Below are 144,179 nucleotides of genomic sequence, written 5' to 3' on the forward strand. Positions count from 1 at the left end.
TGTTTTCCCAAAGCAACAAATACAATGTTGCAAGACAAAAGAGAAACCACAAAGTTTTGTGATTCTGTCTGAGCATAAGATGCAATTAAGGTCTTTGGTGTGACCTTCCCTTTGTGTCAAATTGTGCTAAAATGTATGTTACAGTTTTTGTTATGGAAACCTCCATGTATCGATGATTAAGGAGAAGCTGTCAAAATAATTTATTTAGGTTCACAGGCAGAATTCGCAACTCACATGAAGTGTCAAAAAGCACAAGCAATATCTAGTTTATCCATTAGGTTACTTGGTCTCATACAATTATATCACTTTCTTGATAGCATTTTTTGACTACAAAAACTTCTGCTGAGGTTCCAGTTATCACTATTGACTTTAAGGGGCCAGTGCTCACCTTTTCTGAGAAAAATAGTATTAAGGTTCTTCAAGTAAGTTGAGTTGTGTAGTCTCATTTTGCTTTCAATATTATTATTATTAAAATCTCCATAAGCAAGCCCAGAAAAGAGGTACCTCTGTAATTTTTCACGGAGATACCACATTTCAGTGTTCTACACTTGGCCTGATGCAGTCTAATCAAATGCCACCCTTTACATTAAAGCTCTATTTTCAGGACTTATAACTTGTCTACATAAAACGATTCATATGGTGAAGTGATTTAAGAAGTATCATCCTCAAAGTTTTTTATTCTATTGTATGAAAAATGTTTTGAAATCTAAATTACAGAAGTGCTAAGATAAAAGTTTGCAAGAAATATGTTTCAACAAGTTACAAACTTTACATGCTTTTGTTTTTATTTATTGCATTCACTTACCTGTAAAATGTAGCCTATTGATGCAGACTGTAATTACATTAGCACGTTTGAGAACATTACTATTTCTATCAAGGCAGATATCTTGGGGAAATAGCCTTGGTGTAAATCTGAATTCAGTAATTCTAAAATAAAAACATTGCATACTTTAGTTACCACATTCATTATATTAAAATAGGAAAACCATAGGCAATAGAGTTCAATCTCTTGACATCCTTCCATCTCCCTGTGGATTTTAGGAAAACAAATGTAGGAAGACAAGATTTGAAAGAATAGAAAATTTTTTGTATATAATGAGTCTCGTGATTTTGTTTGCAGCCCTAGATGTGACTGTGACTAAGCAGTTCTGCAGTTAAGATGAACTCACCTGTGCATTGCACAGCCTGTTCACCTCTGCTCCTCGCAAGAATGTCCTGCAGACCTGAGCTTCTCTGGGACTGGCCTTTGAACAAAGAAGAAAAAGACTGAACATAAATCACGTTTCACGCTCTTACGGTATTAATTCAGTGTAGTTTATAAATTGTTTTCAAACAGAAACACATGAACTTACAAGACGCCTCCTCGCCCATGTACAGCCTTCGTGCCAAAGGCGCGCACGCAGCCCGCTGGTGACGGCCCTCGCACTGGCACAGCTGCCTGCGGGAAATCACGCTCCATCTGCCTGCTGCCAGAGCACCTGTTTTCACCGTACTTAAGGGAGGGCGGGCACACGAGAAGCCTCCTGTGCCTCATCGTCTGGCGGGGCAGCTTTGAGGGGCGGGCCGTACTCCTCTGCCCGGCACGCGGGGGTGCGGCCCCGCGAGGGAAGCGCTGCGGGGCTGGGTGGGTTAGCGGAAAGGCTGCAGCCTGGCTGTTCCCTACGTACTTCTTCTCCAGGCCGTGTTCGCTCCTCACCATTTCGCCCCGAGCAGCCGGGTCGGGGAGCAGCCGCGGGAGCTCATTCGCTCGCCGGGAGCTCGCCGGGCTGGGGGCGGCGCTGCCGCTGGGGCCCGCCGGCTGGATCCGGCCCGCGCCGGGGGTGCCGCTCCCGAGCGGGGTAAAGCCTGTCCCGGCCGCGTCCCCTTCCCTTCCGCGCCTGCGGTGCCTGAGAGCCGCTGGAGGTAAGGGCAGCTCCCCTCGTCCCCCCTCTGTCCTGCCGGGGGGGCTGCCCCTCGTCCCCCCTCTGTCCTGCCGGGGCGGCTGCCCCTCGTCCCCCCTCTGTCCTGCCGGGGCGGCTGCCCCTCGTCCCCGCCCCCTCTGTCCTGCCGGGGCGGCTGCCCCTCGTCCCCCTCTGTCCTGCCGGGGCGGCTGCCCCTCGTCCCCCCTCTGTCCTGCCGGGGGCGGCTGCCCCTCGTCCCCCCTCTGTCCTGGCCGGGGCGGCTGCCCCTCGTCCCCCTCTGTCCTGCCGGGGCGGCTGCCCCTCGTCCCCCCTCTGTCCTGCCGGGGCGGCTGCCCCTCGTCCCCCCTCTGTCCTGCCGGGGCGGCTGCCCCTCGTCCCCCCTCTGTCCTGCCGGGGCGGCTGCCCCTCGTCCCCCTCTGTCCTGCCGGGGCGGCTGCCCCTCGTCCCCCCTCTGTCCTGCCGGGGCGGCTTGCCCCTCGTCCCCCCTCTGTCCTGCCGGGGCGGCTGCCCCTCGTCCCCCCTCTGTCCTGCCGGGGCGGCTGCCCCTCGTCCCCCCTTCTGTCCTGCCGGGGCGGCTGCCCTCGTCCCCCCTCTGTCCTGCCGGGGCGGCTGCCCCTCGTCCCCCCTCTGTCCTGCCGGGGCGGCTGCCCCTCGTCCCCCCTCTGTCCTGCCGGGGCGGCTGCCCCTCGTCCCCCCTCTGTCCTGCCGGGGCGGCTGCCCCTCGTCCCCCCTCTGTCCTGCCGGGGCGGGCTGCCCCCTCGTCCCCCCTCTGTCCTGCCGGGGCGGCTGCCCCTCGTCCCCCCTCTGTCCTGCCGGGGGCGGCCCCTCGTCCCCCTCTCCTGCCGGGGCTGCCCCTCCCCCCTCTGTCCTGCCGGGGCGGCTGCCCCTCGTCCCCCCTCTGTCCTGGCCGGGGCGGCTGCCCCTCGTCCCCCCTCTGTCCTGCCGGGGCGGGCTGCCCCTCGTCCCCCCTCTTGTCCTGCCGGGGCGGCTGCCCCTCGTCCCCCCTCTGTCCTGCCGGGGGCGGCTGCCCCTCGTCCCCCCTCTGTCCTGCCGGGCGGCTGCCCCTCGTCCCCCCTCTGTCCTGCCGGGGCGGCTGCCCCTCGTCCCCCCTCTGTCCTGCCGGGGCGGCTGCCCCTCGTCCCCCCTCTGTCCTGCCGGGGCGGCTGCCCCTCGTCCCCCCTCTGTCCTGCCGGGGCGGCTGGCCCCTCGTCCCCCCTCTGTCCTGCCGGGGCGGCTGCCCCTCGTCCCCCCTCAGTCCTGCCGGGGCGGGCTGCCCCTCGTCCCCCCTCAGTCCCTGCCGGGGCGGCTGCCCCTCGTCCCCCCTCAGTCCTGCCGGGGCGGCTTGCCCCTCGTCCCCCCTCAGTCCTGCCGGGGCGGCTGCCCCTCGTCCCCCCTCTAGTCCTGCCGGGGCGGCTGCCCCTCGTCCCCCCTCTGTCCTGCCGGGGCGGCTGCCCTCGTCCCCCCTCAGTCCTGCGGGGCGGCTGCCCCTCGTCCCCCCTCAGTCCTGCCGGGGCGGCTGCCCCTCGTCCCCCCCTCAGTCCTGCCGGGGCGGCTGCCCCTCGTCCCCCTCCAGTCCTGCCGGGGCGGCTGCCCCTCGTCCCCCCTCAGTCCTGCCGGGGCGGCTGCCCCTTCGTCCCCCCTCAGTCCTGCCGGGGCGGCTGCCCCTCGTCCTGCCGGGGCGGCTGCCCCTCGTCCCCCCCAGTCCTGCCGGGGCGGCTGCCCCTCGTCCCCCCTCAGTCCTGCCGGGGCGGCTGCCCCTCGTCCCCCCTCAGTCCTGCCGGGGCGGCTGCCCCTCGTCCCCCCTCAGTCCTGCCGGGGCGGCTGCCCCTCGTCCCCCCTCAAGTCCTGCCGGGGCGGCTTGCCCCTCGTCCCCCCTCAGTCCTGCCGGGGCGGCTGCCCCTCGTCCCCCCTCAGTCCTGCCGGGGCGGCTGCCCCTCGTCCCCCCTCAGTCCTGCCGGGGCGGCTGCCCCTCGTCCCCCCTCAGTCCTGCCGGGGCGGCTGCCCCTCGTCCCCCCTCAGTCCTGCCGGGGCGGCTGCCCCTCGTCCCCCCTCAGTCCTGCCGGGGCGGCTGCCCCTCGTCCCCCCTCAGTCCTGCCGGGGCGGCTGCCCCTCGTCCCCCCTCTGTCCTGCCGGGGCGGCTGCCCCTCGTCCCCCCTCTGTCCTGCCGGGGCGGCTGCCCCTCGTCCCCCTCTGTCCTGCCGGGGCGGCTGCCCTCGTCCCCCTCTGTCCTGCCGGGGGCTGCCCTCGTCCCCCTCTGCCGCCGGGCGGCTGCCCCTCGTCCCCCTCTGTCCTGCCGGGGCGGCTGCCCCTCGTCCCCCCTCTGTCCTGCCGGGGCGGCTGCCCCTCGTCCCCCCTCTGTCCTGCCGGGGCGGCTGCCCCTCGTCCCCCCTCTGTCCTGCCGGGGCGGCTGCCCCCTCGTCCCCCCCTCTGTCCTGCCGGGCGGCTGCCCCTCGTCCCCCCTCTGTCCTGCCGGGGCGGCTGCCCCTCGTCCCCCCTCTGTCCTGCCGGGGCGGCTGCCCCTCGTCCCCCCTCTGTCCTGCCGGGGCGGCTGCCCCTCGTCCCCCCTCTGTCCTGCCGGGGCGGCTGCCCCTCGTCCCCCCCTCTGTCCTGCCGGGGCGGCTGCCCCTCGTCCCCCCTCTGTCCTGCCGGGGCGGCTGCCCCTCGTCCCCCCTCTGTCCTGCCGGGGCGGCTGCCCTCGTCCCCCCTCGTCCTGCCGGGGCGGCTGCCCCTCGTCCCCCTCTGTCCTGCCGGGGCGGCTGCCCCTCGTCCCCCCTCTGTCCTGCCGGGGCGGCTGCCCCTCGTCCCCCCCTCTGTCCTGCCGGGGCGGCTGCCCCTCGTCCCCCCTCTGTCCTGCCGGGGCGGCTGCCCCTCGTCCCCCTCTGTCCTGCCGGGGCGGCTGCCCCTCGTCCCCCCTCTGTCCTGCCGGGGCGGCTGCCCCGTCCCCTCTGTCTGCGGGCGGCTGCCCCCGTCCCCTCTGTCCTGCCGGGGCGGCTGCCCCTCGTCCCCCCTCTGTCCTGCCGGGGCGGCTGCCCCTCGTCCCCCTCTGTCCTGCCGGGGCGGCTGCCCCTCGTCCCCCCTCTGTCCTGCCGGGCGGCTGCCCCTCGTCCCCCCTTCTGCGGGCGGCTGCCCCGTCCCCCTCTGTCCTGCCGGGCGGCTGCCCTCGTCCCCCCTCTGTCCTGCCGGGGCGGCTGCCCCTCGTCCCCCCTCTGTCCTGCCGGGGCGGCTGCCCCTCGTCCCCTCTGTCCTGCCGGGGCGGCTGCCCCTCGTCCCCCCTCTGTCCTGCCGGGGCGGCTGCCCCTCGTCCCCCCTCTGTCGCTGCCGGGGCGGCTGCCCCTCGTCCCCCTCTGTCCTGCCGGGGCGGCTGCCCCTCGTCCCCCCTCTGTCCTGCCGGGCGGCTGCCCCTTCGTCCCCCCTCTGTCCTGCCGGGGCGGCTGCCCCTCGTCCCCCCTCTGTCCTGCCGGGGCGGCTGCCCCTCGTCCCCCCTCCTGTCCTGCCGGGGCGGCCTGCCCCTCGTCCCCCCTCTGTCCTGCCGGGGCGGCTGCCCGCTCGTCCCCCCCTCCTGTCCTGCGGGGCGGCTGCCCCTCGTCCCCCCTCTGTCCTGCCGGGGCGGGCTTGCCCCTCGTCCCCCTCTGTCCTGCCGGGGCGGCTGCCCCTTCGTCCCCCCTCTGTCCTGCCGGGGCGGCTGCCCCTCGTCCCCCCTCTGTCCTGCCGGGGCGGCTGCCCTCGTCCCCCCTCTGTCCTGCCGGGGCGGCTGCCCCTCGTCCCCCCTCTGTCCTGCCGGGGCGCTGCCCCTCGTCCCCCCCTCTGTCCTGCCGGGGCGGCTGCCCCTCGTCCCCCCTCTGTCCTGCCGGGCGGCTGCCCCTCGTCCCCCCCTGTCTGCGGGGCGGCTGCCCCTCGTCCCCCCCTCTGTCCTGCCGGGGCGGCTGCCCCTCGTCCCCCCTCTGTCCTGCCGGGGCGGCTGCCCCTCGTCCCCCTCTGTCCTGCCGGGGCGGCTGCCCCTCGTCCCCCTCTGTCCTGCCGGGGCGGCTGCCCCTCGTCCCCCCTTGTCCTGCCGGGGCGGCTGCCCCTCGTCCCCCCTCTGTCCTGCCGGGGCGGCTGCCCGCCCTCGTCCCCCCTCTGTCCTGCCGGGGCGGCTGCCCCTCGTCCCCTCGTGCCGCTGGGGATGCCCTGTGCGGCCGTAAGGCTCCTCTTCCTCAGTTCGGGTTTGGCAAGAGTGCGTTCCCCAGAGCTGTTTCTATGGGTGTGAAACCTTTTTAGCTGGGCTGTGTTTATTCTTTCTTACTTGGGCAAATTTCATTCGTTTCTGGGAGGTTTTGTTTGTCCGCTGCATGTTTAGCGTCAGCTTTGTAAGTTCCAGCTCTGATGTTAAATGTCTGATACTTCTGTTTTCACGGTAGTTTAGTGAATTACATAGATTCCATCAATTGCCTTGGCATGTATCTGTTCACTGGATTTATTGGAGAAAACTACTAATGTGAGAACACAGAGTGCAAAATATTGGCTCCTTGAAGTGTGAAAATGCTTTTACGCTATTTTGATGATTTGTTAATGAGTATTCCTTCTTGAGTAGATGCAAAGCATTCGAGTACAATTTTTTTTTTTTTTTTTTTACAGCAGTCCCATTTTCTCTTGCAAATACCTCTGTTTAGAGAGTGGAGTTTTTTTGAGACTTTCTCAATTAAAAATTAATTAGGATGGCTCACTTAGAGTCTTGGGGCATTTCTATCATGATTACTTTTCTACTTGGTGCTAGGAATAGTAGTAGTTGTCCTAATAATACATTATGAGATTTTAACGTGTTAGTGATGTCCCTGGTACAGAACTATGGTCTTTTGGGGATTACTCATTGCAAAAATGGCTGTTGTGGTGAGATGGGTCTGCTCAAAAGGTTTGTGTCAGTAGGATTTATTACATGACAATACCAGGTTTTTCTTGTTTAAAAACTTTTCAGTGCTAGAATTTGAAGTTCACTGTAACAAAAACTCCAATCCATGCATTGCAATGCATTAAATAAGTTTTGGACTTGGATCCCACTTCATAATAAACAGTGTCTTTTTACTTAGCAGGTTAGACTGTGTATATAATAATCAGAGTTATTTACACTAAACAGCTGCATGCCCTGTAGCAAAGAACACTGCAGAGATGTGTTATTTGAGAGTATTCAAAGAGTAAAATTGAAAAATAAGTAGTTCTTCTTGTCAGAGTTTAGAAATCCTCATCATGATGCAATTGCTTACACCACTGATTAATGAGTATTACATGACAACTGAAAAAACAAGGCCTGGTGAAATGTCCTGGTTTTTTTATTTTCACCATCTGATGTCAACTTTGTTTGTTGTTTAAACATCGCAGAGTACAGTGCAGCTGAACCAAAAACATTACCTTTCTATGATCAACAGGTTTTTTTGTCTTAAGTGAATTCAAGGTCACTTAAGGAAGACAAAATTATTGACTTAAAACTTTGATTCATATTCCCTGCCTGTCAGTTTGAGATACTTGCGAATTTTGGTTTTAGCTTTCACATGTCTTGACTTTACCAGCTCCTGTATTTTGTGATAAAACAGCGTAAACAAAAATTACTTCTGTAATTAGGGCTAGTTCATTACAGAATTTGTGATATTTCATAAAAATGAAAGTCAATCAAAGCTCTTGTTGTTTACAAGTGAATTTGCTTATGTCTGTGGGATGTTTTGATGCAGACTCAAAGTTGATTACTCTCTACCCTTTCCAAGTTCTGAAGGCCATAAACTTGGAGATGACATTGCTTTAGTAGGTCATTTGATTCATATGGGATTACGTTGGGATCATTGACTCTTTAAAGCGGATAAATGTTTTTCTGCTCAAAAACCAATTTATAATTAAGAAAATGTAAGGAGCTGTCTTTTTACCAGGATGGAGCACTTTCTTGCATGGAAAGCTGTTACTTTCAATAAACCCAGGCATGACTGAGTGTGTATAAAACTGAGGGCAGAATCTGTCTTTAAGTAAGATGCAATTTCATAGAAATCAAAGCTTAGATTCTGGAGAAGCTGATGGCCCTTTCTGTTACATGTGCTTTCATTTAAGAATTGGTGTGTGAATGTCCTAAAACCTGATGGTAACTCTGCAGCAAAGCATTTCACCATTTGGCTGTGAGTAACTCCACTGGAGATGACTTAAGGTGATACTTTTTCTATGCTTGATGCTTTGGGAGTGACAAGTAACTTGCACGCATGTAGCTCTGCATAGTGCCTCAGCAGGGCTTAGTTTCTGGACATACCCTTTCTTGCAGTTACGGGACATTCAGAAACCATATTTCAGACAGTAAAAGTGGATTTTTTTTTCCCCTTAAGAGGAGACATCTTTTATGGCTACACACACACTTGCAGAATATATTTTGGTCTTTGTTCTGTTTTTTGATTAGACTTGGCTTATATCCTTGATATGTGATTTAAAACCAAGTTTGCTAGCTCAGATGCATTAATTGTTGTCTAATGTGTTTAAACAGCTACTATGTTGTTGAAGCCTTTAATGACAGTTGAAGACAGTGAAAATTTAAATTTCTGTACACATTTTTGATTTATCTACTTAGCAAACAATCATGTTGTGGTATTTTTCTAGGGAGCTTAATTTAATGTAACAGTTTATGAGGTAAAACAGGAACTTCAAGGAAGTGAAGATTGTTTTACTGTACCTTATGACAGTGTGAAAAGCACAAATGTTGAGTTGCTATGTTTTCACTGCCCAATTTTCCAGCTTAGGTGCAACATAAACTATCTTAATTAATATTGTGTCACCAAAAGGTTTTGAGATGGCCAATTGAATTCTGCCAAGATAGAGTCTTTTGATGAAAACATATCTTTATTGATTGTAGAAGAAGAAAATCATTCTTAAAATGAAATCCAGAGAAAAAAAATCATATCCCTCAGAGAAAATTTGAGTGGCAGGTTGAGATTAACATCATAAAATTGAATTTGTGCTGCAAACCTTTGATGTAATCAGCAGCTGGGAGATGGTGTTGCCCTTACTGTGCTCCTTCTGATTGTGGTGAATTATTGTGTGGAATGAAATAAGTGTTTCTTGTGTCACTCGTTCAAGAAATACAAACAAGGTATTACCAGGTGCTTCTTGCCAGTTAAAATGGGTTGTATCGATTCCTGGCCCAGTGCCTTGCTCCCTTGGACTGCAGGAGCAGAACATCCCCATCCCGGGGGAGGTGTGGGTGTCACTCAGCAGTGACTCCAGCCCTTTAGAGTGTAGCCCAGTAGGTCTTGAGGGAAGTCCCATGGCATCTTAAACTGGATTACCGGAGAGAGTATGCAACATCCTTAAAGAGAATGCAACATTTACATCATAAAATAGAGAAAATTGTGAAAGCTGTACAGAATGGACCAGTAGACTGGTAGAAAAGTAGACTGCAAAGCTACTTTTAAGAAAAATAATTAGCTTTTTACTAAGAGTAAAACCAATATTGATGGAACTTTTTCTCATGCAGAAACTAAGAGAATATGTCAGATAAAACCAAAGAACAGACACGAACAGGAGAATGGGATAGATTAGAAACACAAAACCGTAGGAACTGGTCATGAAAAAATGTAGGCTCTGCCTAAATTTTACTTCCCAAGGCTTCCTTTACTACAAGGATGAACTACAACTACAAGGTTGTGCATGGGGGGAACTTACTGAATCCAATGCAAACTGCTAAATTCTGCTAATATTTTAATATTTTCAGGACTGTAAGCAAATTTCTGCACATTTTTGTTTTCTTTTGTGCCTGCACTGATTGCCAGACATTTAACTGGACTTTTAAGAAAGTGACCTTCTATTGACAGCTTGGAATGTGTAGGAAACATGAAATAAGTATGGCTATAAGTTTAAAAATGTTGTGTTGGCAGGTTGACTGTTACCTGGAAAGTGATATTTTTTTGTAAGAAGTCTTTCTCCTTCTATAAATAAACTATAAATTTGTATTTGTTAGGGTTTTTTTATGGGTTATAGTGATGAGGAAGAAGTTTGTTGCAACCAGCATTTTATAAGGTGAACTGTTCTAAGGGGGGAGTCCTGCTCCTAATTTTAAGGGCCTTGATATACATATATATGAAGTGCTATATCTGAATTCATTGAAAGATCAGGGTATGTATTATCTTTATCAAGAAATGTCATTCTTACAACTGTACCTAATAGTTTAACATGTTGAGGATACAGTCAAGCTTCCTTTAGGCTTTTGAGCAAACACTGGGAATGCAAGGACCAATAGGGAATGTGTGCTGCAGTCTTCAGTGGGGGCAAAACAGAACCCAGATTTTTCACTTCTGATCTCTGTGGGTGCATGCTCCTGAGGCCTAAGCCACTCTGCCATTCTAACCCTTTATGTTCCCAGGCCAGTGGCTTTAAGGTTATAACTTTTATTTTGAGAAAACACATCCCAGGGAAGGGATGTGTGCCTGAGGTTAAGCAGTAATTACACAGCTGTGATTGGAAGGACTGAGATGAGCCTAACAGAGAAGCTGAAAATTGTTTCATTTTCTTTGAAGGTCAGAAGAGGAGGCAAAATAAAGAAATATTTAGTATATATGGGGAAAGCATATGTTATGATGGCACTGTTTCTTTGTGGCATAATCTGACCTTTTTCATTCTCCTCAGTTCGTGACCAGTCCTAGTTGAAAAAGCTGAGTGATGAGGAAAAGACCTTGCATAAATATGTGCTTTGTAAGGCATTCAAGGTCAGACCTTTGGCTTTCTGACTCCTTAAAGCTTGCTTTTGATTAGACTTTTAAATATCTAGGGGCTCCTGTAGAATAAGAGGTGGTGTACTTAGCTTTCCAAATTAAGCTCTAATACTACACAAATCGTCCAAAGTTACTAAAGTAGTACAAACAAAGTCCTTGAAGCTGTGAAAATTTGGATAATTTTCCAAGTTAGCAGTGGTTCGTGGTGTGGTTTTGGTGTGAAAAGTATTCAGGAAGCTAGAGACAGAATGGTAGAGATGTAACAAGTTAGTGATGAGATGGGCTGGTTTTTTAACTAAAACCAGGGAACTTCTCAGTAATGAAAGAGCACTCTTTGGCAGTATGGTTATAAGGGCAGGACAAATAGCTTACTAGGCTGTAAGCAGGGAGAAATGGGCAGTAGGACTGAGAAACATGATTTCAAGTTGAATTATGGGTTAACACTGCAAATCAGACATGCTTGAGTGGGCAGAGCTGGAGGAATTTGACAAGTGCTGATAAGCTACATGCAGCTCAGATATGCCTTGGGCAGTATTTGACTTTGTGAAAACAGTTTTTACCTTTTTGAAAGGAACAGTCTGATAAATATCTGTTGATTTTGTTTCAAAAAAGTTTGCTTTAGGTGGCATCAGTATCACTAAAAAATTTGATAAAGCTCAGTATTGTTAGACAAAATAAAAGTTAACCAAGAAGCATGTGAAGAAAAATGTTAAGAACTGCTGTATTAATAGGAAAATTCATATACCTTCTGCTTTCCTTCTCTTGGGCTGCAGTCATAATATAAAGGAAAACATACAAAACATTCTTGTAACATTTCAGTCTAAGTTAATTCTCTTGCAACCAGTGAGAGTTAGTAGTAGTAGTTGTTTATTCATGTTACTCATGAGTAACTAAAAGGTCTGCAGATTGTTATAAATAAAGTATGTAATTCGTGCTATATTATGTATAAAACTGGAATGTAATCAGACCGTGTTGAGACAGAGTTTCAAAGTCCCTCCGCCAGCCTGGCTGAGAGAAAAATTTCACAACACTAAAGGAAGTTCTCTCACAGATCTGGTCAGTGGGTGGGGATTCCACCTAGGTGGGGTTGGATCTTATCACTGGGATGACTTGATCGCCACCTTCTGATATCTACATCTCATCCGATAAGGAATCGGACATTCCGGGAACTAAAAATAACTGTTCCAGGAACCAGAGATGGCCCTTCCATCCCCAGAAATGGCCCACTCATCACCCAGGATGGACAATTCATCAGACCCAGGAAAGGCTTTGTGCAGCCCAACTCCGGACAAGAAAACTTCATGAATATGCTAAAATTACGAGAAGAACAGAATTAATTCGGACTCTGCCCAAAAACTGTATAAGGAACCAGAACTTGGGAGGTCTGGTGCCATAGAGATCAGATCTATGCGTGTTCACCCAGCTCCGACCCCGGGCTTGGGGCTGCTTTTCTCTATCGTGACCTTTGAGACCGATATTTTGGTCGCATAATAAATGTTATTTCTTTATAAATTTTGATTGGGCAGTTCTGTTTATCTCAAGATCTTCTACACATTAGCAAGTTCTATCACTTTGTTTTCTTTTTAACGTCTGTTGATTTGAGTTCTCTATTACTCATCACTTGCTCAGCAGTAGGTCTTTGGCTAAGAATATTGATCTTGATTCTATGCTTTCCTTGTAAGAAAATATAATTTATGACTTAATATTCAATATTCAATGCAGTACAAACCTGAATTGTGCTTCCTTATGGTGTTTTACACCAATTGAACACTCCCATGGTACAAGTATAAATGACTACATGATATGCAAGCAAATGCATTTTAAAGATGCATGATTTGGCTTATCAAACCCTTTTGGCAGCCACCTCTTTATAAACCCTATGAAAAAGGCAACCTTTTTTAGCTTACCTGATAACTAAAAGCATATCATTAAAGATTGTCCAGAACAGCTTTTTCTTCAGGGCGTAAATTGCAAGAGAAAAGGATTTCAGTGTAACCACTAACTTCATATGACTAGAGATTTGAAAAAAAAAAAAAAAGTTTTAGAAAAGTCAGATTCTAATGCTGGGATCAATAACATATCCTAGTATTTTTATATATTCACAAAGAGCTTTTAAATGAAACTAAATGGGATTTAGCCTAATAAATTAATGATCTCAATTTTTTCTTAGATTCTTCTTCCTCTCCCCTCAGCATTCTGAGGTTGTATGGCAGGACCTCGATAATCTGCCATACCAGTCTTTTCAGCCTTTTTTGTCAGTAGCTGGGCCCTTCATCTCATTTTCTTGTCAGGAAGAAAGACCATTCCTTTAGTTCTGTGTCACTTTAGGCTTTTAGTAGTCATCATGAAGATACCTCTTGTCTCTGTCCCTGCTTTCAGCTGCTGTTGTGTTGGGTTACAGTTTCTTTAGGCATAACTTAAAAGGCTGCTTCTGTGCTCCATTTCTGTCCTGTGGTCTTTTCTTGAATTATCACAGGAACTGCTCTTCATGTCATTTCTCATCATTCCTGTATTACTTCCTTTGACTCACTGTTACTGGCTGCTGTGCATTTTGTTTTGCCCAGTTCCTGTGTCTCCTCACAAAATTTCAGATTTCCTGTCATGTTTTCTGACTGACTCCTCCCAGCTGCACTACTGTAGCATCTTGTTTCATTTTTAACATCTTTCCCAAGGATATGCAAAGGGCTCTGGTGTCTTGTCTTTCTCCAGGACAAATAGGAGCACACCTTCTCTGAAAGGTGAGTTTTGCTTAGTGGCTGCAAAACGGTTGCTCTGAAGTATGTCTTCAATCACATTATTGCTGTCTGGATTTAAAAAAAGGTGACATACAATACTTTTTGGAAAGAATAATCAAAACATTTTTTTTACTTAAATGACTCTAGAAAATGGTGAATCTGAAACAGCTTAAACTCTGTTTCTTCATGTTCACTGATGCTTGGGAATAACATGTTGACATATACAAACATTTTTGACATTGCTCAGTCTGTCAGCTGTCTGTCCATTGCCCAGCTGGTGGGAGTCAAAACTGCCCTCAGTCAAATGGACAACTCCATTACATCAATTTTTTGCAGTAGGGACAAATCTATTAGATGATAAATTTTTTGGACAAGGGCCTTGTGTTGAACAACAGAGAGTCTGTTCATTCTTGCTTTCTCAGCTTGCAACTCTGCAGCCACCTTTTTTCTGGTTCTTGTCTCTAGAAGATGCCACAGAATGGTTGGGTTTATACTGCTTTGCCATCTTGGGCCTCATTTTACTCTTCCTTCCTGACCCACCACCAGTTCTCTCCTTTTGGCTGTAGTATCTTTCTGTTGCCTTACCCTCTTAGGAATCAGTCTTTATTGACACCCTGCTCCTGTGCCATCTCTGCTAGTTGGAGGGAACAGGGGAGGTGTTGTGTACTCCACCAGCCAAATTTTAGGGAGAAGAGGTGGGCCCATCAGAGCTAAGCCAGGCTGTGTGGGGCAGCACAGAATGCTTGTTGCTGATGTTTCAGTATTCTCATAGTACTGGTCCCTGAAAGTGTTAGTCTGATGTTGGCAACAGCAAGACAATGTTTCAATGACTCATCGACTTCTTACAGCAATATTTTATGGCTTCCCTCTTCAGATGTTCATTAAATTCCCCCTTTTTTTAGGTTATTTTTTCTTATGTTTAATCTTACTGAAGATCATCATGACTTGTTTCTGTTTTCAGGTGTTGACCATGAAGACATCAGTACCAGCTGTGGCCGTGTGGGGGAAAACAGCTCCCTCTCACAGCATCACTGCTATCATGATTACAGATGACCAGCAGACCATAGTTACAGGAAGCCAAGAAGGACAAATATGTCTCTGGGATCTTTCATCAGACTTAAAGGTTAGTGTCTGCTGTGCTACAGTTCGCCAAATAGACAGGCTGGAGTTTTAGCTTTTATTATTGGCAATAGGATTATCCAGACTTGCACTTATTTAGATGAATTTTTAAAGATAGTGTGGTATTTGTTACAGGAAACTCATGAAGCAGAAAGTGAAATGCCTATATAAGCTACCTGTTATTTGCACACTTTGGAGAATTTTTCATAGATTAGCATACCCTGTGGATTATAATTTGAGGCTGTGTGCTCTGAGTAATGACAGTAAGTAAATATATACAATTAACATGATTCCTATCTTGTAAAGGTTTTTTTCTATTGTAAATCAATTGGTGAGCATGACCTGTCATTTAAAGAAAAAGTATCAATAAAACCAAATCTGTCTACCAAGATGGAAGCAGCAAGATGAAACTTTTATTTTTGATGTAATTAGGATGCAAATTAATGCTTTGATGATTTCATATTTATTTTCCTGAGAATGGAGCAGAGTCAAAACAGTTCCTGTTTTTTTATTCTGTGTTTCTAGAACTATGTTCTATTCCTTTTTTTTATATTTAGTTGCCCCATTTGTACTCAAACAGCCTGAAAGTTTGCGGTTTTATGAGGCTACCTTTTCCAATTAAGATCTTTGCATGCAGTGATGATAATCAGAGAGGTTATTTAAACCTGTGATACGAAACACATGCTTAAGAGCTTTGGTTTATCAGTTTCTACTTCACTCTGCCACTTTTGGTGCATGCTGTAGGGTGAAGGCCAGAGATGCTCTTCACATTGCCTGTTTTATATCATTTGGGGTTCTGTACATTCTCCAGAAGATGAATGCAGTGAATACAAAAACTGAACTTTATGCGAACTGCATAATTCATCCATGTCTTTCTGCATTCCAGAAACATGACTGAAGAACATAAGAATATAAGGCAGGTTAACAATTATGTATATCTGCAAGTAATATTCTCTTGGCTTTAGATATCCTTAGTTTATACAGAAATTGTTTAAGATAAATCATGATGTTATTTTCCTAGATTTCATCTAAAGAAATTCTCTTTGGCCATACTGCTTCTGTAACTTGTTTGGCAAAAGCAAGAGAGTTTGAGAAACAGCCATATGTAGTAAGTGCTACTGAAAATGGGTAGGTAACTCAATATTTCATTGTTCATTTCCTAAATCATGAAATGTATGTCAAATGTAGGTCAGATGATGCATTTGCAGAAATGTTTCAATCCACTTCCATGATACTGAAATGATAGCAACTGCTCAGGATAGTGACTACATGGTTGGTATACAACAGTCCAACTAAGAGCTCGTCCCATGGACAACAGAAAGGTTTGGCAGATTCACATATCCACTTACAGACAGAAAAAGGGGTCAGCTAAACCTCTTCAAAGGGAAATTAATGCATTATTGGAGGGCATCAGCAAGTTCAACTGCATTTGAATATCATGGTGTTTTTCTCTGTTCCTTCCTGAACTCAGTCTTAAAAACTGAACTGGTAAAAGAGACTAATGTACTCTGATCTGGTTTATGTTTCCTCAGTTGGAATGTATGGAAGCACAGCCTGCCCTTGAATTAAAGGCATGTGTGTTCCTTGTCTATCTTTAAATCTGATGTGCTGTTTTGGAGAATATCCTTTCAGAGGGCCCTGGTCTTGCAGCTTTTCTGCTACATGTTTGTTACGACACAGCCTGTCACTTGAGTCAAACTAGTTTCTGCTAGGTTACACTTAATATTTGGTAATCTTTTCAACTGGGGTCTGAAGCCCTTCTGTTAAGGATTTCATCTGTTGAAAATAGTTAGGGCTAGCTAAGGGCTTGCTTTCTTAAGGGCTTTCTTAAGCAATTTTGTCTCACTGCTTAATTATATTCCCCTCTTATTTTTGGGTTTGTCTTTTCTAGTGAACAGGATGGTCCTTTTAAAATGGTGTTCCATAGGAGTTACTGTCAATTGTCCTTCAAGCTATACCTTCCAGCACCTTAAGGCTCCTGCTTTCTCACTTAGTGGCTTATTTATCCTTTCCAGCTGCTAAGATCCCTGATTCTCTCGTTCAATCATGAGTATACTAGAAAGGGATAACCTGCAAAAAAACTATTTCAGGCTTCTTAATCTTGAAAGATTAGACTGCCTCAGTGGACAGGTAGTGGTGAACAGTACTGTTTATGTGTGGTGAGAGTGTGAAATCCACACAACCATTATATTGCCCTTCTACAGTTCTACTCAAGGGTTCTGAGCTGAAGCTGTTTTTCATCCTAGTTCTGAAGTTCTGGTAGCGCAGTACTTCTTCCAGATGATACTGGAAACAAAGATACTGTATTTCCAAAAAAACTGGGGTGGATAGTGTTAAGCAACAGATGAGGATATTGTTATAGATATACCATACAGAGATGTTCACATCCTAAAGATTCTAGCTCTGAAGGGATCGTTAGACTTGTTTGGAATGGGTATAGGTGGGATTGAATTGTTTTCTGACCCCTTTAAATGTTCAGTTTTACCAAATTACTGCTGACTTCTCATCTATATTATATAAAGGCAAAGAATCCATCACTGATCCCTGGAAGGTGGCAACAAGAAGTTGAGATAATTACAAATAGGAAGCCTTGTCTTCAGGAGATGGACCGTTTCCCAAACTGCATTTTCTGGCGTGTGAATAATTCACTTCTGCCATTTTCAAGCTTCCATCTCCTTGTAGTAAGGATGAAAGAAATCATATGGAAGATGATTCTATGATACTCTTCCCTGTTCCACTCCAGATTATCTTCAGAGTTTCTGTATCTGACTAATCCCAGAAGAATGAGCATTGAACATTATTTTTGTAGTTCTAATATGGAATCTATAAAGAATCTCTGATGATTCATAAGTTCTCACTGCTGTCCTATGAGTTATAAACCTGTCCTATGGCATATGCTCTGTGTAATATGATATTGCTCATTCCTTATTAGTACACACAGTAAATTGAATACATCATCCAGAAGCTGAAGTTACATTCTGAAATGATGGCCTCGTTTGTGCATGTTTGTATGTATCACAGTAATGTAGCTAAAGCAGTAGAGTTCTGATACAAACAAGGAGAAAATCATTGCCATGAAATATTTAACAAACAGTGTAAAACTTCCACTTAAGTTCTGACTTTGGATCTACCAACTTTGATGCTGCTATTCCTCAGTTGAAATATATTAATTAATAATATTTTGAGATTAGCATAAAATGGGAAAGCAGGTAGATTAAAATGTAAATCATTAAATAGCATTTCTGATATAATAAAATACTCTCCCCAGTGTGTCCTTTGTCTTCATACAGAAGAAGTCTTACAATGTAATGTCAGAAATGATGAAATGAATGTTTCAATTTTGGAAGTAATGTTTGTTTTTTTAATAAAATCTAAAAGCATCAAAATTTAACACTCAGTTGCTGGACTATGATAGCATCTCATACAACCTCATTTACAACATCTAATTTGATTGTGTCTCTTGTACTCCAGTCCCACTGCATGTTGAATAACGTGTAGATAAGGAGGGTGTGCTAAGGTGTCTTTTCTCAAACAACAATCTTAAATGTACCCAAGTGTAGCTGTAATGTTGCACGGGTACTCAGATGGTTGAGTGTATTGAGAGCAGATTTTGGGAACAGCCTCATGATGGCACTGTTTCTTCTTAACAAAAGTTGTTCCTCTCAAGGACTGAAGTCTGATGTGGGAGAAGGTGCATAATGCTTTTTGAAACGTGTGGTTTAAGTTCGGTGAAATGAATCATTTTCAGGAGGATGTAGTTCCAGTGACAGCTAGTTACAGTGACATGTTGACGAGCTGTAATGGCAGTGCACCTACAGTTTGTTGTAGACCAGAGTTGGTCTTAAAGTCAGGTTGGTTGCAAGGCAGCAGGGTGTAATTACCAAAACAAAAATAAACAGATACTGTATGTCACCCCCTGCTAATGACTGTGTTTTCTTACCCAGCAATCTGTAACAAAAAGCTTTATAAATGACCAGACTGCACTTAAATACAGCACTAAAGAAAAACTTGGTGGCACAAAATTATTCCAGCCAATTGAGTGGAAATGACAGAGAATAATATGAAGTTATCTTTGGCAGGGAGATGTGTGTTTGGAATGTCACTAGTGGACAGTGCATTGAGCATGCAAAGCTTCCTTATAGGCATACAGCAATCCATGTAAGTATAGCAACTTTTCATGGGATCTCTTTACAAGGGTTACAAGGGTTTTGCTTTATTAACATGATATTTTTCAGAAACAATTTTGAATGTATAGCTTGTTACATAGGAGGAAAAACCCTGTCAGAATATAAGTAGTTTTTATATCTTTTTCAGGTTTTTTTTTCTTCTAAGAAAATAATTGAGATTTTACTGTTCCTTTGAATTCCTTAATCAAATCAGACTGATTATTTTTAAGCTGTAAATATTTGAAATGCATTGATTAACTTACTGTTTGTGCATCAGGTAGCCTAGTGAACTGGTCTTAATCTTTGCTCTTGTCTTCTATTAAAATCTGCATGGAAGCTTCAAGTTTAATGTTGGCTTTTTTGTGACATTTTAAAAGTACAAGTAATCTAGCCAGACATTGTGAGACAGTCTGCTGAAAGACTTATTTTTAAACTTCTGAACCATTTTGGTCCTCAACTCCTGACCTCCAAAAGACTGCTCTTCACCCTGTTGTCAAAAATACGCTCTCATTCATTGCAGAACTTTAGGAAAAATCCTGTATTTTCAGAGACTTTCAATATTGCTTCAGATAATTTCAGGTGTCTAGTTGAAACTGTAACCAGGTTAAAAAAAGTAGATTTTGGAGTGTGGGAGTGTTTGAAATACACCTCAGTAAGATTGAGGGGCCCAACATATATGGGTTTGATTCTGGGGTGTGGCTTATTTCTGGATGTGTTAGTAGAAAAGAAGCTCCGGGCTCCTGTGTTAATTAAAATGCTGTTTTTCTTCAGTGAGGAAGTCAAGGGTGGAACTAAGGCTTCAAGTGATGGAAATCTGGAAATGCATGTACAAAGTACAGCCAATTTGGAATCCAAAATTTTTGAAGCTTCCAGAAGAAAATATTTTTCCTGACACTGCTTTGGTTGCTATGAGGAGTTCAAACACAGTTGTTAATTGTAAAGGGAAGAGGAAAAATCTTGGATATATTGCCAACAAAAATTTGGAAGATTAACTTAATTTTTTTGTGTGTGTATAAAAATATAAATTAAGAATTATTCTACACTTTTATTTGTGTGTATGTTTAAAGCATATATGTTCCTTAAATGGATGTATATTCACAAACAAAACAATACTTAAATTATAATTTATTAGAGGTGCAGTATGACCTGCTATGTTCTAGTGCTTAATTAGATTTTAATAGATGATGTTACAGACAAGTTCTGCAGGGAAGTAGGCAAATCTGGCCTAGCTGATTAGCTGACTACCTGTACATTTTTTGTGGAGATCAGAGGTGGAATATTCATTCTTACCCTTCAAGCAGGTATAGCAAATACTTGTAGAAAATAGGTGCTTCATCTCTATTGGAAAGAAGTGAGCTAAACCTAATTATGGCAAATAATTATTTTTCTTTAATACCTTGGGCAAGATAGCTAAAGGAAAATAGGAACATCTAACAGGAAAACTTTCTTAGGAAAAAGAATAGATACTGCTAGGAGGGGAAACTATTCTTAAAATGCAGCCTTCAGATAGTTATAATAAAGTGGTTTTCTGTGTGTGTTTTGTTGTAGGTTTTTTTTCTTGTTGTTCCATGGGGAATAGTTGCTTGTGCTGTAGTTAATGTTTGGTTTTAATTGAACTACTAACCTATCTGCTCCAGTAGGTTCCTTTTGTTCAGTGTAGATGATTTAGCTATGAATGGCAGATGTCAAGTAGGGCAAACTGAATATTTGCCATTTGAAATGAAATTTAACACCAGGGTCAACACTTAAACATTTGTGGATCTTAACCAGTGTGGAATTTTCTCAGAGGAATAACTGACTATAGAAATCCTCTATTTCGAGCCTAATTTAATGGAAACAGTAATTGCAAATTCCAAGCACTTCTCCTCTGTTTATTCATAATGTCTCTAGTACTATTTATCCTATTTCCAGCTATTTATACTACTTGTGTTTTCACACTTCAGTTAGTTGATAGAAAAAATGAGAATTACTATAGAAGCAAAAATGTACAGAAAATTTGTTAATGAGGTGCAGTTTTTTTGGGTTGTCTGATATTTTTTGTCCCACTGCGTGATTGTTCCCTGTATTTTAAGGTTAGTATTACATGTAAATCCCATTCGAGGTGGCTGCTTATGCATTTATAGAAATTGTGTACAAATACAGATAGAGATGGAATGCAGATGTCCTTGTGCATATAAAAGACATAGCACGAAAGAAATCCTCCTAGTCACTCTGCACTACTATCGTGTCTGTTTTTTTCTTTATGTGATTGCAGAGAGAATCTTCTGAACATTAGGGCATTTAATGTCACAATGAAGAATCTCTTATGGAGTAGAAATCCTTCCTGGAAAGTAATCAAAAATTCATTATGAAAAATTTAATTACGAATATCCTGCATCTTCACCTGTTTTTTCCTTTTTGTATAACCCTTGATGACTGGAGCTTTATCAAATGTTTGGAGAGAGGCCTCTCAGAGAAACAAGTCTCAAACTCCTTAGTAATTTATAGGGAAAATTAACACCTGAATTTCTTCCAAAACTTACAAAATCCTAATATATAGGAAGGACAGGTGCTGCTTTCAGTATGAAGCACCTTTTGCTAAGCTGTGTTCCTTGCTAGTGTCACTGGCAATATTGTATATGGTTTCACATATGCCTTAGATTTTTACTGATGCTACAAAAATGTTGATTATGAGAAGTTCAGTGTGAAAAATCTGCATGCCATTTGTGTAGCTGTGTGCTGACTCTCTGCTTTCTGCTTGGACAGTATTACCATTGCTCATTCCGAATGACAGGTGAAGGCTGGCTTCTTTGTTGCGGAGAATATCAAGATGTTCTTATTGTTGATGCTAAAACTTTGGGTGTTCTTCACACTTTATCATCATCTCAGTCTTCTGATTGGATAAATTGTATGTGTATTGTACACTCAGCAAGAATTCAAGGTATATGTTTTAAATATGTAGGCAAATAAAATTGTGATAAAATATTTCTGTATAGGTGGTATCATACTACCTGATTTAATATCCAATCATGTTTCACAGAGCTGTTATGTAGAAGATGTTAATGTTTCATTAATAGCACAAGAGGTGTTTTTAAGGCTCCTAATATTGGTCATGCTTTATTTAATATGTTTTTTAGAGAAAAACAAAACACCTTCTCTACTGCATGTAAGCAGCTAATTTCTTGGATTTAAATATAAATAAGTTTTGTAATATCAGAGAAATTAAAGCCACAATTCCACAGTTACGCCTTCTGTTAATACATTACTTACTGTTTGCTGACGTGTTTTGCATTTCTGTGTATCATTTATTTACTTTTTGTGTAAAACTGAGATTTCATCTAAGCAGTGTCCTACAGAATCCTTGTTTTAGTGCTGAGTAGGTAGGTGCTGTTTGAACTTGGCTTCAAGTTGACTATCTCACTGTTAACTTTACGCAGAAGACTCTTTGGTTGCAGTGTCTGTAACTGGAGTTCTCAAAGTGTGGGACCTATCTTCATCTCTGAATAGTATCCAGGTCAGTGATAACATTAATGTTCTCAAGTAAAGGCTACATTGAAGCAGAATATGAATAAATTTAAATCTTCTGGATGTGTATTTAAATAGATTGTAATACTTTTGTTCCAAAATTTTGAAAACACATCTTCATAGTGTTATTTAAATTTGGGCCATGGGACAGCTCTTGTCTTGACAACTGTGCTACCCTTCAGCCAGGCTTCTTGTCTTTTCATATTCCAGGATGCTGAAGCTGCAATGCTTTGCTGCTATCCTGATAAAGTCTTTGAGCCCCTTCACTCTGTCCTTTAAGCTCATAGCTCTTCAATATTGGCCTTTGTACTCCCTCTTCACCCTTGTTGCTCTCTTCAAAATGGTCCTTTAGGTTTTGTTTTCCTCAGTCTGCTTTTCACAATGCTGTCTTCACTTGGAAAAGGCTCTTGCTGTGTCAAGTGCCCTGTTTTTCTATCTTCAAGCTCACTTACTCTTTTTTGTGTTAATATTCTCAGCAGCTGTCACCTTTCGTGAACAAGTGCTAGAATTGGGATGCAATTTTTGTATTTTAATTAAACTCTAAAAGCTAGATTTACAAAGGGACTTCAACAGTACAGCTAAGTACTATGAGACAGATTGGCAAAATATCAATAGACTTCTCTGAACATTGGTAACTCATGACTGCCTGGTTCAACAAACTGCAGGGCATGGGCAGCACTACTTGTTCATGGGTGGAATCAGGCCCCTGAGGAGAGCCTGTCCAAAGTTTGATACCATCCCAGTGTTTCTGATTTATCTGCAGTGTTTTGGGGTGGGTGCATTTTTTCAACATTCCTAGAGCAAACCCCACTGCCGTGTTGTAAAAATTGAAGACTCTGACAACTGGTTACAGATGTCAGAGGAACATATGGTGTGGTGCAGTCTTTTTACTACCTGGGGCCGCCTTTTGTGGAGTGACTGCCTCAGAGTTAGTAACAATCCAGCTAAATTCTAAAGAAGAGTATTTTAATAAGTATTGTTGGCTTTACTTGGAACTAACTGAAGCTGAATGTTGTTGTAAGAAAATGGCTTTCAGTTTTATAGCCGTGATTCCAAGCATATGTACCCCTTCTCTGAGAGGTTTTGAGACTGTTGATATCTTTCAAAACAGAAAACATCAGTTTTAAGTGATTTAATCAATGATTTATAAATATACCTCCAATAGAATAATTTTGAGCATGATGACTTTAATAAAGTCTGCTCTTCACACACAAAGTGTGAAAATACATACACTGTTTTTAACAGTCTTTACATTTAGCAATACCAAGCTAAGAAAGTTAATTACTCTTACACTACTTTTAAAGGTGTTAAGAGCAAACAAGACATGGCAACACCAACATCTCACTGTCCTGGTTGCAACAAGAATTAGTGGGAAAGTATTATATTCATCAGCTTTTCTGAATCTGATGCTCTCAATTTATAGGTTGTTGTAGTTATTTTTTGACTGAAGAATACTTAGCAGATACTCATTACAGCAGATGCTATTTATGGCCTGCCTTTAGTCCTTCTCCACATTCTTTATCATTTCTTTAAGTGAGATCAAGGTCTGAGCCACACTGAATGTTTACATTCTTCTGTTTACATGTTAATTGTGAACCCTGTTGTCTTTCTATGTCATTTTTAATTAACAAGTATATGTTGCTTTGAATTTTGAAAGTCTCTTAACAGTTATTTTCAGTGGATTGTTTCCATCCTAAAAGCTCAGATACCTGAAACAAACTTTATAGCTTTTTTTTTTCCTCTGTTCTGTAAAGGAGAGACAAAGTGTGTGTGAGAAGGAATCAAAATCTCTGGACTGTATAAATTGTCAAGCAGTAAGGTTTTGTACTTACACGGAAAGGCTCCTTCTAGTTGTGTCCTCCATGTGCTGGCAGGTATATTACTGAGCATTACACTTTCTTTTTAATGTTGTTAATTTTGGAAAGCTAATATGATTTTTACATGCAGATATTTGTTTTTCTCCTTTGGTTAAAGAAAATTTTCACACATTGTCAGATATAATTATGCCTGCAACACTTCTCGGCTTATCTAAACTGTGTGAAAGAGATGAAGCTTTTATTTTTTATGAATGTATTTCTGCTTTAAAAGTTTAACACTAAATTGGCTGGAAAGAACAGGGATTTAAGTATTAGACAGTTTTAGAGCACTGGGGGTATTATAGTCCCCTCCACATTGCATTTGAAAGGGAGACAAAGATTAAAAAACCCTGTTTAAGTATGACAGAAGTACTCACAGTTGGCAAGTCTTCAGTAGCCAGGGACCTTTGTTTGTTGATAGAAGCCAGCTAAGGACCCCAGACTATATTGCTTTTACGTGTAGCTGTAATAAAATAACTTAAAAAAAAAAAAAATAGTAACAGTTGTAGAGAATACGATGTATTTAAACTGAAATTTATTGTAAAAATTCTGTATTTCTCTTTCCCAGTGCTACAAAATTTCTCTTACACTGATCACTCAGGATTATTTTAACGTGTACACCTGACTCAAACATCTCTGTGGGGACAGGACTGGGTTAAAAATTTTTACATACACCTGGGTCAGCTTTGAATAATGTAGTTGTAGACTATCCTTGAGATGTCTCTTGGGCTACTTAAATTCTGTACAAAAGCATTTATAGAGAAATTTCATGTGTAGAATGGATAGGCTTTTCATGGAAAAATATCTCCATCATGCATTGATTTTCTATTAATTTCTATAGTGAGACTATAAGACCCTAATGCTACTTTTTGGTGTGGTTTTTTTTTTTTTTTTTTTTTTTTTTTAACTGTTAGTATCTTTAACTTTGAGCTGTATGGTTTGACCCTGACTTTGCAGTAGTTTGTTAGTATCAAAACATGTTAGGCTCTAAAAAAAGCAGTTAAACTACAGAGTTGAACTCATGTTCTACTTACTGATCCACTGCCCAAACCCAGTTTAGATTAAAATGGATTTCCCAATACTATTTGTTTATATTTTATTGTTTTTCTGAACTTAGGTCTATGATTATTGTGATTTCTCCTTGCTTTGTACTGAGTTCTGTAAGAGTGGTCAGTGCTTTGCTGGTGGGGAGGTGCTGGCAGCTTACAGACTTATCATCTGGACAGAAGATGGCCACAGTTACATCTACCAGCTGCTGAACAGGTGGGCTCAGATGGGAAATTCACACAAAAAGTTCAGGTACAAGATGAACTTTGGGAGGGTTACTATGGAAAATCTCTGCATGTTGCAAATGATCAAAAACCAGAACAAAACCACTTTGGCACTCAAAGATTTGCCCTGAGTTTGACAGCCCTCAGTCTTTGTTTAACACAGCAGGGGACATAGGAATAAGATTAGCCATGTAGAACTTGGGCAGCTGGTGCTGTGATTTCAAAAAGTCTCCTGTAATTACTTATTTGGTTACTTTTAATTTAACTTGTGAATTTTGGATGTTACTGTTCTGCTTTCTAAAAAAATTACTTTCTAAACCTTGTATGTTTTAATTTTTTTTTAATTATGCAGTGGCCTTTCTAAAAGCATGTACCCTGCTGATGGAAAGGTGCTGAAAGAAACAGTTTGTCCTCATTTACTCAGCTTTACTGGTATGAAGGAAAATAAGGTAAATTCATAAGGGTTTGAAAGTCTGTTTATTGTCCATTCACAATTACCTGAATAATCCCCAAAAAATTGATGAATTCATCAACAGATTTAATTGTTCTATTAAAAACATGAGTAATATTTATTCCTTCATTTTAAAATTGTTACTTACAAACTTGAAGATGCTCATAGCATATTTTGTCTTTGATTTTGGCTATATTTAGGTTTTTTTCACAGTGGAAAAAATCCCTCTACAAGTATAGATAGACTGGTTGTTGAAGTAGCTGGTGTTTCTTTTTTCTAATTTTGATAAAAAGAGAAATATTTTTCTAGCATAAAGATGTGTTCTAAAATATTTTTAGAAACTTTACTTTCAAATCTGTAAAAATTAGTAAAAATAAATAATAAAAACTCCCAACAAATAAAACACTGTCATAAAACCAAAATAAAAAAAGGCAACCCAGGAGCAAAATGCAAGCAAGTTACTTAGTTCTTGTTTTATTAAGGAATGTACACATATGTCAATGAAACCACATAAATAGATTGCTTCCCATGTGTATCCACCCTGAATTGAGGGGGTCTGAATATGTGGCATCTTATCTGGAATACTGGCTTCAGCCTTCAGAGGCATAATCACATGCAGAACTTTCTTGCACTGTGAGCAGACTGATGTACCCACAGTGCATAAAATTAGACACATGTGACTCTCTTCAGAACCATGGTCTTGGCATGAAGAAGTCGCTAATGTTAAGAAAAGAGGAAGCTGGAAAGGTAGGTGATCTTTATACTTTCCTTCAAGAATTCATGTTTAGCAGAGCATGTCACACCAATTTCAGATTTGGAGTTACTGTGTGGACAAGTATCTCAAATGGACTGGGCTGTGTTGGAAAACCTTCATCTTCACTCACTTTCTATGTAGTGCTTTGTGTGACCACAAAAGAATGAATAAGGAAACCCAGTTGATTTAAAAAGTAGAATTTATAATTAGGAAGCTGGGGGATGGGAAGGCAGGATATGTGGTAGGCCTTCTTACTTGGGCCAAAAATGGATCAAAACAAATAGATTATTCTGTGAGACTTTGGTTCTGGTGCTTTTGCTAAGTCTGATTGCTAATGCTGTTTATGAAGTTGTAATTGTTGGAAGATGTGGATTTAATTCCTGCCTGAAATGGCATTAGTTTGAGTGTTTGTGTGACAGCTCAAGCAGCTCATTAAGCAGTTTTATGAAGATATGCAGCAGAAACATTTTTTGTAGCTGACTAGAAACACTGTTAAATATCTACCTGTGAGGTTTTGTAGTGTTCTTTCTTTCTCTTGACAAATGTAGGCCCTTAGAAAGTATGTTTGTTGCATAGTCCTGTGAAGCCTGACAGATTTAATTTTCAGTTGAAGGGAAATAGCATAAGCCATTCATCTTTTCCCCAAGTGCTGTGATCTAAAATCAGATGGGATAACTGCTGAAGGATGCCAAAAGGTCAGGAAAGGTGAGGGAAAAGAAACAGCCAAAACACCTGGCTTAGCAAATAATAGGGTTACAGTGGTGGTACAAAGTTCATACACGCTTCCCCCCAAATACATGCTTTTTAAAAAATACTGACCTGCTCTGTTTTAATATTTTTGCTTTAGTAATTACCTTACTACCTAAATAATTTTTATAGCAGATTTGTGAGACAACCAAATTACCTGTGTGATGATCCATTTTGAACTACATTTTGGGACTGTAGACTGAACCATTTTACAGGACATTTAATTATTTTGGAATGGACTCTCAAACTTCAGTGTTGTAAATAAGTGTATCCAAAATATGAGGTGGTCGTAGAGACTGATAAGGCTTCTCCTGAGCCTCCTTTTTTCCAGGGTAAACAACCCCAGCTCCCTCAACTGCTCCTTATCAGAACTGTGCTCCCGACCCTTCAGCAGCTTCATTGCTCTTTTGAGATGCTTCACCACCTCATGACTGAATGGTGGTGTTGTAGACTGCTACCTGTGTAAAAGCATAATTCTTACCTTTCATTATTGGAGTCATGCAAGCTGTGATGACTGAAGCTTTGCTGAATTTGTTTTGATGCAAAGATTATCAGCATTTCACTGCATTGTTTTTTCAGCCTGACTTTGGTGCTTATGCTGGTGAAACAGTAAACCTGAGGAGAACTCCCGGTTCAGTTTTCCATTTGAGGTGTAGGTTTAGCCAAGAATATTTGCAAAGCAGAGGTGATCTTTGAGAGGCTTGTACCAGGCAGAGTGGACTTGGTCTGAGCAGGATTTAGTGGCAAATGAGGAACCAACTGTGGTTTGTTTTATATATTTACGGCTTTTGGTGAAAAAAAGCCTTCACATTTACAATTAATTATTACATTGTTTTGTCAGTTTTCTTTCAGATTACTGATTTACTGTTCTTTTTCACAGAGTCTTCCCTTTGTCATGGGCTTCATGAATGAAAGAAAGGAGCCTTTCTACAAAGTTCTTTTTTCTGGTGAAGCTTCAGGACAGATCACTTTGTGGCACATTCCTGATGTTCCTGTGTCAACATTTGATGGTTCTCCAAAAGGTTTGGCACTTCTGGCACACTTGCTACCATCTTTTTCATTATGTCTTGGGGTCAGTTTTCATTAAAATCTGAATTCTCATAAAAAACTTTTCACGCTAAAAAGTGATGTTCATTTATTCACTGTGTGATGATTGCCTGTAGTAAGAAGGAGTAGCAACTGCTGACTTTCCAACCCTAGACTGCAGAAAGGATAAGTTAAGGGAAGTGATCAAAAGATGAAAATGTGTGTTTTATTTAGTTTGACTTTTTATATTTTGTCTTGCATAAACAAAAAAAATCCTCTCTTGCCCCACCCTCTAGAGATCCCAATTACAGCTGTGTGGACTCTTCAGGATAATTTTGATGAACATCATTCCATGTCAGAGGGCATTATTGATCAACTTTGTGGATCTGCAGATGGATTTGGAAGTGCAGTTGTCAGTTCCTCTGTGTACATACCTGCTCTTGATAAGCTTGTGTGTGGATGTGAAAATGGGAAAATTTTTGTAACATTAGGTTTAAAAACTGCAAGAGCAAGACTTTTAGAAAACATATCTTTTCTTAAAGGTAAGTTTTAACAATTTGTTCAGATTCATCTCAGTCAAGCACAGAAGACTTCATACTTCTGGCATCCCTTCCAGTGATCCCTGTAAAAATTCTCTGAAGAATAGGGCTGGTGGTCAGGGATGAAATGAGAAAAATGGAAGATTATGATGATCTTTCTTCTTCTGTAGCTGATCTATTGGATCACAGCTTAGCACTACCAAGGTGCTTTCCAGTATTAGGAATCTGGGGATGGCTGTGGGATTGGATATCCGCTGGAAGTGAGATATGTGACATCTCACTATATTGGCAGTTTTCTTTTTTATTTGCTCTCTAAAAGATCATTCCACTGAAGGGAACATAAAGGGTACATCTCAGTAGATGAAGCTCAGAGTGCAGACCTTTGTTCTCCGTTTTAGGAACAGGTCCAAAATTCTTTGATCCCATGTGAAGGTTGGTTATATTTAGTCCTTTGAATATCCTGACTTTTAGGAAGTACTGAAAAATATGGAACTCCTACTCTTAAAGAGCAAAAATAATTTAGGCACCATCTTGTTTCAGATAATCTACCTTACAAGGTTCTGAATGGTCACAGTAGCAGAGTCACTTGTTTGCTTTATCCACATGACAAGTCAGTAAGATTTGATCCAAGCTGGCTGTTATCAGGGGGCCAGGATTCTCTTGTGATCTGCTGGGATATATTTACTGGAGGAATCCTGCACCAATTTAATCTGCAGTCTGGTCCAGTGACAGAGCTCTTGCAATCCCCAGAACACTACAGAGTAAGTAAAAGCATAATAAATTATGTCCCCAAAAAATTATCTCTATATACCCATCTGTGTGTGTATATATATATACACAAGAGAAACTAAAAAGAAACACTGTCTGGCAGTACTTTAGACCACAGCATTTTATGCTTAATTTACCTTCACTTAATTGTTGTCTTTGAAAGTTGCTTTTAATTTCAGGGAGTTGAGTTCTTGAGTTTGTGGCATATTAAATTGAAGCTCTTATTCTCTCATTCTATTCACCATTTTTAATATTGTGATTATCAATTTATATGTCAATCTGATTAACTACTCCTCCTGAAATTTAAAGTGTGCTCAGTAAGGCTAGGAGCTTGAACACATTTTAATCTGATCTTTTCTATAGGTCCAAAATATATATATATACTTCATTTTGGTTGCTGACACATCTTTGTGGTCCTTTGCATGTATGCTTTTGCATTTTATGATATTTAGAATAATTTAAAGTTGTGTTCTAATTAATTGAATTTTGAACTTAAATTTAGGTGAAGATTTACTGTACTGAGTGTTCTATGTAACTTTGAATGTTGTATTCCATGGGGCTGGGATTCCCATTTTTTCCTCTTAGCCTGCAAAGACACATTTGATACCTATGAATGACTCACAGTTCAATGACATGCCAAAATTAAGTAGTCAAAAAAATGGTTTGCAGTAACAAAGTTTTTAATGTTTGTAAGGCTCCTTTTCATCTTTGTTCTAAAAACTGAGTAGGATTTAATGCCTGCCTGGCTAGTGTTTCATCCTGGTTTAAAGAGATGACTTTTTTTTGTAGGGGAATTCCTCTGTGTGTCACCAAAAATTACTTGCAGGAAGGGAAGGCTTTGCAGTATCAGATCCATACAGTATGAAATCAATTTGTAACTTACTCAGTTTTTGTTTGTTAGAAATACCTTGCCCTTGGCTTTTGTTTTTAGACCTGATATAATTTTATATCCCATGAGCACCAGTTTGATATAAGGTAGTTTTTTTTACTACTTTCTCTTCTAGGACAACTGCTACTGTATATAATCACTGCTTTGATATGCTGAACATTGTGAATACATGGAATTTAAATAATTATGTCTAAAATACTGAAAAACCAAAGATGATGGTATGTTTTCCTGTCAGGGAATGAGCTGTATAGCCAGCCTGTTGAAAACAAGATGTTGGCTGAAAAAACCCACAATTTCCTGCAATCAGTATGTTCTGGGAAAGAAATCACTGGAGTACTTTTACTAGGCCTGTTAAAATGATGTGGTTATGAATGTGGTTACAGTGTTGAAACTGGAGTTTTCTGTTTTCCAGTTGAGAGACCAGAGTATAGTGTGCTGTGTGTGCAGTGACCACTCAGTAGCAATTCTACACCTTCAGAAGAGAGCATGTCTCTTACATGCCAGAAAGCATCTGTTTCCTGTGAAGAAGATAAAATTTGACCCGCTTGAGAATGTGCTAATTGTTGGATGTGAAGACAATTCAGTTTATATTTGGGAAATTGAAACAGGTAATAACACGGAGGGTTGTTTTGTTCACTTTCCTGAAGGTTTGTCTGTCACATGGTGTTATACGAGCATAATTTATGGAAGACCAAAACATTAATAGAAATACTAACACATTGATTATATTAATTGGAGAGTTCCAATGTTCCTATAAACAAGCAAGCAAGAAAATTTTCTTATGTTTCAAGGTATGCTACTAGTAAAATAGAATCGCTTAAGTCAGATCCTGACAATCAGAAGTTTAGCTGACATGTCAGTGAACTGAGTAGAATATTCATTCATGGGAGCTATAAATAAAAATCAAACTTATTAAAAAGACTGATGTTTTCAGTCTAAACAGTCCCAAGTTGGAGAACAAAGTTAGGCTTTCTTCCAAAAGTTCATGATCTGAGATCTTTTGATTTAATTGATAATCACTTAATAGTGGAAGATAATTGTAAAGCTCACAACTGTATAGTCAGCAGAACTAAAGCTGAGTGTTTTCAGGTTAAACTGTAGGTTCCCAGGGGATTTGAGAATGTAATGCTGATTCATGTGGGTAATAAGTGTAGTTATTTAAACTTGGACAGACAGAACTATTAGAAGTTTTAATGGTACTAGACACTACAATATGGGTGTCCAGGCAATTCTGAGCTGTGTGTCCTGAGAGGAGAAAGGTACATTGAGTCCAGAGCCCCTCTGAAATGCACAGCGTGTTAAAACTGTATCAAAACACAGTTTTACTAACTGAACACTGAGGTCACAATTTACAGGTTATTACAACACACAGTCTACACTGTTTGTTTTAGACAAAACAGAAAAAATCAGAGTATATTTGAACTATCTCTCCTTTACTCATAAAAACATTGCCTATTTCAAGATTAATGAGGAAGTAAAATTGGTGCCACTGCTCATGCATGTTACATATTCAGACAGGGTGCAGATGGATAAAAGTGTGTATCTTTTGTTTCAAGTATCACAGAAGAATGAGTGCCACAATCACTGTCCCTTTAAGAATAGCTGGTACACAAGAAAAGATGCTGTTATTTGCTATACAGTAGCAATTAACAAATCTTTTTTTTTTTTGGTTCCTGTTTTGCATTGCTGACTAAAAGGTGGCATTTAGGGTCAACACCTGAGAAAGCCTAGTAGGATATACTGTAGTTGCTTTAATGTTGAATTATATCTGTATTGCAGGAGAACACAAGAGGTCACGGCGTTGATCCTTGAAATTGGCCTGACCTAGATCAAGAGTTATGTAGATAACTTCAGTGGCACTCAGGCAGACAAAGCATTGTTCAGATGTATGACAGAGATGCACACAGCATCACTGAGGCAGCTCTGCAGGAACACAGCACCTTTCATTAGGATTTCATCTGTTGGCAAATGAATGGGCAACCAGACATAGTACCACCTGCCTAAACAGTTACGTCTGAATGTGTTCCCTGACTCAGTTAAATAGGATAAAATCTTAAGTGGTAGCCTTGTGCTTGAATCCCATCATGGAAAGGGATATAAGATAGCTTTTATTGCTTCCACAGCCAGAAAGTGTTTGTATTTCTTCTGGCTGTGCAGTTAGCTTCATGACTGAGGCTTTGCCTCTAAGTTAAAGTCAGTGGAGTATTGTGTCAGACTCATCTATCACTGGTTGCAGTTAAAATGCTGAATCTTAACAGTGTTCCTGTGCAAATTAACGGATGACTGGGAAACCGCCAGTCTGGTTATAATTTCAGGCTGTGGATTAAGAAATTTTATGAATATTTCAATATTTACACAGTTGTAGAGTCAGCAGTAATTCTGTTGGATTTGACAGATGACTTTTCTAAAGTTGAGGCCTAGTACCACTTAAAAACTGTTCTTCCATTAGGTAATTAATAGGATGACCCCTAAAGCAGATGGAAGATTTCATTATGCGTAGCAGTTCATTGTCCAGTTTCCTGTGACAGAGGTTGACACACTTGTACAGAAAGCATTCCAAAGGACTTAAAAATGTTTGTTTCAACAGGCTTTCATCATTACTTTATGGGGCAGAAGAAAATTTGCGTCCTAGGTTAAAATCTAAGTCTGTGCTACTTCATGTACAATTTGTTGTACTCTCTTTTCGTGAGGGTTCCAAAGATAACCTTATTTTACATACTCACTGGGAAGCTTTCTGAGTACTCTAATCTGCATATATTCTAAATAAATGGGATTTTCAGCATAGTTTATGCTGACATGTTAAATACCAGGAGTGTAGGTGACTGCAAGTGTAATTTGTCTGTATCTATTCCCCACTGACTAAGGCAAGACTAAAAAAGGTGGGGGGGAAAAAAGGGAAAAAGGTAATTGCCTGCTCTCTTACATGGCTAGAATAAGATAAATTTAATTACATCCTTGTGTTCCCTTGATTTACAGAGCAAAGCAAAATAACTTGAAGTTTAGATGTTGGTATTGTACCTGCATGTGGGTAGTGATATAGGAAACAGTACAGAAGCCATGAAATGATATCTGTGTAGTGTAATGTATTTCACCTAAATTTTAATATATGTATCTGGCAACTTTCCATTACAGTGGAATATCTTTCCATGACAATGAATATTGATCTAATCATACATTTGGAGTATTAATATAGTATGTGTACAGGATATGCTCCAAACTTGTGTGCTAGAAGACAAATATGAAAATCAATAACAAATTTTAGTCTAATTAAAGTGCAGAATATTTCTTCCAATAGCCACCACTTGAAATCCCCTTCAATAAGGAAATTAGTTGTTATCTGTATTGCTTTTACATTTTCCTAACCAGCTGGTATCTTTGCTTTTTTAGAAAAATAAATACCAGTACAATAAGATATAGTAATAAAAGGATCAAAGAACTTTTCCTTGCTGTGAACAGCATATGGCAACATGTCTACTAAGCCACCTTTATATCTAATATGTATTAAGAGTGAGGAATGAATGGGTAGACTTCAAATAGAAATCTTCCTTGCTCAGAGTTAATAATCTTCATTTATCAGCAATAAATTGTTTTTCAATTAGTACGAGTTTAAAATGAATTTATTCCTTGAAGTTCATAATACTTGCAGAATGAATCATCTACTAATTTCCTGTTACTTTTTTTGCCTTGCGAGTCTTGCTCTGTTTTATTGTTTTACAATATGTTTAGTTTGAATTTAAAGAAATAATATCACTTAATAAAACTTCAATTTATTGTTACATTATCATACTACATATTTAGCTTTACACTGGCTAGATTGTATTTTTTTTTTCATACTCCCCCAGGGAGTGCAAATTTTAAGAACTCTGTTACATGCTGCTAGCTCCATGAAAAAAAACAATTGAAACATGCCTAAAGAGTATTTTTATGAAGTCAGATCTCCTGAATAGCCAAAACTAACTCTATGCTTAAAACCCTTGCTAGGAAAGGTCCAAATCATCAATAAATAATAGATAATTACTAAATAAACATCTAAATAGTATTTTGTTTGATCCACACTTTGTGTATTGCTTTCTCTGTTTGTGCTCTACCTGAATCCTTTTCTCAATAGAATACTTTTTCTTGTATTTTGATGTGTTGATTAGCCCAATATCTGAGTGATTAGTAACAATAGTTCTGCTATTTTCTTCAAACTTTTGCATCTAAGCAAAGCAGAAATCCTAAAAATGACAATGTTATCTATAGATTCATTCTTAGAACACCCTAGGTGGTATGTAATTTTAAAACCCCCATGTTTTGATGTATTGAGTATACCAGAGATTTACATAGAAGTACCTGCTGTCTCAATTCAGAGGTTTTCTTGCTATTACTACCTGGTTTTGCAAATGTAGCATCAGGGTGATACTTTCGTGTTTATCTTGGGGTTTTCAGTAGAGGTAAGTGAAAGACTGTCACTTCCATTCACTGCAGTGAGACTGACTCTGTTTGTCACCGTGTGGAAGGGTCTGTATGGACCTCCCTCAGCTGAGGAAGCAGGAAAAGCAACGTTACATCAAGTAATGCTGTCACTGTGGTGGGAGCAAGGCACGAGCATTGGAGGTGCAGCTCACAGAAGGCGAATGTTCAGCTTTGAGTCCATCCTTTAAGGCATGAAGTTTTTCTGGAACACTTGTTTCATGACTTTAACAAGAATGATAAATGGCTTGAGGCACTTCTGCTGAGAACGAAAAAAATCATGCCACTTTAAGATAGCTGTCAAGCATAGAAAATTTTACCTCAAGCATTTAAAAGCTACACAGGTATCATTAAAAGAAACCAGGCTTTTAATGAGGTTGGTAGCCCTCATAAAATATGCAGTGTCTAACATTAGTCAAATCCATCTGTATGATCATTATAAAAATCTTTACGAAAAATAGAGAAGAGCTCAGAAATACACTGAAAGTATTTCTTGTTGTGTTAATGCCACATTGATAAATTTAAATGTTACATGAAACCTCTGCTGTTTCAGAAGCATGCCTGCAATGGATGAAATGAAATTACTCTGCTGATAGTGATGTTATGGATCAAGTCTTTGATCATATTGATGGTCAAACATGCTGGAAAATTTTCAAACACTGTTTTGAGAAAAATTTTATGTAGTTATATATGCTCCAATATTTTTATAATTGGTGCCAACAATGAGCCTTCTAAATCTGTGGTAAACAGAAAGTATCACATGAGTTGAAGATTTTGTGAGGGGTGGGGTTTGGGTTGTCTGGTTGGCTTTTTTTTTTCCTGAGTAAACCTTTATTTAATATGTCTTAAAACTTTTCTCATCCCACCCAGAAATCAGGGATTAAACTGTTTAGAAGTCTAAGGCTTAGATTTCATCGGGTGGCTGTGGGGAAATAAGTTGTATAGTTTTAATGAAACTTAGAGCTCTATCAAAGTAAATTTGGTCATTACTAAGATTTATGCTTAGATAATTGTAGAACCAACAATAATTATGATTTTGTGACCTTTTTGTCCTTGTAAAATTTAGTGATTTACAGTCTCTTTTGATATCTTTTTCATTTTCCCTGTCTCTTTATTGTTCTCTTTTTCTCTTTAGGTCATTGGTCAAAATTAGATCTGAGTGGGTGAATGTGGCCTAACTGATAAATCCTGTGGTTGTGTTTCATCTGCTGGAGGCCATGGTGTAGGGTCACAGTCATAGCAGTACTACATTCTTGTTTCTTTCTTAATGAATTTTGCGTAGCCTAAAGATCTGCAAATCTCCAAATAAGATTTAAACATGGATATATATGCCTTGTGGAACTTAGCACTTGGATTTGGGCGTATTTTTGTTTTAATTTGTCAGTCTTAAGTTAAAACTTAGCTAATGTTTTGCCTCTTTTTTTATTGCTTCTTATATTTTATGTGTGTAAGCCTCAGGTCAGTCTGTAGCTTGTAGTCGAATATTTCATAGCTCTCTAAATTTGAGTCATCATTCAGCAAATACTTATTGATGTAGAATAATAAAGGGTAGTGGAGCTTGGGAAAGTCTGTCTCAGAGTAAAGAAAAAAAAGTGTCATCTTTTCCCCAATTTGCAGAAACTGAGGATACCTGACTTGTCAGTATGTGAGGTGTATCTTTAGATTCATATGTATGCATACACATGTACATTTTTGTACTTTATGTATACTTGGAACATGTATGGAATTTAGCTGTACGTGTCTCTTCCCTCCAGTTGATAATTGATCTTCGTTCTTATTAATAAATAATATTTTATATGTATAAATATAAATATATATATATGAAGTGTAACTGAAAACTGATTGCTATGATCCAGTGCAGTCAGAAGAGTGCATGCCAGGGAGGGGTTTCATTCCAGACACTAAGGGGCAGATTCTCATTCCATCTTACAGATTGTGACCAAGGAGTAGATGGAAACTACGTGCCTGTCTTCCAAGTTCAGAGCTGGTAATTTCTTCCATTCAGCCCAGTTTAGCACATTTACTGTGTCTTAACAGTTCATGTTACAGGATTATTGTCCTTTACTGTTTGGAATAGTTTAGATGGAGTCAGGGAGAGAACAGGGGAGTTTCCATGTCCTTTCTTTTGGGGTCTTATGCCTGCATCAGAAATCCTGAGGTTAAGAACTGGCTGCATTGGGGAATTGTTCTTTTTACCCACATATGTAAAACAGCATTGTAAATTAGATTTCAGTAGTATTCTTAGTGTTGTTCTTCATTGCTTTCTTCAGCTGAAGGATGTTGACAGTAGTTTGCTAAGGCTCTTCTGAAAGTGTATTCTGAAGAATGTCAATAACACACAGAGTTGGACGTGACAGAAATCTTCCAAATGCAAAAATCAGTAAGGAGGGTCTGCAAAGATGCATCACAGGGCATCTCCATTTTTAATCTCTTCCTACAAGTAAAATACCTTTAAAAATATTATTGGATTATTTTAATAGGCTGGGTTTTGTGTAATCTACCCCATTTCTATTTGCTAGATGGCATTTACTTTTGTCTTGGTATTAGTTGGAATATATATTCTTGAGGCAATGTTTGTTCCCTCTGTTTTGGGTCAGTTGATGTTGGAGTGGTAGCACTAGCAATAAGGAGAAATATTTCAAGCAAAGTGCTTGACAGCTGTCTTGGAGCAAGAATTGTAGAATTGTAAAATTCAAGCATTTTTGTAGCAAGGAATATAAAATTTCTGTATGCCTCACTCTACCAGCATAGAAGAAAGCATGTTGGGAGGGTTTTTTTCAGATGAAATAGGTATTTATGGAAAGGAAGATCTTAACAGAAAAAAAACCAACTAATGTTACAGATGGTACTTATGCTGAAAGGTAAGTTTTCTGTTTTGACTACTTGTAAAGAAAAGGATTTGTTGTCGACCACATGCTGTTTTTTAATAAAATCAATTCTGAAATAACTCCTCATTCACAGAGCACTGTTATGCTGTAAGAGTCATCTGAGTTACTAGGTCACAGCAGCACTGCAATATTGAGGATTTTTGGTACTTCAGCTGTGACAGCAAACAGAAAGCACTGGAGCCTGATGATATGACAGGTCATGTGATGGCAGCAAATGCCTCGTCTTGAGACAGGAAAATATGCGTGACCTCTCCAGTAAAAATGCAGCATTCAGTACAAGCAGAACCCAGAGAACTGTGTGGGCAGCACTAACACCAAGAGACACAATTTGTAGTACTTGGTCCACAGGAAGAATAAGATGTTGTAACAGTCTCCAGCCAGTCGCATCTCGTGGTCTAGAGCTGCCCAGGAGAGTGAAATACTCCACTCTTGTCTGTTCCTGAGATTTGGTTGCCATGGTCACAGCTTTAGAGAGATAAAGACTTTCTTTTCCTGTGTTTTGTATGTATAGTAGGGGGTCATAGCGGTGGTGTTGCTGCCATGTAGACACCCCTATGTCTTCCTGTTCATCTGTCGTTATTTTGTGCTCCTCAATCAAAATCTTTTGGGCTTATTAGTATTTAAAATACTTCAGATTTGAGAGTGGATTTTATTGCTGTCCTCTTCCCTGTACTCTCATGTACGAGCTTTGTCTTTCCTTACTCTTTATTTTCCTTTAAAATCAGAGACAGCATATGCCCAACAAATAAGTTTCTGAACAATAACCACCCCACCCCAGTATTATTTTTAATAGACTGTTTGTGGTGATCAGAAAGTCTTTGTCATATGTATACAGATTTCTAAATCCTTTCCCCTTATGCTCCCTGTTTGTTTCTCTGAAAGATGTATTCAGGCATCACAGGATACAGTTCTCTTCTTGTATTTTGTCTCCCCCAACTATTTGCTCTGTAAATGAGTAATTTGGGCTCTTCAGAAGGGTAAAGTTAAGCATATAATATAAATACTTCGTAGTACTTTCATAATCACACATTTTCCTATGCACATTTTGCCATTTTATTGCAGCTCCAGCTGTACACAGAAACCTGTACATACAGACGTTCACATACAGGGAACAAAATTGGGCAGTATATGCATGACAAGATGGGGAGTTTTTAAGAAAATCTTCTGGAAGGTGCTAATTAAAAGGGATTTGAGATAGCTGTTATGAATGATATAGAAATGATTTAAAGATGTAACTGAAGTTCTGAAATTGATTTTATGGTGTCATAGTGTTCTGTTAGTAAGAAACGAAACTGATTGTCCAGGGTATTTGCTATTCCATGTTCCTGTCTATAAATGTGCTTTAAAAATAAAAATTAAAAAAACCCCAAACCTATTGTAACTTCCCTGTGTGAGAAGCCAAGTCCTGTTTCTTGCGTAGTGTGAACCCAGAAGAGATTTTTTCAGTTTAAAAGATGTTAATTTTCTCTTCTCCAAACTACTCCAAAAATGGTATGCTTGCAATGGCATCTCCTGACACAGTTGGAGTTCGCTAGTAGCAGAAATGTTCAGTAACCTAACAACCTGTTTGGTGGCTTCTCACATTGCATCTGGTAAGTCTATAATATCTAGAAGCATATCTGTCATCTATTTAAAATAAGATGTGTGTGTTAAATATGTAAAATATAAATTCATTTTCATGTACATTGAGAATACCTGTATATTCCATTCAGGCAGTTTCTTTGCAAGCTTAAGTTCTGCTGTCACATTTTCTGTATTTTTTACCACTTCTGGTATGTTTCTTTTTCTGTCAACTCAGATTTTTTTTTTCTTCAACCAGAAGTTGAAAAATTGGCTCTGAAGTTGCCAGAGAATAGCTCTGATATATGAAAAGTAACCCAAGTCTGTAGTATGGTAGCCTTAACTAAATTATATTCTATTATAAATCCAGTAGATTATCCCACAGAATGGTCTGACTCTGAGGCTGATGGTGAGGCACTCATATGCATCTGGAGCTAACAAGGTCTGTTTGCAAGTTCTGTCTAATACCAAAGACTATGCATAATCAGGTCTTTGAAATTTAGTACCGTTCCCCCAAAAGTCTTGGATTTATTAAAAATTTATTGTAATTTCTCCTTAAAAGGAACATGATACCTGTTAATTTCACAAGGATGTTATGGTAGTCTTTCTGAAGCACTTGAGGAATCTGGAAGTGAGTTGCACTGACAAAAGTGTTACAGAAAACAGGGTTGGATGTATGAATGTGTGCATACAAATATTCACTGTGTAGTGGGCTTGCCACAGAAGTTGGTAGAGAAAGCTTAGTCCCCCCTATTTAACAGTAGGAAGAGCAATGATTTCTTTGGTGAATTTTGTTCATATTTTGCTCTGAATAATCTAGATAGTTCTATGGGGAAACAAGGCATATTTATAGCTTGAAAGGCTGCTTTACATCTGTAAAAGAGGCCAAAATAACATTAGCTGAGTGTATAATTTCCAAACTTCTTCACTTTGCAAAAGCTATAGTATTTTTAAGAATGTTTGCTCATGTCCAGTGTGAACTGTATAATCATCCCTTGTAGGCATCTGTGAAACAGTGCTTTTGTGTTCTGGAAATACTGAAATGTGTCAGTGCTGGGAGCTTTGTAGACAGTCTAACTATGAAGACCTTTTGGGCAACTTATTTTCCTTTCAGTAACCATTCTGTTCTGTAATGGTCCCTTGCACTGGCTGCAAGTCCTGGGGAAGAATTAAGAAAATGGCACATTAAAAACAATTTTGAGGCTTAGCCTTATTTCTTTCAGTGTAATATTACAGTAATCTGAGGTGTTCAACTGATTTTTATAGGGGAAAAAGAATCAGTTGCCCTATTTTCTTCTGCTCTGAATTCAAAGACTTTGTCATGTGAGTAGTAGAGGTGATACTGCAGTGAACAGAAATGGATGAGTTTCAGAGAAATAATTTCAGATAAAGAGATTTTATACACACGTATACACACAAACACTTATTGTATGAGATCCCTCAATCCCAGTCCAATATTTTTAGCAGGTGTTACTGATAGAACTTCAATGTTACACATTTTTTTCTTGTAGCAGTGAAAGGGAAAATTCATGTTGTATTACTTGAGGGTAGAAAGAATTCAGACTTAGGGGGAAAAAATTTCATGTTATAGCTGATATTTAATACTTGAAAAATCCTTCAGATGTAGTTTACCTCTGATATTTATAGGAAACATGCTATTTCAGCAATTTCTTTTAATTCCTATAGGAAATGTGTAGTATATAATAGTAGCTCATTTCAAATACATTTAAGCTCAGTTTATATATCTTTAATGTTAGTTATATTTAAATAGTATTACTAAAATTATTACTAAATAAAATTTTTACTAAAATAATATAACTGGGTATAACAGCCAGGGAATTTAGATTCCAGAGAGCCACGCAAGCGAGGAAATAGTCTGAAACATAACATTCATATCCCTAATGACTAAGATACATCTATATCAGGTGTTTGCAAGCTACCTTTACATCTGACAATTTTTAGGAATGGAATGAAAAAAATTAAGCTTTCCCTTGCTATTTGTAATCCAGAACACTAGAGGACAGCACTAAAATATTACATAAATGTGTTGTTGTTTACACTGTTAATGATACAGATGCTCTGGGAGGGCTTTGTAAGGAGGAAACCAATTGCTATTTTGAACAGTTAGGGCAAGTGATATTTTTGTGAATATTCTTGGCTCCCTTTGAAAACTGCGTCTCACTCCACATGTATAAAATATCTGGAGTTTCTTGTGGTCTGAAACAAAGTTATTTGTTGCAGTGATTTCTTTAGCAATTAAGCTTTTTAAATTTAATTTAATTTTTTTGATAGCAGTAGTGTAGAATATATTTTTAATTGTAAAAATATAAAAATGTAAATAATGTAAAAAAAGTTATTTGCCTCATCTGTAAATATTTTCTGATTTATTTACTCACATGAAATGTACTATGTTAATACTATGACACCTGCACAAGATGTAATAGTATAGCTCCTTGAAAAAGTTATAACTCCTGTTGTGTTTCTCTAGGCACGTTGGAACGACATGAAACCGGTGAAACAGCACGAGCAATTCTTACTGCCATCGAAGATTCAGAATTCCTAGGGGCAGATGCTCTACTTCCTGTATCTCAAGAGTCAAAACAAAACAAGAATTCTGGATACAAACAGTCCAGTTTGTATAAGCATGGCATGGGCCCTTATCCTGCTCATACAGAAAAATCTTCAGATAAGGTAAGAGTGAAGAGTAGACTGTAACTCAAGAGCAGTGAGTTGTGATCCAAATTCTTTACCCTTTCACCTACTGATGTGTAAGTGGGATGGTAGCTTGGTTTTAAGTTTATAAAGGTTTCTTCTGGCTGGCTCAGTTTTTATGCCTTCAACCCCATTTCATGGACGAATGGGGAAAGCAGGCGGAGGGCCTTATGTAAGATCATCAGTAGATAATCTCAAAAGGATTTTCTCAGACTTATTACCTGTAGTTAGACCCTATTTCCTCGTGCCTCTAGCTTATGAGTGCACCTGTTAGTAGTACCCTCAGAACAAATGAATACACCTTACACCAATTCAAATGTGTATGTCTTGAGAACAAGCACACCATGATCCAATGCTATTGGTCTTTCACTGCTTTTCTAATGAGGCCACAGATTCCTCTTGTCATTCAGTGGTAGTTTTGGGCATGTGTTTTCTGTTAGCATCATCTCAGAATAGACTGCAAGTGCCTTGTTTTTACTAGTGTGATTAAATTTGGTACCTTATTGGTTAAAAAGAAGATGGTAATGCTCCTGGGAGGTACTGGGCTGCAAATAGGTATGACCATCTTCAGGAAAGATTTGGCCAGGGAGAGATTTGTATTTAGCTTTATCTAGAAATATTTTTCTACAGAGATCATTAAACCAAATAATTGTGACTGATGGAGATGATGTGCACTTTCTTTTTGTTTCTGATAAGTAATAGAAGGAAATAAGATGCTTAAAGTTGAGTTAATGTGCCATTAAAACTGAGAAAATGAGTACAGAGGCACCAAATCATGAGAAGTAAGGTTGAAAATGTAATAGTCTCTCTCTTTTCATGTGACCTAGAGATATCTATACTTTTATCAGGTATTTGTAGGTATTTAAAAAGTCTGTATTTTCTATTTGTAAAACTGATTATTAAAACTGTCTAATTTAATATGATCTCAAATTCAATGAGATGGGTATTGCCTTTTTCATGTAGGAAAAAAAAAATGGTGCAAACCTGTTTTCTTACACCATGTTTGTTCATCAGGAGGTAATATATTCACTAAACTCTTCATCAGAGTGTATCTTAAGAGAAGGGCTCTCATGTTGTTTGTTCTTGCTTACCAGTTTTTAATTAATGGGGTTTGGGAATTCTGTTCTCTGCAATAAACAGAGGAAGTCATGTCTGCTGTTCCTCAACCCTCAATGTACGTAGAAGGTATTTTACCACAAGTATTGAGAATGAAAAATGCTTCCCCTCAACTAAAATGTGGAAACAGCCTTCAGAATGGTCTCTGGCCTTTTTTCTGGCTTTATTAATTATAGGAAATGAAGTACCAGGTATTTCAAAACTGTCTGATAAAATATAGCGTGATCCAAGTCCTCACTCTTGAATTTTATGGTATTTTCTTCATTGAATCTGCAAATTTACATATAACACTGAGTTTATAATGATTTTCGTTTAACTCTTAAAATTTTTCTTTGACCTTTTACTAACCTTAGTCTGAGTTCTAAAGTTATTTTTGATCCCATTTTCTGAAAAGTCTTATTAGAGCGTAATCCTGCTGAGCATGTTGTGGGGCAGATGGTGCACTAGTTGGCCATTGACACAGAATCTGATCTCCCTGTTAGTTTGTTAAATGGAATAGTTTCTTCTTGCCTTTTTAAATAGGAGCAAAAGAAAAAAGTTTTGATAGTTGTTTGGTGAGTAGTTTTAGGTATGTCTATTAAATTGAAAATTCCATGGATTTAACAAGGTGGGAGGAAGGAAAATGTGCTGGTTATGACATATGGGAAGAGAGTTTTTTGTAAACTTTCAAGTGCAGAATTTAACATGCTTTGGGAATTATCATGATCTTAAATTTGGAGAAATATCACAACAGGAAATGGTGGAATTGTAATGATTTGTAGTGCCTTTCTTCGATCTGATGCGCATCTTGCCTGCTCTGATTTCTCAAAATAATATTCTATTTTCTTGTTTAAATATTGTTCATGAATTATCTTGTTCAAATGCAAACTTACTAAGCATACTGTTGATGTCTCTTAAGACTTCTTCTGTTGAAATTTTTTTTTTAGTTTCACGTTCTTTGTCATTACAAACCTGTTAGGTTTGTCTAAATTCATAATAAATAAAGTTCTGTACTTGGGAAAGCACTTTTCATTCATCAAACATATGTCATCCGGTGCATTCAGAGTTTCTTCCCAATTGCATCTGCTTTAGAGAGGATTCTGTGGATTGGTGTGGGAAATGCTGGAGGCTAAATGTATATAGTGTAGGTGAACCTGGGGAAAACACAGCAATGGAGGTCCCCTTAATGCTATTGCAGAAGCCCAGGGCTGGCTACACAAAAGGAGTGTGGAACTGCAGCTTTTTTAGCACTGTTCTGTTATTGCTGAAATGAGGGCTTGTTTTTAAGTCTGCTGTTTTTCTTAAGTTTTGTGCAGGAAACTGTTCTTTAGGTTTTTCAAAAAGTGCACTCTTGACTCTTTTGCATCACTGTGTTTTAGCATCTTGAGATATTCTGGAAGTTGAGATCCCATGTAGTTAGTGAGAGGATTGTGGGTATCAGACTTCAGCATTCCATACCCTATTAATTAAAGTATATAATTACTATGCACATGAAACTATCACAAAACTTTCGGATTATCAGAGGGTTTTAATATAGAATGATATTTCATTACCAATTTCCTTCTTTGGCAAATTGTGTATTAGAAATTTAACAACATACTGAATTGTTAATAACTTTTCTATCAAAAAACCCCACCATCATCAATTTTAGCATATATTAATGAACTCAATTTCAGAAGATTTATGTGACAGGAAAAATGAGTGGGTAGGTATTCTGTCCTGTAGGTATTGTGGGTGGTCCTTTTGTATGAGTGATCCACATGAAGATTACAAGTAAGATTAAGCATTTATTCTTACTATTATTACTTTTTTTTTACCATTCATATTATATTTAAGATGAAAGAACATTTTCAAAATAATGGTCTCTCTTTCCTCCATCCTAAGAAAGAGATAAATATCCTGACACAGTAGTCCAGCTTCAAAGGCTTTCTTTCAAAACGTTTGCCATCATGTAAATCACAGATACAAAAGCAGAATGTTTTGATTTCATGGTGTTTTGACCATTTTAATTCTTTTATTGTGCTGCACGTGCCGGTGGGAGTACCAATAACAGATGACTGTGACAAATGCAGTTAACACAAGATCCATATTAATGTTGTAAAATCCCCTTGATATGTTTAAACAGATTTTAATTATTTTTAATGTCAAAAGACCCAAAATATATAGCTTAATAGTTCTTCAAGAAAGCTTTACTTAATATGTGAATGTAAAACCCTCTCATAAAAATGAAACTTTTATATCGGCCTTAGTCATTGACATAGGGTATTCATCAAGTCAGCAATTTGTGTGGCAAAGTGCCATTTGAATAGTGTATTGTTAGAATACTTATGGTCCACTTGACAAGGGCTCTTGCTGTAAATAGTGCAATTTGACTCCAGCTGTTAAAGAGTGGCTTTGACAGCAGCCAAATAGAATGGAGATGCTTTACTGCACCGCAGAAAAATCAATATTGGGTTCTTGTTCATAGTAACCTGTTTTCTCTCTTTTTTTTTCAGATTTATACAAGACTATCTAGAGTTCATTTGCGAAAGTTTAAATATTATTTTGAAAGTGAGGCTGTTTTATCTTCAGATTAATGTTGGTGGTGAATGATGCTTGTGTTTAGTTAAAAAGAAAAAGACAGTGCTTTGTGGATTAGATAAAAATGTGATGATGCACCATTATTTCAGCTCTGTTTATAGGGATGGATGTTAGGATGTGGTTGCATAAGTTGTGTAACTAATGACAAAAAAATGTTCTTTCCTTCCTCTTTGTGTTTGTTTTCTTTTTGCAGTGCCACTGTAGTATCCATGTCGATTTTCTAAGTATAGGGTTTTTTTAAAGCAGGTTTCTTTGTTGTTCTCCCTGCTACAACCCCCACAGATGTTGACAATCTGTAGTGCCATTGTAGATTTTCCTGAAGCATGGTCTTGCTAGTGCTGAACAGTTTTCCAGCAGTATTCAGTGACACAAGGTTGCTATGATACCTGGCCAGTAGCAATAGGTATTGAATCACTGGTCTTAATTACAATAGAATCCACACTAGACTGTGCTCATGGTGTTTATATGGAACTAGCTCTCATTATACCTTTAAGTCATAGTTCTATTTGAAAATTGGAGCTGTGTGAAAAACTGGTTTTAAAAATAAATTGAAATGTTTCAGTGCGTCATATGAAGATTTCATTGATGCACATAAAAAGCTGGATGTGTCTGGGAATTGTTTTCCTGATGTTCCAGAAATGGTTCATGTTGGAAAGTTTCCTACCTTTTCAGCTTCAGTCTTTTGGATATAAATCTGTGTTTTTCATGCACTAATATTTCTAGTGATTTCAATAACGTAATCAGAATGGTCTGGGTAAAAACACTGGAGGGAAGAGCAGCTTATAAAATCTGTGCAATAGCTGCTAAACCTTGAAATATTAAATTATACTACTGAAAATCTAGATCAGAAAAGGACATTTTTACTGTGTGTATATGACAAGGCAAAGATGGGGGAGAGAAATGGATACATTCATATGTGAACTTTTAAAAGTATATGTATTTTTGATGTATTAACTCAGCAATTTCTTAAAATACCTTGTGTTAGGAGTTCTAAAAAACTTGATATTCACTTATATAGTAGCATGTATATTCTGCTCTGAACAAAAATACGTAAAGGCAAGAATGTCCAGAAGTTATAAATAATAAACGTATCTACTTCGTTGCTTCAAAGAATAAGTGAACCACAAATGAAGACAGTAGGGCAATAGCAGCTATTTGTTTTAGTATAGCAAAGGAAGCAATTTGAAAATAAAATTGTTATTGGAAGATTTGAAAATCACTGCTAGTTAAATCTTACTGATGGAAAAATTGACAGAAAAATAGAAATAATATACAAGCACAAATACCAAATAATACTTAGCAAATAGGTAATCAGGAGTGATACCATAAACAGTGGTGTCACAGACATGAATTCCTTTAATTTCTTTCCTTTTATAATATCTAGAGCCTTACTATGGTGAATTACGTATCTTGATGATTTTTCTGAAGTGGATTATTAGGCACAAAGCAAAATGAAAGCAGTAAAATATTTGTCATTAAAGTTGGTAACATCACATTGCTGCTGCAAGGGTATTTCTTTTTTTTGTTCTGGGACTAGTGTTCAGTAGCTATATTTAGTAGTTTATTAAGTAAGTGTAACAGGAAAATGAGTTAAGAAGAAAGGACTCAATATATACAGATTTTTTTTCTCTGTAATTCAGTTGCAAAGCCTTTTAGTACTACATTTCCTGTGAAATTTCACAATTAAGTATTTTATCAAGGGACCAAGATAGCAACATAACTACAGTGAAGTAATAACTTTGGAGTTATGAGATTAAATTTGTACCAGTTAAAAAGAATTATGATCCTGAGGGATATTGATAGCTTTGACCACATGCCATCTTTGATGGAAGTTACTGTAGTTTTTGAATTTCCCCACCAAGTCAAGAGTTTGTTGATTTGTGTTTTCTCCATTGACTGCCTCAAAGCAAAATTAAACCAAAAAGTTGCCATTGTGATATTGTGGCACATTTTAATCTTGCAGATGTGGATAGCAATTAACACAGGATGACAGAAATCTGACGTTAAGTCTTAACTAGTTATTTCAATGCTTTTGACACTGGTTCTTTTCTACTGTTACTGTAGTGAAGCTGACTGACTTACAACTTTTTTCCCTTCCTAGACAACTAATTGGAAAACATACAGTTTCTGTCTTATGGAAACGGTGTTCATGATATCGTATTTGCCACATAGGACTGTTTCTTTTAGGTCTAGGTGTGGAGCTGGGCACAATTTGAATTTTCCTATCTTGGATGTTATCTTTACTACTCTCTAGTCTGGAAGGTGTGACTTGTTCTGTAGATAAGCCTAATTGATCTTCCTTCTAAGTGTTCTACCTAATTCTAAAATAAATTACGTAATCTTTGTTATAACCTTTTATATTTTCATGTTGTTCAGTGGTGTTCTTTAAATTCTTCACAATTCATGATAGTCGTATGGTGGAATCTTTACCCTTCTGATAAGCATCTTTTCTGTTTTAAACATTAATTCCTTGGCCTCTTATAGTTAATTTAGTATTGTTTTAGTGAAGAAAAATTGTAACAAGAATTGAGTGAATTCAGTGTGAGACCTTTTCCTAGGTTTCCACCTCACACATCCATTAAAATAAAGAAAAAAGTAACTTTTTCAGAAGCACATCATCATCTTACATGCAACTTTAGAAATAGGAATTGCAGCAAACAAACGTTACCCTGCAAAAGAAAGACTTGCTATCTGCTAGCTTCCTTCTGATAGCTAATTGAAACTCTTGTCTTGGTTACACAGCAGAAATAAAATCCTACGTTAACCTATTCTTTGATTTCAAACAAAACAACAGCAGTGGTTATTTGTATATTAATTCTCAAATGTTAATTTGTTCTAGTGGTCAGATTTGGTTCTTGTAATACTTACAGGAAAGGATGACTCATCCAAGCAGACATCTGAGAATGTTTATTTCCAAATACTGTCCTTTAGGAAGCCTCTGCAGTAAGATTGAACAGCTTGGAAGGAAAGAACAGTTTGAAATCTGTGTGTGCAGAAACTTAGCTGCTCTCCTGATACATTCTAGAATGCTATAGGATCTGAAGAAAGTCCAGCTTGCCTATTCTTGAATTTTTAAGAATGCCACTTTCTAGAGCACAGAGAATTTTTGGTTTATTCTTTTTCTATAGTAGAAAGTCACTTGCTTGTGAATTGATCTACAACTTTTATGAAGATAAATTTTCTGGGTGGGACTCTTATAATTCAAGATGGGAAATGCACTGTCAGAACAGCCCAGAGAAAATACGTTGTTTCGTTTGAAGTCAGCACTCAGACATGTATTGCTAACTTAATTTCTATTTACATCAGTCCTTCTTAGGATAAAGCAATATTCTCAAGCTCCTGAAAGGTCCTGTTGGCAGTATCTCTGTGTTCAGCATTATGTCTCACAGGTATTTGGATGTTCATTCATCCGGTAAATTGTTCAGTATGATAATTCCTAAATCCTGAGCCAGCAATCTGTGGCTTTGGATTGCTGTGGCATTACTTGTCCAGTTGATGATCAAGGAAACTTTGGAGATGTTCCATCTTTTCTTCTGAAGTGCTGAGTGAGAATGAAAATTTTTCACTACCACCCATCTCTGAGCTGCAAATATTTCTAAAGATATGGTTAGGAAATTTACTTTTACATTCAAAATAAGTTAATATATTAAGATGTAGGCAGAGTCTTTGAATATCGAGTGTGTAAATAATACTTAATTTAAAAACCATCTTATTCCTTCCTTCTATCTACTTTTCATGGCACAGAGACTGTCCATATCAGAAATGGATCTTAGTTTGGGATGAGTGGATCTACAGTTCACTTTTATATTCTTTCTATGATAAAATTATTAGACAAGATTTTGTCAAAAGTATTGTGTTTAGAATTGCCTTTCATATAGTGTGCCCAGACAGGCATATGAATTCTAGAACAAAGCAGAAGTTGTCTGTAAAAAATAGTCTGTACATTTCTTCAAGTATTTTTCTGAAAAATAAAGTGTATACTTGTTTTCCTGGTGTTGAGAACCTATGAAGAATATTCAGTATATTAATTTTACTTGCCTGTTGTTCTTTGATATCTTTTAAAGATTTGTCTCCAGAATCACTTTTACATGTACACTGTAATTAAATCCAGTAGAAAACTCTGTCGAGTGTTTGTTATGGAGAGAGAGCATTAACTTTAAAACAGAATGTGCAAAACATTAAATTTTCATACCAGACCTCTACATTGAGCAATAGATGTGTTAGCAGTTCTTCCCGAACAATTGAAATGTTTGTGCCCAGTAGATCCATCTGGACAACAATCTGCCTGACAGTAGCCTTCCATATGTGATAAAAAGAGGGTTTATTCAGTTGCTTAGACTATTCATCACACAGCTTGAGCCTGAAGACTCCTTGGCTTAATTACTTACATTGTGCCACAGATGCATCCGGAGTGAGGCCGCAGTGGCTGTTCAAAGTGCCATGAAGATGGCAAAGCCTTCCACTGGGATTTAAAAAAAGAAAAAAGAAAGATGACAGTGTTGGGGGGAAAGAGGGTGACTCTGCTTGTGTTGCAATTAAGTTGATAGATAAAGACTGGTGCAAACTCAAAAAATATTGTAGCCTTTTCTTTATGGGCGGTGGATTCTTAGGAGGATCTGGCATCCTCAGTAATATGACCAGAGTTGTCAGGAATACCATAATAAAGGTCATGCAAGGTAAGTTCCAAACAGCTTATTTATATTAGTTCATATGGGAGCATTCATCATGAATTGACAAATTTGTTTGGGACTGCATTGTCCAAGTGATGAAGCCTCAGGTCAAGCAAAAATTGCATGTGAAAGCAAACTGGGGCACTACTACCGACTCCAGGCTTTTTAAATATAGTCCTTTATATATGAGTACAGAGCTTTAAAAAGGGTAAATGAATAAGAAAAAAGTTCTGAATGCCTCCATCAAAGGGATCCTCTGTCCTATGACTAGGTGAAGTGTCTGGAGGTAAGGAAATATGAATGACCTTGGGATAGGGACACCATAACTGTGTGATACTCACCCTATGCACGAGGCCAGCATTGCTTTGTAGCCGGTAGGCCCAGCCTCTTTGTGCACTTTGGGGAGACCATGGATTCTCTTAGTGACAGAAACTCTTCACATGCTCCTTAAATTCGAAGCTCAGGACGTAGGCAGGGTTAGACAGGGGTGTGATGTGTGGACTGCTGATAGGAGCTAATATTGGATTAGGAAGTGCACGTGGTTTTTATGTGGAGATGAGAGTGTAGCCCATAATTTGCATCCTTTCTTCCTCGGCAGGTTCTTTTAGAGATGGTGTATGTTTAAGTGCTATTTCAATTGTATACTTGCTGCTTGTAACTATTTTTAAATAAGTGCATCTTTGCACGTATCCTGGATTGCTCATCCTTTCAACAGAGCAAGAAAATAAGATAGCTGTGTATTTGCAAAAAGGTTATGAGCTGAAGAAAGTAGGTTTGTTGATGGGATTTACCTGAAATAAGACATCATTCAATGCTTAGATTATTTTTAACTTATAAATACCTAAATAGGATTGAAAGACCATATTTCTATCTAATTATTAACATTTCTTCAGGCATGAACCTGAGAATTTGAAGTTTCTTTTTGGGAAGGCTTGGACCTTCATTTCAGATTTCTGTCTTACATTTCTTAAAGTCCTTGCTTTTTAAATTATTGCATCAAAATTCTAGTCATAAAATACATGAGTGTTCTGTACTCTCCAACTGCCTTAGTACTCTTCCACTGAATGGTGTTTGATCATGTGCTGTATGCTGTACTGTTGTGGGAGAAGGTTATACTAATTTTTCTTCTTGCTCGTCTTTTAATGATCCACGTAATTAAATTAGGCTTTCTAAATTTGGAAGTGACTTAATACTAATAGGTGTGTAAATTACATCAAATTTTTAGTTTTATATTTGGAAGGCAAATCCAAAAAATACAATTTCCTAGTAGATAAAGAGTTGTTCTGTTCATGGTGTAGGTTTAAGATGTGCTATTTGAAATCCGAGGTTTTTGTGGAACTTGCTAACAATATTTTATGCTCATAAACCAGTTTGAAGCCCCAAACACAATTTCATTTATCTTTATATTCTAAGCTTTATAGAGTCTACAAAAGTGTCCATCTGTTCAGTCGAGATTGCTTCAAATAGTGAGTGGTCAGAGACTTAGCTGATAAAGGTCAAAGAAGCCTCTTGACCCCGTGATTCTTGCCAAAGCAATTGGAGCGTAGGGACTGATATACAGTTAGATACAGCTTGCTAACGTGAGCTCCACTTTAATTGGTAATGATAGCAAGAATACACAGTAAAGTCATTGCTGAAAGAAAACAAAAAGTATCCAATATAGTAATTTATTACCAGTCAGTGGGTTTCACACACTGGGTTGTTTTACCCCTGCAGTGGTCAGAGAAAGCAAAAAGGTACTCTAACACTTAACTGAAAATGGATGCCCTGCTGCTATCAGAGATGCATGGTGGTCAAACGATTGCCTGTGCCATTAGCTTGGTAATGTTTTCTCTATTGTAAACTCAGCTCCCCATGTTCTTCCTGTGCATCAGCTGCAGATTGAAGGCTTTCTCGTTTGTCTTCTATTTGTGCTGCCAATCATCAAGCTGCTGTTCACCAAGCACATTTCAAGGAGGCAATTTTTTTTACTCCTATCGACTACCATCTCTAGCAACTGAGGGCTCAGAGGATTTAGAAATAAATGTGATGCTTTAATTTACACTGTGCCAGCTATTTTGCGCATTGTTTATGTATTTGTTTTCTGTGACAATTCTATGAGACAATTATAGGTTTCCTATTTTACCAAAACTATGCATGAGATCCATGTTTTGGGGACACATTTGCAGGTACTTATGCTACTATTTTCATTAGAAAGGTTGAAGAGAAAATGTCTTTGCGAGTAAAGATAATTTTTAACCGAGTCAATAGTTAAAAATACACCAAAAATGCAAACCCAAACCCAACAAAAGCTAACGCAGATATTCCTTCCCACCATCAAGGATAAAACGTTATGTAGAATAAAATAGAGCTATTGTTGGCAGTATAAGTTACTGTATAAAACCCTTAGGTTTGGTAGCCATGCTTCAGTTAACAGTTCTTCAATCTCCACAAAGTATAACAGGAGGGTAAGAGTAGCTAAATAGCTTTTACAAGCAGTTGGGTGATGTAGTTTATTTTTGTGAGCCCAGAGCCAGACCAGTGATGAGGTGTGATTCTGAGATGTTATGACTTCTGAACTTCTGTTGACAATCCAGTGACTGGCCTGATCAAGACACAGAAAACTCTTAACTATCAATAAATTTTGTTTGACAAATTCTACTACCCTCCCCTTTCATTTCTGTAACAGGTTCTCCACTTTTTAGTTTTATAAAAAAAAATAGTTTATTGTCAATGTTAATGATTGCTACAGAGTTAATGAAGTGATTCACATGTGTAAATAGTCTTTAAAGTTTCTATTTTCTTTGTAGTGTAACAAAAAGTTAGACTACAGTAAAGACAAATGACAAAAAAAATTCTAATTTCATTGAAATAAGCACATTGATATTGCATTATCAAACATCATTGTGGTATTTCAGAAATTATATCAAACTTCCTAGAGACTATAACATGTGGTGGTTTTAACAATTCTATATTGGGTTTTGTTTAAAAAATCTTGTTGGAAAATACACAGTAGAAGTGGATATTCTTCACTGAGCAAACAGTAGGATGGTGGTATTTTACTGGTTAAGTTTGCTTTACTTTATTAATAGTATGTATATTTAATAATGAAACAATTACTCTTTAAAACTCCTTCAGATAAGACTTATTCTTTTATAATGTACCTCAGTAGGCTGTTGTATTGTATCTATATTAAAAAGCAATGGCCTAATTGCTGTCAAAATAGAAAAGTACATACCTTCAAAAAACCAAAGCAAATCAGAAATAGAAAATCCCTGACCTCAAGAAAAATAAAAGAGCAGTGTACCCTCTATGAATGAAAGAACCTTCCAGTCTCTTTGGCAATATTTCAGTTAAGCTCTACACATTCTCCTCCCCAGTCTCCCCCTGACTAATCTACCTAAAAATTCCCATTAAAGTAAGTTCTTCAATTTCTGTCTAATATTTTATTGAGCCTTTGCAGGTGGCAAGCAATGGATAAAGGAGGAGATTGAGCTTGTTCAGTGTTAATGGATCAAAATATGTTCTTTCAAAAGGGAAAGCTCAAAGGAACAGAATTAAATCCCATGAATATTGCATAATTTAAAAAACTTATTTAGAATCAACATATGAGCTATCATCAACAGGATAGCTCACACATGCTTCGTACAACGTGATTCATTCTGCAGGCACTGGGAACTTTGGGACCAATTTTCTGTCACTTTTATCCTGTTATGTTAGGGGTAAATTGAGAGTGCAGTGGATAAAGAAGGCCAAAAGTCTGGAAGAAAAGTCACATTTAATACTTCAGTACCCTTTTGACATAGGAGTTGCTACTACTTGCGCTGTGAGAACTGAGCAACTTCTATTCAGTGGTATCAAAGTGGCATCTGAGTATATTTTGAGTCTTGTTTGCCTTCTAGAATTTCTACTTTGTGATTTTACCACTTTATTTCCTTTATGTAAAACGAATGTCAAGACCATTCTTGTCAAATCTGTTTTTAGTACAAAACCCACAATAGAATACTTCTGGTAAAGAAAGCAGGTATGTGGAGAAAGTACATACATATGAGGAGTTGGAACAGTATGGGAATCCCTGCCAGCTAATGGAAGTGTGTATTTTAAGTGGAATACCATTCCCAGAACAGGTTGGATCCCAGTGGAAAAGGCCTTTAGAGATGAGGAGGCAGCTAGGTAAAATAACACTTGAATTGTACTTCCCATGAAATTTTTATGTGATATGTCTGTCTTAAATCTGTTAAAGATAATGGCATGTATTGATGCAGTTGGGGGCCACAGAAAGCCCAGCCCCCTGCTGCCCCCTTCCCATACTCATTGGGAAATTTTTCCTTGGGTACTAAGGTAAGAATGAGTAAAGGGGGAAAAGGTGTAGAAGAACGGGGTTGTAACTTTTGGAGCAGTGATGAATTGCATGCCAGAAAACTGGAACAGGCTTCCTAGAGAGGTGTACAATGCCCCAAGCCTGTGAGTGTATAAGGGGCATTTGGACAATGTCTAGTTGGACTAAATGATCCTTGTAGGTCCCTTCCATCTGGAATAGTCTGTTCTAACTCTTGTCTGATCCTGGCTCAAACATCTTCAGTGGCAAACTGGAGAGGTGTTAGGGGATACCAGCCATGCATGGAAAACAGCTTTTCATTTCAAAGTCTCCCTGTGCTTTCCTGGATGTAGAAAGCTTGTTCTGCTGTGGGGCAGTGATGCACAAGAGGTTCACAAGTCTCAGGATATAATTTTAGTCTGTTGTCAGACTTTTTGTTTCTTTAAAGCTAGCAGTAGGTTGTCTGTTACTGTGCAGATACTGTAACAAAGAAATATCTATGGACAGATTCTTGATGGATGTTTCAGAGATGTTTATTTCCCCAGCTGCATGGCCGGGGCTCTGCCGAGGAGCTGCGGCAATCACGGACCCGAGGGTCCTTCCCGCGCAGGGAACACGCAGGAACACGCAAGGGAACACGGAACAACCGGTGGGGAACGAAGCTGCCCGGGGCAGGGAAACGCCGTGCATCCCCTCAGAGCCCCTCTCCCAGGGCTGCATGGCAGGGGCAACGGCCCCTGACAGTTGTCCACGTCAAAAATAAAATTTAGAACTAGAAATGGTTAAACTAGAAAAGAAAAGCTGAAATGTATGATGTAAATACCTGTTAATCTGCTTTTCAGTAGTCAACAAATGCTGTTTCCAGCTCTCTAGTTTGTAGTTAGTTCTATGTGTTTCCTTCCATTCCCTGTAATCTTCTGTTACTGGGAATAACTTGCACATATTTCCTAAATAGCATTTTATGTCTAAAGCTTTGGATGCCCACCTGCTTTCATTGAAATGAAATGCCTGTGGCAGAGAGCTAAGATAACTTGGCAGACACTTTTAGGATCAATGTCAATAAACTTTCATATTTTCAATAAACCATAAATGTTTATCGTGGCTTCACATGTAGTGGCATCACCAGATGTCTCAATAGATTGACATTGTCACTGTGTTTTCCTTTGTTTGGATGGTGATTTCACTAAAGGTTTCTAAATGGGAATCAACCAAATGTAAGTGTATAGAAAGAGAAAATGATAGGCCAAATAATAATAGCTTCAATTAATGTTAAAGCTAGCCTGTGAATTCCAGTGTTTGCATTCCATAGGGTTCTCCCTATCTATTAGGAAACAGCATAATTAAAGATTAAAATAATCCTAGTGTTTAACTACAATGTATTATTTTTTGAAAAATGAAAAAGGAAAGGTATAAGAAGAAAACATGAACAAGCAGTTACAATCTCTTACTTATGACTCCCTATGGAGATCTTTAAATGAGATTATGTATTTAGAGTACATCCTCATCTGGTGGGAGCATCATTCCCTAAATAACAAAAAGCCAAATTGCATTACTGCCCAAAGCTAAATAGTCAAATGACAGAGTTTATACAGTTGATTTTTTTCCTTTGTGTTATATTAACAGTTTAAAAATAGCTAATTCTATAAAAATCATAATTTGTAATGTAAAAGGAGTTAGGTAAGGAGTGGTCATGAGAAAAATGAGGTAAACAACATTGCATTCCAGCAAGATCTTGTTGCTGCCCTGTTTATTAACACTTGATGGTTCATTTTGAGATTTAAATATTTTCAACAGAAAGTTCTTTGCATTAGTGGAGTGTTTCAAATTATCATAAGAAAATTAAAACTAACAATGATCTAGAAAATTCTGTATTGCTAGTGATATGGAAGCTGGTATAATTGTTTGCAAAAGTATTACTAAGATGAAAAGTTGCTTCTTGACATGTCTTTCTGCTTGTAAAGGTGAAATAGAGTGAGCATGGTGCTGAGAGCATAAGCTTGTGCAGGACAATAAAAACATACAAGTCATAAATGCTTAAAGAAAAGGGCAGAAGTGTCAACGAGGAGTTTATATTCCCTCACTTCTGGTGTTACCCTGAAGGTAAAAGATACTTCTTTAGCAGATGCAGCAGGATTATGATATAAGATGTTGTGTCACTGTGTGAACTCATCTGCTGATTTTCAAAAGTGCCCAGAGACATCCCTTCTACTGGAGTTTGTCACAGAATAGTGTCTACCCTATGCCAAGGACACTGGTAAAAGAAAAGATGTAGAATTTTCTTCTTAATGACAATTTACTGTTTAAATAATGAAACTGCATGGCTAAAATGGAGTAAATTTTTTTTGTGAACATGATTTTGGAGATTTCCCAATGTTCAGCTGACAGTTCATCATCATCAAGTTACTTCTACAGTTTAACATGTGAGTCTAAAGTTGTGAGCAGCTGTAGCTCTTCTCAAATCTTCTGGTTTCAAAAGCTGTGTTCTTTGGGCATTTATTAACCGTAATCAGCCATGTGTTTTTATATCAGCACAATTATCATGTCAGGATGTAGCACTGAAATGATGCTTTACAAATTACCATTACTGTGAAATTTGGGGAAAGTTGGGGAAGATGTATGGAGAATTCTAGAAACGTGCAGGTAGGAAACAGGATGGCACATGATAAAGTCAGATGTTCACAAACATTGTAGTAGCTCTGTAGCCTTTCCCTCTCAATTATTTTCAGCTAAGATAATTAATTGTATATGTGGTATTTATTTTGTATATGTATATTTATTACATATGTATATTTATTTACCTAGGTTCCTTATTGTTCTTGGTATGTGCCTAATCTCAGAATGAAGACACTTTTAGATAGCTTTGCATGTTTTGAAATGGCAAAAGGCATAGTCTTTATCCCATACAAATCCCATCTATCTATCTATCTATCTATCTCCCATATATCAAATTGCAATAAGGCATGCACACACTCAGGGTTTGCCAAAATTTTGCAATATTGTAGGATTTGCTTCTCTAGCTTTATTTTGAAAAAAACAAAGGTTTTATTCTTTAAAATTTTCCCAAATTCCTTTTAGGTTGAAATGAGACTCAGCAGAGGAAATACCAGCCTAGAGTTTTTGCAAAGATGCATACAATCTACAGTATGGCTGTGTAATTGAAGATGTTAAGGAGCCTGTTTTATAGTATTTACACACGGATGTTTCTGTGTATCTTAAGCTATTTAGAAGGAAATCTTTTTTACATAAGCAAAACTGAATAAATATAATTAAATTGAACTTAACAGAGTTAATACATTTTGTCTATTCTATAGGCAATTCTTTGTTGATGTCTTTAAAGTTGCAGCATACTGTTAGATTTTTTTTGTTTGGACATTTAATATTTTTCTTTCAGTTAAGTGATACCAGCTGCATCCAACAGCCCTTTACTATTTTACCAGCTAAGACAAAATGGAACAATGCAAACTTTCATATTCTCTTATTTGACCTGGAAAAACTTGAAGAACTTCTGTCATCTCAACTCAATGGATTAAAATCATCGAAATCATTCCATAACCAATACACTCTAGAAAGAGCTAAAAGTACTACTGAGAAAAGGTCACTGACATTAAAAAAAAATAAAACTGCTGCCTTCGTACCTCAAGCAGATGGGCAGGCAGAGACTGTTTGTTCAGACCAAGTTCATAGGGATAATAATGCAGCCAGGCCTGCGGAAGAAAGTGGTGGCATGAAAAGACGGAAAAAAATGAAGAGTTCAAGAAAGATCAGAATGCAGCCATCAGGAGACATTGATGTGAGCGTCACCCCTGATACAGCTAAACTGCTTTTGTCATGTCTCCTACCATGGGGTGTAGATAAAGAAATAGACAATCTCTGTGTGAGACACTTGGATATCCTGAGGCTTCAGTGTCCTGTTTCTTTTGGACTTGTGTCAGATGAAAGCCACCTATCGCTAATGTTGCCAGGATGGAAGTGTACTGATTGTGGTGTGCTAGGACAACATGAAGTTTTCAACTTGTTTTCAAAAAGAGTCCTTGATTTATCAAAAAAATACCTTGCTGCAACTGAAGGACAATCTGCAAAGAAGGATGGACCTGAGAATAATGATTATGGAATAATGGATTTGGAAACAGTGTTTTCCTTATTTAGCAGAATAGCTTTAATCAACAGGATAATTAACACACCTTCAGCAGTTACAGATGAAATTGAAAGGTAAGAACTTCTTCATTATGAGTCTTCTCTTCCTTTATAATGGTTAAAAAATGAAAAATAGAACAAACTTTTCTTTAATGTGTACTTTTTCAATTGAGCTTATATTTTTTCTCTAGAGCTTTGTGACAGATGTTCTTTGAAGAAAAGGAGATCAGGATAAAATTATCTTTACATTTCTGTTCAGCAGATGAAAACTGATGCAAGAATTTTTTTCATTAGAACTTGAATTATCCAGCTTCACACCCAGTTTTTCCAGAGATCACTCTTTTTCTTGCAGTTCAAACTAAGTAGAATAATGAGGTCTCTTTAGGCACATTGTGAGATGTGCGTTAAGGACATCTGTGCTGTTTAAACTTCCACTCCCTATAAGCAATATACTTCCTTTGCCATGGAACCCTTGGCTTCACAGATAAATAAAACATAAGAGACAAGAATAGTCTGTCCTAGTTGTACTGTCTGGAGTACAATGCCCCCAGTAATGATGGCAGCTACTGGGAGTGAATGCCTCATTGGCCCTTGTGTTGTGAGAATCATCCCAAATAGCATTTATGTTACTCAAAACAAATTTATTGACTAAATGCTTTTTCAGCATTAAAAGGAAAATAACATGCTCAACAGTATTTGACCAAGCCAAATAGAGCATGCTAATCAGGCAATGGATATTGTCCATGGATTTTTTTGTTGTTTGGCAAACGTAGGTTGGTCTGTATTTAGTTTTTTAGGGACAATTAACTTCAGTGTTGGTGATGCTGTGGCCCCAAGGCAAGAAGGGGGAACAGAAAATATTGATCTTGCTGCAAATATCTGCATCTCCCACAAAGCTCTAGGCACTCAGCATCTCTCAAGACATGTGCACCATCCCACAGGCCAAATGCACGTCTCAGTTACTTTTGCTGTTAATCGTGTTGCCTATTGGTCCATATTCAACACAAGCTCTTTCATGAAAGCTTGTTTCAGGATTCCGGCTTGAACATGAATTCCTTTCCATGCAAAAAAGTACTTTATGTTTGCATTGTGTATTCCAGCACTCTTTTTGAAAGACTTTGTGTAATTGAAATTAATCAGGGTACCAGAATCAAACATTTTTCCCAGACATGCACATCCTGGCTTTGGAACATACATCCTGTAAAATTGTAAATATTAAAGTTGCTGCAAGGAAAAAAATGTCTTTTTTTTTTTTTTTTTCCCCCCCAAAACAATGCTATATCATTTTAAGTTTTCTCTAGGATACATAAAGGCATAAACCCTATATAACACCTTTAGCAAATGTTATTTTGGTGAGTTTTCCTTCTAAAAGTACAGTAGCAGCCAAACCTCTTTGGACAGTTGCTTTAGCCAAAACTACAGTATGCTCAAGGGAAAAGAAAGCTACATATTGAATTCTAATCCACCACAGTATTTGCAGAAGTAGTTAGTAGCACAGCTCTCACAGCTTGCAAGGGTTCTGGTGTTTGTCTATGTTGATTTTTTGCAACTTGATGCAGCCTGTGAAAATAAAGGAACCTGCAGCAAAATATGTCAGATCATAAAAGTGGGACAGAAACAGGAAGAATCTGGGAAGAAAAGATCTTCAAAGAATTTTTCTGCTGCTTTTTGACATTTGTGTGTCTAACTTAAAGCTCTCAAGCTGCAAGCTTTCAGAGTTGTTTGGTATTGTAAAGTCTTTTGAAATATTATGACTCACTGTTTATTGTAGTGAATTTGAAAGGCAAATATGTTATTTTTAAATGACACATAAATGTAGCTTTTGCCAGGTCACTATAGCAATATATTTAAAAGAAATAGTTTAAAATTGTGCAGGGGTTTGGAATGGTTTTTTTACTTTCTTTCTCTGCCATCTATATTGTTTGTTTTCAAGGGTTGGGTTGCTGAGTTAGTGACTCAGAGCAAATATATGTACACACTAGTCTCCTAAATTGTAGCCATCTACTGAAATTCCAAGTATTGTAATGATACTCTGAATTATTTAGCACTGTGGGGGAAAAAAAAAGGAAACCTATAAAAAAGACTTTTAGTTTCCCTTGAACTTTTGTCCTATGTGTTAGGAAAAAAACCCAGGCAAGTTCTTTTGTGAAAATGATAGCTTAATTCAGTTCCTTACATATGAATTTATTTCTTTATTGAAAAATAAAACTTCACCTTTGGCTCAAAGCCTGTTAGGCTTAAATTCCTGCATCTGGATGGTATTTTTCAGTATTTGTGTATATGTGAATGTATCAGTGCCAAGTTGTAGGCAAAAGAACGCAAGCATCTTCCTCTGAGGAGAAACTAAATTGTGGTTGATAGTAACTGATAGCAGAGTACCTACTGTAAAAAAACCCCAACCCTACCTTAATACATAAGATTTTTTGTATCTGTGTTCAGGTTTTGCAATAGTTTCATATTCTTTTAGTCCACAGAAATCAGAATCTGTACATGACAAAGGGCGAAATGTAGAAACAGTAACACTTTCATGCCCCAGTTTTTATGGAGACTTACCAAGCAGTAAGTATGTGAAGTGGCAGTATTTACTTTTAAGTGTTATGCTTTTGCATGCTTTTTGTTGCTAAAATATAGAATTTAATTTCAATAATGATAAAAAAATAGTGCTCTTTGTGCAGTCCAGTCTGCAAACATAAACTGAATTCCTATGTTTTCTTCTGTAAATATCACAAAAAACATGTAAACAAATTGTTAACTGGAATCAATAATATTTTTCCTGTCATGACAAGACATTTAGCTGAGTTTCTAAAGACACTTTCTAGCAATCTGAAAAACAAAAATGTAATAAGACAAACACTGCCCTCTCCCCCCTCCTTCATCTCCCTCATCACCATTACGTGCCCACCCAATAATATATACGGCCCTCCAAGCAAACTGTTGCCTTAGTAATGCAAGAGCCATCCTGACTGTTCAATAATGCCTTTAGACTTTTGGCTTAGGGCAGAATAAAGTGATCTGTTCCCGTTAATGTCCCACAGGCCATTGTTCGTCAGTCTTGGCTTTGCAAGCCAGCCTTGGTTTGTTTACAGTACGTAACTAATCAAAGAATGTTTAAATAAAAGCCTAAACAGAATATGGACACTTGTCAGTACACATTACCTGAAAAATACAGTGTTCTTCTTACAGAATAAGCCATGTGTAGACTGAAAACACAACTTCTTTTACATCAAATCCCTGTGCTGTGTAGGTAAACCTTAATATCCCCATCAAAACCAGTTACCTTTCCTTCTCCAAGTCCAATACGCACCGTAACTGTAGAACTTGCAATGACAGCAGAAATGTCCATTGGAAAAAAGAGATGGAACATAAGATCAAGTGACAATAGAAAATAAGTAGGGGAAAGGCATGGAGATGGTGTAGAGGTGACTAAAATGTTCATTAACATAAAAATAGATTTTCTGAGCGACCTAAAAATTCTAGGGTAACATAACTCATATGCCATCCTAGTTCATACAGTTGTTCAGATTTGCAAATTAAAATCTCCTCTGAGATTTGCAGATCTCAGAGGTTCTAGGAACAACCTGTTCTTTAGCATCAAGGACTTGCTGGACACCAGAACAGGGAATGCATAGTTAAGTAGTCCAAACCAGAAAATATTCTTAATATCTTTAGAAAATCGTGATGAAAGAATACTCTATGGGATATCAGTTCTGTTAAAAAAAAAAAAAAAGAAAAACCAACAAAATAACCCCCCCAAAAAAAGCAGGAGAAAAAAAGAAAGCAAAAACAAAGCAAAACAAACAAAAGAACCCCCAAAACCAGCCAAAAAACCCCAACACTAATTTAATTTCAGATGTGAATAAATGTTAAAGCAATAGGTTGTCTGAACACTTTGTGCTGATTGCATCAGATGAGAGCATGTTCAAAGAAATAACATTTTTTCAGATCTTTTCACGTATGTTGCTGAAATGAAAATTTTAAAATGTTAAAATATTTTTCTGTTTCTGTGCTTCTCTGTCTATTTCAGTTCATAAGCTATATATGTATTTTCAGGTAAGAGTAGATGTCATTCCCCAGGCTTTGGGAGCATTTCATTGCTAAAGCTCATTTGCTGTTGGAACGAGCAATCTGTAAAGGTAGGAAATAGCCTGTGTCAGATGTAGCAATGTAACCCTTAAGTATCTTTTGCTGTAATTTAGTATTTGGAATCAGTAATGTGACCTAATAGTTATAATTTGTGGGGAAACCATTGCCTAAGTCCTGCCATTCAGGTCTGTGGAAAGCAGATTAGTATTACAGTATGAAGTATGCTACTCATGAAACTGTTTTGCTTTTAAGTACATGTTTAGATGTGACAAAGTAACTCTCCTGCTAGTCTTTCACCTCTTGCTCATAGCATTTATTTAAGAAATGAGTTATCTCTTCTCTAACAACTACATGTAACTTATATCAAAAATGCCATTTTACGCTCCAGGAAAACAAAAGGCCAAAATAGGGGCAGTGTCTATGCTAATGCATTATTATAGAAGAAAAAGAAAATGTCAAGTCCTTAATTATTACACTACTCTTTAAGATTGATTTGCAAATCATGTAATTATGGGTTCTTCAGGTCAGATGATGCCCATCCCTATTGTTAGTGCAGAATCTGAAGTCTTGAGAGATAAATAACTGTTTGAGAGTTGACAAGCAGCAGTGAAACAATCTGAGCAGTAAAATCTAGAGACCATGTTTCATTTTGGAAATATGCATTTAAATAAAGTTATGTAGTTGTTTGAGTGAGTTAATATTCAGGGATACAAAACTTAAAATGTTATACTCTGACCACAATGGATTTTATTCCAGAAAGGGGAAATACCTGTTACAAATCTAGTTTATGGTAATGCATTTGAAATTGAATGCAACTCTGTGCTACTTCAAATGCAAATACTTTCCAGAGCTGAGTTTTGCAAGGGTGGTGCAGTAATAATTCCCTGTTCTGTTAGACAAAAATGGTTTCTGCAAATATTCCCATTCAATTGATTCCAGCATTTCATCTTGAGCTTATCAGTTTATTATATCCCTATTGTCTGCAGGTCTTCCATATTGTTTCTGAATTATTCTTCTCTCCCCTTTCTCTTACAGTAAGAGGTTTTTTTTCTTTTTTTTGAAACCTCAATAGCTACAATTGTCACGTGGAATGCATATCATCTCTTGCTGACGTGGTCAGCCACTGAAACTCTTTAGAGAGTAGTTCATATATTCATAAAAATTGTGCTCGTAGCATAACTGGTTATGTGAGATTAAGGTATTTATATTTTGGAGTGTATTTAGCACCTGATCAGTGTATACAGCGATACTGGTCTCATCTAGCACAGGAGGTTAGTGTGCTGGAAGGTATAGAATAAGCTGCCTCACACTTTTTCACTTAAAAAAGACTTTAAAACACTGAAATTGTCAGGTACTGCAAATATGCTCTCAATGCTTCTCAAATTTTAACATTATTCAGGTACAGCATTGTAGCTGCAATAAGCTTTGTTAACCCACTTAGTAGTGCAGATTTTGGATTGATGACCACCAAAGTGCTATAAAACTTGTAAGATTCAAAAAAACAAGATGTTGGCAATAGGTACGATATTTAGTGACCAGTGGTTTATACAAAATTACAGTTTTTGTTGACAATAACATGGTTTTGTTAAAACTTTGTTTATGCAATCACAGTTTAATGGCCAGTTTATCAATCCTGAGCAGACTGACCAAGCACTCAAGTACATTTACCAAAAACATCACTTGTTACGCTGTTTTAAAAACTTCTAGTATTGTGATCTTCAGTGAAGGATGCTGGCTCGAAGGCATGACCCAAAGGAGTTACCAATTACTGATTGATTCCTCATCTCCTTACAGCACTGTAACAGATTCTGTGCAAACAAAGAAACTGAAAAAACCTGCTGCAAATGTTTTATCAGGGATCTGCTGACTTGTTGAAGGCTGTAGGGAGGTCTTTTTCTGAATGAAATTTTTAAAATGTGTGTATTTAAAAAATATTTTTAAATTTTGTTTTCCCAGATGACTTGAAAGGAAAGGTCATCTTCATCTGTTTTGCTGTTCTTTCTGATAAAATATAGCTGCTTCTTGCCATACTCCCATCCCACCCAGAAATTACTTGTGTGTTCGTCTTTTCAGATAGATATATGAAGAAAAAGAAACAGTTCCATAGAAGTATCTAGACAACTGTCCTGACAATTACTGTGCTGAATTAGAGGAAAGCACACTGGATAATTCAAGCTGATGTTTTGATCTGTATTTTTTGCTCTGTGATGTGACTGTGTTATGGAGGCACCTGGGGGGCAGTTTCTGCAGGTCTCAGACCTGTAGAGGTTATGGCCTGAGCAATAACCAGGAGTGATATCTATTGACTCCTCTCCTTAAACCCACTCATTAGAAAGAGAATAGTAATCCTTGGAAGTAACTGATGAAGTGTAGAAAAGAAAGCCAGGATAACTTAGTGTAGATGTAACAGTTCAACTTACCTCAACTTTTGTTCGCTTGTCTTTTTGAATTATTCTGTATTATTGCTGCTTCAGAGTCAAGCAATTACCTTTCACTTTTAATATCAGTATTTAGAGGTTGACATATGCTATTTATACTTTCCCAGTCAAAGAAGCCGCATAATTTCTGTCACATTTAACAATCCCAACTAAAAAACACAATGTATTTTCAACAGCAATTACAATTATAGGGAAAAAAATGAAAGCATATGTAGTAAATAAGGTAGCCAATTGATATGCAGAAGGGCAGTAAAGATAAGTGGAAATGATCAAAGAAAATGAAAGGTGCTCATGTAGATTTGTTATGTGTTAGAAACAGGAAAAACTGCTGGGGAGTGTTAAACTTGGTGATAATGATAGATATAAATTTTGGGGTTAAGATTCAGCGAGAAGATAAAACTAAATGTGAAACCTCACCAAACACTGTGGAAATGCAGATTCAAGAAAGACACAGAAATAACATGCAGAGACATCTACAGGTGCTTCTACAGTAATATTACATTGTGCCATTTGTTGCACAATGGCACAATTTTTTGCTTTAAGATGTTAGAGGAAATTATTACAAATGCTGCCTGACTGGCATACACGGGAGTGATACAGGTAAAGAGCATCTGATCCAGATTAGTGACAGGTTCTTAGAAGATTTCTTTTGTGTACCTGTGTAAGAATTGTTTTGTCAAAAATTTCCCCAGGACAATGAAAACATGTCCATGTTTCCTTCTCTTTCTTAATTATTTTATTGTAGTTATATTGGAAGAGTCTGCAGCAAAGTCAGGATCTGTAATCCCCAAAGCTCAGGGTTGTATAGATGTGAGGAATTGGAAACTGCCCTTGGTTTCCCCTGTAAAATAAAGTTCTGTTATAACAAGATGAAGGTTTGTGCTATGTTGAATAACATAGGGCCTGGGTTCACTTGCAGTGAACTTTTACATTGTGGACCTGACTATAGTATATTTGTCTATGATAAAGGATTTTGTCACAAAGGACACCCACAGCCTTTGTTCCATGTAAAGATTTGAATTTACAAGGGCAGTTAGAGATTTTGAGGACAGGTACTTGATTAGTGAGTTCAAACAATCACTCTTCCATGCAGTTTGAGGGATCCTGCATATCAGCTTCAATTCATAAGAAACTTTTACGTGCTTTATAAGTGCCTTACATCTTTAAATGTTCTTTGTTCTCCTGGGACTTCTTTGCTAAAGAGAAGGAAAGTATTAACTCTATCATACAGCCTCCACACTGCATTTTCCTAATGCCCACATGTGGTGCTACTGCAAGTGCCATTTACAGGCTGCTCAGGACTCCAGCAGATGTTCTTTTGCACAAGATGAGATTGAGGTGATATTTCTCTTTGTGTTAAAAAAAAAATGGGGTGTTATGTTTGAGCTAGAGGATAAGAGCATCACCACTAATAAAACATACTTGAATTTTATCAGAGAGATTAGATGGCAGGAATTCTAAAAAATTCAAAACACAAGGTCATTATTCAGTCTATCAAGCAATTTTTCACACATCAGGAAAAAAAAATGAAGATACTTCATATTAGCTGTTATCACCTTATGCTTTACTAATATATATTGTTAGTAATTGTTTATCCTTGAAATCAAGGAGGCAGTAGGTGACTGATTGTAGATTTGGCATTAAAGAAAATGAATGTTTATTGGGAAGCAGTCCTGACTGACAACTTACAGCATTTTATTGCTATCTAGTTAACCTTTTGTTCTCAGTGTATGTAGAGACACATGGTTATCACTGTCTGAAAGATTTATTAATGTGTCGACTTTCTAATGACATTCACCAGGACAGTCTCAAGATTTTGTGCTAGTTGGTTAAAATTGTCAAATACTTAGATAAATAATTGAGATACTGATATCATCCAGTAATAATTTGCATTTATGACAGATTATTGAGGCAATGCAAGCAGTGCTGCTGGCAGAAGTTCAAAGGACTGTTAATCCCTTGAGAAAGACGACAATTTGCAGAGAGCCATTGGCCATAGTAGAGAATGGAAATGGTAAGTTTTGGACACTGCCAAAGGCTGAGGAGAGGGATTTGCAATACATTAAAAATCATAGAGTGGTTTGGATTGGAAAGGATCTTAAAAATCACCTCATTCCAATCTCCTTCCACTTGACCAGGGTGCTTAAGGCTTTGTCCAGCCTGGCGTTGAACACTCCCAGGGATGGGCCATCCGCAACTTCAGGCAACCTGTTCCAGTGCCTCACCACCTTTACAATAAAGAATTTCTTTCTTATATTTAAGCTAAATCTATCCTCTTTCACTTTAAATACATTGCCCCTTGTCCTATCACTACATGACCTTGTAAAACATCCCTCTCAGAAAATTTTCTTTGCCTTGTAGGTGGAAAATTTATTGGTATATTATTTTAACAGAACTTCTTCTAGTAATCGGAATTTGCTAAAGAGAAGGAAAGTATTAACTCTATCATACAGCCTCCACACTGCATTTTCCTAATGCCCACGTGTGGTGCTGCTGCAAGTGCCATTTACAGGCTGGTCAGGACTCAAGGAATATTTCACAATATCTTATTTCTTTGTGAAACAGGCCGAATGGCCTATTTCTAACCTTATCAGGCTATGAGTTTTCTCTTATCATTCTCAAGGAGTTAAAGGACTTTCACACTCTCTTGTCACCTCTGAATACTAAAGAAGAAAAGGTAAAGTTTCTTTGGTTGTATAATAGTTGTGGTATTTGCAAATAAAAGAAGCACTGTGTTTGAAATAGAATCAATAAATCATATTGGAAAGAAGTTTTACAAATTTATCTTTCCAGTGACATCAGACCTTACACAGCACTAAAAATTAATTGCTTAAATTTTATAACTTCATAATGTAATACAGAATATTTTATTTTTCTTTTAGAAATAACCTCCCTGCAAGGAGATATCAAATGCATTTTACAATTAGATCATTTCATTTTACAAGAAGCCTACTCTTTGCAACTTTACAATGGTGCTAATGTTTATGGTAAAAAAGATTGAACCTGAATTTATGTTATGAAGTTATACTCCTTTTTTTTTTTTTTTTAGCCCATTAGCTGAGTCTTAAAATTAAGTGACCTAAATTTTAGATCCAATCTTATTAGTGAGCCTTCACTTGGGAAACTAATTTATTATCTCATTGAGTGTGTGTGTCTGTCATGAAAATTTGTTACCAATATCCTTGTTCCAGCATACTAAAAATGATCACTGATACTTGCCTCAGGCCACACTACAAAGTGGTGTCTCTATAATTTTGGAATACAAAACACTTTCAATAATTGTCATATATGGGTTTATACTTCACTTACATTGAAGGTTGTTTTGAATCATTTTGTTTATGTGGTTTGGCACAAGATGCATTGTTACTAAAACAGCCCCAGCTGTAAAGTTCATGTATAGATTTAATTTCCAATTTCCTGAATTTTCAGGGTGTATTTCAAGGTAGTGTTTTGACAGAGATTTACAGCTAGAATGAAACTAACTGGAAGTTGCAAATGCAGGTATCTCCAAACTCCAGATGTGTTTAGGTCTTTGGGTTTATTTTAAAGCCTTCTATACTAGATTAAAAACCATTTATGTTATGTATGAAGTGCTGGGATGATTCTATGATTCTAGTAGTGAATTGATGTTTAATTCTAATGAAGTCTCAAAAAAGTTATGAATGCAGGGAAGTTACTTCCACTCTGTGAAAGAGGGATTTGTCTGTTTGTATGTCTAATAACAGATGATTTTTACTGTCATTTTGTTCTTAACCTGATTATTTGATGGTTATTCAAAAAACAACTAGAAAATTGCTTTGCTAGAAGGAGAACAATATGTATAAGCATTTGTACTGGCTATGATTTTCTTTCATACTTCATGATCTGAACTACATAAATCATGCTGTAAACAAAAGTGGAATTTTTTTTACATAATGAGAATTTAGTGTAGTCTGAAAGAGGCAGAAAACATAGAGAATGATTAGAAAAGGGTTTTGCATGGTGAGTATTTAATATTATATTAGATTTCTTTTTGTTCTCATTTCCATTCATGTTTGTTGAATTATTTATCACAGTATGTAAATAGCTGGTATGGTTTTGTAGTATGTATTGCAAAACTTGATGAGTTCGTAGAGAATTGAAAAAATCTCTTTGTGATTTTTAATATGTGAAAGAGTATAACTATTTGTGGCTTGTAATGATATGCAGAATATTAAAAACCCATGCAGGAGTAGGTCCACAACCAGTGTAATTGTTAAGACAAGTAATTGTGTCTGTGTTTAGTAATTCCTCGGATAGGTATGTCATCCTGTATTTTATTAAATACTCTGTAGTTATAGGTTGTGCAGTATTTGGCATCTTGTGCAATATCAAGGTAAAGGTTAAATATTGTTTCAAGTTATAAGTCATAATTCAAGACTGGGTTTGTACCCTCTGATCCAAAGTAAAAGTATCTGAATTTTGGCTCCCATCATGATTGCATTGTATTTCATTTTTCTTTAATTGGAATTGATAGATTAGATCTGGAGATGTTTAATCTTACTTAACAAATTTTCATTGAAGTCAACAGAATTTTTTCTTAAAAAGTCAAACTTTCAGGATTTGGCATTCCATTTGATTCTTTAAAGTTTATAGTATATTATATAATTGGTTTGGGGTTTTTTTTGTCAGAAAGCTCCTTACTCCTTTAGAGCTCCTGCATCCTTACTTTATGGTTAGGGGTGATCAGATGTAGGCAACAGCTTCGCTTGATGAATAATTTAGAATGCTGTATTTTTCTGTGGTTCCATACAGACAGAATTGCTTATTTGAATAAAAAGACCTCAAACAAACAGAAAAAAAACCACAACAAAACCAAAAGAAAAAACCCAAGTCACCCAACCCATATTTTTCCAGAAACTAAGATAAAGACTTAAAAGAAACCCCAACAAACTATGTATGCAAAGCAAGCCAGAGAAAGGGTTAACTCTGTTCTGTCCTAGTACATTCTTCCATTGTTGCTAAAAGGAAATATAAATGCAAACTGCTGCAATTTCTTTGTTAATGTCAGAGATAATAATTTTGGACCTGTTCCAAACATATTGATAGCAATCTTACTATTGATTTCTGCAGCATTTTCTTCAGTTCTTTAGAGAAGCTTAGGTTTTCCCTAACTTTTCTGACATTCGTCATAATTCTGAAAAAGGATATTGGACTTTATCCCTTCTTGCCTGTTTCTGCACAGCAATAATCTCAGGTTAATAGTACCATTTAACAGGTTGTCAGTGTGGTCTTGTTTTCCACTCTCATGTGACCCAGAGGCAGTGATTCTCAGGTCTTGAAAGTTTATTTATCTACTTTTATATCCAGTTAGCATAAAACTAAGAGGAATTTTGCTGGCATTCATTTTTCATTTGTAGTGTTTGATCTTATGGCACACATACCTAGCCCATACCCAGTCATGTGCAGAGCTCCTTTGATCAGAGGAAGTGGGGGGGTAATACCACTGTTGTCATAGCCCACTGATGGGACACAAAAATACTGGATATTCCCTCCTGTAGTAGATTTGAACCTGTATCTTTCTCAGTGGTGACTCATTGCTTATCCTCAAGGCACTCAGCAGTGAGCCATCTACAGAAATTCTTTCCTTTTCCATGGAAATCTCAAAATATTTGCAAGGATAAGAGCTAGGAATGAGATTGTCTCACCCCCAGGTGCATTTTGTGTGTGATCAGGACTGTGATCTCCCAATAGCTACTGCACTGAAGCAGTTTCCCATGTCCCATCCTTTGATGCCTATTTCTTCTAATGCATGGGGAGCCAAAAAATTCTTATCTGAAACAGCATTCCAGTTCTTCTGGAATTGTGTGCCTCCGTTTTTTGTAAAATGGCAAGAACTGGATTTATTTACCTTTTAAGAAAATTGTGGGGATAAATGTGTTTAAGAACTTAATACTCAGATAATAAATTGAGGAAACGGTGCATGTGATATCCCAGAAATGCGAAAAACTGGAAAAGTGAAAGGACAGCCAAGTACAGGCTTTATTCCTAAATACAGAACAATACCTTAACTGCCTCCTATATTTGTGAAAAAATTAAATGTGAAAAATTGCAACACTAAGACTGGTTTGCAATAAATTCTGGCTTGCACTAAAAAATTCCTAGTTTAAGCAACTGCTAATGATTCAAGCTTTTAAGTATATTTGAAAGCTATTAGCTATAACCTCATCTTTTGTATGTGGTTTTGGAGCCCTTTAAACTATTCAATTAAATAAATTGGTTCTTGCAGGAAAAAAGCTTCTGCTGATAAATACCAGAGTGAAATTAATGGTGGCAATTGAATTCCATGGGTTAGTGTAAAGAATTGTCAAAGACTTATCTAGAATATAACAATATGTTTTGTTAAAATGAGGAATCCGTTCAGTAATGGTAAATCAGTGAAAGGCGGGCTGTAACAGCTCCTGTTCACTAGAGAGGAATAGTGACCTGCAGCACGGGGCTTTAAACCCTTCTATTGTCAGGGTTTCAGAAATCTGTCCAGTTGCAGACAACTTTTTTATGTCAGCTCTTAGGAAATAATTCTGTGTCTGTCTTTCTATATAGCAAATGAAACTCCTTGCCTGCCTGCTAAGTCTGAAGGTTTTGTCCAAGGAAGTGCAGCTCTTTAAAGAGAAGGTTTGTTTTGTCTCAGATATTTTCTTTCACGTTGTCATCTTGTTACAACCTACTGCCTTTTTGTATTAGTCCAGAGATACATTCTGGCTCTGTATTTAAACAAACAAAAACCCAAGAGACAATCCTGACTTGGAGCGTTAGCCCATTCGGATCACTGATACCAGCAGAGGTCACACAAGATGAAAACTTTTGTTGCTGGTGGGGAAATAAACTTTTTGGGATGTAAATGCATTGGCACTCTTTTTTACTACAAACACATTAATATAATTTATATTGTTTGTGTTCTGGTGAAATACTAAATGCCCAGAAATTCCAGCAGAATCTGAGGATCAGTTTCTGGTCTAACACTTTACATTCTGATAAACATGCATCTGTCCTCGTATCCTTACATCACCCTTACTATGTTTCAAGTTTGGATTTGGGCTGGTGATGTATGTAATATATTCAATCTTTGAACTGCTTACCCTGCTGGGGCTGGGTTCCATATCCAGCATGAATCCAGTAATCAAACACAATCTGGAAAAAGGTGTCCAGGCAAAATATGTTGGAGTCCTAGAAATGCACGTAACCAGAAAATGAAAGCTATCAGTGCAGCTCTAGGGAAATTCCTCTTCTCTTGTGAATTGACTGCTTGTATGATCAGGGATTGTTGGCAAGGGGCGAGGGGGTAACGGGGCATGCAACAATAAACTCAGGGGAGGATTTCTAATAAACAAAAGGCTAAAGAGAAGAGGAGAATGCAACACAAAGGAACCAGGGTTGAAAAGAAAAAATAGGAATATGGAGAAGAAAAAGATTATAATAGATGCACGGCAGTGTGAACATGTCTAAAACTATGCCAGGTTTCCAGTGGAAATCATGTCCGGGAAACTGGTTGCTGGTTTTAAAAAATGGAAGAATATAATTTGATCCCATTTCTGGTATGACAGAGGTTATTGAGATTAACTGGAATGAGGAAATGAGCAAATTTTCACACTGTGCATTATTTTGGATCAAAAGAACTTGAGAAAAGAGACTATTAAATGCACAAGCAGTTATCAATCCATGTACCCTAACAGCATGGGTTTCAAAGAGCATAAGAGAAAATGTTCCTTTTTTACCACATTCAAATCACTTCAAAAATGAAAAGACAATTCAGTTGTCCATATGAAAATCAAAGCCAATAAACATCTTTCATTATGACAGATGTCCAGAAGGAAAGCAAGTGAGGTGTTTGTGTTAGGTTTTTATAATCTCTTTGCTAAACTCACAAATTTTTCTTTTTTTTTTTAATATGCTGATATTTGAAGAAACCCAAGGTGCTTTCTCCTATGTTTCAAGATTTTATTGCTTTGGAGGAACTAAATTGCTTAGGAAAAAGTGCAACAGGACACCTACTAATCATGACATTACATTTGCATGAACCCACAGTAAATTCTTTTCAAGAGCATTTCTGTTATCTGGTTAGGTCAAACTAGAGTCCTGTTCAAAAAAGTTGAAATCTCAATAAGGTCACCATTGTCATGAGATAAGCACAGGTTTGGGTCAATATGACTGAGAATGCTGACATGAAGAAATCTTTACACTTCAGGAATTCTTTTCATTGCTGGGTCCTCCAAAATGGATAAACTAAAATGTCCTTCTGAGCCTCACAGTGCCTGTGATTAAAACTTGTAGTATTTCAAATGAAATTCATCAAAACTGTCCCTCTTCCTAAGTAGTCCCCCTAAAGTATTCCCAAGCTTTAGTGTTAGAGCAACATCTGAACCAAACACTATAATCATATCTTCTTGCAGTTTGTACTTTCCAGCTGTTTCGACTTCTGGTTCCAGATGTCTTCCTATCCGGCATCTCTCACATTTTTCCAGTGTAACCCTCTTCCAGAGTTACATGTTCCATCATCCATCTGGATTTCTTCCAGCCCATTTTATTCCTTTACATTCCCATCTTTGACTTCCTCTATTTACCAAGAAATAAGAATGTTAAATATTATCTCCAAAATGAAATTTCTTTTCTCTTTCCAGTCTGTTCTTCTTATTAGTGCAAAAATTTCATCCAGTAAAACCAAGTTTTTTGTATGGAACTGATATTTTGTGCTCTTGGGCAAGTTCATATATGTAACAATTCATTAAACTATTAGACATAAGGTCATTTTAAAAAATTCTGTGTCAGGCCATTTTTGTGTGTATGCATTAGGAATAAGCAGTGTAAGAATTGTATAATAAACATTTCATCACTATTAATGAGAATTAGATTAATCCGTAATCTCATTTTAGACTGAGAAACAGCAAACCAATTAATCTAGCATTTATTTGATGAATGGACTTTGAGGGTAACCTGGTGACAGCAGTAGCTTTCCTCTGTACGGAATATGCATTAAAAATGAGTGTATTGTATCCTAGTTTCATATTACAAATATTTCCAGTAAAAGAAGACAAATCAATGTTATATTTTAGCATCCAACTTGCAGTTTACCTATACCACTGTATCATGCCCTATATATCTAATTAAAACTGTAGTTTGATCCAGTAGTCTTTAATATTAGTGGTCAAGTACTAAAGGAAGTAAGCTTAAAGACTCATTCTAGAACTACAGCTTATTTCATTCCATGCATCCTATATTTTACCAGAGGACTCCTTAATGTAGCAGAAATCAGATTTGGTGTGTATTTTTACAGAAAATCAAATTCTAGAGGCGCCATCTCAGACTTCTACAAAACATTAGGAAAGATAGGATTCACTGGTCAAGGAGGCATAAAGATCACATAGATCCTAAATTCAAATGCACAATAAACTTTTGTTAATTTTGGTTGCTCTGTGGTTTTTTCAGTGTTTACTGAATGCAAAGAATCTCTAATGCTCTAGTTAGATCTTTAAAGGTAAACACTTTGGGGAGGGAGGAGCTGTTAACACAGAGATGTAATGTTCTCACTGGTTCATTTTTAGTCTCTTCTGTTTATTTGGAAGCTCACTTAGTGAGGCAAAGTGCAACATGAATCTTACAAAGATTTCAAGGCTGGTTCTGACTTAGAGCTTCCACATATTAAGTGAAGGGACTGCAAATACTCTTACTTACTTAGTCTGCTCTGTCTTCTACTGGTTTTTGTTTTGTTTGGGGTTTTTTTTGTTGTTGGTTGGTTGGTTGGTTTTTTGTTTGTTTTTGTTTGTTTGCTGGGTTTTGGTTGGTTCAGTTTGGCAGTTTCCCTGCAAAGCCATTCCTTGTCACGTCTTGTTTCCTCAGTCTAAATGTCTCCTTGCTTAAATCATTGTTCTTAGTTGAACGCAATGTTCAGACTTGCTAATAGTATATCATTTGTAATCCTTATAGTTTAGTTGGAGCCCTGATTTTCTTGTGACTAATTGAGTACACAGAGTGATGGGTCAAATAAACCCATAGAACTGGAAGACATGTAAACACACCACAGAAAGTAAGTGTATAAGTTGCAATGTAATGTTTTCATTTCTTGTGTGTAATACTTTTTTTTAATCAATTTGTGTCAGTATAACATCAGCTTTAATTTTAGTCACAAAGGTAAAAAGAACAAAACCTGATGGTTTTCGCCTTGGTTAGGTTACATTTTGAAGTTTGTCCTTCTGCTATTTTAACTTGGTAATAATCAATCTCTAACTGCTCAGATGTCCTCTGTATTATCTACTTTGTTAAGGAACACACAGGCCTTAGTGACGCTTCCCTATTTCTGTGTTTGTCCTTTTTCACTCACCCAGCTTCTGTAAAAGCTTGTGAATAAAATAGCAGAAATAGAGTACTTAAATTCTAACACTTACCTAGAATTTTTTGTCCTGATAGTTCTTGCAAAGCTGGAGATTTTCTATGTGGGTCTGTTATGAGAAGCAGGCTGAGGTGGGGGGGGGAAAAGTACTTCTGTGTATAGTCCATAATTAGCACTGAAACTGAGCTCAGTGCTACCAGCCATAGATAACAACACAGTATCAGAATACCTTGTTCATGTTTATAAGATGCCATCTAGAATTTTTCTGTGCTGTACTGGTGTTTTGTAATCTCTCACCTCCTGATACTATTTTTATTAATTTCTTTGCTGTTTGATGTTCATGTGCAATACTATGGGTACACAAAGGTAAGGAAAGACTTAAAGTGGTTCTACCTTAAAAAGATTGTAGAGCTGGATGCCTTTCTGCGAAAGGAGTGGTTCAAAAGAGCATGGATAAAAAGGGATGATCCCCAGGCAGAAGTTTTCTTCTCCATGTTATGTGATTATATTGCTGCCATGCTTGAAAAAGGCTTGCAAGTTTGGCAATATTTTCTTTAGGCTCTGTTCTGGATTTTCCTTATCATGGGGAATAAAATCTTGCTGAGAAACTTTGATTGCAGTTGCCTATGGCTTGTATTGGGCTATTAGAAAGGCAGAATAATCTGCAGTGTACAATTAACAATTGTTGTCATGCTTTGTTTAGTTTTCTGTCTTGTGAGTGGAACAACATTTACTGAAGGGTTTTTTTTTTTAATGATATATGAAGCAAGGTACCTTCTAATTTTGCATCTTGTGGTTTTTTTTAACTTCTAAGAGATACAGAATTGGTTCCTGAACCTGGTCTGTAACTATATATATTTGAAATGTTTCTGTCCTTGAATTCCAGAATAATGGGCTCTCCTACCTTATTTGGAAGGAAATTACAGAATTAAGATCACTCATATTGAACTAACAGTATTACTATAATTATCTGGCAGTAAGACAAGTGTTTTAATAGATTTGTTTGTTTAAAAAAAAACCTTGCAGAAAGTGAGAAAACACTTCAAGCTGCTGCTAATAGTTTTCAGTAAGATGGAAATTTTTCATTACATGTTTTGTGAAAAACATGGTGAAAGGTAAAACTACTTTATTTATACAAGTCACAGTTAGTATGGAAGTAGAGAGTCCCAGCTAACACGCAGCAGATGAACACAACTGAACAGTGCTTGTCTCTGATAATGAGATCAAGGCATCTGTCTCAGCAAACAAAAAATGGAAATAGCTCAAAAGAAGCCTTTCTTGCCTACTGAGCTTATCAAGAAAATATTGAATCAGTTGGAGGTACATATATATCCATCACCACTAGAATGTATCTCAACAGAACTGTTAAATTTCAGGGTGGAGAATGTGTCCATCTCTGGATGCGCTTCTGCACCTGTACACATCTTCAGAAGGCTTAATGCATCCATTTGTATTTCATGTCTCATGTGTTACAGAATCTATTTCTCTTTGTTATATAAAGGTAAGCTCAGTGTTGTTTCAAAGCAGATGGGCATCATTAATAGAAATAGTATTTCATATTTGCATGGTGCACAGAACTCATCAGCACAATGACTCCCAGATTCTGAAACTTGAGTTGTTCAGTATTCTCTCATGCCTAGTTAATACTTAATGTTTCACTATATGCTTTATTTTAAGGACCAAATTTATGTCCACTAAGTATCCTATCTTGCTTCAGCATCGTGTTTTAGTTTTTCAGTTGCACTGCTAATAAAGATGACTATTCCAACGTTAAAGAACACAGAAATCTTTGTGGTATATCTGAGGAAATTTTTTGTCAAATTCCAAGTGTTTCAGCCAAAGCATTTTTTCTCCCTACTCTTGGAAAAATCCAACTTATATCACACCTAAGATATGTATCACTAGTTCCCTAAAGACCAGGTGCCTGTATTGTTCTCATATGATGGATGTTAGTCACATCACCTGCTGCACTACTAGGAGATGCTCAGATAGCCTAGTGAAGAGGGTGAAGTAGGAACCTGAATCCTGAAAGTATTTCCTGTAGAATAATTTGTAGCTTGTCTGTGTGTTCTTTTCCTCTCCACCACCCTTTTATCTGCATAGGTTTTGGATTTCCTTTTTCTTTTCCTTTTTTCTCAGAAATGTAAAAAGAAAGAAGCAAAATCTAGCTGACATAATTAAAGCATATGCAAGCTCAATTTTATGTACTGATATATTCTACTGCTAAATTTTTCCTCTTTCTTTTGGACATGAAGTGGTGTCAGGGTTTTGCATCTCACCAAACTGTCAAGTTTAATGGTGGTAATGAACATAAATCTTTGTCTTGACTGAAAAGGCAATTTTTTTTTTCAAAGAAGTTAAGCAGACACTAGTTCTAGCTTGTGTTTTCAGTTAAAAGTAGCATTTTGGTATGTTAGGCAGGTCATTCTAATAGGTGTGTCTCATAACTTTAGCAGATCAAGGCCATTCTCAATGCACAGGAAAAAAATTACTATTTTATTAGTATGTCCCCTTGAAAGGTTCAATAGGAGCCCCTTTCAGTAGTGACCATTGTTATCCATGTCAAGGTGTGATGTATACTATATGAATTACACTTCTGTCAGCAGACTGTATTGGGGAAGAGTGGAAAAAAAAAAAGTCCATGACTTTAAACCTGTGCTTTTATGTAATGAAATTTAATGGTTTAGTTGCGTGGTTAGGAATGTTTTAAGATAGGACTTGTGTGTGGTTGAGGACTTATGCTGGTGACCAGCACACTGGAAATAAAGTAAAAGCGCCAGCAGAAGATCTGAGCTAACAAGCACAGCAAGCACATCTGCCTCCCGTGTTCTGGGAAAAGCAAAGCAAGGCACAAAAAAAGAATAGACTGGCAGATAGGGCAGAGAGAAACGTTGTTTCCAGTCTCCCCGTGATAATTGCATGTAGCAGATACATTTGCAAAACAGTTTCTTTGAAGTTCCATGTCTTATAAGGGAGTAATTTTCCTCAGCCTGGAGTAAGCTGGTTTTTGAATGGTCTTGGATGCTCAGCAGAAAATGTGTGCTGGTTTTTACTTATGTTCTAATACAAATTATAGCTATTATAAGATAATGTCCTTTTTCACTCTTTGCCTGTGCTTCCTAAAATGTGCTTGTCACCATTTGTGTTCTACTATCTAAAGAGGCTTTAAGGAATAGAGCGACTCTGAAATAGTAATTCCTCCTTTCCTCGCTGCCCCCTGCCCTGAGTCATACCAAAATTGATACTGCAGTTGAAGCCTTAGCTCTGTGATGTGGGTACATTTTTCCTAAATTGATGAATGAATAACATGACAAGCATAATCTAATTTATGGAGAGACAAAATTGATAATTTTGGGATCAGTGGTCAGATGTGTATGTTTTTTATCTTAAAAATAGATCCATAATATTGCAGTATATTTATATGTCCATTACATACTAATACAATAATACAAAATTAAGAATTTTCAGTCTTTTCTTGCTGTCTCTGTGTAATACTTACAATCCTTTCTGAGATTTTAGAATAGAATGTGAGGGGGAACTGTCCCTCTTATAAAAGATACTGTTGTAGAGCTCAGTGCTTTTAGGAATCAAGCAGTAAAAACCTTGCAACAGAACAAAAACCTTTAAGAACCTTGTTTATTGAATTCTGTTGGCTAAAACTGCCAAAAATAAATTAATAGCTGTTACCACTGCAGTGCTTTTTTTGTTCACAAGAAAAATACCTTGACATATTTTTTCACTCTGTGATTGGTGCACACTTCAAGGGTATAAATTAATCTTCAGAGGATCCTAGGGAATATCTTTCCTGGACACTTCACTTATACATCAAGTTGGCCATGTTAGCAATCTAATCACAATCCTGTAATTCAGTGGACAACAATTCCTTATTGTGAACAGCATAGCAGCTTTTACTATCATTTAGGTCAGCCTAAGATTGCTGATGCACCATATGTTTCAGGCCATGGATGATGGATGGTATCCTCTGGTGCCCATCCCTAAGTGATTGGAAAGATTGAAGACACACAGTTCACTTAAGCTTGCTTACTATTACATCAAGTAATCAGTGTGATAGGCAAACCTGTGCTCTCTGTGTCACACTGCCCAACTTTCTGCAGGGATATTGTGTCAAAAAAACAATCTAAGAACATTTCCAGATGACAGGCCAGTTACTAGAACAACCATTTAACAACTGGATTCATCTAAAAAGCTTAATAACATGGAAAAGTCAATACATGTTTTTAAAACACCTTTATTTATTTGAACCAGACATGGTGTTTTGTTTTTAAAGGGTTTTTTATTTCAAGATTGAACTTACGCAACCAAGGTATAATAAAGCAATCCCTTTCATAGTTCAGCCTCTAGTTTGTCAAAACATAGTGTTCCTAATGTTAATCAGAAATACTGCTTTGAGATAATATTAAATGCTTTAGAAGTTGTTTACAATTTTGTGGTTAGAAACACGTGACATCAGTTTAAGACTGAAATCTTTTATTTCCCAGTGCCTGTGTCTACTGACAGCACTCAGTGTTGTTTCCACTTTCCTCAGCTCTATTGGACCAGTATTAAACTCAGGAAATTGAGAGCATCTTCCTTTTTATGAGGTGGTATTGTGCTGAGGAGTCTTTTATATGCTACGGGATGAAAAGCCTAGATTATATTCTAAATCTCATTTTGCATAAAAAAATCCTGCCAGACTTGCAGCATGTGTGCCAGCAGTCAGAATAGATCCAACCAAATAATATCAAGTGAGGTGTATAAAATGTTATAATTTAAAACTACTACTGGTGTATGTTACTGTAAAAATGATGACTTTTTAGTTGTAGAATAACTGAGTTGAAAGCTCAGTAATAGGTCATAGTACCTGCATGCCACTTCAATCATGAAAAAGGAGCTAGGCAGTTCTGTGAATTCAAACTCTGTAAAATACTCACATAGGCTGTCATTAATGATCATATTTTTGTGTATGCATTTTTTAATTGGAAAGCATAGGTACTGCATGCACTTTGGTTGAATACCTCATAGAACTACATGTTTTCCTGAAGTAAGACACTATTTATTTTGAACACTAAATTCTGGCATCTATTCTGCTGTTATTTAATTTGGTCTCAACTTCTTTACTTCATCAGTTACTGTTTTCACAGTTTTTGTGTTGGCCTAGTTAGGTAACTGTGGTGTAATACCAAAATAAAGCATTTTTCATATTGAAGTGTGCAGCCAGTGATAAGTGGTAAAATTGTAGTTCTAAATCCATTTGAAAACTTGCCACTCAAAAGTCAGAATTTCAGGGCAGGCTTCCTCTTGTCAGTCCTTTGATAGATGGCATGCTGAATTCCATAACCAGACAATTTAGGCAACAGCCTCCAAAGTAAATATTAAACCAAGGTAATGGAAGAAAAAGCTGTTCTGAGGGAAAGAGTTTGGGGAGTAGTGATTAACACTGACTTTCAAACCAAGGGTGTCAAAGACATGGGGAGTAGATGTGTTGGTATTAGCAAGACTCATCACTGCAGAACAGAAAACGTTAGAAAACTGAATAATTCTTGTAGACAGTGTCTGAATACATGAACCTGTCCATGTTAGGACTGAGGTTTTTGCAGTCAATGACACTTTGGTTGCTTACTGAGATGCTTCCTGGGGAGATATGCTTACTGCTTTACTGTAACTTGCTTTGCTCTGAGGATGCTTACAGTGGAGCACTAGAGCTGAGAAAGTAACTCAGAGTGAAGTCTACAAATGAATGCAAGGAGGAATTAAAGGCATTTCAAATGTAACGTGCACTAGACTAGAATAGTTGTTTAGTGCAGGACACTACTTTGGCCTTGTCAATGAGAGAGAGAGAGACCTATAATTAAGGAAAAAGGACTTCAAATGTCTGAAAACACGTTTTTCTTCAAAGGACTGTTGAAGAGAGTGAATGAGAGCAATTTCTGGCAAGTTGCTTTAGCAACCCCACTAGCCAATTATGCCAATAGGAACTTTAACTGAAATATGGCCCAGAGTCATCTCATACACTCTGAAAAATTCTTTGTGGGATTTTTTGCTGTTCTAAAATCAGAAGTGTCAGTCAATGTGGGAAGTGTGGAAGTGACTGGTCATAGTATTTGGCTCCAAGTTGGCCTTCCAAATTGAAAAGGCAGTGCAGCCCTAGCCAGTGTGAATCACAGGCAGCTGTGAGAGCACCAGGCAAAATATCCTCAACTTGTACTGTGAAGAGAAGCGCCTGCTCTTGCCTGAATTGTGCCCCACGAATCAGGATTGTTTAGGTGGCTGTAAGTACTTCATATTGGTCAGGTAGTGTAGTATCTTTTCCTAAAAAATAGTTTTTGTTAAGTATCACAAACAGGGAGATAAGTATTCAATTTCTGCTAAAAGTAAATGTGCTGTAATCATCCTCAGGCTTTGCAAAGATGTATTCTATGATATCTGTAGCATCACATCAGTGAAGAGTGGAACCACACCCAAGTCGTTAGGAAGGTGGGATTTACATTTTGGAAAAAGTAAATTAATTCATTTCTGAGAGAGGCAGCACAGGTAGATTTTGGCTCTTATGCATAGCAGGGATTTTGCTGTATCTTTTAAATCAGGCACTTTTCCCTGAACAATCAGTGCTATCACTGCCATAAGAATTGTGTGAGAAAACTGATTATATTTTTCAATCACCACATTTAAAAGAAAGGAGGTTAAGCTTTTAACTGCTGCAATCTGTTGCCCTTTTAAAATCATGTAAAGATGGCAGACACGTTAAACACACTGGATTGTTGGTAAAGTTAACTGTGTGCATCCAAAAGTGGCAGAATATGGACTAAGGTGCAACCTCAATCTGCGCTGTAATAAAGTAGCTGTTCATCTGTGGTCAGAGATCGTCATGAAAGACCTTGAGTTCCTTCACTTTATTTTGCAGAAAGGCCATCAGACAGCTTTGCATCATCTAACTCTATCAATCAAGGACCTCAACCACTGCTTTCTGCTGAAAGCTTTCCTGTTTGGCTCTGTTTTTCACAGACAGCTCAATAACTTGTCTGTGGAGCTGTGATAAATGTACCATGGGCTTCTAAACTGTCTCTTTAACACTGAACTGAATTTCAACTTGTAGTGCTTGTAACTAATTGTTTTCATCAGAAATATGTGTTTTAGCAATTATTATTCTAGACTCTCTGATTATATCTTTTTTTTTTTTCCTTTATCCTATGGCAGTGGTAACATTTGAAAGCTGCCCTGCATACAGTGGACTCCTAGAAAACTAGATTTTACTCAGTGAATGAGCTGCCTAGTATAAAGAATAAAATTAAAGGGAATCTGTATGAACAAGAAGTGCACATTTCTAATACTTTTTTTAGACAAGTGTGTATGAAGACTAGAATTTCCTTGCCTCTGATTTGTGAGCCGGTCCTAAGTGAAATCCAAAAGAAAAGACTGAAATTAAGTCCAGTTTAAGGATTGAGAAAATATGATGACTTTTGACAAAAAAGCTTGTAAAATCTGTCATAGTAATTAAGGTCCTAAACAAGAATACAAACAAAAGCTTTATGGATTGGGTTGTTAGACATCGTGGAGCTTATATGCAGAGAAACTGTTCTAAATAAAAAGGATAATGCTTGCAGTATGTTTATTACTGTGATAATGTACAACTTTTACTTAGAAAACTCTCAGCTGATTAATTAATGCAAGTTGCAAAACTGTAGTACACATTCAGAATAAAACAATATTTTCAAGGGAAAGTGGCATATGTAATTACTTAAAATAAAAGCCACAGGTAGCAAAAACTGTTCTGGAATATATGAATGTGGCTCTTACCAAGCGTAATTTTGCTAAAAACTGGCAACTAGGGCTTTGATTTTTGGCCCATATTTAGATAAAACATACCAAGATAAACATCTAATTTCTAGTTTCCTTTGTAGTGATTTTAGGAGGAGGAGAGGAAAGAGCATAAGGCACGTTAATTGCTTTTGGGAATACTCTACTCCAGGTCAAGAAGAATAAATATTGTACACTCTGAAAAGCATGTTGATTTTTAGTGAACAGTACTAATTTACACATTCTTCATTTAGAGTACAGAGGTAAAATGGATCCTATGGTGGTTGTAGTCACAGCATAAATGTGCAGAAAATAAAAAATGAAATGGGATGGTGGTGTTGTGTTGCATGAAAAGCAGAACAAGTGGTGGAAAAGAGCAGCCCACCATGCATTAGCTGTCACTACAATGTTGCAGGGGCAGAGGGTACATCAAAACTCAGCTAGATTTGTTTAACAATTCTAGTGTGTAGTACCTCTCTAAGATGATCTTCTGTAAGGATTGCTTCCTGTTATTACAGTACTATTTGGGTACAGAAATTTTTCTGACTTCTCCTTTCCATACATAGGTCTTTGCAAGCCTATAGTGAGATCCACTCTGTCATTTGCATTTGTTTTCTCCTGCTGAGAAAAGCTTAAGTAGAATTTCTGCTCACAGGTGATCCCACTGGGAGGATCTCCTCCTCTCTCTCGGATTAAAGCATTTTCAGGTGTTGGTTAAGAGATGTACCTCAAATCCCTGAATCTAATTCCAGATTGCACTATTCTGCTTCAGACTGTTTCACTGGTAAATAATTAACATAAGTACAGTTGATTCATGTAATGGAAGATTTACTTTCCTAGGCAGAAGCTTCTGCTGGTGCACAGCTTTGTAGGGTCTTGCTGAGGGAAAATGGGTATGAAGCTACTGTGAGCAACTGTTGACTTCCAAAATTTCTTGTACTCTCTTAGCTATGAAATAGAGAAGCCATTTTAAGATAGATTGAATGTAATGTTTTTAAGGAAATCTAGCAGACTTACAGTACACAGTTATCTAGTGGCAGGACAGACATCAAAGCAGCAAGACTGAGTACACTTTACTGATGCACTGGATGCAGTAAGATAATCTTTCTTGGTAGTGGAAACCACTGCTGTCTTAAGTACATGAGGCAAAGCTACAGGCAGATTTTTGAGCAACTTCTGTAATTTAATCTATTTATAATCAAATTCTATTTCAATTGCATGCAGGCAGAGAGTGCAGGAGCTGGTTGCTGTTACTGGTTCCCTAAATGAATGCACTAAGATTTAGAAGCTGGGTTCACTAACAATGAGTTTAATTGGTATCTACACACAGTGCTGAAGTCCCAAAATTGTATTCTGGGCACACACTTGACTCAGTGAAAAATTGGGCTAGATTATGTAGAGACAGTGTGTAATTCCCCTTGCAAAGTCCTCACAAGTGCAGAGGGTAGGCGAGTGGCCAAGACAATCCCTTGCGCGAGCTACCCAAGCTGCTGGCGGCTACAAGGTCTTTAGAGGCAGTGATAAATTTGAGGGTAGTCGTCTGACTTGCCTTAATCAGCACTGATTAAAAAGATCTAAATGGCTCCTGGCAGCCCCTGGATCAGAAGGATACAGATGCTCTCTCCCTAGTGGTCTGCCAGTCACCACTGGGTAGGTAAATTCCATCTATAAATGTCAGGGGTAACATTTCAGTCAAAAGTTGTACAGTGGCACTCAGAAGAGCTAATGTACTGTGAAGATATAAGAAGAATGTAAATAACACTGCAAATATTACAAATTTATTATGTACATTGATTGGGAGGCCTTTTGGAGAGGTTGTGTTCTTTACTGACTCTGAAAAGCTATGGCTTAAACAGAGGACACCTTAAAGATAGGCAAGAAGAATTAACAATATAAATGTAATTTTAAAAGCTGATTAGCTTAAAGAGGAGATAAATGGGAAATAATACTGTAGACGTATACGTATTGTTTGACAAAATTTAATTAAATAATGATTCTTTATCCTTTTTCACAATTCAAGAACATGCAGGCATGCAATTAAATTGAAAGTTTGTAACTTTAGAAAGTTTAAAAGAAAATACTTCTTCATGTAAGCTAGTGTCTCAGATTCCCCTTCAGTGAAATAGGACAGTATTTTTCCTCCATCTCCAGCAAATATTTGAATTTTTCTGAGTTCTTAAATACTAGTTGTTGTATAAGTTAAAATTAGTTATGCAAAGGAACACAGAATTGAATAGAGTGCAATAACTTTTCTATAGCATTTTTGACGTAGTAGATGCTAAAAGACATCTTCCATAGAAGTATTAATACTGACTTTAAAAACACAGAAGAGCTAGTTTTTATGGTTCCTGTAGTTGATTGTGTTTACGGTGAATTATTTGCAGATGAAGAGAACCTAATCAATTATCTTTCCTTACAAATCAGATCTCAAAAATTATATTTAGAAATTTGGCCTTACACTGCTAATTCATGAAGAACATAAATATATAGTTATATTCCTACAAATTTAAACAAGCAGCAGTAACAGACCTGGGCAATGAGATGATAGATTGTGGAACTCAGACCCAGCACCCAGGGTGAAGTCAAAACTCGGGGTTTCTGAGGTCTGGAATGGAGTATGACTTTTGCAGAGTGAAATATAAAGGTAGGGGAGAGAATGAATTCTAGCACACTTCCCTCCCTTCTTCATGAACCGTGAACTGTGTAACTCATTTCTAGGTGGAAGTGTTCATGAAGCAATGAGAAGAAAATAGTTCTTGGTCTTGCATACTCTAAGCTTGTCTTTTACTCACTAGGAAGAAATATGTTAGTTTGAATTTAAGTAAAATAAATTCAAACTTAAAAGTAATTTTTGTTGAGTTTTATTAAAAGAGGTGCCAAGAAAATGCACTATCAAAGTCTGTCTTTTCAAAGTACATCCACTGAATGGGAACCATATAAGCATGAAAAGACCTTAGAGGAAATGTTAGTCAGGTGTTTTATTTTCTGGTTGATGGCCACCTAGGAGAAGCAGTAAAATAATCATTGTAGTGAGGATTACAAAGTATGTCATATTGCACCTCACTGTAAATATCACTTTAATTTTTTATGGCACAAATTATTTGTAAGTTTATTTTATATACTGCATAGGACTTAAATGTCACTGGATCTAAAACCTTTATCCGGGAAGCTCATTAGTTGAGCTGTCTGCGTTTGTGTATCTGCCATCAGCATCTGGTGAGAGGGCTGCTGCTGACCCTGCCAGACTTGGGTCATGAGGTCAGCAGGTCTCATTTATTATTCAAAATTGCTTTCTGACCTTTTATCAGCTAGGTCAAAGAATGCTGCATTCTCCTTGGTCGAATTTTATAGTGAAATCAGTATCACGCACAGATAATAAAATTACCAATTCACGTGAATCTCATTCCTCCCTCTCCAAAAATGTACTCAGTTTGAGGTTGAAGAAGTTGGAAGAGTTGTCTGTACAAACATGTCAGCTTCAAGATCATGAAGGTGCCTTGTCATCCTTGTGAAATAACCCACGTAGCTTCACATCTAGCTCATGATTAGATTGTGCATCTGCTTTCTGCTGCTGTGGTACAGAGGCAGCCAAAGGCAGAGCTCCGTAGTTAACAGATGACCTCTCATTTTTATCACTCCCATACTTTTGCAGAGTTACCTATTAACAGTTTCAATTTCTGACATGTTTTCACTGGTAACAGTATCTTCTACCTTCAGTTGCACACGTGTATCAGTTGAATATGGGAGAACTTAGAAGCACGGTAAAGCAAAAAAAGTCAATAAATACGAAAACGTTTTCTTGGAGATGATAACAGAATCTGGAAATAAAAAACATTGAGTCCAAAATATTTTTGGATTTGAGATGTGATCTAGATCTACGAAGTCACTGACCAGCATGATTTTAGTCCAAACAGAATCCAGAAGCAGCCTGGCAAAATTCGGAAGAACTGATGATCTGAAATTCTAATTCTGTGATGGTTAAAATAGAAAGCATAAATGACATTGCAGCATGAAGCATATTTTGGGAATATGCTAAACACTAAAGTTTGAAGGGAAAATTAGCCATCAGATCTTAACTAGCCATACTACAGTATGGAAAATTGGAAACCAAAAATGGCAGATTGACTCTTAAAGGGAGCTGTGCAGTTCAGCCTTATCCCTCTGGAATGATTTCATCCTTTTTAAAAGAAGGAGCCAAAGGTCACATTGGTCTTGCCCTTGAAGCAGACAATATGAGATGTCAGCTTGTGCTTTCTGACACTGCATATGATGAATAACCTTGATGTAGTAATAAACAAATAACCTATATTAATGTTTAGAAGCACAGTGAAGTATTAATGCAATATATACTTCAACAATGTATTGCAAATATACAGCTTTCAGAGAAGTGGATTTCCTCTAGTAATACTGTCCTAAATTTATGGTTTCTTAAATGTTGCTGTAAAATACATTCTTTAAGTAACAGAATGTGTATGTATCTTAAATATGATGAATCATATGTACCTAAATGAAGAAAATTGCTATTAACAAGTAGTGAAAAATTAAAATTTTATTTAAAAAAACCTGAACGTCTGTATTCATGTAGGTACTCAAATTATTGTAAATACTGTATTTCTAGTGTTTCAAATATCTGTAGTCAATCACATTTGTAAATGCAGCTGTCACTAATTAGTATTCAGTAAGGTTATCAGCTCTTTTTTGGTCTTTCTAGTAGAAGAGAAAAAAAAATGTGTACTGGTAAGGTGTGCATAACATTTGGTTGGTATGAAGTGTTTTCTTCTAATGATGTAAGCTGAAAGTCTGCTTATTGTGGGGAGAGTTGTACCACGGTGCAGTAGTCCTTCTAATAAATTCCTTAGCTTTAGGAACAGTCTTGTACTCATTACAGTCTTGATGGCACATTAAGGGTTTTTGTGGTTGGGTTGTTTTTAAGTGAAAGTTAAACAAAGCCATTTGTTATTAATGAAATGCAGGATAGTATTTAGCCCTGTGCAGAGTGTTTGAAGTGCAGACTTTCTCTTGTTCGTAAGTAATGTCTGTATCTTGCAGGTATTCTGTAATTTTGTACAGCATACTTGTTGGCTTCTACCTACAAGTAACCTATTTTTAGTATAAATGAGCTGTGTGGAGATTTCTCAGTGTTCCCTCTGAATCTTCGAGAGACATGGCCATATGCTGCCATATGCAAGTTAACCCCAGGTCCTATTCTAGCCTTTATTGTCATACAGACAAACAAAAAAATTATGGTGCAATAAATATACATTGTTGTTTGTTTGAGAAACACTTACTGTCTTAATATTTGTGAAATGCTCTAGCACATATCCCAGTGTACTTTAGAAAGTGAAAAAAGGCATTTATCATTCCTCCTTATGCATGTTATGAATGTTACATGTTCATGAAAGATTTGCAGATGTGTGCACAGAAGGGACCAAGTTTGCATTTCATAGTATCATAAAAATGCTTCAAAGGTTCTTGAATTTAGGCTCAAGAAATGTGGAGAATGCCATCCAATTGCTGGATGAAAGAAAGCAATACCGCTAGTTAAAGTGAGAAGCAACTCGACAATAATACTTGCAGACATATAATGAGTAGAAAAATACATAGAAAAGAGTACTTAACAGATTAATGAGAAAATAAATTTCATCTTCCTTTTTTAACAAACATTTAACTGGTGAGAGATTGACTTGTCATTACAAGTGAACAAAGAGAAAGGAGAACCCCTCTACTGTCTTTACACTGAGTGGTAAGTGAAGCTCCCTGGGAAGTCACAGGTAAAGAAAATAAATATGTATCCAAAAGAGGGTGCAGTCTCAAAGAAACCAATAAAAAAATCTGTTCTTTAGCAGGTGACATTGTTAGAATAAAAAATAAGACAAGAAGGAAAGTGAGCCCTGCCTGTTCATTTGCACTCTGTATCTGTCTTCATGAGCTAGAACAAATCAAGTCAATTGTTCTCCTAAACCACATTTTCGCTTTCCTTCAGCTCTGAATCAGTAATTTTCTGGGAATGGAACCTGAAGTGGCAGCTGTATATGCAACTATAAAAGTGTCAGGTAGATAGAGGTAATGTGTTTTACAAGGATACAGTATGGTAAATACTGCTGTGATCCCAGGTTTTTAATACTGAATTTAATATTTCCCATTGTAAGAACTATTTAAATCTGTTCTTTAGCCTTTCATATTTTCCAGGACAAACAGTGTCTCTAAGTTAATACCCCTAGGTACTAATGCCTTACACAGCTGTAGATCTGTTTGCACCCTCTTGAAGTCCAGTAGGCCACATGCACTGTAGGTAATTTTTCACATACTGCCACAAGAATTCTTGCAATTCTGTAGCAATGTAAAAATGTGGAGCTCTCTTGCCAGAGGTAGGCTGTTCTCCTCTGGAAGAAGCATTGGGTTATGGGAGCAGTTTATGGCTAGAGGTCCACCTGCATTTGTCATTTGTGATAAAGCATGTGCAAAGACTGGGGTGCCTGTAAGCTTCAGTGGGCTCTGTGTGTTTAATTAACAACTGAAAGCAGCTATACTGTGGTGCTACAGCTGTGCAGTCTCAAATCACTGGAATAAATAGTCTGAAGCTCTATTTTGAAGCTTAGAATTTACTTGGGTTATTTTGGAAAGGATTAAGCAGATTCCTGTGTGCCAGTTATAAGTGAACTTGTCTTCTGTTCTTTTGAATGTAGTTATGGAAATTCATCTTACTTTTACAGTATCTGTTCTAATCCTTTTCACGTACCCGTTAGAATTTCTACACTGCTTGCTTCAGCTCCGTCACCTTGGCCAAACTCAGATCGTGGTAAATCAAGAACAGCTCTATTGGTTTTTATAAAAGTGCACCTAGTCAACACAGAGGTGAAAAAGGGAGTGAGCATTCTGTGATTTATTTTACAAGACTGCTGTGTTTTCTGTTAATTATGCTACAGCCATTGCACAGTGCTTTTGAAACTGCAGTCAAGGTCCTGCTGCACATTTGTACCTTTTTTGTGCAGGAGCCCTTTTGGCATTTCCACTTCACTCATCTTACAAGCTGGAGTGCAACCTTCAGTGATCTCCTGAACTGGCAGTTTTGTATCCTGAAACACTAAATTTGTTTTTATCCTTCCATATGAACAAGAATATATATGACTGTCCCTAGATTCACCTCTGAATGTGCAGACAAGTTGGTAGTTGAAAGGAAATAGGAACAGAAACAAATCAAGCAGTAAAAGAGACGAATACCAGCAATACAATTTGAAGTATCTGCAGCAGACAGGTAGGACACTTCCTTCCATATGGAATTTCTTGTTGAGGACTGGATAATTTCCAAATAGTCAGTGTATACGTACCTTTTCTAGGTGTGAATTGGAATATAGATGTACACAAATAAACAATACCCTAGTGCACTTAAGTTTCAGAATACCTAAATAAAGATATTCCAGATACTTTTGACAATGTATATTACAAAAAGCAACAGAAATGTTTGTTTTCAGAACTAACAAGAAGCTAATGATCAGACATTAATGAAAAATCAAATTCTAATCAGTGATTTGGCTACTGTGGTAATACAAATACAGCCAGTGAATGTAATGTTTCACTAACCCTCATAATTTTATGGTAAATCTTACGGTATCTTGTGTGTTTCTTTCCCAAAAGTTCCAGTTCATATGGTAAAGTGATAGTATGCAATTATTGCTATAAGCAAATTACTCTTCCTGAGGATTAAAGGCTCAACACCCCAAAAGGCTAACACTTGAAAAAAAAAAAAAAAACCAAAACAAGTTAAAAAATAACGTAAAGAAAACTTTTTTCTTCTTCTCTTTTTTGCTTTTTTAACCTCATACCTCTGGGAGCTTCAGTCCTTTGCTGAAAGTGAGCAATACCAAAACTGGTGACAGACTTTTAAGTTTGGCAGCATTGAGCAGCATCCTCCTGTTACATTTGACCAACCTTATTTAAGCAAAGTGCAGTGAATTTGACATTTTGAAATATCCTGCCACTTCTCCATCTAGATAATTTCTGCCTCACACATACACAGCACTTGAATGCATCAAAGAGATCATGGAAGAGCTCACACGTGTTACTCCTTGGCTCTTTGTCCCACCGTGGTCCCTAACTCCAGTAAGAGCATGGTCCTGTACAATGTCTCACCTGGCAAGGCAGATCTACTGCACTTTTTGGACCCATGCTTTTTAGTTCTTCACACATGTACTTTCACACAGCCTCTGGAGCACAAAGACAGTTGTCAGTCAGTCTTGGAAGTGCCTGTGGTGTCTGTCTTGCCTCTTTATTGCCTGTCTCGAAGGGAGGCTCCAGGCTCTTGTTCCCTTACAGATAGGTCTTGCTGATGGCCTGAAGGATGGGGCTGAGTGTAGGTGAAGTGAAGGTGCAGTATTTGGCAGGGGTCATCTTTTACCCATTAAGTACTTCACAGATTCTTGCTTATGTACTCATATGAGGGAGTGACACATTTGTTTTCTGTGGTGCTTAAAGTGGAGAGTCTGTTTCCCAAACCTGTGTCTGTTTTGTGGTAACTGGAGCAGATGATCCACATTAATTACCAATATAATTATGTACCATCCAGCAGTTTGACAAGCACCTTTCTGATACTTATACATAGCAAGAGGTATTGCTTATTAATTCAGGAAATAGCAAAGCCCAAATTTTGTTCTAAATTGGATCAGGAGAATAACTGCTTTGATCTAAATCTGTCTTAAATCTAAACTCATGCTTCTGTAACACAGCCCAGAATTATTGTCCTTATATACAAAACTGATTTCCAGCTACAAAGAAACAAAGGGGACAGCAACCCCTAGTAACTGGTGCTTGGGAAGAAATACAAAATTGTAGTGTGAGATGTTAGTTTGATGCCCTAAGCACCAATTCACTACAAATCTTAGCCAGGTAACTGGAAATCATTAATTAAATCCTGTGCAGCCAAGAATCATGCATAATGTAACACAATCACTGTGAACAGTCCACTCCTGATCATTTAAATTTCCTTCTTGCTCTTACAGACATGAGGAGCTTGTATTTGAAGTAGTCCCTGATGAGATTTTGCCTTTACATCCTTGGAGAATGTCCTTGTGCATATTTATAGAACAAAGTAGAAGGATTACCTATGTGTGTTTTTTGCTTTTAGGGTACTAAATGTATTAATATAAAAAATACATACCTTGGTACAATATGACTTCTGACTCTATGGAAAATAAAGGCCCTAATGCTCTAAGCCTTTAAGTAATCACAGTCTGATTGGGTCATGTTCATAAGATACCCACTTTTAAATTGAATATGCAATTCCCTGTGAAAAGTACGATTTCCATATCTTCCATTAATTTTTATGAAGAGGATTTTAGTAAGCAGCCCACTCTAAAGGGCAATGTTATTTCTAATCCATTGTCATGTTAGGGGTGAGAATAGATAGGTTACTCCATCAACACTGCTAATGTTCAAAAAGGCAATTTATTTAAAGGATGGGCACAGGAGGAGAAGGAAGTGGAGTTCACAAATTAAAAACTGCACAGCAGTTTCACTGCAAAGCATCTACTAGTCATAGAGTACTATCCAATTAATCCATTACTCTTAGAAGAGGAACCCTTGTATATCCAGGTACAATCCTTGCCAAATATCTGGACACAATCATAGGCTTTTAGGATTACAAGTAACATAATAAAGGATAATGATCAAAAATTAAGCACACCAATACAGAATGCTTGGGTTAACTGGACTTGCCATGTGCACTGTAAGGCAGCAGACTGTTAGGTTTAAAGTAAGATTAAGGAGTTGTGTAACCTGCAATTATGCTGGTTTTCATTAAAAAAATAAGATGATTTGGCTCAGTAGGGTCCTTCCTTATATTTACCTCTGTTTAATTGGATTTGGAACTGCTTAAACATCTCTGAGTTGGAGCTTATAAGAAGATGATCCCAGCTGTTTTTCAAAGCTTAAGACAGCAGGCAGACAACATGATCATGTCAAGACTCATACTAAAGCCTTAATCCTACTTTTTCATCAACTAGTACTACAGCTGAGTCTTTAACCTTCTAAGTAATAAATGTGCTTTGGATCTCTCATAATACATTTGCTGTCATATGTTATTCTCTGATAATAGTAATTTTTGCTTCCTTTCTAAAGAGTACTTTAAAGAATAGTCTCTATCTATCTGAATTTGGAGAGCTTTAGTGTAAGCCTGTATTTTCAGTCCTTTTAAAAATACTACTTAAAAACTTGCATGTATTGAAGTCTGTTGTTCTCTATGGGAGCAAGGCAATGCATTGATATGTAGCTCACATTGCTGTAATGAATAATCAACTATATTGGTAACTGTTTTTCATTGTACATGAATTAATAGATCAAATACGTTTTATTTTCAATAAGAAAGAAATGAGAACAACTTTAGTTTCATTCAGGTCTTTTTCCTAGGAGCTGTCCCCATGACCAAAAGAAAATTTTCCAAATTTCCAACCTCAAAACTTGCATTATTTTGTGACAGCGCATTATTTACTTTAATAATCCTAGGGTTGAATAGAGATTAAATGTTCTAATGAGTAATTCCTGTATCTGTAAGTAGTGCACATACAATCATCTCTGCTTTTTCTTTTTCTTTCCTTACTTTTCTTTTTTTCTTCTTTTTCTTTTTCTCTTTCTCTTTCTTTTCCTCTTTCTCCTCCTCTGTCGGGTAGTGCTCCGATTTGTCCTGGTGACACAGGGCTGCCAGCAGGAAAGCAAGCGTAGTTAATGCTCAGCTGCTCAAACCAGTCAAGCAAGCTAGCAAGTCCCAGCTGTGCTACTTGATGTTTTTTGATTGCACCTAGTCCTCAATCTGTGAACTGTTTTCTGGACTTAGATTCATCAAGCTCTGCCGCTTTAAAAACTCATGCAGGCAGGCATCCTAGGATATGCCATTATAAGCTGCTGCCAGGGGATCTTCTAGGAGATAAATGGAATCTGTGTGAAGTAAATTAGTGTGAACCAGTCAATCTGTGCGTCAGCCTTGAGCCACATCCATGGGTAACTAGCTTGCTGACTGAAAAGTCCACTGTCTTTTGCCAATCAGAGATCTCAGCCACCAGGAAGCAGTCCTATACAACATTAGTTTCTTGGAATAATGCCTGTTTGACCAGCTAGTGAAACTCTTCAGTATACAGTTCTGTACTCCTTGAGTTTACTTATTGCTTACAATTGAACTGAAAATCTTTTAAAGTCAGATAACATTGTAACAGTAGGGAGCATCACAGAAATGTCTTGGAAATAAGTACTTCCACTTTCCTACAGCAGCCATTCAGCAGAGTCATGCTGTGCTGCAGTTGGCTTTACCTCGCTATCAGTAATACATCTCCAAGGCCGTAATGCAAAAGAATAACAATAATCTGGCCAGAAGAGGTTAATAAAGACTCTCTGTGTATTTTTTTTTCCATGGATTAAGCTATTTGGACAGCTTTGATCGAGAGATGGGAAGACTATACAAGCTGTAACACTCATATTATGCACAGGGATGTGTCAGTGTCATAACTGTGCTGCACACTTTTGTTTTGGTTTGGTTTTAAAAGCAAATTGAGGCAATCTACAGCAAGAATTTCTCTGTAGAAAGGCACTTAACCAGAATCCTCTGCAAGCTTCCTGATTAATGATTTTATACTTGAATACCAAATCAATCTACTGTCATGAAAATAATAATGTCAATACTGTCAACTATGCAATTTTAAAAAGAGGAAGTATTTCTTTGTTGGTTTTGTAGGTGCTACTGATACTCTGATAGAATTCACATCTGCACTGTGTGCTCTCCCGCACCATTGGTCTCATGTACAGAAACCAGGGGACGTTTTGTTGTATTTCTTTAGAGAAAGGTTCATCATCCTTGCTGCTTGGTGGTCAGACACTGGAGCAGGCTCCCCAGAGAAGTGGTAACAGCACCAAACCTGACAGAGCTCAACAAGAGTTTGGATAATACTTTCAGGCACAGGGTAGGATTCTTGGGGATGGTGCTGTGCAGGGCCAGGAGTTGGACTTGGTGATCCTTGTGGGGCCCTTCCATCTCAGCATATTCTGTGATTTTTTTAGAAATTTAGATAGGCAAGGAAATGTTACGTACTTCAATTGAGAAAGAAACTGATTATCTAGTAACTAACAGATTTCGGCTTTCTTTACTAATCCTGTAACTGTTTTTTCTTCCTTGTTGTCTCCCAGTTATTGGTTGGAAAAAAAAATGAGAGAGGGATAAATAATGTTGATCAAATAATCCAGTCTAACATCATGTTTGATCAAAAGACACACTTAGGGAAATTGGAAAAGAGAAATTTAGGCTTTCTAGCCAGAGAGGGCATTGAGAAGAAGAAACAGTATATAAAAATAGGAGAATTAATAAAAGGCAGCTTCCTTTTTTAAATCCGCCCGAGTTTTACAGAAGCTTGTGCTTCAGAGCTGTGCGGTAGATGCTGTGTGGAATTTTATGGGAAAGTATTTTATTTCTTGCAGCAGAACCCACAGAGACAAATTTAACTAGTTAGGTGTTATATAATATATACTACACAGAATACATGGATAGAATCTGGTATAAATCACAACTAAGATCAAGACAACTGCTTTAAAATTGAGTGAATGTTTCATTGCACTAATGAAACAAAAATGGGATGTCCTTTGAGGGCATAATTTGTTACACGCCATTATATTTTAGTTGAGAGAAGTCCCTCTGGGTGAATAAAACTTCAAGGTATGTTGGGAAAGGAATCACTGAAAATTTCAGGTTTTCTGTCTGGAGGAATGCTGCCCTCATAGATATAAGGAGAGAGGAAAATGGACTTTCAGGGTTTTTTTTGATATATTAAGACCTTTCTCACATACAGAAGGAAAAAATGTTCTTTAGTTGCAATTCACCTGGCAAGTGGCATGAGCTCTGTTTGCATGTGCCTTCAAAGTGCAAGAGCCAGCTCAGGCTTCCCAGGCACGTGGGTTGGTTGTTCTGCAAGCTGAGCTCTGCCGTGTCGTATAGGTCCTACTTCTGCATTCACTGTAATGGATTCAAGTTACAGGACCTTCCAGTTTGACTAGTTCCATATTGGCTTATTTCAACTTCCATATGCTGCAGCATTCACTTCAGAATAATAATGTGTTTCTCTAGGTTAACATCTTCATCTTTCTTTTTGAAAATTAAAATGTAATGAAAACTGCACCAGTGTGATATTTAATCATCAGAAGATAACAACCGGCTATTCTCAATTAAATGACAACTACATACTCTGCAGATATTTTCAAATGACGCCAAAAATTCTGAAATGACCAGCAACTGATGTCTTCTGTCAGTGAGGTGAATTAGCGGTTTATAGGGCCTGAGAAATGGTCCAGGAAAAAAATCGGGTTCATTTCAGTAAGGATGAGAACAGGGATCTAGACTGAGGTAGGATTAATCTCCTGCAAAGAGACAGGGTGGGGAAGAAAAAGCAAAGTAACAGCTTCTCAGGAAAGAATCTGGATCACAAGCTGAGCATGAGTCAACAGCATTCCTGATGTGGCAACAAAGGCAAGCACCATACAAGGGAGTCTCACCCAGAAAACCTGTGCAGTTATCCTTGAGCTGTGCTCAGCACTGGTGCGTCAAGGGCGTGTCCCCATCCAGCCAGACTCCTGCCTGCTGGGACCTTGCTGTGCAGGAGCTCCATCTGAGCAGGGGCACCTCCGTGTCCTCCTTTCCTGTGTCTCTGGGACTGGGGGCAGTGCTGCTGATACTTCTCTTGGCAGCTCATGAGTATGTTCTGCATTTCTTGTAATACTCATGAAATAATCTGACCCTTGTAGTTTGGCTGGAAATACATGGAAAAAGCTAAGTAGATAGGACCTTTCAGTCTGGAAACGAGCTAAAACAAAGGATTTCAGCCACAGGGGTCATGGGGAGAGTGTGCAGGGCTCGTACCTGTGCCTTTTCTGAAACAAGAAGTTGCACGCTAAGCCAACAGGGACTAGGCAGACAAACAAAATGAGATGCCTTCCTATGTGATAAAACTACAGAGTTTGCCATGTCAGAGTGAGTTAGGGTGTAGGATGTTAAAGATGCAAAAATTCCACATCTAAGGAAAAACTGGAGAAGTTCATGAAACAGAAATCTACTGTGAGTTATCACAAGAGAGGGGAAAATTGTTTGTAATTCCTTAAGTTTCAAATTGGACTTTAGGAGAAATTTCTGGTGAAGAATTATTTTATGGTTGTTGGACTCTTATACTGGTATTTTTTAGTCTCAGCAAATATGTCTCTTCTTATGCTTTTCACTATATTTTTATGATATCTATGAAATGTGCTTTTAAAATAGTACTCAAAGCATTTATTGCTCCATCAAGCTTCTTAGATATAATACAGTAAGTGCCTGTAGAAGCCATGCAACTCAGAAGTGGCACTGCAGCACAATTGTTTTATCCATTTACAAAAATAAATACTAGCATTTTGTTTCCCTTTACAGCTTTTTTTGTCATGCAGTTTTATTTAGATTCTGGTTGCTTTCTATTCCATACTGGACCTTAAATATATTTATCACCTGTATCCTCTCTTGCCTATTATCTTCGAATGAAAAATAATTTTTGTTACCCTATCCAGTTGTTTTGAATGACAAATAAGTTCTCTGCAGACAGTCTTTAGGTCACCACCTTACCAATAACACAGGTGTCTTATTAGAAAATGTTAAATGGTTTCTTCACCTGTGTTATGCAAACTTCTTTCTCCAGTGTGTCTGCCCTTTGAAAATTGGTATGCAGAGCATGTTATTTAGACTTCAGTGTAGGATATTTCCAGAGCGCAACAAGGCTTTTCAGAGTTTCGATCAAATGTGTGGAAATAAATGACAGTGATGAGTTGTTGCTGTATTTAGTGATTAGGCTATTTTCACAAAGAACAGCTTCAACAGTTTGTTCAAAGACTGTTCTTTAAAGATTGATCACCAGTCTGTGTTATCTTTATGGAAATTATTTGTTTTTATTGTGTGGAATTGTTTGAAATATTGTGAAACTATATACATAAATGTTTTATTAAATACTATGATCTTACGGCATTCCTTTACTGTTCTAAATCCCGTATCTATTTTAATGACTTTTTCTGTTTCAATAATGTAAGAGAATGGGTATCAAGTTCAGTAAACAAGTCCTAAGAGCTCATTAAGATGCATCAGAAAAAAATTCTACAATTCTCAAGATTGATCCTGTACAATGAAGATTTATGTTGTCTTTATATGCTAAGTTCAAGGTCATTTGCTTCAATGAAATATGTTCTTTTACCTTATCTCCATGCTTACAAAGGTAATAGCTGCTGTCCATGTAACAATGGAAATTACACTGCACTAAATAGAAAGAAAATGTTACTGGAGTTATAAAATAAGAAATGGTTTTTAAGTTTCCTACGACTCAGATTTGGGGCTCATTTATACTGTATTTATGTCACTTTGACTACGGAGATTACCTTTCAAAGGGAAGCAAAAGTAATTTTAAGGTCCATTTAAACCCAAAGTAGGACAGAGTATCTTCTGAATAAAGATGACACTGTTTATGTTTAAATAACTTAAATTCCATCAGCGTCCTCAGTATAAGCAATTCAGAACACTGTTTCTCCTATTGATATCTGTACATAAAATCCTATTCCCCTAAGGGAACATGCAGTAAAGTAGGTGCTAGTGCTGAGATGTTTTTATATTTTTCCTTGATTACATAATGCCATTTTTACTTTCACTCTTTATTTGGGCCAGACTGTACTTTCCTTATTTTTAACTTTTCAATTCCCTTTGTTCTTCTATGATATTTTTAAGAAACCTTTCTTTTCCAATTGAGCATATAACGTGATGTTTTAGAAAAGAAAGATCTGAAGGTCTCTGCCTTGGTCCCTTTCTTGCTCACTGCATACACTCATTATGTAACTTCATAAACCAGGGTCTTGTGAAGTTTATTTGCCTGGGTTTTGTCTAGGGAGGTGTGTGTGCTTCTGAGCAGGTGACAGGGCTGAGGGAGACTTCCCTTACTTGCACCAGTGACCCATCCCAGCCTGTCCCAGCCTGTCTCCTGGTTTTCTGAAACAAGCACTTCCCTCCCTTCACTCACACCTGCTGAACTGCCTTCTTCAACAGCTGTTTTGACATAAGTCCTCCAGAGTTCTGTCTCTCTGTCCCCATGAAAATCCTTTCCACCCCTGCTTTCCACTCACTTTAAACTGTTCCTGATGACCAGCTATTACTGTGAGTGTTTCATGCTTTTTGGTGTTTTTCAGCTCTATCAGCTCTGCCTGTCATTTCTTCTCATTTTTTGTCTTTCTTGGCTTTTAATGACTCCATCCTCTCCAAAATTTCCCCAAATCTCTGCAATATCTATTCAGAGACATCAACTGGAAATCCTCCTGCTTTGTCCAAGCATCTTGCCCTCCTGTCTTGGTTTCTTTCTTGTTCACTTCACACCTTCCTCCTGAGGTACCTCATCTGTGCATAGACCTGCTTCTAGTTGTGTTTTAGTTGTTATGCTCTGAGTTACTTCTCAGTTGAATCTGGTACCTTCACTAAGAACACTGCTCCGTGCTGTGTTGTAAAATCCAGCAGGTCAGTCGAAATTATCTGACTTGTGCTGCCGTGGCCCGGGAAGGAGCAGAGCACTTGAGCAGGTTTGTCCTGGTCCCATGCAAGGCAGTTGGAACTCCAGCACAGAGTTCCAGTAAGGGAATTCTCTGCCAGCTCCTACCTGGGACTGATGCTGGTGCTGTGGAAGTGTCTTCCCTCTTTGGCTCCCTATGAGAGTTCTTTACTGGTTGAAAGTACACAGTTTGTTTTGAAAGGCTGATTCTGAATTTCTGGTCACTGCTATGAGACCAAAACAGACAGGTCTTGTGATTTTATGCTTTCTCTCCAAAGGCATAGCTGTACTTCTTGTTTTCTCACTTTCCTCACAGGATACTCTCTTGGAAATTTTCCTATTGTTCTACTTCAGAGTACTTCTGACTTTTAAATTCATGCAGCTGTAGACTCAATCTATCACTCAGCACAGTGGAGCTGACTCCACTGTAGGAAGAGCTGTCTGAGAAAAAAATGTTCTAAAAATTTGGCACAAAATTATTTTGTTTTTAAATATAATACAAATACTTGTATATTCCAATTTTTCTGTTTTGAAGGGGGAATCTTCAGTTAGTCTATTGAAAATCATTTAAATATTTAAATAAAAAATCGGAGAAAAGAACAGATATCTTTAAAGACATTTCTTACTTCACATATCATAGCTTTTTTATGTGTGAACAAGAACATTTGTTATTTGTTACTGTAATTGTCCTTCAATGTCAACTTACCCCGTGCACGTTATCATGTCAACACTTCCTGCTTTACCTGGACAAGGTTTTATGTACTGATTTGTTTCTATCCAAAGCAAGTATTTTAATCAAAACTTACTGGTTTTTTGTTTTTTCAGGTGAAATGCATGGTGTCACTATCATAGATCTTATTATTTATTATGTTTTAATATTACATTTTCAAAGTTCTGATTCCACAATAGTCTTGAAACCCTGATTGCTTCAGACAGACTCTGTTGCAGGAGTCAAGAATGATGGAACCTTTTGGTGACCTGGGATCAATAGCTGCAAACTCTTGGAAAGCACAGAGCACTGAAGTGGAATATGTGTCTTTTGAGCTCCTCATGTCTGCATACTGCCCTGAGGCCTTGTTGGTTCATTCGTAATCTTGGAGAATTTAAATAGGTGCTTGAATTACATAATCCTTCAGCAAATATTCATTTGGTCTAAAAAAAAAAATCCATCAAAATTTATAAGGGAATTTCCTCTTTTGAAAAGAAGACAGAAGAACACTGAGATTGTGCATAGCCACTGGTATCCTCATCCCCCTGGAAGTTTGGAACTTTGCTTGGTTTTTTAGATACTGCAAAAAAAAGAAACGTTTTCTAGCCACTGCTCTTTTTCTAGGAAATAGGATCAGCTAAGAGTTTTAACAGGACAGAAAAATTGAGATCTAGGCTTAACTGTGCTGTTCCTTGATAATTGTACTTTATCTTCAAGCTGTGTTTGTGGCTCCATATGGAGATATGAAGCAGAAGAGAGGGGAATGGACTTTGACAAGGGAAATACCTCTCTTCTGCTCAGGAAAAATTATGTGGGATCTGTTCAAAAGCTAAGGGAATTAGAAAGTCATATATAGACAAGTAATGTTTCCCTGAAAATATTTGTATGCTCTGAAATGAAAATGGTTTTATCAATTAAGTAAAACATGTAACCAAATTTGGTAATCTTTAAACTGCAACTCAGTCTGGGTTTCACTGCACTTTGGAATTACTGCTAATTTTTGTACACGTTCCAGCTTGTTGTATACAACATATTTTCATCTTAAAGTAAACACTATTTCTCTCCCTCCAGAATGACTCCAGTAATTACAAAACCATCTAATTTATCTTTTATGTTCTTTACTGCCTTCTTTGGTTAAACAGACAAGCATTTTTTTATGACTTCTAAATTATTTTATTATTTGAGGATTCTGTAAGTAAAAGCTGTTTTTCTAGTTCAAAGGGGCCTCATTTAAGATGTTGCCTCAAACTTCACGCTGCATAAATTCTTGTCTATAGATTTTTCAACTGTCCTGTGGTTACATATAAGTAGTTTGAGTTTTTGGGTTTTTTTCAATCTATTACTTGTTTCTACAAATTATGTCTTCAGCATTGAAAGCTCTGCAGAAAATCAGGAAGTGTTGGTTTTTGCATACATTACATTTCTCCCTCCCTGTGTTTTTATTCTTTATTGCTCTAGTCAGTGTGCTGAAGCATGACAAGAGCTCCAACTCGGCAAACTTCCAAGATGTGGAGGATACGCCTGACAGATGTGTCTTGGAAGAGTGTGAGAGTCCAGGTGAGAGGTGTTTAAAGACAGCCACCAACTATCAAGTGATAAATCTGACACAGCTTTTGGGTCACAAAAAAAAGCACATTGTAATGCTGTTTCCTTTTTAGCAGCTGCAATGTCAAATTAATGGTCACCTCCAGGGGTCACGGTGTGGAGCTGTTATCCTTTCCTCTTTCATCAGGAATTCAGGTCTTAGAAAGGATAAAGGCTTTATGACCAAAAAGAAAGCTGACACTACTAGTTCATTATGATTACTTTTGGACTACACTGCTTACTTAATATATGTACAACGTCTGACCCTTTGAAGGTAGCGTGAGATTATGAAAAATTAGAAGTACTGTATATACTGCAGCTGAATGCAGCAGCGGACACTCAAACACCGTATCTCTGGAGGAAAGCAAATTGGTGGCATTAAATAGCTTGAATCTTCCCCTTAAATCAGCTCACAATCTTTATTTCATTTTAATGACTCTTAACATTGATTCAGCTAAATACAGGAACATCCATAAAGTGCATCCTTTTTGGTAACTGAAAGATTTATCTTCATGTAGTTTTATTATCTTTCTCGTTATGGAACATCTACGAAATTTATTAAATGAATCCCAAAAGGAAACAATTAAATATAAATTGTATCAAGTCACAGCTGATTAAAAACATTCTGTGCGACTAAATACTAAGATCTTTTAAGCAAACTGTGAGCTTGACCCATATACACTACACACATAACCTGCACATAGCCCTCATTAGTGAAAGAGTTAAACATCTTTCTTCACTTGGTATTTTCCTTCCCTGCTTTATCTGGTTTCTCTGTACCCTCCTGCATCTTTGTGTGCTGATCCGTGTATCATATTTTTGATTCATCGTCTCTGCGGCCTGTCAGCTTAGTTAAGAGATTTCCAAATCTTGCAGCCTGTGCTGACAGGGGGCAGCTGCCAACAGTCCCCTGATCCTTCCCCAAGGAACACTGCTGAGATTTAATTTTCAGTCAAAGGGTGCAGTCTGAAATCCATGTCAGGTCCCCTAAGTCATCTCAGAACCCGGATAGGACCCATGTCTGGGGGATTATATTTCAGCACACTCCACTCTTCCAAGATTCCTTGGGAGTTCAACTACTGTCATATACCTGATTTGAACTACATTCCCTTTTCATCTTTTCTAGAGAAATGAACACCAGTATATGTTACAATAATTGAAACCAATGAATTGTAAATCTCTATTCATTTTAAAGCCACACGGACTTGGATTCAATGTTGTCCAGCAGAAACCAGCATGAGATTTAGAAAGAAATAGATAATCTACTCAGAGAGGAGCCAAGTTTGACAATATGTGGTGTTTAGTATCTCCTTCAGAAACTGTCTGTAGTCCCTTCAACAGTAATTATGGGCCAAAATATGGATTGTCCAAGATTTGATCAGTTTTGAAGTGAGGAAGGATTAAAGCAAGGTGGCACTAAAGAACACGTTGAGGGGAGAATGAATGTACCTTGAAGATAACACTAATTTTAACCTTAAATTAATTCTCTCTGGCAAAGTGTACCTGTTTGGATGGGAACTTACATACCCACTTCTGCTCTCTGCATATCTGTATGAAGTAATGGAAAGAATAAAAGCCTGTCAGGAGGTGAATATTGACTGGCAAAAATACATGTTGATAAAGCATCCAAACTTAAAAACTGAATTCCAATCAGTGCATCTGACATCATTAAACTAGTAATAAACAATGAATTGCTCTGGCTTTTGTTTCTGTCCATTCCTGCATTTTAAGACATCTTGTCTTATAGGTCTGAAAACCTCAGGAGATTTCACTACTGGTCTCACTGCTTTCCACTGAGAATTTGTGGCTTGGTTGTCATGGAGACATCGTATTTCTCCAAGAATTGCTCATATTGATCCGTGGACAGGCGTAAATGGCCAGGCGAATGTGAGGAGTAAAGGGGGTTGGGCAGTACTATAAAATGACCAGAGGTTATGGGTCGGAAATAAGCTCATAGCAAACACTTAGGTAAAGAGAAAGAAACAGTTTCATTTTGTTTCAGGATTTCATTTTTGCACTTTATGCCATTGTCTTCTTTCACTATAGACTGAAAGAAACTTGTTAGTCACTTGTCATGTCAGATCTTTGGTGCTTGTCCTGACACAGCTGTCAGCCTTCCAGCTCTGTGCAGTTCAGGGACACACAACAAAGAGCTAGGAACATGAATTATTTATTGCTCCTTGTGCGGATGAAATTCTGTGATAAGAAATTAAGACACTTCTGACAGAAGTGCTTGTTTAAAGGAAAGATTTGGTAACACAATACATTTACTTAAAGCTTACCATTTACTTTCAGTAGCAAACATTGAAACAATAATATGACATTCAGTTGGCTATGATTTTCTCAGGTGCTTTACCTTTGAATCATGGAACCTGAGAATGCTTGGGAAGTCAGCATTTGGTTTGGTGAAACCTGTGACTTTAGAATCTCTCTCATGCATATTCAAAGTCCAGGCAACCTTACAAACTTAATTTTTAAGTTTTTATTAATTAATCTATAATGAGTCTCTTGTGCTTCAGTTACGAGAAGTTGTCATAGGTGCAAAAGTGATGTTAAGAAATATATTTATTTTATTATCTCTTCTGATGAGGAAAAGGTGAAAATATGACAATATACCTGGAAGGAATTCCAACCATTCCTAGAAAAGGTTCTTTATTACAACTTCTACCAGATTCAGGAAGGCTGCAGAGCAGCCATTAACACATTTGTCTGTGTGTTGTGTTTTTCACTGGTGAAAGGTGCAGTCTCTGTCCTTGACATTAGAATGAGCTTTATTTTCAAAGTAATCTTTATTTTAAAAATCACATAAAGCTTACTCTGTTAGTTTTACTTTCACATTTTCTGTGGCTGCACATGTTCTCACTGCTCTGGGTGTGGGCCTCCAGCAATTGTAGGAGGCATATCCTCAGATGAATAGCAGGAATCCATTTGACTACCCAAGACACCAATCCAAGATTTACCTGTGATTTCTTGTGTTCAATGTGTGATCTGAACTACTTTTAGATAGGTAATGAAACCCCTCAACCTGCACTTTTCTCTTGGATAATTCCCAGTAAACACTTTTCACATGTGATGGACACAGGTAAATATCAGACTGCAGTTTCTTGTCTAAGTGAAATGGATTTTAGTTGCTCCCTTCATGTGGCTACAGGCTGCCATTATCTGTGATAGTGGCTCATGTCTATTTTAGGCCCCACACAGAGGAGATGCTGGGCTTCTCTCCCAGATGCCTAATAGTAGGTTTATCACTGCCATTTTCCCCCACATGCTGAGGACTACTCCTGTTTGACATGCAAAGCCTTAGCTTTTCAAACTTGTCTCTGCTCTGGCCTTGAACGTAATAATCAGATAGGAATTGCAACAGTTTTCTGTAGAACTTGACTTTTAATCATATCAATCCCCCATAAAGAATTCACTATCGCTTAAAGTGCTTCTTTCTTTCAAGAAATATTCCCAGCAGTTTTCCATTTTACCAGACAAGTTTTCTGCATTTAAAGAAACTGAGAAAGAGGCTGAAAGTGAGTGTCCATGGATGTGTTAGTTAGACTTCTAGGTCTGAGCTGTTCACCTGAGTTTTCTTGTACAAACGGTGGAAATTTTACGCCCCCAGATGCAGATCATCGTGGCCAAAGGGAATTGCTTGAGATGGTTCCTAAGGGGATTGAAAATACTCTGAATCTTGTTAGTCAAAATCTGAGGATTGTAGTAGGACTAAGCACAACTTGAGGTGTCATAGCTTTCATATGTGGGGCAGTCCCACTAAGGAGGGTTCTGCAAGTGCAGCTCCTGTGGGAAAAAGGAACAGATTTGAACAGAAGTCACAAGAAACAATGTAGATGCAGATGCCTCTTCCCTCTTATTTTCCCCAAAATACACATTGCAGTAGAGTAGGAAATAGACTATTACTTCACTTGACAATAGAGGGAAACTGAGCCTCACTAATGGAAGATTGAATTTGAAGCTGTAGATGGAAAATACAGTGTTTTCCATCTTTTAGATAGAAAACACGTAAATGGTAAAACCCCTGTACACTTATAGCCTTAAGTATCAGTCTCTGCCTGAATCCCTGCCTGGTCCCTTCTGCAGCTCATGATCTCTCCCATCCCTTCATTCCAAAACCATTGCACATATTAAATTTTCTTTCTCTTCAATTTTTCACTTTTCAGGACAGAATGTAATTCTGGGTGTGTAACAGATAATCGGGAAAATCCGAGCAGTTTTTGCAGTCTTGCTTAATTGCTTGTCCTGTTTGGACCTTGGCACAGAGATGGGAAAGGTCTCTGTCCCTGAAATACAAGTCTGTGAGAGGCAGAACTGCAGTGAATAGAAATGAAAATGTATGAACAACAGCAGATTCTTATTAGCCGCACTGTGCTTAAAAATACAGCAGTAAAAGTGTGATTATCTTGTTGTCAGGCAAGTTATAATTACTGCATCAAACACTCACTCACCAGCTCAAAGTTCTGTCCACTGAAGAGTGTTTTTTAAGTCAGCATTGTGTCTCTATGGCTGTTGATCAGAACACAGGCAGAATGTAAAAGTAAATATTCAGTAGATTTCCAGGTACAAAGCACCCTAGAAAATCAAAATTTTTTGTTTGCATCCTCGTGAAAAGCAGGAGGCAATAAACGAGGACTGACTTGGGAATGGGGTGTTGGAGGCTGTTTCTAGTGAGGATGCATGCAGCAGGAAGAGGATGCAATGTAGGGCCAGCCCGCTGGTCACAGGCACTGATGGCCATGGGACTGTGTATAAAATGTCAGTGCCCAGGAATTACTCCAGAAAGAAGTTCTGGAATTTCCAGTGTAAGCATGGATGAATGCATCATAATGTCACTGCAGTAGGTGTAGTGTCATATCCTGTCAGTGTTCTGGGTTACTAGAATCATGACTCTATGTTTTGGTTTGATTTGTGGGTTTTTTTGTTTTCTTTCAGTTTTGTTTTTTTAAGAGCAAATTAAACTGTTAACTCAGAAGATTGCATAATAATCATCTAGAAAATGTGTGTTTCTCTGTGTCTATGATACAGATAGAAAGATCATAGATGATAGGATAAATTTACAAGATACTCATGAGACTGGGATAAAAGGTGTGGTACCTGTTTGAGCAGTGTTTCTAATGCAAGTAATTAAAATTAAGGTTTTAAATATTACCATACATCAAATTAAAAGAAACCACAAAGGTAAAAGTTGGTGATTGAAAGCTTTTCTGTGGAATTCTAAAAAGCCTTGACAATGTGACTTATTACTTCTGTTTACAGGCCTTGTAGGATTATTTCTGCTAAGAGAAAATATATATAATTTCATGATTATTTTTCCAGAGGAAACATAAAAATACTTTTAATTTAAAATAGAAATTACCTTTCTGCTGATCCACTGGAGCGTTTTCCTTTAAAACAAAACAAACAAAAAAATAGAAGCAGAGGACTGCAGGAAAAGAGTTTTGAGGAGTGCCATACATTCTCTTGAGCTGTCTTAGGTTCCATACTGCTTCTTGTGGTATATCAGTTGCAATGTGAACGGTCTTCTGGAGGTAGATTTCTGGATCTTTTAACACTAACATGAGGGTGCTGAAAGCTTTTATTCCATTACAAATTATAGAGTTTGTTACTCTATAAAAAGACTGTAAAATAACATATATTTTAGTAACAGTCTCAGCTATTACCTCAAATTGTAAAATCATTGAGCCTCAAACTGTAAATCATTAAGAAATCATACATTTCTTTTCCAGATGACATGAAGCCACATCCCTGGATATCTAAGGTGTGCTCCTGTAAGGTGTGTTAGAAAAACCCTGCTGAGACAAAAGAAATAGAAGATGTAGAAGGACAACCAAGGACCATATGTGGTGTGGTGGACATGAAATGGCTTTTTGTATTTATTCTGGTACCTTTAACAATTCATTTTCAGAAGAAATACCTTCTGTAAGATCAGCTGCTTTTGGCTGATTTACTGGCTTCAATTCACACTTCCATCACTGATAGATTTACATGTATTCAACTAAATTTTGGTAGTTTTGATATAGAAAATATCAGCTCTTTATTTTTAGGTGTCATTCACTTGTTTATGTAGTGATCCTGAATCTTTAGAACTTTGATTGCCATTAAACAATTATATCAATTTTAGTATTGTTTTACATACATCAAGTTTTTCTCTCTTCTTGCTTCTGACTTTTCTTACCAATAGCATTTTAACACTGAGAAAAACCAAATGCATTTCAAATAATTAGAATATTTGTTTTCACTGAAAAGAGAAATTCACTATTTGAATTAAACATGGAATATTTAGAAATAAATAAAATACAAAGAATGTTCTGTGCACAGGAGAGGATGGGAAATTGATAACAAATCTGGTCATGTCTAGGATGTAAATTTTCCTTTTCTCTAAATACTACCATTACCATCATCTGTAGAAATGCAGTACCAGTATGGAACTGGAGAAGCCCTTGGAGTCCTCTTCTGAAATTGTACACTTCACTGAATATCAATTTGTGCTCATTGGGAAAAGCAGCTATTCCTTTTTTTCTTTTATTTTTTTTTAAATTATATCATTATATTTGTAGGATATGTGCATCTGATTAGACCCATTTATCACCTGATATTCTGATGGACTTAGGCTGGTTTGACAAATAATGGCTGCTCAGAGCCGTAAGCTCACTTTCTGTATTGCCAATTGTGTTAATGAGGGCAAAGATATTTGAGAATTTACCTTCAGGATCTGTACCTTATGGTGGAAATCCTGGTCTGATTTATCCCTTCTAATTGTCACGTTAGCCGTAAAGTGCCTTAACTAGGCGAGTGGAAATTCTTTCAGTGTGGAAAGATTCTCTGGTAATGAATCTCTTTCTTCCTTGTGGGGGTATGTCATGGCTGCAGGAGTGATAAAACCTGGTTTCTGTTGCCACAATATGGTTTGAATGAAGCAGACATGAAAGCTGCTTCCTTCTCTTGTTTTATAATCCGTAAGTCCGTGTCCCTCAGTGCAGTGTACGGCCTTCAGACACACGGGGTGGTGGAAGGGCATTGTGAGAAGTATCCCAGTTTTTATTCGGCTAAGGAATATGTAATTCAAATTGGCTGCAATCCAGAGAAGACAAAGGTAGTTAATGTTATTTTTCTGTGACTGTAAATACCATGCAGAAGAATGGCATCTTTGGGCAGAAAAGTCAATGGTTTTGATTTCAATACCAATACCAAAAGACATTTGGTACTTTGCAGGAACAACTTTCCTTGTTTGTGGAAGGCATTTTCCTATCTAAAGTGTATCTTTTGTTCATATTTGGTTGTATTTGAATTGTGGTGACTGAACACTGAGTGCTATGGCTTCATTCTTGCATTTCTTCTGCTGGATGCATGGAATAATACTGAGGTATTTATACCTGCACAACACAGCTGACAGCAGAATGTGTCTTCAGCTGACATATATCCTTCTCTTAACTTTTGTGGCTGAATGAGAGTTGCAAACATCAAGGAGGTAAAAATAAAGTTGTAAATTAATTGTAAGTTGTTAGTAGCCCCACAGGAACCTTGCAGACAGTAGAAAAAATTACAAAGGATGGACCCATCTCCCTCCTTTGCTCCCCTTCCATGTATAGAACCACATCCAGTTGTTGCAGCAGACTCTTCCACAGACATCAAGAAGTCCATTCACAAGAAGCATCATTGCTTTGCATTAGCATCTGCTCACTTGGGCCAGGATAACAAATCTCTTGAAAACTCTTCCAGCTAGATATTTCAAAAATGGATGTGTTCAAGGAGGTCTCATAGCTCAAGGAACTGGCGCTGTCCATAACACCCAGTACTGCTGTAGTAGCAATTACATTTGTGCAACATGATATTTGATTGCTTGTCTTTAATTGTGCAAAGCAGTGCACATCAGCAGCCTGCCAATACAGCCAGCCCTCTGGAATGGTTTGTGCAGTGATGATCAGTGTTCAGCACATGCTTGTGCGTGCTTTGTGCTAATTACCATTACAGGATCAGTAAGGTAAGGCAGGAACTTTTTTATTAGGTACATTTATTTCCCAGTAAAGCAAATATATTCCCCTTGTCTTCTGGATGTCTTTCAAACAACCAGCTTTATAATATGTGCTCATGATGAACTCGCTCAGAAAAATCTTTTTGCAACAAAGTGGCAATTTCAGAGCTGAATGCAGAAATACAGATGCACTTCCTGCAGTAAGTACTTCTTGTAGGCCAAGCTGGAGAAGCATTTTGTATGAGCGTGGTCTGATGTACCACTGCATTCATGCTTATGGAGATGGAGTTGACAACAAAGTCCTAAGGCAATTAAGGATATATTTTTCTATTGAGTTGCTCTGAAGAAATCTTGTCAAAAGGAGTAGTATGCTAGTATTTTTGGGTAGCTGTATAAATTTTAAATATGGGGTAAAAAATTCAGGAATACCTAAACTGCTTAAGGACCATGGTGTTTTGGTTTGGCTTGGATTTTTTTCCATCCAGAAGTCATGGGGTTCAAGGTGTGGTTTCAAAGTCGGGGGATTACTGCCCACTCCAGCCTCAGGCTTCTGTCTCCTCACTTATGTTTGCACTACTGCTGTGTGCCCAGCCTGTGCCAAGGCAAGTACTGGCCTCAGGGCAAAGACCAAAGGAGGAGCAAGCAATGCAGAGTGGAAATGTGGGACAGGTCACACAAAAGTGAGCATGAAATTGGAAGTTCAGTGTGCCATATGCAGGGGTCTTACTTAAACGTAGACCTTTGGCTTTCAATCCAACAAGCATTTTTTACATTACATGCATAATTCATTATATTATTTTAAAAAATTAAAAGATGCTTACTGCTTTAGTATAAGACCAAATCAAAATGCTTTGGCATCTCTTTTATTTGAGGGATTTTGAGTTTTCCAGATAATTCGTACTTTGTCTGAATGGTCATTCTGAATGGTCACTGACTTAGGTTCCTGTCTGGAAACCTCCCTAAAGTTTTAACTGTTCATTTATATCTCCAAATCCAAACATTATATTTTGAAATCTCTTGTGCCATTTACATATTTTAAATTTAATCATTGTAATAAACTGCTTCCGTTCTGGGGTTGTATTTTGTGGAGTAATGCCTTTTCCCAAACCAGTGAAAGATACTCTGAAAGCAAATTGGCATGGGACTTGAAATATGTGTATGAGATTCAGTGTTTGAAATAAAGAGACATTTTCACAAAACCACTATGCAGTGGGGCTGCAAGCACCAAACAGCAGCAGCCTAGCAAGGGAAACGGTTTTGCACATCTGACTGAGCTGAAGTGTTGAAATTCAGAAAAGAAGGAGCCAGGTTCAGGAAGCAGCATTACCTCTGCCCAGGATTTTACTCCTTTTGAAAAGAGCAAGTTCTCTGAAGGCAGACGAGGACAGTGAGCTTCAGCAAAAATCCCAGTCACTGTGCCAGTGCTGAATAGCATTGCACCCACATCCATGGTGGGGGATCTGTGAAGACAAAGTCCTGCTTCTTGTAATGGATGTTTCTGCTGGATTTCGCAGGCTGTTCTTGCATGAGAAAAGGATGCAGAGGAATTTCAAGGACTGGTCTTCCCCTTTTTGCTTCCTCACTGAATATGTAGTCTGAACTGCTACACAAAGATCTTAGCATTACTGTTAGCATTTGGGTTGGACTGTCACTTGAATAGATCCCCAAAGTGAAAGTTCATCAATCTTACTTTTGGAGAAGTAGTTCTCAACTTGGATGAAACATAAAATCCACACAATAACCCAGGATTGTCTTACTGGAGTCCAAGGGAAGTTTGTTTCTTGAATGACACCTGCTGGAAAGTCTAAAGTGTGTCTGAGAGGTGTGCTGTGGGACAGAGGCAAGTCACAGCAGGAACACCTTCCCCGTCTTCCAGTGGATGTGGCTGTGAGGGGTGAGTACAAGCAGAGCTGTGCAGGTGAAGCAGTGTGAGTTGCTAAACTGTTGAAGATTATGAAAGTTAGCAAACATCTGCAGAGTTTTTTTAGAGCAGACTGGATTTGAAAAAATTTCTTAGCAATACAAATTTAATTACATTTATCTTTTTCTTTCATGTATTTCAAGAAGGTTTAACATCAGAATATAGAGTTGTGCAGCCTGAATTTACATTGTGGCATGCAAATACAGCAATAAAAACTGGCTTTCTTCCTCTGCAATACTCTCAGAAAGACAGTTGTGAAAAATAGCATCACTGGAGTAAGTAGTGTATGTTGTTTCATTAAGTACATTAATCCCTCCAGTTTTGCATTAACTGGCAGATTTTCTTTCTCTTTTTTTGGGTGAGGGGCATTTGAAAGAATAAAACCCATAAGAAAAATATTAACAATATCCAACACTAGAAAAATAGTGATAATTCCCTTATTTGTTCTCAAATTTTATCTAAAGAATGTGTGATCTTTTTGATAATAAGAACATGAGGAAATCATACCCTAAATCATCATGAATTTTCCACATAGAAACTCAGAGTAATAAAAGGTTCTGTTCAGTTTCAGGACTGTATTTTCTATCATCACACTGATCTGCAGACTTACAGCTCTGCCCAGTAAATGTAACATACAGATTTTTGTTGTTTGTTTTGGTTTATAGTGTTCCTGCCATGTAGATGGCAGCAGCACTCAAGCCTTGAAATCCGCTCCAGCTTTTTCTTAAGTTTGTTCGAAAAAAACATGCTTAAGAATATTATTGTTGGGACTGAACTGAAAGCCTGATGACTTTAAAGATGGATATCAGTTTAGTAACATGTGTGTCTAAAGAAGTTTTCAACTTCATAATATCAGTGTTTAAAGGACAGTAACTCATATCGTCTGTATTAATATAGTTGCCGCTATTATTTTTTTCTACACTTTTTTTTCCTATAAATTTCTAGAATTCTTCCTATGCACTGGGTTGCAAGACACACAGCATGTTTTTGAAAGTTCAAAATTGTATTTCTTTGCAGAATGAGCAGCAGCCTGGGCAGGAAAGCTCTTGACTGTGGACATCCTTGTCAAAGGTGCAAGGAGGAAGGAGAGAGGAAGGTAGTGGGATACACAGTGTAGGATTTTGTGCTACAGGTTCTACTAATGCCAGTGCTTTATAGAAAGTATCATGAATTGTCCTGGAAAAAAACATTTTGAAGGTCCAAATATCTTTATCTTTGCGTAGTGTAGAGCTGTCTACACTGACATTTACTTTGGCTAAGAAGTAGAGAGAGATTTTGAAAGGGAAGCAACATAACTGAGACCCAGAATCAAAGCTGTCTAGCAGCCTTAGTCTCTGCAGCATTATGAAACCTCAGAGAGACTTGGTGGGATCATCTCCAGGCCCTCAGAGGTAAAAGCAGGTGTTACACGTGAAACTGTGCACAGAGGGAAAAACTAGCACAAGAAAGCACAATGATGGTGCCTTGAACTAGAAAACACTTTAAATGCTGGGGGCAAACAGTAGTGTTTTAGTGAGCAGACCAGCACTAGCTCCCGCAACACTTCTAAACCAGTAGGATTCCATAGGATCCTGTCTGAGGATGCATTGGGTGGAGGTTGAATCCACACTGTCTATGGAATCAGCTAAGGTAACTGGGAAGGTGGGCAGACTGTGGCACTGAGCCATTGTCATCCAGCTGCTACAGCTGCAGATCTGGGCAGGTCTGTTCTAACCCTCTGCAGAAGCTGGGAGAGAAATGGGAACTGATATCCCTCTGATGCCCTTTCTGTGCAGTGTGAAATAGAAACCCTTGGCACAGGGTATCATCCAGCTGCTTGTCAGCCGCTCTGCAGAGGCCAGGGTTCCAGCAGGAGGGTCTGTCACAGCTTCACGCTGCACTCAGTGGATGGGCTCTGACCAAACAATCCTCTAATGTCTAATGGGGCTATGACCAAAAACATGTTACAGATGTTCTGATACGTGTTCTGGAGTGACAGCACTCCTTAACTACTGCTTCAGGCAAAGGACTTACAAAGGGAAAGCAGGAATTCTTGCCTGATAAAATGTGTGACAACAGTAAAAGTGGATGAGTGATGAGAAAAGAGCAGCAACTGGACACGTGTTGCATCAAAGCACTGGGGTAGCCAGCTTTTGTGTCTCCTATACTTGCTGAGTACAATGCACTGGACACTGGTAATGGGAAAAGCACTTCCCTTCTTAAATGTCTTCCAGACTAATGCATGCTGAGAGCAAATGTATTTTTGCTACTTTTAGGATGTGTTTTGGAGATTTGATGGGTTTTACTTCTTACTTCATAGCATCCATTAAATCAATCTTAGATTTCATTCCAGTGAGCAGATATTTGTCAAAAAGCTGCTTCAAGGTCTCTCAAATCCAGTTCTTTTTTTCTATATTTTCAAAATTATGCTACTGCTTAAGTAATAAAACATATCTTTTCACCTTCCCTCTACCTCACTGGTAATATACACAATATAGTTATGGGAGAGTTCTATGCATTGCAACCAAGCATACATTTAGAATTCATATTAGTGCTGATTATACATGACCTATAATGAAAATATATTTTAAGAGCTCCAAGGAACTTATTGTCTCTGTGTTAGTGTTATCTCTGTGTACTACATTGGAGAAGTTTTGTGAGGAGATATATAAAGGGATGTCATGGTGTTTTGTAAGTTCAGTACAAAAGAAAAATGCCGTAATAAAAATACTGGTAGATTTTCATTACCCCTGCCCAAACTTACTATGCTTAAGCAGCAAAATCACCTGAGAAATACAATATAGAAACTCATAGAACTACTGAACAGGCTTTCCTTAGGGATATTTTTGCAGAATCACTTTGGAGTATAACTTCTCCTTAGGAACTCGAGATTTGCAGCAATAATATTTCAAGCTTTTAAAGAAGGTGATGAACAATTTTAATGGATTGGATACTGAGAACATATCAGAGAAGACATCACAAGCAAAGACTCATTCCAGGCACTCTTTCTTATATTTGTTGCTTTGGTTATATGAAGTGACAGCCCAATGAATCACTGGGTGGTCTTTTGGTCTGACAGTTTGGGTATTGTCCAAGCAATTAACAGGCAGACAGCCAGTTGCAGTGGCTAGTGATTAAATTACAGAGGTTTTTTGGTGGTTTTCATAAAGAAATCTCTGGGAAGTGTTAGATGGATCTACCACCTATCATATGACGAACACATGTCCTACTCTGTGTACTTGTTTATTCAACTAGATACTTAAGAATATTACTTCACTTGAAAAGAGTTGATATTTAAAAGACATTCCCGGGTTTTGGTTTCTCCTGTCCTAACCTTGTGTATGAGGAGAATTTATGATACTGTTGGAGTAAATCTTCAGCTTTGTGTGGTTTTTTGGATTAGATTTTAGAAATGTCTTTTCTCATATCTTAAGTCACATGTCTGACTAACTGCATAAGTACTTCACAGGTTTCATTCTAGATGTTCCATTTAAAAATGCCTTGTCTCATTTAATTCCTTTAAGCAGATATAATTGATGTTAATGTTTTGCTTAGCCATGGAATATGTAGCATCCTGTGATACTCCCCTTTTTTACAACACCTGTATCTATAGATGCTCTTCTCTGCTCCTGCTATTTGGCTGTTTGGTTTTTCCTTTGTGTGTAGGAAAAATCTGTCACACTTTTTCAGGAATTTTGAGTTTTTTCTTCCTCCCATGATAGCCAGTGGTTAAACTTCCACCGGGAGAGAACAAGGTAAAAGCAGCAAAAAGGAAAAATAAGAAATAAACTCTATTAGCTAGAGTAAATACACCAGCACGGTCAAATTATGATCACCCTGGTCTCCAAGCTGCACTCTGGTCTTTTATGATAATTCTGAACAGTGCTCTGAAGGTGGCTGTAAATGTCAATAGTCTCGGAAGACTGGGAATTTCTGGGAATTTGCATAGGATACATACAGCCATAACTAAAATCCTGCAGATGTTGGGAGCAGTGCCCACAGCGCTGAGCTCGTGGCATTTTGGAAAGGGTATGGGACTACATAAAGAATCTCACCAACATTGTTTTCCTTAGTATTTAGCCTTTTTCCAGGGGGTAGTTTTTCTGGATTAGCCAGGAGAGTGCCCTTGCTGGCTAGCAGGAAGGAGAGGAGCTGGTTCTGTGCATTTTAATGCTTTTACAGCTTCTGTAGTAAAATACATTGGAAATAGAAGGGAAGCTTGCTTGCTTTCCTTAGAGATAGATCCGGCTGCCTTCCACACAAAGGTTTTGCCAAGGCTTTAATAAAAGGAATCCCCACTGTAGATTACTCTTATACTTATCCAGTATTCAGTCCTGGACCACATCTTCCAGCAGCTTTTATTTAGCCAAAGCTGCTTCCAAAAGGGCTCAGGGGCATCACTCGGTCAGCAGCAATCAGTGGGTTAATACAGACTGGCTTCTGCCTCCTCAGATGTTCAGGAGAAGATAATGAGGCAGGGATAGAGCCTGCAGGTTAATGAGGTACCCCAACTGGAAGACAGAAATCTGAGAGGAGAGACTTGGGAAGCAGAAGAGGAAGGGGGAAATGTGAGTGTCTTTATATTCAGGTGTTACTCAGTTGAGAGAATTGCTGGGGCAGGATTGTTTTCCAGTACTATAAAGACCATTTGATCTGTTAGTGCACTGCTGAAATTACTCATCTACCTGGCAAAAGCCGTCTGCCTTTTACACTCCTGTTAAAATCAATACTGAACTACATTTGGAACTCTGTTATGCTAAAAAGAAGTGCCCCCCTCCCAGCCCTAAACAAAACACCAAAATCCAAAGGCGCTCATGTTAGGATAAACACTGGAATCCCTCTAACAAATTCTAATCAGTGCTTGGGTAAGCATTGTTAGAAACATCCGTCATGCATTTAAATAAAATCTATTAATAAAATGAATGAGTAGAACTTAGACAAGTATAGAGAGGTAATACAGTCAAATAAATTGCCCTACTATAGGGAGCTGTTGTACTTTGCTGTTTTGAATATCATCATGAAAGCAGCTTACCTTTCAGCTGAGTCGTTTCAGTAATCCTGGGCTATAAATGATGCAGCCATGTAAATAACTCTGACAGTTGCACTTTGACCATATAATATGAAAAATAGCTTGTTCTCTATAATCACATTGTCAAAAAATTCCTCTTTCTTATCAGTATGCGACCTCCTGCTACAGACAAGCAGAATACAGAACAATCTGCACAGTCTGCAGCATTCAAGGTACTATTCTTACTGGTATTATCAACGGTGACGATTATCTCTAAATGCTCAACAGTAAATCCAGAGGAATAAATGGGAACATTTTTCCTAAGTGGTGTATAACAATACCTGACATTTATATAGCACCTTTCATCTGTAAGAATCCCCAAGTGCTTTACAAAGTCTGCTGGGATCACTTCACCCACCACTGAAATGTAGCTATCTCTATGGTGAAATTCAACTTCTATTCCACACCACTGCCATTGCACAACCGTGGCTTTGAAAAAAGTGACAACTAAGTGAAATGCATTGAACTGTTCTTGTGAAAGCTATCATAGGGTCCTCTGTGGCAGTCCATGGCTAAAACTTTGCAGTGGCATCCAGAGGAAAAAACAGCAGATACTTCATCCTCCTCTGCCCTCAGACTTCCTTCCCAGCAAGACCACTTCTGTTCTCTTTCTGTTCTCAGAGCTATCAGTTGAAATGCTACCAATGAATGAAATTCTGCTAATGAAATCACACTAGTAAACCTGGGTGTCTGGAGTTATCTTTAAAAAGTAAGTAATAATGAAAATAAAATGCTTAAAATTTTATCAGACAAAAACAGGCGTAACTAATCTATAACTGTGCTTCTCTGACAACCTTTGTCTATTGAGCCCAACACCATGAAATTAAGCACTAATCTATTTTTCCTTATGAGGTATTTATATTCTTTTTCATGGTTTTGGTACTACAGTTGTGTATTTATATGAGCAGGTATGACTGGGCCCTCACTGTGAGTTGACTGTAGAAACAGATGCTGTATTTGTACTGGCAAATTTGAGTGAGAAAACACTCGCAGGTATGGAAAATTACATAAATTGATAAAGTGATGGAACAATCTCCATGCTCTTGATCTGCAACAACTAATACACTCCTGATGACCATGCCTGATAGGAAGTGTTTGAACATGTCCATGCTTTTCTGGAGGGTAAAATAATTTTTCACTCAAACTTACTTTCCGTTCTGCTGGCAGTTGGCTTTATTGCCAGAAAACTGTCTGAGGGACGTTTAGTTGCTATTACAGATATGTATACAAAGGATATGCACAGAATGATGGAATGTACCTAAAGCAGAATATTTGTGCATTCCTGAATGTGATAAAAGTCAGTATAAAAGTGGATTGAATCCTCTTCAAGAGAAATGCATGCCATGCAATATGAGCAATCTTGAAAGTACTCTACCAGTATTAATCAAATCATGGAGCTGAAAATACATGTTCTTGCTAGAGTTTCCTATTACATTTTCATCTCATGGAAGGATAGGAGTAAGCCCAGCAAGGAGATCTGAACCCTGCTGAATTTTGGAGAGCTTAGCTCTTGCTGCTGGTATAGATTTGATCTCTCCAGCTCAGGTTTATGTCTGTAATATGTCACTTTAAAAAAATCAAGGTCCCATTTGGGTTCACTCCACTGCAGTGTTACTACTTTATCTTATATTTCATCTCCTCTGTGGTCTTGGCTCTTCTTTGGCAAAATGTGAGTTCCTTTTCTTTTAAACCTGGGGAAGCATTGGACATATGTCACCAGTGAACTACAGAGTGTGTGGGGAAATTAGCTAAGTAGACAGAACCACTTTACTGCTGAGAATAGAGTGGTCTCTGCTCTTCCTCAGCTACAGACAAGAAAGAGAATCAAGAGTGTTTCAGAAGTTACTGACCTTCTGAAACTAAGCTGTTACATTTCTTTAATGGAACAAATGCAGCTAAACCAGTTAATATTATTTGCCATTATATTAAGAGATTAAATGTAATTTTCCATCTCCTAAGGAGCTACGTTTTACTTTTGAAATAAACTGTGGAGTAAAGCTTGAAGAAACAGCAAGAACTGTGAATCTACTACAAGATATTCTGAGTGGCATCTTAAGAATGCAGGGTGTGAGTAGACTATCAGAGTTTATCCTGCACATAAATCCTGAAAATCCTATGGCCAGGGAGACAAAATTACACATGCTTATGATGAATGTCTGGTTTATGAAACTTCTATGTCAAGGCGTAAAATATCTCCTATTAGAGATGCTAAATTAAAATGTTTAGTAGGTTTTTAAAATGCATTAAAATTTAAAGTTGCAAATATATGTTAAGAACATTTACTTGGTGTGACCCCACTGAAACAGGTTTACTGATTGCAAAGTATTTTTGAGTCAAGCCTTGTATATATGTACAGCATGTGTATGTGCAGGTATTTATTTGTATCCACTACTGTATATTCCATATTGAGTCCTATTTTAATAGTGAACGTGAGGATTGCAGTTATATTAGGAAATTTCAGCTCTAGGGCTGCAGAAAGAATGGTTGTGGCAATGCTTAACTCTTCCCTCTGCACGTATGTACTGCACACCAATCTTTATGTGTATCAGTCCATGTCCATTCATAATCAATACAGTCGCCTCATCATACTCCTCTATGCTTTTATATACACACATATGTTTAGCACTTTTAGAGGTATTTTAAAGATAAATGTGTCTCATTTTGGTCCTGACAATCAGACCACAACAACACAATTGATAGACTTGGCTTCATGTTTGAAATGTTAACCCATTATGAGGCAAGTCTTAGCAAACACGCCAACAAACAAAAGATAGGAGAATCTTACCGCTTATTTTCCCTGTCTTCAAAGACCTCATCTTTCAGGCTGAAACTTACAATGCTGCTTTTTATATTTCATTATTATTTGACTACTGCATCTTCAGTAAAAGCTATATCCTCCTTAAATTTCCCAAGTTTTTTTCCTTTAGTTGACAGACAGTTGCTAATCACATGTATAATACCCTGAGCAAATTTCAGGCCATAGGGGGATAGGATAGCTTCCTGCATATTTTACCCCCTTCCATCTGTATTTTTGCCAGTGTATGTGACAGTCTGCTTGCATTTGTGAATGAATGCTATGATGTATATTGTCTGTGTTAAGAAGAGGGATCATGTGAATGTTAAGCCTTGAAACATAAATGGTGAAGTTAAACTGAGGCTTTCAAGTTCACACATACAAGGAAAACATTTACTGCTCTCTCTGCCTAATTCTCAGCAAAGAATCTGCTGAGCACACACAGTCAAATACTATTTATACCAATCCTGGGCAGGTATTTTGCATTTGCCTGGCAGACAGGATAGGGCAGCATCTCTCCTCTGATTGCTGTGCTGGGCTCTGCTGGTGATGTCTCTGCCACTGAGCACAGGGGTATCAGAGCTTTTAGCCAGTCTACAGCAGTGACATGAGAGTTCCAGGGAGATTGTTTTGAGAAGAATCATCCACTCCTGAAGCTGGATTCCAAGTTTTCAAGTTTTGGCATATGGATTTTAATCTCTGAGTTTCCTTAACAGAAAGCAAATTCTGTAACTTCCTCTGCAAGGTCTGTTTGACTTTGCTGGAGGAAGAACGCTTGTTCAAAGCCAGCCTGGCAATCATCATTCATCACCCTGTCAGTCACATGCAGATACCACGGTACCTTCAACAAACGTTCTGTATTGTAACCTCTAGGTTGGTTATTAGTGTTTCCCACAAAGTTCCAGTAGTCATAGGACATTTTTGAACTTTATGGGATTTATATTAACTCATAGCAATCTTTGCAAGGTTGCCAGAAGGTGTAAAGAAACTAATAATTAACTAGATTCCTCTTAGTAATTTAGAAATATTGATGAGTGCTAGTTCAGGTGGTTGCTACCAGCAGTGTATTGCCTGCAATGCTTGACTTCTCATAAGAAGGAAGTCTTCTAAACTCAACACAATCTTACTTTTCCTTTCTTCATATTTTAATGTGCCAATTACTTTTGTTATTGTATCTTTGATAAAATTCATTTTCAGCAGCTGCTGAAATATTTAAATCCTGCCAAAGACAGTCATCAACTGTGGAGTCCTGTGTCTAAAGCAGGTGCAATAGTGTCCTCAAAACTTGTTGTAAACAAAATAATTCTCTCTAATAATGAAAAGGTATTTTACTTTGTATCTGAGACCATATGAATTAATTTCAGGACCAGTTAATAGGATGTCATAACGGGTATGTAGGATACCTTAAACTGTAGATTTAGTCTTATTTTGGACTATGAAGAGAAGTTGAAAAATGTTTAGACTTTGTTTAAACACTTGTCTTGTGTACAATTCAGGAAAAAGTACCTATCTGATAATGACAGTACCACGTGCAGCTTTTCCCAGAGAAGGCTGTTTACTTAAGGCCTGAAGCAAGGGTCAGTTTTGAAGGAAACTTGACAAGGACAATTTCTTACTTACCTTTATTAGCAGACAAAGCACAATAATATTAATGATGGGTGGTTGCATTCCAAGCATTTCACTCACCTGAAACACCACAGAGCAATTTATATGTATTTGTGTTTTGCTCTCACCTTAGTATTACACAGCTAGCTGGGATTTCAAAAGAAACCCAAGAGATAAAGCATTCAGCTCTGAGAAAGAGCTGCTGAACTGCCTGAACTCTTCTCATTCATCCACAGCAGTGCTGGCTTTTTTCTGAGGCCCTAGGAGTGGGAAGACCACACTCCTGACACTTCCTTGCATCACTCCTCTCTCTGTAATATTGTCACGTGCATGGGGCACTTTATGGAACTATAAATGAGGTTCCTTTTTTCTTCTTACCTAGAAAGGCTCTGCCAATCCTTTAGAGCAATTTTGCTCTTTAATCCATCTCACTCCTCTTTTCCCAAGATATAAACCCTTGTGTTCCTCTGCCTTTTGCAGCTTTCACTTAGCTGTGGAGTTCTGAGGGGTATGTGAGGTTCTTTCCCCTCGGTTCACTGAGATACCAGCACAGAACTGACTCCTCCCTTGAAGCCTCACCACTGGCCAGAGAGTGATTTTCCTCTGATACCCAGCCCTGATCAGTACATGGTATTGGGAACATTTTGTCCTTACCCATTCACACTCTCTGTGCCCTGTTAGTTCTGAACTAGAAATACAAGAGGTCAGTGTTTCCTGATCAGCTTTTGCATGGATATTCAAAACAGCTAAAAAATAAAAGGGACATTTATTTAGCTCTAGAAAATCTGTTCATAAGTGGTTTGGGTTGAAGCAAAGTATTTTTCCCTTGCTTGTAGAGCTCTCTAATCAGGATCACGTTCTTATCCAAAACACTGAAGTACCATCATCGCAAGATCTGACATTACTGCATTTTTCTGCCATATATTCTAACGAAGACAGTTCTGCATCATAAGTTTAGACCTTTGTCCTGTAGCTGGACAAGCAGCCCTGGAGGGTAGTTGTCTGCTTTTGGGAAGGAGCAAAGATGGTCTGAGGTCCCTAACTCATCTCTTGTCCCTTTAAGGCAGAAAGGTGCAGGATTTTAATGAATTTTGCTTTTCAGTATGTGTTTTTTTCACACATCAGACACTAAAATCTCCATGGATTAAACCTTTTTGTATGGCAAGCTTGTGTGTCCATCTGATTCACCCTCTGGTTTTGAGCTGTGGATCAGTTTTTCCATGATGCCTTTTGAAAGATGGAGGTATCAGTTGAGAAAACCAGAGCAGGCAGTTTCCTGTAATCATCTGCACCATCATCTGTGCTGGATCATGGCAGCAGCTGATCAATAGAGGAGTATTTAAATATGTTAGAGCCTGAATCTGATATTCTACATGTTTAACTGCATAAACAGATCAATGGGACGGGATTGATCTCCATTGATATTTGGCAGTTTTCAAATACAATTAAACCACATTTGGAGTACTGAAAGCACTTGAAATAAACAACTGGGCACTATTTATAATTTAAAGAGCTACTCAAAAAATTTAATAGATCAAGTGGTTGTTTCAGCAATGCCAGTGTCAAGGGAAAACATGAAATCCATATGCTGTATATAAATAGCAAGCTGAAATTGATGGCAAACTGAAATTCAATGTGTTCTTTAGCACATACTACTATATACAAATATTTCCGTATTTATGAGATAAGGATCTGCAATTAAATTGTCATTAACAGATATAGATGAATGATTATGCCTGAGCAGAATCTGGGACTGGAATTATTGGACATGCTGTTGACAAAATGGCAACCTTACCTTTCTCAGATCCCTAAAACAGTGGAATTCAAGAGTTTCCTAGCAATTTTTTGGTTTTGCTGATCCCTGTTGGCTGTGTCTGACAGGGTTCCAGCAATTCCCTGTATTCCCTGTATGCTGACACCTGGCATCTCTATTGCTCCTTCTGAGAGCCTGGCACCAGTGTGTGTTTAGGCTACCATCAAAACCTGTTTGCTCAAGTAGTGGCAATCTAGGAAGGTCCTTGGGTTCCCTTTGAGGGTAATGTCATTGTCACCACAAAGGCATGTCAGATAGCTAAAGGCTGCTCAGAGTGTTTGACTCATTGACATGCACAGTAAATAGGTACTGGTTGTCATAAAAAGAACCAGTGCCCACAAGTTTCAAGACTGGCCAGTTCGAGAGAACCACACCAAAGCTGACCTGAAGAAAAATCGTTTTGGGAAATGAGAATGATTTGCCATTCTGGTCTCCCTCTGGGCAGTTTTGCACAGCAACACAGGTGCAATTGTAATGAAACCTACTGAGGGAGCTGAGGTCCTAGGCCAGAACATACAAGGTGATTAGGAGGGTTACTTTCTAGAGAATTCTTTGCAAAGAAAGGCTTATGGTTCAAATCAATTTGAAATACATAAAGGAAACATGGATCTTTAAGACTACCCTCAGCTATAAACTCAGAGCACTGCTGTAAACCCCAGGTTCTGTAAAGACATAGACTTGATTCATTACAAGGACACTGAATGTCAGCTCAGCAGTACATTTACCAGACAACTCCAGTGTGGGCATGGAGAAATGTAATTTTGCACTTCCTACTGACAACATTCTGAAACACAGCTAAACAGTAGCAATGTGTTTTTCTTTCACAGGCATTTTGAAAACAATCCACTATTTTTTTTCTAAGGTCCTTATCCTGAAAAGTTAGGAAAGTGATTTCCATGTATACCACTTACTTAATGCAGTGCCAGTGTAAAAAATCAAGGCTTTACTGGTGATGTGGGTTGTGAAGAGGAAAATATAGCAAGTTCCTATTGCACAGGGAGGACTGCATGCAACATGAAGACAGCATGAAGACAGTAGGGCTTCCCAGTATATGTCTGTAAGAGTTGGGACACTGCAATCCTTGACTCTTCAAACCTTCCCGAACCCCTCCCATCTTCAGGAGCACTCTGAATGTGCATATGAGAGTGTACCCTTCTACTGAAAGTGCATGCATATCATTCCCAAGGGTACTGCTTTTTCTGTTGATGATATTAGCAATACTTTCACCTGAGAAGCTGCTGCAGGGTGAGATTCAGAGGTTACGTTCAGTATACAACTCTGTGTTGTTCCAATGGCCATGGACCATTCTGCTACCAGCCTGTGTTGCACAGAGCAGCACAGTGAAAACTGTAGAGGAGAAATACTTTGGCATTTTACCTGAAGAGACATGGTGATGACTTATAGTGCACCCTGAACAATATTTCTTCTCTGTGCTTTATCTGGACCAATAAATGCTTATTCTTCTGGATGCAGGAAGAGCTGTTTGTTCTCCTCAGCTGACAACCCATTAAAAAGAAAATAAAGTAAACATATCAGAATTATTCCCCTAAAGCTTCCATCAAGCCTTCTGCCATGAGCACTTTGCTGCTGTTTTTGTTTTTTTCCATAGCCAGCTTTTGGCACTCAGGGGCAATCTATCTTTGGGAGAGAGAATAGAATCGCTCTCCTTCCCCAGGATGTATGATCCAAGAGCTAAAAATAGAGGCTATCCGGAACAACATCAGAGGGCTGCATAACAAATAAGTAGCCAAAATTGTTGAAGAAATTTTCTTTGGGTGTCAAGCAGTACAATATCCTTAAAGAAAAAAAATACAAAATCTTACAGGAAGCAATTATGAGATAACTAATTAAAAGTTATTTCCTTACCCCTCGCAGTAGTGGTCAGTTTAAATACTGAACCTGTGGCAAGGAAATACCTGAATTTTGATTATATGTCCTAAAAAAAAGCATTCAAGTTTTCCTGTTTACCATCAGAAGGTAAAGGAGAAAGAAGCATCACCAGGACAAAAAAATCCACAAGGTGCCGTTTCACCTGAATTTTTCTGTAAGGACTGTCAAGCACTGGGCTTTAGGACCTACTGGAAATGCAAACTCTTAACAGCTTTCAGGCAAGCCCTTGTTTTCAGCTGATCATTACCAGTTCTGACCTTTTAAATCTGCTGCTGCTAAGGGAGAATCTGGTCTTTACAGAAAAGCTGTTCTGTATTCCATTCATAGACAATGGAGAACTTAACTATATTTACTGGTATTTAACATATGGAGCATATTTGCCTGGAAGGTAGATGAAATCTCCTGCATTTAAGATCAAATCAATTTGAATTTGAGGTCACATTTGCAGAAGTCAATGTTCCGTAAAATCAAAGAAGAGCTTAATTCAGCTATTTTTTCTCTGTCCATCACCTGCGTAGTTTCACACAGCGGAGTTGTGCGAGCCTTCCTCCCACGAGGAATCCTTGCACACACAAACAGACATGAAGCTTCAGCAGGACTTGGATCTTACTCACCTGAGTGCAGCTGTGAGTGTTCAGGTCCAAGACAAACTTCCTGTTCTTAATTCTTACTCCCACAAATAGTCTCGGTCGTACCTCTCAGACTCCTCACACACGTATCTTACCTGCTTAAAGGGAGGCTCTCAGGACCAAACCTCTTTTCTTCAGATGAGATGTATCCAATTTGAAACATCTAATTCATGTGCTTCCAGGACTAAATGGAGAAAATAGGCTGATGTGATTTCAAGGTGAAAGTGTGTGTATCTTCATTCATAAGCAAGTGCTGCTACTTCAAAGGAGAAGAGATTTGCAGGAATCAATGATCTGCAGTATCTTTTTGCTTAAAGTGTAATTGCTATCTAAGAGCAATGAGGGATTTTGCTACTGCAGAGGTCTGGGAAACACAAGCCCAAAATACAACTTTCTGGTTGGGAGATTTCTAATATTGGAACATTGTCTTTGCATGCTACTAACCCATAGCCTTTTCCCCTGGAAATTTAAACAGCAGAGGAGGGAGTAGGAGCTGCTGTTAATTTCTCCTTCTACTTTCCCTGAGAATGTCTGATGAAGCAGGTCTGAAAATAGCATTTATATTGTTAATAAAAGTATTTTTTGTCTTTATTTTTAAATGAAAATATTGATTACTTAGCCTTGATGAAATAATGAATAGACATAGTCTCAGTGTAGTGGGGGGGAAAAAAAGCAGTATTAATTGCTCCCTTGTGGTATAAAAGATTTTATTTCATTTTTTAACATAATGGAGACAACAGCAGAAAAATAGTGCAGAAAAGTGGGGGAAATTCAGAAATGCTTATTGAATGGCTTTTTAATTTATGTTATTCACAGCCCACCTGGGATGGTCAATTGAAATGCATCTAGCAGCATTTTCTGTTCTGATGAAAATTTGTCATCTATTTAGCAAATGAGATTGAATGATAAAATAGAACAGGAACAAACAGTATTATCACCAGCCCATTACTAACAGATTGCAGGAAAAGTTAACGGAAGTATCTTTCTGGTTGCTGTTATTTAGAGCTTAGTAAACACATGGCAAACTGTAAACTTCTCTGTTACATAAACATAACTATTGCTTAGTTGTTGAGGTTTTTTACGAGATAAAATAACTTTTTATAGAACGGAGACCACTGTTTGAACACATTTTGGTAAGATGTCTTGATAAACATTTTGGAAAACCAGTGATATGTTCAAATAATATTTGCAGGAAATAAAGAAATGAGAAATTGTGAAAGGAAAGGGGGAGGGATTTCTTTTTCTGTGTGATATGCCATGTATTTGTAAACATTTCCAAGCCAAGCCTTCTTCATTCCTGGGTGTGCCATATCTTTCACAAAAATAAGGACTGCACTTCTACCATTTCTAAGCTAGCATTCATAAGAAATCTTCTCTCATATTGCTGAGTTGGCAGTCCACTCTTCACTTACCTGTGGTGCTGGGATTTGAATCTGTGCTTCCATGCAGACTCTCAGGACAAATTCACCTCTGATGTAAATTTGCTCAGTTCCATTGAAGTCAGACGAGTTGCTTTCTCTTGCACCAAGGCTTAATTTGATCCTCAATGTTCAGATCACTAAGCTATCCCCTCTGGCCTAGCAATTCTCCTGTTGAAAGATTACCTTCTGACTGTAAATGCCAATAGTCTTTTTACTCTGGAAGCTGAAGAAATAGTAAGTGCATGTAAGGGTTTCATGAAGTGCTTCACAGGTGAAGAGACAGCCCATTGCATCCTCGAAGTGTCTCTTACCCTTCAAATGAAGAAAAGTAAGTCTGAGTGAATGACAGATTACTGTATTTTTGTGACTGCTACATCAAAACCAAAAGAGTTTGGGCCTTTAGAGATGAGGAAAATCATTGTAACTCATTTCCCTACAGGACCCATTCAGCTCTGAATCAACAGAGCTTGTAGCCCTCTGACATACAGATTGACCTGAGGGGGAAGGGAGAAAGAAGGATGTAATTGTGCCAATTAATCTGGAAAGGCATCTGAGAGAACAATGTCTTTAAAGAAAGCCTGGTAATGATCCTGGTTAGATTAGAGTAAATCTAGAGCAATGTCACTGAAACCAAAATATCATCCTGTACTTGCTGGTTATAACCTGGATCAGAATTTGGCCTGGAATTGATTACTCTTCCTGGACTAGCACCTCTCGAAGGAGAATATAAATAGTTGTAATTAATATCAAATATTAATAGCAAGTATTTTCAGTTCCATAATAAGAAAACCCAATGAATTTACAGTGTTGCTCCACTATTTTTGCATTTTGCTGCAAAACCCACAATGTATTTTGAGCAGGAATTTTGTGTCATGCTTATGAGGAAGGGAAACAGAATTGGTAATGTGTACAGCTCTGAGTAATAGGTTTATTGTAAGACCTGATATTTGACAGAGGAGTCAGGACATCAGGAAGCCTAGTAACATCTTGCAAAAGCAGAAAGACAATGAGCCATCTATAATTTTGATGTATTTCGCATTAAAATATTACCAAATCTGGGAAAGAAGAAAAATGTAGAGCAGAAGTACATTCTCCTTCCTGAGGAATGGGGGCATTTGTGAGTCCTAGGGAGCTCTACAGCCAGAAGTAGTAGGAGCTCTCATATGCTGCTCCCTTTGTCCATCATGTCCCCTGTCCTACTGAGGCAGAAGCAGAGCCATCCTGTTTGCTGGCTCCTGCCATTGGAGGGGCTGCAAGCCAAGGAGAGACGTGCAGACTCCAGCCTTTGTGTGTACCTACACAACGAGGAACGTGAGCAGGTGCCTCATCCTTCTGGGCCCACTTCCTGATGCAGGATTTACTGGACATATTGGAAGACACACTGACAGTAAAGCCACTGTTCACACATAATTTAAATAATCCCTGATTAACTAGTGAAATTATAATTTTAGGAAGTATTGAGTGAATTGGAAAGTGTGATTTGATGCCTTTTAATTTGTTAGAGACTGTAACTAGCAATTCTATTCACCTATTTACTCTTCCCAAGTTATTTGTTATTGACCAGAAACAGTTCTGGATGAGAGCTGTTAATACAGAAGTGCTGGGATCTGCCCAGACCTGAACGGGGGAATGAATGGTTGGAGGTGAACCTAAGACAGGTCTGAGTTGTAGTCAAGGCTGTTTAGTTCTATGTTTTTCAAATCTCTCTATTCCCTAACTTGGAATTGCTCTTTCTTGGAATAGCCTCTGCATGTATAATTGTTAATGTAAATGTAAAATATAAATCAGCACACAATGTCTTAGCCTGAGCCACAAGAGACTTCCAGCACTCTGGCAGCAATGATAGCCATTGATGGAAATGTTTGAAAAAGAGGACAGAGCAACTAGCTTTTAATTTTCACTTATTTTGAAATGATAGTAAGCTTTTCAATCAGAGATTATGCTACTAGGTGTAGAGAAAAGGGTTGTGAATCGTAGCTTTTTGGCTGCCTTTAGCATGATCACTTGCACGGGTTCAATTGCTTCGTGGGTAAGGGTTTTAACACAAAAGTGCTATAATCAAAATTTTCTCAGCATTGAGGATTAGTGCTAACTGTTCAAATCAGGGCCTGCTGGAATGGTACGAGTCTTTTAGACTCAAGAGCTGCTGCCATTGTTTCTTTGATACTGCCAGACACAATGAGACATTAGGTCTGGATTTAAATCCACCTCTTTTCTTAGGAAGATGCAGTTGGGAGATTTAAGATCTGGTCCTGTAACTTCTGTTTCACGTGAACAATCTCACTGCAGATTAAAGACTAATCATACAAGGATTTGGAGGATTGGGCCCTTTGATTTCTCTTCATGTTAAGGCTCCTTTATCTGGATCATCCTGTTGATTATCCTTCTCCATCTTTTGCATATGGCTTTAGAAGTAATTAGAAGGAAATAAGATTTTCTGACTTTAACTTAATCAGTAACATGTGTACTTGGAAAAGTTACATTTTTACATGACATAGAATGCATCATCCAAAAGCAAATATCTCCAAGGTATTTGTACTCACTTCTAACTGACAGCCTGACGTTATCACAACTCTGTGGCTGCTCTTTGTTCTGACTCACCGACACTGTGAATGTTTGATAAATGTTACCTCTTTAATTCTTGGTAGCATTAGGAAAATGTTAAGAAATGTTACAGCAGATAACCTTCCTAGACCAAACAGCAGCATTAACCATGTGAAGTTAATAACTGACTACGGGACATTTACTTAATTTACCTTTAAAAAAAGTTTTACTCACACTGCTCAAACTTTCCCTTCATTTTTATCTCCTTTTCTCCAAGGCCACAGATAAGATTTTTCTCTTACTTACTTGCAGGTCAGCTTTCCATGACACTCGGGTCTGCCTACAACCAAAACCAAATATTTATGGGTATGCGGGTATGAAACACCATAATGATAAATGTATGATAATGCACCAGAATGAAAGATTTCAAGACAACAGTGTTTGCTGTCTGAGCTGGACATTTACTTAGTCGGTGTAGACAGGAGCAGGTACTTTGATATAAATCAGATGAAGTGGTTTTGAATGAATAAGTCTATATTGTGAAGTATGACTTCAGGGATCAGGACATACGGGCACACAGGTGTCATTTTGCAATGAAAGCTGCTAATGCTTTCTGTGCATGTCTAAAAACACTTTGTTTCAAGGTTGTGCTTCTGAGGAAATAGCTCTGCAGGTTTCTTTTAAAGAATGAAGTGCTAAATAATGGATTAAAGGCTAAAAAAGGATTTGAAAGGTCTTCACCGTATTTTTAGCACATCTCAGTTATACTTTTTACTCCTTAGACACACACTTCCAGACTGTATTTAAATTTGAAGCGTGTCATGACACTGCATATTCTTAGAATGATCAGATAGACTTGGAAGATTTAATGTTTAACCTTCATCAATTATTACACAGAGCTCCTCACCTAAGTAAGCAGATGCTTCATTTTAAGCATTTAGGAGTCACGCTAGTGTTATTAAACATTTTGTCAAATCAAGGACATAATGGACTTCCATGAAATTCACAATAAATCCTTCAAAAAATATAAAAATGTGCTTCGTTTTATGCACTTTAGTGAAGAATGTAACTACTGGAGTATTTACATTAGATGCTTTTGCTGCCTGAAAACCCAAGCAGAAATTCTCTTCCTCACTTTTGTCATTAGTAAGAACACAGATCAGTTCCTTTCTCTGACTTCCTCTCACAGGAGCTCTCATGGGAATCTGGCAGCCAAAGCACCACAAGTTTCACTTGTGTTGAGTGTGAATGGAGGCTTCTCCAAGAGAAACTATTGACAAAGGTATGTCAGGAAAAGCTGTACTTTAAAGCAAGCACAATCTGGTGTCATTTCTTTTTCATATCCTGATGTATAATCATGCCAGTTTACGCCACCCTACATAATCATGCTACTTGGGACATATTTGGAGGGGGTCGTTTGAGGGCATGGGTCAAGCGCAACCAAGAAAAATCACTAATTATTCATCTGTGCCAAACAGATACCAAACAGGGCTTAACTGGTGCTAAAAACCTAGAGACCAGTTTGCTGATACCTTTCTTTAAGGACCCCAATTCATTTGGTGATTTGATGTCACTGCTGTCGTTCTTGGATCCCACATAAGCTGCTAGGAATCCATAACCTACTCGATTTTCAAAGGTAAAAACCAGTTCTATCCAGTTGTGGATATTAAGGCAAGTGGTTAATAAGAATGATCTTTCAGAAATTAGCAGTAGGAACAGTAGCAAAGTCCAAAATCATCAACAAAACTATGGGAGATGGATTAGCCCTAATTTTTTTTTTTCCCTTTCTGTCTTAAGACAAACCTTATTATGCTAATTTTTCAGCTTGTTCTGTAAGCCCACTGCCATTCTTGCAGCATGATATGAATGACATCATCTCCTCTTTAAATTTTTGTAAAGTTCAGAGTACAACACAGATAGAAGAGCAGATATGATTATTTTATGTCCTAAAAATTATTTACTCTCAGTTACCTCCAGGGTTTGTAGGGTTCTGTCCTATTTACATTTCTTTAATGTATGAAAATCACTGTTGGTATGTATTCTCATTTCCAGTGTTGCAGTCCTTAACCTTTGCAGCTGTAGTTTCTTGATTTTACTTGACAACATTTAAAATTCAACCTGAAATATGAAACAATTTCCTTTTGTTTACAGAGTTCTTATTTACCTTGTATATACTATCATGGCATCACTGACGATGTGCTTAACTGTGGTGACCTGTTACATCTGTTGAAGTGAACACCAAAAAACCATTTAATCACTTGTAATGTTTTTTCCTTGTCTGGGCCAGGGTTTTGTAAGGGTAGAGTTCTGCTAATGCACACTCCTGCCGGGAAGCTTCCCAAGGTGGGGCACAAGAGATGCTAAGTGGCAGAAGGAAGATGAGCAGAAACCATTAACGTTTCCCCAGCAAGGTCAAATTTGATGTTTCCTTTGTTTGTAGTATCCAAATTAAGAAGATGTTTCTCTGCTGTGAATGTTGCCTGTACATAAACATACTCCTGGGTAATCTCAGGCTGGTCACTTCCCCTTACCATTAGCCACCCATTAACAAGCTGATGGAAAAGGACCCAGCACAGCTTACACAAAGTGCTGACTCTTTTCCAGGAAAACCAAACTTCTCATCAGATTCATCAACACTTCAGACTATCAATATACAAAATAAAACATTCTTGTTCTGAAAGGCTATGATCATAGGAGAAACCTTGGCATTCTTTCTTCTTATTTTTTTATTGAAAACATGTTGGGGAAAAAGAGGTGTTATCTTGCTCTTTTTTTTCCCTGAAGCCAGTATTACCAGCCATTTTACTTGTACTTTACTATTATTATCTAGGTGATGGCTGTGACATGTTGATCATATATGGCAGTGAGAAAATTGATTTCCCTCAACAGAAATGCTTCCAATTTTCCCTGAGCCATAATTTTATGTCCACACCAAAATAAAAGGGTCATTTTCCTTAAGATGAGGGAATTGAAATCTTTGATAAAAGCCATAGTAAATGTTGTACTTTTGATTGCAGTAACTGCAGTTTTCACAAACATCTGCCTGTCTGTTCCGTGTGTATGTGTGTTTCTGGGTGAGAAAAGGAGAGAGAAAGGAGGCAAAAAACAGCTTTTGGAAGGACTGAAGTTGCTTTAAGAAGTTCTGCAAATCTACAAATTCTTCCTGGACACAATTGTTTGTTTTCTCAGGGAAAATTAGGACTCTATTTTTAGTTTTCAGTCAAGCTTCTCCTTTCCAAAAATTACTCTAGTTAAAGCCACACTTTGAAATCACCTATTTTTGAGTCTGACTGCCTAGTTTTCTTGTATGATTTTGAAAATAAGTTTGGAAATTATTTATATTCGTAAAATTGCAAAAAATTTACATTTCTTAAGATACTATAATCACAGTACACCCCCCCCCAAAAAAAAGTAAATAAGCTTTTTTCTCCCTTAAAGAAGGATCTCTTCTATTTTTTTTCTGAAAGAGGATCTCTTTTATCCTTAAACAATCCTGTAGCTGTGTTTGTTAAATTACCATTTCAGAGAAAATATTGGAACTGATGGGCTGAAAAGTATATAGGCTGATGAGATGAAAAGCTACTTAAGAGTTATTCTTCTGTTGGAAAATTGTTTAAGCATATAATAGACGTTTTTTAAGTGTTTGTTTTGTCTTTGACTCTCTACAATAGCAAGTATGGAAGGTCCGGGAAGTTGACCAGGCAATCCACAAGCAGGGTTTTTCATTTAAATTGGTTTTGTTCAATAGTCAGAAGGAAATCTATGCTGAATCCTTGAATATTCAAGAAATCTTTTAAAACTGACCTTTCGGTACTTTTGTGCATTGATCTTTTATGCCCACAGTCCCATGTGTGAGTGTAATGCTTGTGATAATGTCTCACTAGAAGTTTTTGCCTCTATCAAACTACAGTCTTTGATATCTCACTTCTACAAGATGAAAGACTCCCATAATTGGCCTCATCTCAGTTTGGTTCGTGGAGTGGCAAGGGAATTGTGCCCAATCAAAGTTGTGTTTCCAGAATTTACAGTGAAGGAGACAAGAACTAGAGACAAAGCATGAACAGTCTTTTGCCTATGAGTCTGATCAAGTCTAGTACCTCAAGACAGACATAAAGAATAGCTGTTATTTTGACAGCAGTACAGTATCAGGTAAATAAGAAGTTGCCTCTTACTTTCATAGAAGTGAGACAGAGTTTACTCAGTTTGGTGGCTTGATGGTTGTTACTTGGCTGCATTTCTTCATACATGACTTTTTTTCAGTCTTTTCTTTGCTTATAAATAGGGAAATGTTGCAAGAACCCAGCACTTAAGGAATACAGGAGTGCCAAGTTTAATTAAGATGCTGAGATGACGTTAAAAGCGAAAGAGAATAGTGATTTAGAAGTGCCCTTGCATGTTATGTATATAGTGTTCACAACATCCAGAAGATGTGCATTTGACAGAAGAGTTAATCTTGTGATCTCTTTGCTTATTTCATCCATACTCGAGAGAGGAGAGAGATGGAGGTCAGTTCAGATGGATGGGTTCTGATTGTTTCACCAGGGACATAAACAGGAGGCAGTAAGTCATGAAACAAGGATAATGTTGAAAAAAAGTCACAAGAGCTTTTTCTGAGACAGTAATTTTCCCAAAGCCAAGAAAATTAATTCTTCCCTTTTGACTTGGAAGGTATTTTTTATCAATATAATTTTAATAAAACCATAATTCTAATATTTATTTTTAACTTCAGTGGATTAGATTACAACAAAAATAAGGCTGTGTCTTTTGCACAGCTAGAGTTGGGAGGGCTTAGTTATAAGAGGACTTTTGCATTTTGTGTTCTCTGCATGGTGTATGAGAGCATAGATTGGACAAATTTTCTGAGACTGCTGCTGATTTTTGGGGTTTTTTATTGAGGTACAGCACACAAGTTCTCCTGTGCATGATATTCACATGCAGAACTAGTGTCAAGGCAAGTACATTTTGAGGACAAAAGGAGTTTTGCACTTTGCTTGGAACTGTTGGAAAAAGTAACCCACAAAAATGGAAAGAACATACACAATCAAATGCAAGATCCACTTTCTGGTGGAGTGAGCAAGAGGGGAGGTAGACAGGTTTAATATGACATTATCATGTCTCATCAGATAGAGCCAGCTCTGTAGCATAAAAGAACTTGAGAGACAGAAACAGATTCTAGAATGGGGCTTTTCTTTTTCTTCCTAGAATAGACACACTCTTGAGCTCTCCTCTTTAATATTAATTCAGAAAATAGTCTAAGAATGAGAAAGTTTGGCTCTGAGGCAGCATTGATGCCAGCAGTGACATTATTGGTGCCTTTTGCTATCCTCTCTCAGTGAAAGGAAGAATGCAAACACACTGAAACGTTCCTGGACAGCCAATAGCAGCCTGATTCGGTCTTGGAGACTGACAACCATGTTTTACATGGATTGTGTTTTGCAACTTTTTGTTAAGTGTTTGGAATTGTGAACTGGGCTTTATGGAACACTGAGGGCAATCATCCACTACAGCTGAGAGTGGATGATGGGAAATGGGATGGCAAAGAGGAGCTGTGACTGCTGGGGCGCTGAAATTAAAAGCAGAGAGTAGCTGGGAGCTAGGTGTGCTTGGAGATCTTAGGGTACGTGGTTATTCATAATACACACTCCCTGTCCTCTTATTCCCAGAACTTCTTAAGGGAGACTCCCCAGCATCTTTTATTGCTGTGTAAGTGCAAAACCATTTTGGGGCAGAATGTGGCATTCTGAGTTGTTCTCAGGATTGTAGGGCAGGTTCTGCCAGGAGCTGTATCTGAGCAATTCTGTTCACTTCAGAGAGGTCCCACGCACTTAACTGAGAAAGGAGCCCAGACCATCTTGGGTATGCAAATCAATAAACATGTTTGTGATCCACTTGGCCTCTGGCTCTTTAATAGAACATTTCCACATGAAACAATTTCTTAGGGATTTTTCAAAAAGACAGGAAATGCAGTTGTTAAGGTAGAACTTTTCAGGGTTCCTTGGAGCACTGGAGAATACCCAGTTTCACCCAGCCAGCAGATTAAAAAAAAAAAACAAACCCTGATGAATATGTACCATATTAAACAATAACACTACTATGGGATATTCTTAATTCAGCTCAAATTTATCACCTAGATCCCAGCAATCCCAGATTTTTCAGATGCAGCTCTTGGTAGAACCTGCCCTACCCAGGTCTGTCTGACCAAATTCCAACAGCCCTTACAGGAGGAAAATTTTGACTAGCATTTGCTAGTTTTAAAAAAGACATTGTTTCTTTGAATAAAACTGAGATATAAATAACTGGTATTCATAGTCAAAATGGGAAAAAATGCATTGAAAACAAAGTCTGAATTGAAAGGGTAAGAAACTGACATTCTGGAAAAGTAAAAACCATTTTGACACATGCTCATACAAAAAATACTTTTGAAAGTGCTGCTTTACAATGCTTGAGTTCACATCCTATACTATGTCTGTAAAGGAAAGTAAAAATACTTGCTGTTGTTATCCCTAACATTTGCCTGTGATTTTCCTTAGAGAATCTGCATTCTTTAATCCTGGATTGTTTCTATTAGACTAAGGTTATTTGTCCTGCCTTTTCCTGTCCTTATTATTTCCCTGGATCTGAACAGATTTAGAACTTGTTAGATCCCACTTTTTCTCTCAGGTACTTTTTCCACCATCAGAAATTCTATTTCTTAAGGACCAAATCCACACCTACTTAATGATAATTTAAGAATCCTATGAGGAGACACAGATGATGGTGCCTTACTAACATCTGCAGGTATCTTCAAGTTTTCAAGAATGGCAGAAAATGGCTTACTTCTCTAAATGAAACTGATATAATGAGAAATAATATCTTTAGAAAAAGAGAGTAGTATATCACTGCCAGATACGCAACTGTGGCTGTTGCCAAGGCACTCAGTCCCTTTGGAAATTGAGTCCTGAAAATCAAACACAGAATATGCAAAATTAAGATCCACCCAAAAGGGTTGCTTCTGGAAATTTGAGTCTGACTAAAATATAGATCATCCAAGCCAGAATCAAGGCACAAAACTGTTCCTATTTTATGCTCAGCTCTTCCAGATATATTTCCAAGTGGGCAGTTTGCCAGTACGGGATAATGTTACCAAAAAATACTATTTCTCTTAGCAGCCAAGTGAATTACTGAAACAAAAGACATTGGCAAATGAGAAACAAACCACCAGGCAGACAACAGCTGTCCTGAACTATGATGAGGAAGTGGTTGGCACATCCAAGGTAAGAATCAAGAGGAACCTCAGAAAACATTCAAACAACTGGGGCAAAGCTTATTCCAGATCTCCTCCAGGGGTGTCCTTTGCTGCAGCAGAGTGCTCCATCTGTGACATGGGTCCAGTGCAGTAAATTTCATTGCACATCCATGTAAATCCATGTAAATCATTTCCTGTCATACATATGAGGTTACTAAGCCCTATCTGCTGATGGAGCAGTGTAATTGGGACATAATGGAGGAGAAACTTTAACTCCATAGCAGTAATACTGTTACAGCTGTCTTTGTATCTTACTAGAATATTTCAGACTCTATACTGTTTCTTGTTTATCTATTTTGAATAGTGCAGAATTTTACACCTTTTATAAGAATAAGGCTCTATTTCTTTCATGATTTTTAATTGATTTCTCCATGTTTCTCCTCAGTTATCTCATCCAGACATGTCTCGTAATTCTGTAACATTTGATTTGGTGAAATATTATTGCATACTTATACTATAGACTGTAGGTAGAGATGGTGCAATTGGGGCAAGTAAAATGTTAAATTATTGCTTAAGGAGCGCAGACTAGTGGTCCACCATTAGGGATGTAGGTACAAAATCTCATACAAGAGACGAGTCTGATTGCTCACTCCTCTCCATATAAGAAGAGAAATTCCTGAATTCAAAGTTGGAGGTTGGAACCAAAGAGACAATTGCAAAGCTCAAGGAGAGTCCTCTACCTTTCCTTTTTAATGGGTAACAGGCCTCACTGACTGTTATTGGAAGTGATTTGGCACTTCAACATGCGATAGGCATAGAGTGAGATTTTTCAAAACCATTACGCATCTAATTTACATTGACTGAAAATCCCATGAGACACCTAAATACCACTGGACAACCTTACTGTGTCAATTCATAAAGCTCACTTATCTTCCTGTTTCTCACATTGAGCAAACTCCTGATTTTTACCATGTGAATCTCTATAAATTCCTGTTCCCTTGATTAGGATGCCAAGTTTACATGTAAACAATTTTCAGCTATTATAGGAAACCTTTACAAGCAATGCATTTTTCCTTTTTTTCTTTTAATTTTCTTTTTTTTAAAAAATATTTGTTGCAGTTCTCTGCAGTCACCCTGCTGCTGAGCATGCAGATTGGACTCAGACCAGGGCAGTGTGATGCAACAAGCTGAATTTCTTGACTGACCTTCAGCCTTCCCCCTCCGTGGCGATATACAGCTTTCTGTTCTGCTAAGTGAAAGCCAGAAACAGGGGCCAACTGAAAAGTAATTCTTTTCACTCTTTTGCAGAAACAACAAAAAGGTTTCTTCTGTATATGAGAAATTCTTTTGCTCATCTCTACTGGAGACTGAATTGTTTATTGTATTGACTGCACATCATTGTGGGCTGGGTTTTAACAGATACGACAATTTATCTGTATCAAGGATTGGGGGGGTGCTGTTGTGATACATTAAATACCTTAGCAATCTTTTTTTTTTCTTTCTATCTTTCTTTCTCTCGGTCTTTTTTTTTTAAAGCTCTAAATCTCAGCATGACTATATCCTGCAGTGGAAAATTACTACCATTCAGAAATGTGCCTGGCTGCATTACAGTTGTATATTTGAAGACTCAAAGCTCTATCTGCAGCACAAAAGCAGGCTCAACAAATGGCTTAGCATCTGTGTTCCTTTATCACCACACTTTATGGCAGCATTTTCTACTTGGTGCAAGTCAAGGTATACTTGTGAAATTAATAATTTTTGCTCTTTATTTTATATAACAATTATGCATCTTCATTGAAATGTCATATTATGGTTAATATCCATCTGAAATTGCTTCTAGTAGGGTGAGAATCACTCTATGAATGAGTGAATGAATGTTTTTACAGGACCAGGTGACAAAATTTGCAATGACCTGTCTCTTTATCAAGATGATTGTATGGGAAGATATTTAAAATGAGACATTATTTTTAGACCAAATTCAGAGAGACACACTCCTTCTCAGCTCTGTGTGTAAGATAGGAAAGGTAACAGGATCCTGCTATACCTACCCTTTTGGGGGGTTGATTTTTAAGAATTTCTCTTTCAATATGCACTTGGATCCACATTAGAAGCAGTCAGAGGCTTTTAAGGGGAGAAAATCTCAGGACAGTGTACAGAATCAGAGCCAGGGTCGTGACCTTGACTATTGATCCAGCCTCTCTTATTTCCACAGCTTGCTGAGGCTTGTTCTTCCAACCTGCTGGTGTACATTAGAGCAGAAATCCATAACATGGCCATGTTCATCCAAGCACAGGAAGAAACTAAATTAAATGTTAAAAAACAATCTGAGGCTGGAGTTGGAGACAATTCATCATGATCCTAGACGTCAGGCAGGTAGGATGACCAAGAGTTCCTCAGCCAATAGACCCCAAACAGAATATGGAGGGTCCTCACTGCCTCATTTGTCAGGTACAGAGCAGATAGTCGGAAAAACACTGAGGGAAAAAAAGTATACCAAAGGTCAGCGTTTTAATTCCCAACCATGCACAAATATTCATCTTTTGGAATGCAACCTGTAGTTGAGGTTTAAAGGAGAAAGGGAGGGCAGTAAAAAAATATCTGACATTAATAAATTAGCAGTCAAAACTAGAAGAAAATAAAATTTAGCATGGAAGTAGTGTAGTAAAAATTGAGGTCCAACTGTGTTCTTACAACTCTGGAACCCAGGTTTAGGAGAGAGAATTTGACTATGGACTTGAGTAACCTATTAAAATCAGCAGTCAGTCTCTTTCCTTTTCAGAGATTATCTCTGTGGACTGCTAACCTTCCTTCTTGATGAAAATGGTTTATAGCTGTATGATCTGTGATGCACAGAATGGAGAATGAAAGAGAGATTCTGTAGGCTGGTTGAACTGTTTAGAAACTGCTCTTTGCTTTGTCACAAACTGTTGTTATTTGTACTGGATAAAGAACACATCCCTTTTATGCTCACTCAAAACATGTAACCTAAAGGATCCTTCTCAGGTGGCAGTATTTTGGGAACTACAGAACATACACACCTTGGCAATACTGTGCAAATACTGTGGTGATTGAAAATACTCACAAACTCCACTACAGTGTGAGTGCTGTTCAAATTTAGCTGGCTGATGAGAAAGAACTTGCCAGTTTTGTGAACACGAATTAAATTTCTGGTTGTGGTTGAATTGTGTTCTCTTTTGAGAACATTGATAAGCAGGTATCTGAGCTGAAAATAGTCTTCTCCACTTTAATTTTATTCCTAAGTTATGTTACACTATTTGTGCGTTATCAGCATGTGCTGTTAAACCTCATCATGCTGAATGCCAATCTGATGAAACATAATAAGACATAACACAGTTTGGCAGCTAATATTTAAAGAAGAAATCTTATCTCTTGCTATCTAAATAGCAAAGGGCTCCCATTCAGACACGTAGAGATTCTTAGTGGATATCTTGAGAGAACAGTTAACCTGAGCTTTCTCAGAATGGTTCCCCAGTATAGACAGCAGCTTTGTATGTGTGTAAACTCCAAACACAGTGCACTCTTACAGATTGGTAAATTCACACCAAACAATTTCTGAACTTCCTTTTTAATTTGTGCTGCTCTAAGCAGGAATATGTAGGAAATAGGGGTGAACTGATGGAATTTTGTTCCATAGATCTCTCTTACCAAATACTCTGCAATATCCAAATGAGGTAAGGTATTTTGACAAGCTAATGAAAAATGAGGTGATTTCCAGTTAAAAAATTTGGGGAAGATGTGGCATATCAGGTATAGGAATTTGCTGAACATAAATTCCTGCACACTGTGCGTCAGAAATTGCTCTGTTTTCTTGTCTGGCTCTTTACAGTTAGCCAGGGTGATTATAATTTCATTTTCCTGCATTATTGTTACTTTCTATTCACACAGGCTTACCAGAGTACTTGAAGATCTACATTTTGGTAGAAAATCTGTATTCTACTGTTAAAGGTTTATGCTTCACCATCTTTTTCAAGCATCTCAGTTTTTGGGCTCTTACTTTCCTGCATCATTAGCTTGATTTTTACCACCAAAAACTAACTTACAGTTAATACTGTTAACTTACAGTAATTTCAAAATAAAGGAAAATTATGGATACTTATGGTAAATGTTGGGGTAAAATTACTACATGCTGAATACTTGATATAAGAGCATCTCAGATTTCCTTATTTGGAAAACTTGACTTGAATATATCTGAGTTTCGTGATAACTTTCTAAATTGTAAAACCCTTTGAAATTATTCAGGTTGAAAGGAATTCAGCTACTAGTGAAAAGATCCATCTGCTTCCCAAAACATTTTTTTCTTTTCTGAAAATATAGGATCAACTTTATACCTGGCAAAATCAAGCAGATTTTGTTATGTGTACATCTGCTGCCACTGAATTGCAGAAACACCCGATCCAGGCTGCTGAGCCTCTGTGATAATCTCTGTCCAGTTGATGAATTGTGCCCATCCAGAACCCACTCTGAGAGAGATGATGTCAGCACACACGTCCTGATGATGCCTCACCTGTGCACACACCTGTCCTTATCAGCACAGCATCAGATAAACCTGAATCCTCTGAAAGAGCTGAAACCAAGTGCAAAGCCTTTCTCAATTGGTCCAGGTAGGAACTGTTCTTACGGCAGTTCTGTAGCATTCTGAGAAAGGGGTACTCCCCAGTTGTGCTGATAATGCTTCATGGCTGTTCCCTGCAAGCCATTACTCATGACAATATTTAACTTTCTGATTTCCCAACAATCAAATAACAGAAAACCACACCAGCGGGGTCTGGAATATCCTTTCAGGGAAATTCAGGCAAATTTGGACAAATTCAGCAACAAATTCAGCTATTTCCCATAGCACGCTAGCAGCTTGAATCTACATACACATTTGTGTTGTGTTAATGATTTAGTGTGTTTGAATGAGCAGTAAGAGACAGAATGAAGGAGAAATGTGTCGGAAGTTATGGCTCTGAGAATCCACTTAATAGCATGACCCAATAAACTAATTTTTTAAAAATCAGAAACAGATTTTTCTGAGAAAGTTGATGTAATATGGCAGCCCTAGACAGTTTAGGGAGACAAAAACGCCAATGGCACATAGACGACCATTTTGCGCTGATTTTGCAGTCACTGTTAAACCATATAAATCTACATTTTAGTGTCATAATCCAGTGTTTACTGCACCTTAATCCAAAAGACGTTGCAAAGTTATCTACACAGCCTTAGGGCACCTTCAGCTGTGTGTGCTTTCCATAGACTGAATGTGATCCTACATATTGTTTCACCCTGAAATAAGAAAATAATACATGAATGAAACAGGAATTTTTAAGCTAAATATAAGCTGAACTAGACTCTGTCTTTTACTGCATCGCATAAAGACTCTTGAACATTGTTATTTGACCATATAGATTTCTGAAATGCCATAAAAAACATTTTCCCATTTCATTTGGAATTGGTATTCTTAACTTTTATACCCAGTTAACATCTTTAAAAATAGATTTGAAAACAGTTTTTTGGTACAGTAGTTAGAATGAGAATCTCTGAGGATACGTCATTTTAATTGTTTGCTTAACTTAGCTGTGAATTTTGACCCACCTTTTTATTGCACTTGAGCCCACGCTTCCTCTTCAAAACACATCAGTGCAGTTCCCCACTGCTTAGGTAATAGGCAAGAGTGTGTCTGATAATTTGCTTCACTGGAGTCCTTGTATTTTATTTCTTGCATGAAGGAAAGTGGCATCAATATTTAGATGTGCAGCAATAGAAACAGAACAGGGTTTAAATGTAAAAGCTTAATTCATCATGGTCTCTTTATGGAGTGTAATCCAGTAGAACTCAATAATGTTCTGCAGTGAAAAAAGCACCATCAAAAGTAATGTTTGACATTTTTTAGTAGTACTGCACAGTTACAATTGTCTTTTTTAAGACATCACTGAGGACTTAAAGGACTATGACAGATAAATGCAGTCTTTAAAGCTACTCATGCATTCTTAATGGACAGCCTGTTAATTTGAGATCTAGGTCAAGAATTTGAATGCCATTCACTAAACACCTCTTTGTCAACAAAAGCTAGTGTTCCCTTAGGGTAAATTGTAACTCATTAATTGTTATTAAATTAAACATATGCGACAACTAGAAAACCCGGGGTGCATTCTGTGAGGAACATCATCCTAGCAGTCCAGGGCTGAGTGCTGGGATGTTCAGGGGTTCTGCAAGTAAGGAGACAATATGTCTAAAGCTAAATAACACATTAAATAAAGAGGGCAAGTAGTAAATATCTTACCCATTTAATACTTCTTTTCCATTGGATAGTAAATATAGCAAAAATTTTAACATTAAACATAATTTGGGGGCTTTTGCATGTTTAAGCCAATAGACATGATATTCAAGATATTTCTCATCCTGTATATCAACCATAAGAAGATATAATCAATTTTAAGCCTGTATTTATGTTTATGGCAGCAATTAATCTGTGCTAACAGCAGAGACCTTTGTATTTGGAAGCTTTGTATAACCCCTCCTTAGATTCTAAGTTAAATCAGTTTGGTTGTCAAAGATGAGTCCCTAGTGGGCAATGGTCCACATCACAGAGCCATCCTGTAATTGCCACTGTTTGGCATATCTGGCAGTTCCTATTAGGCGAGGCCCAGGGCTGAGCTGGCACACTGAAGCGTTACATCACTGCAGCTTGGAGACAACAAAACAAGGACTGGGAGGAAAAGAATATACTGGTTTGGACATTGCTTTTTTTGGTCAAAATGTAGAAGCAGATTTTATTCATGAGATTTAGAGGCTTTTGTCACTTTTCTGCATGGTGAAGATTTCTGTTTTGATCTAAACTGAAGTAATTGGCTTTTAGGGGGTTTTAGCATTTTCATTTTTACAAAAACTATTTCTTTTTCCAATTCATTTGCTGTAATTATTATAAATTTCATTAAATGCTTCACATATTTTTGGGAGAAAGAATATTTTTATTAG

At 38.2% G+C, this 144,179-nt stretch overlaps 1 protein-coding gene across 5 annotated transcripts; it reads left to right on the forward strand.

Annotated features, from left to right (window-relative positions):
* Nucleotides 1-1,407: 1,407 nt before the first annotated feature.
* On the forward strand, nt 1,408-108,477 carry WDR72 (WD repeat domain 72). Of its 5 annotated transcripts, XM_039557966.1 has the most exons (20): nt 1,411-1,902; nt 14,306-14,467; nt 15,485-15,591; nt 18,543-18,621; nt 21,375-21,549; nt 22,046-22,122; nt 23,888-24,007; nt 25,107-25,252; nt 25,613-25,709; nt 28,093-28,234; nt 28,535-28,780; nt 29,318-29,538; nt 30,847-31,042; nt 41,823-42,025; nt 58,080-58,897; nt 61,290-61,381; nt 62,873-62,955; nt 67,246-67,357; nt 102,212-102,310; nt 108,067-108,477. In XM_039557966.1, exons 2-20 carry the CDS (start codon nt 14,315-14,317, stop codon nt 108,120-108,122), a joined length of 3,222 nt encoding a protein of 1,073 aa, XP_039413900.1. In that variant the 5' UTR covers nt 1,411-1,902; nt 14,306-14,314; the 3' UTR covers nt 108,123-108,477. The 5 variants fall into 5 exon arrangements, with proteins under 5 accessions (XP_039413905.1, XP_039413901.1, XP_039413904.1 ...); XM_039557967.1 differs by lacking the exons at nt 102,212-102,310; nt 108,067-108,477 and adding an exon at nt 71,905-71,983 and having other exon boundaries at nt 1,409-1,902; XM_039557968.1 differs by lacking the exon at nt 102,212-102,310 and having other exon boundaries at nt 1,410-1,902.
* The last annotated feature ends 35,702 nt before the right edge of the window (nt 108,478-144,179 follow it).

The sequence above is a fragment of the Corvus cornix genome, chromosome 10 (genome assembly GCF_000738735.6).
Source record: "Corvus cornix cornix isolate S_Up_H32 chromosome 10, ASM73873v5, whole genome shotgun sequence".
Taxonomy (NCBI): Eukaryota; Metazoa; Chordata; class Aves; order Passeriformes; family Corvidae; genus Corvus; species Corvus cornix.

Bases quoted from the DNA above. Each gene is read 5' to 3' on its own strand.
- WDR72 (XM_039557966.1), top strand. From the start codon at position 14,315: ATGAAGACATCAGTACCAGCTGTGGCCGTGTGGGGGAAAACAGCTCCC. The intron at 18,622-21,374 runs GTAAGTATAGCA...CTGCTTGGACAG, and splicing joins ATAGGCATACAGCAATCCAT to TATTACCATTGCTCATTCCG. The intron at 62,956-67,245 runs GTAGGAAATAGC...CATTTATGACAG, and splicing joins GGAACGAGCAATCTGTAAAG to ATTATTGAGGCAATGCAAGC.